This window comes from Monodelphis domestica, chromosome 1, assembly GCF_027887165.1.
Source record: "Monodelphis domestica isolate mMonDom1 chromosome 1, mMonDom1.pri, whole genome shotgun sequence".
NCBI lineage: Eukaryota > Metazoa > Chordata > Mammalia > Didelphimorphia > Didelphidae > Monodelphis > Monodelphis domestica.
This window is the reverse complement of record NC_077227.1, coordinates 693,052,866-693,182,096: the sequence shown is the minus strand read 5'-3', so window position 1 is coordinate 693,182,096 and position 129,231 is coordinate 693,052,866. Positions and strand designations below refer to the sequence as shown.

Here is a 129,231-nt window from a genome sequence, read left to right as displayed (position 1 = left end):
GGAACATAGGATGCTGGGAATTAGAGTTCTAGGGTACAGAAATTAATTACACAATTAGGCTGGGTTCAAACAATGCAATGAGGTCTTTTCTCAATTCCCACAATTGAACAAAGTTTTGTCACAAGAAAGAAGTTGAACTAGACTCATAATTAAATAGAAAAAGAACTGATCTAGCTCTAGAATGGAGTCAGTGGGGTTCCCTCAATTCTCATGCTTAACCACTTGTGATCCCAATCCAAACAACTCCCTCAGTTGTTATGAGAATCAAATGAGATAATATTTGTTAAGTGCTTAACCCATTGTCTGGCATATAGTAGGTACTTAATAAATGCTTGTTTCCTTTTTTTCTTAAGGAGACGTGATTTTTCAATTTTATGTTGGAAAATATTTCTATGTGAAACAAAACCAGAAATCTTTTGTTCTACATTTGTTTAGAGAATTTACATGTTCTATAACACTAAAATTTATATTAAAAAACCTCTTTGCTACAACCTGGTGATTTGGATAGCACTAGTATTATAGTCCTCATTTTGCAAATGAGGAAAATGAAGCTCAAAAGGATCAAGGAATTTGCCCAAGAACACCATTGTAGATAAGAGTAGAACTCAGCATTGAATAGACTCCAAATATGATGCTCTTTTTTTTGAGGGGGAGGGGGATACTATCCAGCCTCTTGAGTGGGAATAACTGAGTTCTTCCCCTCTAGAATCATGGGATTATCAGAACTAGAGCTAGAAGGTAATTTAAAGGCCAGCTAGCCCAATTCTCTCATTTTACAGATGAAGAAATTGAAGCCCAAGAAAGGGAAGGTTGAAAAAACAGTATTAGCATAGCTGAGATTGGAACTCAAATCTTTTGACTCTAAATCGAATGGTCTTTCTCCTATACTATATTATCTCCCTATAAGTTAAATCCATTGCTGAATTAGTAACATATGAAAAGTTAAAAATAAGTATAGGGAAGCAGCTAGGTGGCATAGTGGGAGAGCCAGGCCTGGAATCAAGAGGACCTGGATTCAAATGTGGCCTCAGATACTTCCTAGCTATGTGATCCTGGGCAAGTCAGTTATCCCTGTTTGCCTAGCCCTTGCTCTTCTGTTTTAGAGTTGTTACTAGGACAGAAGATAAAGGTTTAAAAAAAAAACCAAATAAATACAGGAGGGGAGATAGGTGACTCAGTAGATAAAGTTCTGGGTCTGGAGTCAGGAAGATTTATCTTATTGAGTACAAATCCAGCCTCAGACACTAGCTGTGTGACCCTGGGCAAGTCATTTAATCCTATTGGCCTCAGTTCCTCATCTGTAAAATGAGCTGGAGAAGGAAATGGCAAACCACTTCAATATTAAAAAATAATACATATAATTATTATATATGTATATATAATAAAATAAATAGAGGAACATAGTTGTAAGAACCCATCAACAGAACAGTCTGCTCTCTCTGGCTGCAAATAATCAAACACTCACTCCTTCAACAGGGGGCAAGGTAGAGTATATAGATGGCCCCATCCTTTAATGATACTTTAGAGTTTTAAGACACTTGTCATGGGGGAAGCTGGGTGGTTCTATGGATTGAGAGCCAAACCTAGAGACAGGAGGTCCTGGGTTCAAATCTGACCTTGGACACTTCCTAGCTGGGTGACCTTGGGCAAGTCACTTCATCTCCACTGCCTAGCCCTCACTGCTCTTCTGCTTTGGAACCAATAGGCAGTATTGATTCTAGGATGGAAGGTAAGGCTTAAAAAAAAAAAAAGACATCTGTGACACCAAGCCTCTGGAAGCTGGAGGCATAGAATCCCACTGTTTTAGAGGCAGTAGGGTAGTGTAACAGTTAAAATTAAATCTCAATAATATTGTATTTTAAGAGATTTATTAAAGATCATTAGATATCAAGGAATAAAGAAGACACAAAATAAAGACCACATGCCCATGGCTGGTTAGCCATTTTAAGCCATCCCCACTCACCATCATCTATGCTAATTATACATCAGAGAGAGTGAAGTGTCTGAAGCCCACACCCTTTATCCTCTGTCTACAGGAAGTATTCAATGATAGGAATTCAGTGGGCTCTTGGGATATGTAGTTCTTTTTTTTAGGGTAACAGATTTTCAATCATACAGTAGAGTAGTGGAATTCCCACCACACTTGGACTTGGACATACCTGGGTTACATAACCTTGGGTTAAATTAAAAAAAAAAAGACTTTAGATCAATGGTGAAAAATCCTTGGATGAAGAAATTTAGTAACCCCCCTGTAGGCCATTTATAGTTTAAAACAAACTTATTTAAGCATCACACACTTATAAGCTGTGTGACAGAGCAAGACACTGCCTCGCTAAACCTCCAACTTCCTTATCTTCAGAATGGGGTGAATAATATATGCATTAGGTATCTTGTAAGGCATATCAAGCTATTTGGAATTGGAAAGGATCTTAGAAATCTTGTTTGACCTTTTTATTTTAGTGAGAAAACAACTGAGGTGAAAGATTTGCTTAAGATCACAAAGCAGCTTGGCGGCAGGGGGAAACTTCAAACCATGCTCCTGAGTCACTGGGCTATGTCTTCTATGTTGTTCCACATCCGCTCTCATTCTCTCAAGTTGCAGAGAGAGATATTTAATAAATACCCCAGTTCTATGTCTTTCATTATAGGTTAATTGATATGTATCAAGAGTGTGGACACATTCTCCCAATCCACCCCTGTTATAGCAGATTGGCACCCCAGATTTAGGCTAGCTCCATTTCCTTCTCAGGGTGCAAGTAGTACCACTGCAGTGTCTTTCTAGTGCTGGAGTTTCTGAGCTCTTCCATTGTATTTCCCACAATGATTATCAGTTGATAATCAGTCTTCCCCCCCACTTTTTATTGTCATGCAAAACCCACTTCCATATTGGTCATTGATGTAAGAGCAGTCATATATAACCAAAACCCCCAAATAAAACCATAAATCCACTGATGTGAGAAATGACTCAAACAGTCCTTTCTCTGGAAGTGGAGAGCATTCCTCATCATGACTTTCAGGACTGTCCCAGATGGTTGCATTGCTGAGAGTATCCAAGGTTTCACAGATGGTCATCATCCAATATTACTGTTTCTGTACTCAGTCTTGAGTAGTTTAGAACGGGGTATGACTGCAGGGTTTATACCCCAAAGAGATCATAAGGAAAAAGGCTTGTACAAGAATATTCATAGCCTCGCTCTTTGTGGTGGTAAAAAAATAGGAAAATGAGGGGATGCTTTTCAATTGGGTAATGGCTGAACAAATTGTGGTATCTGTTGGTGATGGAATATTGTGCTCAAAGAAATAATGAACTGGAGGAATTCCATGTGAACTGGGAAGACCTCCGGGAATTGATGCAGAGGAAAAGGATCAGAACCAGGAGAACATTGTACATAGAGACGGATACACTGTGGCACAATCAAATGTAATGGACTTCTCTACTAGCAGCAATGCATTGATCCAGGACAATTCTGAGGGACCTATGAGAAAGAACGTTATCCACATCCAGAGAAAGAACTGTGGGAGCAGAAATGCAGAAGAGAAATATATGATCGATCACATAGTTCAATGGGGATATGTTTGGGGATACTGACTTTAAATGATCACTCTATTGCAAATATTAATAATATGGAAATAGGTCTTGATCAATGACACATGTAAAACCCACGGGAAGGGGGTAGAGAGAGCAGAGGGAAAGAACATGAATCATGTAACCATGGAAAAATATTCTAAATTAATCAATTAAATATAATTTTCTGAACAAAAAAGGGGGGGGTATGTGCTAAATTAAAAGGTACAGAAGGAACAGTAGGTACAAAATATCCACCCAAAAGTCAGTGACACACTCTCCCCTTAGTATATTCAGAGGCTAGGAAGAAGCGGGTACAAGTTTTAGAGGGTTGGAAGGCCTTTTCTTCCTTTTGTGGGGTGTTCAAGAAGTTGGATTCTTTGTTGAGTTCTGAGTCCACAACCACTCTGTCCTTGGTTCCTGATATGTACCCTGGAAGGGGGCACAGTGTTAGGTTGCTGATGGGAATATGGGAAATCCAAAATTCTACAGACGCTTTAAAGCTTGCAAGGTTCTCTTTTGGTCAAAGGTAGAAGATTTAGGCCAAGATTCCTGTTTCCTTTTCCCCCACGGGAATCCTTCTTAGGGGATATAGCTAGAATGGTTCTCCCCATTCACCTCTGCATCAAATTGGAATGATCCTGGACAAAAGCTCAAATCACTGCAGTTCTGAACTGGTATTCTATTTTATCTATAACCTCTCCCTTCCCCTAAGCAGGACTAGGTTTCTTCATCAATCTAGTTAATTCAAGGACTTTTCACACTTAATCTAAAGCCTTTGACTGGTTGTTTGAGACTCGCTCTTGATTGAGTGAGATAATATTTGTAAAGCACTTAGCACAGTGCCTGGCTCAGAGTAGCACTATACAAATGTTTGTTCCCTCTGCCTCTCTTGTTCTCACATTGTTAAGATATCAGGGCATCTTGTTCCTTTAAGAGGGGTGGGGTGACTTTATTGATTTATTCATTCAACTCCACCCTTATGTATAAATGACAGTGTGATGTGGAAAGTATATACCATTGCAGTTATGAATGTTTGCCTGTGCTTGGGGACCTGCCTAGAATACTCAGTCATTTAAACTTTGAGAGATTGTGGATTTCTACTCAGAGGAGGAGGTTTAAAAAAAAAAAGGATTGATGGGTCTCCTCTCTCTGGTCCTAGAAATAGACTTGTTAGAGGTAAAAATGAAATGGACCCATGAATCCCTGAATCCGGAGTTACTTTTGTAACAGCTCTTGTATATGCCTCCTTCTCTCCTCTGACAGTGCCAACACCCCAATCATGGCCTCAAACCTGGACTACTGTGATAGCCCACTGGTGGGTCTCCGGGTGGGTTATAAATCCCAAATCCATGCTGGTACATCCTCCAATCAGCTATGGCAGAGAACTTCCTATAGCCCAAGTCTGGCTATTTTAGGTCCTTAACTTGTTCAATTCCATTGGCTCCATATGGCTTCCAGGTACAAATACGAATTCTTCTCTTTGGCCCTCCATAACATGGCCTCTCCTTCTATCTCTTCTATCTTCCAACTCCTTTCATCCTCCTACCCCTGACACCAAGTACTCTGCAAGCCAGGGACACTGGTCTCCTTACTGTTCATTGTATTAAACACTTTATTCCCAGGTTCCAGGCTTCTCAAGCCTTCCTTGAAGTCCCAGCTACAATCTGCTTCTACAAGAAGCATTTCCCAATTCTCTTCAGTCCTACTGCCTTCTCTCTGTTAATTATTTCCTATTTTCCTATACCTATATGTTTGCACAAAGTTCTTTGCATATTGGCTTATTTGAATGGTCTTTGTTTCTGTATTTGTTTATGGATTCCTCAGAGGACTTTGCATCTTACAGATTTCCTGTTGGTTGGTTCAAATAAAAGCTGTCCTAGTACCTGATATCCATATTATATATTGAGTAACCTTGTGGGGCTTTGAGGGTTGGGGAGGAAGAGCCTCGTTGCTCACATTTGGGAAAACCTAAATATAGGTATCTCTTCCATATCTCCACCTTCCCTATCACAGTTTTGATATATCATAGGTTAGCATAAGAAATTAAATGGGAACTTGGGGGGAGTTTTGTGGAAACTGCAGATGACAGAAAAAGTTTAGAAACCTAGAAATGCATAAAATAGATGTGTAGTCTTGTGTAAGAACATATTTTATCTTTTAATACCTTAAATATCCACAATTTCTTTTTTTAAAGTTAAAATAAGTAAAAAGTTAAAGTTTGAAAAAATAGTTAAAGTTTGCTAAAAGAATGTGAAAACCAGCAGACAACACACAAAGGCTAGAAACAGAGATATCTCAATATTGACCTACAGATAGCCTATGATCAAATACTTAACCCAAATTTTACAATAAAGTACTGTAAACACCCCATAAAAAAAAAGAAAAAAATTCGGACTTCTTCTTTGGGATGAAGGGATGCTCTAAAAATTTTTACTCTGTTTTCTAGATCATGGGGGTGCTGTGCCCCTAACTCCCATGATGTATAAGTCATACCTAAACTTTGTTTAGATATACCTGAACTCTGGAGTGGGGACATTTAAACAAAAATAGAACCTGATACTCTTGGGATCAGTCCTGAGAATTGGAATGACATTTGTGTGAATCAGAGTCCTTCAGGTCACATTAATGTGCTGCATAAGCATTTATCACAATAGAATTACAAATAGGACCCTGATTAAATGTCCTTAATTAGCCTTGATAGAACATTTAGGGAAAGATGACAAAATCTCAACTGCAGACCTATTCTTCTAGGGGCTTTAAAAAAATTTCATTTTTATTTTATTCCAATAACAAATTTACACGTTTTCCAAAGTTATATGATTCATATTGTCACCTTCCCCTCTTCCCTCCCCGCTCCTGGAGTTGACAAGCAATTCCACTGGGTTATACATGTATTATCACTCAAAACCTATTTCCATATTATTCATTTTTGTAAGAGAATAATCTTATAAAACCAAAACCCTAAATCATATACTGCTAAGGACTTTCTGAACCAGGAATTTGCCTGTAATAAATTTCTTGTGGAGTTAAAAAAAAATTAACAAACATTCATTGAGTATCAACCATGTATAAATCAGTCATCTCCCCATATTCAGTTAAATTCAATTCTGTATTAGGTACCTTCTGTGTGCAAAGGCTCTATTTATCTACGCATTAGGGAGAAAAGGACCTAAAGTAAACATGTAACTGCTCTCAAGGAATATATATTCTTTTTTAAAAATTTTATTTAATTAAGAAAAATTTTCCATGGTTACATGATTCATGTTCTTTCCCTTCCCTTTTCCCACCCCCTCCCATAGTCAATGAACAATTCCACTGGGTTTTACATGTGTCATTGATCAAGACCTATTTCCATATTATTGATATTTGCACTAGAGAGATCATTTAGAGTCTGCATTCCCAATCATATCCCCATCGAACCATGTGAGCAAGCAGTTGTTTTTCTTCTGTGTTTCTACTCCCACAGTTCTTTCTCTGGATATGGATAATGTTCCTTCTCATAAGTCCCTCAGAATTGTCCTGGATCATTGCATTGCTCCTAGTAGAGAATTCCATTACATTCTATTATACCAGTGTATATCAGTCTCTGTGTACAATGTTCTGGTTCTACTCCTTTCACTCTGCATCACTTCCTGGAAGTCGTTCCAGTTCACATGGAATTCCTCCAGTTCATTATTCCTTTCAGCACAATAGTATTCCATCACCAACATATACCACAATTTGTTCAGCCATTCCCCAATTGGAGGGCGTCCCCGCCATTTTCCAATTTTTTTTGCCACAACAAAGAGCAAGGCTATAAATATTTTTGTACAAGTCTTTTTCCTTGTTATCTCCTAGTAATGACATGGCTGGATCAAAGGGCAGACAATCTTTTAAAGCCCTGTAGGCATAAAGGAATATATAATCTACTGGGGGTGTGGGATGGAGGAGAAAGAGGCAGTAAGTACATTGTGTACCTAAATAGTTTATAGTACATGAAAAATCAAGGAAGGAGGGAGTACTAACAAAGGGGGTCATCAGGGAAGGCTTCTTGGAAATGGCACTTGAGCTGAGCCTTAAAGGAAGCCATGGATCTGAAAGGCAGAAATGTGGAAGAAGGGCACTCAAAACATGGAGGACAGTTTGTTCTAATGCATGAAGGTGGGAGATGGAGTGTTGAGTTCTGGGAAAAGTCCATTGTGCAGGGGCGGAATATGAAATAACCCTGAAAGGGTAGGTGGGAACTGGTTTTGGGAAGCTTTCTGTTTTAAGCCATTGGCAATGAAGGGACTAGGGAGATTTTTAGCAGGTGAGTGATAGGCTTATGTTTTAGGAAGATTATTTTTGACGGCTGTTTGGAGATTGGATTGGAGAACAGAGAAATTGGAAGCAAGAATATCAGAAGCCTATTGCAATAGTAGAGATGAGAGGCAATGAGGCCCAGAACTAGGATAGTTACAGAAATTGGGAAATTTGTAGGAGTGGTAAGTTTAGTGGGGGAAGATCATGTTTTAGACACCTTGAGTTTGAGGTGCCTATATAATGTCCAGGAGGATACATTTAATTTGACGTGATAGTAGTTTAGGAGAGGGATTAGAGTTAGATTTGTATCTCTGGGAATTATCCATGTAGAAGTGGTACTTGAACTTGTGGGAGCTACTGAGATCTATGAGGAAAGAAGAGAGTAGGATTAAGGATAGAGCCCTGGCATATTTAAGGTTCTAGCAGATGGATGAAAGTCCTATGAAAGAAAATCAAGAAGGAGCAAATCAACTCTCAAAAGCCTCGACTAACCTCATGAATTTTTTCCTGAAAGGTTTGAGTGTAGGGTCATTTGCTTTATAGTAATACTAGCTGTGACATAAGAAATTATGAATAAGAAAAATTTAGTGTGTTGGAGAAAAATATGAATATACTCTACATGTATGTCAGGAGCAATTTTTTATTAACTGATCATTCTTCTAAATCCAAGCAATCAAAGAATTAAAAAATTTTAAATTTATTTATTTTAAAAAAAATTTTCTATATTTACAAGATTCATTTTCTTTCCTTCCCCTTTTCCCTCCCTCTCCCAAAAATGACAAACAATTCCACTGTAGTCCAAGAATTTCTAACAGAAAGAGACAGACATACAGATGGATAGATAGAGAGGGAGAGAACCAGAGCAGTAAAGTTCCCCTTATCCTTTCAGATGATTCTTACATAAAACAGTTTTAGTAGGATCAAATGAGATAATATTTATAAAGTATAATATTTAGCACCGTGCCTGATATATAGTAGGCACTATATAAAAGCTAGTGATTATCATTATTGTTGTTATTATTATGAACATTTCTAGGAATTAATGAGAGAAAAATGCCACAATATTATACAGTTTGGGGTCAAGACTGTATTCCAACTATATGAATGATAATCACTAGATCTTTCTGGAGAATCACTTTTTTTTTTAATAAACCCTTACCTTCCATCTTAGAATCAATACTATGTATTGGTTCTAAGGAAGAAGAGTGGTAGGGCTAGGCAATGGGGGGTAAGTGACTTGCCCAGGGTCAGCCAGCTAGGAAGTGTCTGAGATCAAATTTGAATCTGGATCTTCTGTCTCTGGGCCTGAGAATTACCTTCTAAAACCACTTATCTCTGTTTGACTATTCCCCACAAAGGGTAGATAGGAGTCAGGTCAATACCCCGAAGATACCCTTAGAATTGGGGGAAGAGGTCCTGCCTTTATGTGGTCCCAGTTCTCATCCCAGGGATGGAGAAGACAATGATTTTGACTAAACAAGGAATTTCTTATTCTAAGTTTGCTTACCACAATTTTTTTTAAACCCTTACCTTCTTCCATCTTGGAGTCAATACTGTGTATTGGCTCCAAGGCAGAAGAATGGTAAGGGCTAGGCAATGGGGGTCAAGTGACTTGCCCAGGGTCACACAGCTAGGAAGTGTCTGAGGCCAAATTTGAACCCAGGACCTCATGTCTCTAGGTCTGGCCCTCAATCCAATGAACCATCCAGCTGCCCCCTGCTTATCACCTTTTACCCAATTTCCCAGGACCTTAGCTTTCATTCTTGACCTTTTTATACACTTTCTTAAAAGAGTTAGGTCTAAGAGAAAGCCGGAATAGTTTGGAAAAGAACTTTTGACTAGAGAAATCTTATTTCTTAATATTTTCTGTTGAAAAAAGGAAGATTTTGAATATGCTTCCACAAGAGAAGCATAAGAAGGCTTTTATGAACTGAAACAGAGTGGAAAAAGTAAGCAGAACCAAGAAAATATATGTAATCATTACAATAATGTGAAAAGAACATGCTAAAAGGCAATGGAGCTGATTAAACATAATGACCAGTTGCAGAAAACTATGAAAACTTATACAAATTTTATGCAAAGTTTATAAAAGTTGATGAAAAACCATACAACTCTTCCCTCAGTAGAGAAGCTAGACTAAAGATGTAGAATGTTGTAAACAACATAGTCAGTTATATCCCTAGGTGGGGATTAATGTGGGAAATGGTTTTAGGAGAAATCACATGAAAAAAAACCATCAGGAAAAAATGAAAATAATAATAGTTCACCTACAATCATAGCTCCATACAACAGTTTTAAAAACACTTTCCTCACAACCAACCCATAAGATGAAATTGGAGATTAATGTAAAGTCTTGTACTTAGGTTTAAAAAATCAACTTCACAAGTACAAAATGGAGAAGACATTGAATTCAATTCAACATGCATTTATGAAGCCCTTACTACATTTTAGTTCGGGGATGCACAAAAAATAAAAAGAAAACAAACAGTCCATGCCCTCAAGGAGCTTACATTAAAAAGAAGTAACTAGATAAAATAGTTTGAAAAAGATATGGGGTTGCAATGAAGCCAAGATGGTGGAGTGATATGAAAAGGTACAGAGAGCAACCTTTTCTCCCCTTCCCAAAGTCCACCAAACATATCTAGAAAACACATCAGGATCAAATTGTGATAAGGAAATCCAAGGGAAAAAAATCACTGTGAGTAATTTTTCCAGTCCAAGTCAGCTTGGGGAAACAGACAGAGGTTTATTGACCTGAGGGCTGGGTCTGACCAGAAGCATACCAGGGAAGGGAGGGGAAGAAGAATATTAGATCCAGTTCAGAGGGTCTTAAACCTGGAGTTTAGGAACTGGTGCCAACAGGCAATTCTGTCTCCTACTACCCAGTTCTGAAGTCACAGATCCAGGGTGGAGGGTGATGTTCCAGGGTGAAGGGTGGTTACCAACCCTCAGCTGGGTACCAAGTAAGTAGTGAGTTTAGATGCAAGCAGTGGTTCCATCCTAAATAACCAGGGCAGATACTCCAGACCAAAGGGAAGTCTATAATTCTGACAGTGAATCAGCAGAGCTTTTCAGCTGGCTGACAGTAGCAGTCTACTGAAATTTCAAAGAAAGTGAACCAACAGATTTGTCACTCAGACCCAAACCCACAAAACTTTCAGAACTTAGATCAGGGAGACCAAGTGATCAGACTCTGCCCTGCACCAGACTTTTGAAAGCATGGAAAACTTGTAGGTCCCCCAACCTGAGCTATTTGTTAGATCCTCACTAAATATACTTGTTACCCCAAGAAGGCAAAAACAGGACCAACTCAAGCATTCCTTCTACAAGTACAGAGAGCTTCCCTCTAACCAAAAACCAAACCAAAAGAACCCCCCAAAACAAACCCAAACAACAACAACAACAAAACAAGACCTCAGAACTTAGGCTGAATCATCCAACCAAAAAAAAAAAAAAAGAATTCCATCATAAAAAGCTATTATGGTGACAAGGATGCTCCAGAGCCAAACCCCAAAGAGAATGACTCCAAAATAACTGTATGCAAAGTCTCAAAGGAAAACAGCTTAGGGACAAGTTCAAGTAGAATTCCTAGAAGAGAGGAAGTCCAGAGAGGTTGTGATTTGCCCAAAGTCAAACAGCTACTGATCTAGGTTCTTCAATTCATTAATCAAGTGCTGTTGCCATTGTCCCTCCTGCTCTTAATCTCCAGAGACAATTATGAATCCTCCTACTTCTGCCTCAGTGTCTCTCACCCCAAATGGGAGCCCATTCATTCTCAAGGAAGTTAACTCCTGAAGTCAAATTCCCTCAAGTCTTTATTGCAGCTATTTTTGCCCTTAAGATTCGGACTTCTTAATTTTAAACCTTACTTTCAGTCCTAGCAACAACTTTTAAGACAGAAGGGCAAGGGCTAGGCAAACGGGATTTAAGTGACTTGACCAGGGTCACAAGCATTACTTTTAGCAAGAATTTAATAGCTTTGCAGAGATTTAAGGTTTGCAAAGCACTTTATAAATATGATCACATTTTATCCTCATAACTTTTTAAGGTAGGTGCTATTATTTTCTTTCTTTTTAAAATAACCTTTACCTTCCATCTTGGAATATTGATTCCAAGGCAGAAGAGAGGCAAGGGCTAGGGCAATAGGAGATACTTGCCCAGGATCACACAGCTAGGAAGTGTCTGAGGCTACTCCAGGATCTCCTGTCTCCAGACCTGGCCCTATCCACTGAGCCACCAAGTTGCCCCCGGTGCTATTATTTTCTAGATTTTACAAATGAGGAAATTGAGGTGGAGAGAACCGAAGGGATTTGCCCAGGGTCACACAGCATCTTGATCGAATTTAAATTTGGGCTACCTTCTTCCCTGCTTAATGGTTCAAGTATCCCTTTCTTTCCACAACTTGACTCAGGAGGCAGCAGCCCCCTCAGTTCCTTGCCACCGGCCCCCCTTCCCCCACTTCCCCCTCCAGGCCCGGCGGTTTTTTCTCAATTTCTTAACCAGTTGGCTACAGGTAGGGGATAGCTAGGCTCTCCTCAGCCCCCTCCCCTCTTTGACTCCCTCCTAGGAAGGCAACCACACCGACACCGCTCAGCTCTACTCCAGAGGCCGTCTATGCCCGCCCCCTCCTCCCCTTATAGCGCTAACCTCAGCCCCCTCCCCTTTCCCTTGGTCCTGGGTAACAGGCCTCCTTCAGTCCCCGCCCCTCACAAGGTATGGCCCCGCCCCCTCGGGTTCCCCGCAGCCCCCCGGACTCGGTGGCGTTGCGGGGAGGGCCGTAGCTGCCGCTTCCCTCCTTCACCTCTACAGTCGTGCTAGGGCTGGCGCTCGCTTGGGGAGGGCAGGGTCCAGGTCTAGTGGCGCGGGGGCGGGGCGACCGCGGCAGGTGAGCGGGCGGGGGAGGCGGAGGAGTGGAGGCGCCCCCTCCCCCTCCGCTCCCGCCCCTCCCGCCCCTCCCTCGCTCCTCCCGCCCCTCTCTCCCTTTCCGCCGCCGAGAGGAGGCGGTGCCCGAGCGCCAGGAGCCTCGGGAGCCCGAGGAGGCGGTAACGGCGGCTGCGGCCTCGCGGCATCGGCGGCGGCGGCGGCGGCGGCTCCGGGTCCCTCCGCCCAGGCCGGGCCGGGCCCGGCCCGCGATGCAGCCGGCGCGGCCCCGCTGACGAAGCCCGCCAGCCCAGGGAGTCAGCATGCGGAGCGGCGAGGAGCTGGACGGCTTCGAGGGCGAGGCCTCGAGCACCTCCATGATCTCGGGCGCCAGCAGCCCCTACCAACCCACCACGGAGCCCGTGAGCCAGCGGCGCGGACTGGGTGGCCTCCGGTGCCACCCCGACTACCTGCGCCGCGCCCCTGGCCGCCTCAAGCTCGCCCAAGTGGTATGTACCGGGGGCCCGACAGTGGGGGAGTCCCTATATCCCTGATCCGGGGGGGACCACCGGGGCAGGGGAAGACCCCAGAGCCATCCTTGACCCCGGGGGGCCGCCAGAACAGGGAGAGCCTTCAGATCCCTGACCCGGGAGGCCCTCGGGGTCCAAGGGAGCCAAGGACCTCTCCCCCCACCCCCCGTGCCAGGAGGATCCTTCCAGAGCCGGCCCTGACCCTGACTCAGAGGGACCCCCAGAGCCATCGTGACTCAGTCCGAGGAAGTCAAAGAACCCCCAGAGCCAGAGGAATTCTTCCAGCGCTGGCCCTGAACTTTGACCCAGGGGGCTCCTCACATCTGGCCTTGAACCCCGACATAGGGGAACCCCCGGAGCTGGCCTGAGCCTAGACTCAGAAGAGCCCCTCAGAACCAAAGCCCTCATATCCAGCTGATCCTCATCCCACCCACAGCCAGACTTGACCCGGGCCCTGGGACAGCCTCTTAGAGCCAGGGGGAACCCTCCAGTCATCGGTGCTCCCCAACCCAGCTGGCCTTGCCTCCAGGTCAAGGGATTCCCTTTTCCCGAGTCCTGCACGAGCCAGGGGGACCCCCTACTTCCCAGTCTTGCACAGGTCTAGGGATTGTCGATGTCCCTGCTTGAGACCAAGAATCCCCGCCCTTCCTCCGGCGGCAGGGGGATTCCCCCCAAACGGGATAGCGCGGTGCCATGGGGTCCCCATCTGGTTACGAATATGTTCTTCCCTTCCAATTCCACTTCCTTCCCCAAGACTGGGCTCCACACAGCAGCCGGCCGGGGTGCCCCCTCTTCACCCCTAGACGCGGGTTTCTTTGCTTGCAGTCCTTCTACGTCACGTTGTCTTCCCCTCCTAGGCAACTGGGGCTTCTTTCTTCAGGTTACTGCCCGAGCTTGCGTGCTGTGCTTGGCCTTCCCTTCCCCCCGCGGGCCCCATCTTCCTGCCGTTCTCCCCCAGGTACTGACCCCTTCCCATCCCAGCTGCCTGTCCCCGGGTCACAAATAGAAGGCCCTCCGGGTGAAAGCCTCCCTGTGACCGTTTGGCACAGCGGGAGGTCCAGGCTCCCTTTACTGGGGAATGGCTTCTCTAGTCCCGCTACCCGCGAATTTTCATTCAGGGGACCCTAAAGAAAGCTCTTTCCTGGTGGCGCCTTTTATACTTTCTTCTTCACATCTGGGTCCAGGAGGGGCACACCCAGCCCTCCTCCTCCTCCTTCCCGTGGGCACCAGGCCCACCCTGCCTTCTCCCAGCCTGCTCTCTCCTTTTTTATTTTTTTGCAAGGAGTTTCAAAACAACCTGAATGGAGTTGCTAGGCTTAAAGCCCCGGGAGAAGGCAACCTTTTCCTGAGCTGTTCTCTGCCTTCTGCCGGTCCGAGGTCTGTTCTTCTTCATGCTTCCCACAACAGATACTTCTCTTACTGACAGCCGGGATCAGTTTTCATCTGTGTTTTAAGCACTCGTCCTTCCCACTCATTAGCAGTTTCCAGGGTCAGACTTCTGCCGGGCCTCTGAAGTAAACACCCAGGAAAGGAAGCTTATTTTTTTTTTCCTTTGGTCTCCTCCTAAGCACCAACATCTTTCTTCACTACCTTGTTGCTTCTTCAGCCGTTTTTTCCTTCCATTTCCATATATCCCAAACATGACATGACATGTCAGATGGGACAATTTAGACATGACAACTCTGCCTCAGCTTCTTCCTCTGTAAAATGAGAGGCCTGGAAACCTCTAAGGATCTCTTCCCCCCTCTTCCCTCTAAATCCCATGACAGTAATGGCTGTTTGTGTCAGTAACAAAGAATCTGTTTTTCGTACAGAATACTTAACTATACATAGCATTTTGTGTTTTCCAAGTGTTGAGATCCTTGTGTTTTACAAAGGACACAAGCATTCCTTCGGAATTATACAATTTGTCAACACCTTTAAATAGAGATCTCAGGATTATAGATAGCCTAGTTACAGAGTCATGCTTATCTCCTACTCTTTGGGAAAGAACACATTCCTCTTAAGTTCTGCAGAAATTTTTGAAAGGTTTTAAAGAAAGAGAATGGGGCTGCATTTGAATTTAGGAATAGACTTTATCTGGTAAAGGTTGAAATATTTACCAGGATTTATTAGGTCTCTTTGCTGTCTTTATAATATTATATCAATATGACTTGGATGGGGGAAAGGAGATAGGAATGCATTCCTTTTGAAAGGAGTTAAATTAGTATTTGTTGTGTGAGCAGAAGTTAATCAAGAAATCTAGCACTAGGGTAGTTGGAATACATGAGCAATATTAAATAACTTGAATTATTTGCAATGTGAACTTTTGCAAACAAATAAGCTTCAGTTGGAAAACTTGAAACCATCATCTTAAATAGCTTGTCTGAAATGACGCTCATCATCACCTTATGCCTGAGTTCTTTAGCAGTAATTTAAATAATTTTAGAAATTTACCGAAGACAAAAGAAATTGAAAAAAAAATTTACTTGAGACCAGAGTTTGAAGCTAATAGTTTTTATTATTGCCTTTTGGTAAGGGGATATTACACCACAGGAGCTTCTTTCTTTGACATGCAACGTTGTATTTTAATTATCTTATCTTTAGAGTGGGGATGCAGGGAAGCATGGGTGACATGGATGGGAAGAAAAGAGGCAATTTGTCTTAGAGAACTAAGATTTCACTCAGCAAGAACAATTTCAGTTTAACAAGCTGTTATATAGTGACAAGAACACAGGATTTGGAATCAGAAGATATAGGCTTGAATTTTGGCCCTGTATGACTTTGGCAAGTTACTGCTCTTACTGGTCCTTAGGTGTTTCCTCTGTAAAATGAAATGGAATTAGATAATGCCTAAAGTTGCCCTTCTCTCTAAATCTTGTGATTCTGTGATCACTTAAATGCTTATTATATGAAAGACATCTTGCTGTGCCCTGGCTATTGTCATCCTTGCTTGGCTTCTTACTACCTATATGACTTTGGGCAAGTCAGTTAACTACTCTCACCTTAGTTTTTATAAATTGTACATTGAGGGGATGGGACTAGATAACCTCTAAATGTTTGATTCTATAAATATAAAGAAATAAGATAGTTCTTTTTTTACTCAGACATTTACCTCCTTTTGGGAACTACCCCCCCCTTTTTTTCACTTAAAAAATTTTAAAACTTTGTATCTCATTTGATCTTCACAACAACCCTGTGATATAGATGCTATTTTATTCCCATTTTACAGATGGGGAAACTTGGGCAGAAAAGGGTGAAGTAATTTGTTCACTGATCCACCATTAGTCTGTGTCTGAGGTAATATTTGAACCCAGGTCTGCTTGCCTCCCAAATTCTTTGTCCTCTACACAAGCTACTCTTTCTCTAGCTCTGTTTTTTGCTTGCTTTTAATTCATTCTCTATTAATAGCTGAAGTTTTTTTAAAATTTTTAAATTTAATTTAATTTTTTTGGTTACAATACTCACTTTATTTCCCTTCCTCCCCTCTACCCACCCTTCCTGCAGCAATTTCATTGGGTATTACTTGTGTCCTTGATCAGAACCTATTTCAATGATGTTGTTTGCACTAGGATGTTCATTTAGAGTCTACATCCCCAACCATATCCCTTCGACCCATGTATTTAAGCAGTTGTTTTTCTTCGGTGTTTCTACTCCCACATTGTTTCCTCTGAATGTGGATAGTGGTTTTTCTCCTAGATCTCTCTTGGTTGTTCAGGATCACTGCATTGCCACTACTGGAGAAGTCCCTTACATTTGATTGTACCACAGTGTATCAGTCTCTGTGTACAATGTTTTCCTGGTTCTGCTCCTCTCACTCTGCATCACTTCCTGGAGGTTGTTCCAGTCTCTGTGGAATTCCTCCACTTTATTATTCCTTTGAGCACAATATTCCCTCACCAACATATACCATAATTTGTTCAGCCATTCCCCAATTGAAGGGCATCCCCTCATTTTCCAATTTTTTACCACCACAAAGCGCAGCTATGAATATTTTTGTACAAGTCTTTTTCCTTATTATCTCTTTGGGGTACCGACCCAGCAGTGCTATCGCTGGATCAAAGGGCAGACAGTCTTTTATTGCCCTTTGGGCAAAGTTCCAAATTGCCCTCCAGAATGGTTGGATCAATTCACAACTCCACAAGCAGTGAATTAGTGTCCCAACTTTGCCCCACCCCCTCCAGCATTCATTACTTTCCTTTGCTGTCATGTTAGCCAATCTGCTAGGTGTGACCCCCTTTTTTTTTCCAAAGAAAACTCAGAGGTTCTAAAATAGTAGCGTTATTGGTTAAAGTTAGGATAAGCCATAGCCAGGTGGTAAAGTAGACAGAGAAGAAAAGGTCCAAGTTCAAATCCAGCTGTAGATACTAGTTCTGTGACCCTGGGAAACTCTGGTTCCTTTTCTCTAAAATGGGAATAATTATAGTATTTATGTCTTGGGGTTGTTGAGAGGATCAAATGAGCTAATATTTGGAAAGAACTTTGTGAACCTTAAAGTAATATAAGCATTCTAGCTCTTATTAATACTATTTAATGATAGTAAAGATTAGAATGTCCTAAGTTAAAATGAAGGATCTGGAAAAATCCTGTGAAGCAAGATGGAGGGAGGACAGCTAGAAGCTGGGTGATATGAGGTGATAAGGAGGAGGCAGAATTCAAGCTGGGCCTGGAAGAGACAGAATTGAGTGGGGAGCCAGTGCCAGGTATAGGAGATGGTAGGAATGGGAGAGGCAGGAGAGGACAGAATGGAGAACAGCTATTAGTTTAGATTGTCTGAGGATGAAAGTGTGAAGGGTAATAGAGATGAGTCTGAAAAAGGAAGTGAGGTGGAAGCCAGATTGTGGAGAGCCCTGAATGCTTTTGAAAAACAAATCCTGCATCAAGTTAGTTAAAGCTCAGTCACCTCATTACAGAACAGTAATTATCACTCCGCATTGTATGGCATTTCTAACTTTTTTTAGAGAAGTCTAATTGGTCAAAACAAGCCTTCACTCTTTTGCTCATCTTCATACTGGTAGCCCCAGAAGTCCTTTAGCTGCTGAATAAGAATGAGCTATGATGATATCTTGCCAGAATACTAGCAAACACATGTTAAAAGAAATCAAGAAGTGCCTTTTGGACTGAGTTTTTAAAGCAGAGGACTGGAATGAAAGAGGGAACAGATTTGTTTTGTGGTCTCTCAGAGACCAGGGAGAGAAGGTAAGAGACCGACAGACAGATACAGATTACACACACACAGACTTAGAGAAGGAGGAATGGAGAGAGAAAAAGAAGAGAGAAGGCGAGAGAGAGAGACAGTCCCAAAGACAGAAGAAGGAGGGAGGGAGAGAGGAAGAGAGAAGGGCTGGGTGGAGAAGAGATTTCTAGTGGTTGCCATGTGTGCATTTGGAGTGGGCTTCCTCAGCCAGGAGAGAGAACCCTGCTGTCACTGGAAGGCTCCCTGAAGAGACTTTCTAGAGGCGAGGCACTTTGCAGACAAGGGTTCAATTAGACCCCCTCTGAGATCCCTTACAGATCTAAGGCTGTAGCAGTAGGTGGCTGTGGAGCCTGAAGGCAGGGAGGCTGCTCCTGTGTCTTCCACCTTTGGGAAGAGTTTTTGAACTTTGCTGTTTTGGCTCTTTCCATTTTCCAAAACATCTCCCATTCCCATTTAGCACACTGCTCAGCACTGGGGATTCCAGCAAATACTAGAGGGAGACATCTCCATAGATTAAATAAAGATAGAGTTAAAAAAAGAAAGTTTTTGGCACAGGGGGTGGGGGAGAGGATCCTCACGCTAAAGGAAATAGGAAAAGCCAAGGCTTAGTACAAATATTATCCGAGGTTTATTACGAGGATGGAAAATAGACTAGGGGCTGCCTACGCAAAGGCCTGGATGCCTGGCTGGAACCCAAGATGTAAAATGTAATGTCACATCAAGGGAACAAGCATTTATTAAGGGTCTGCTGTGTGCCAGGCACTTTGTAAAACTGGGAATACAAAGAGATGTAAAAAAAAAACACTCTCCTATCGAGGAATTTACTGTCTCAAGGGGAGACATACAAATAACTGTACAAACCAGATAAACAGGGTGTCCCAAAAGCCTTAGTGCAATTTTAAGTTACTGAAGACATATAAAATAATTTCAGAGCAAAGGCTCTAACATTAAGGGGAACAGGGAAAAGCTTGCAGAAGCTGGTGTCAGCTGAGACTTGAAGGGGACCAGGGAAGCCAGGAGGTAGAGATGAGGGAAGGAATAGCAGGCTCCAGGGGGCCAGCCAGAGAAAGTACAGTGTTCTCCTGTGATTAAGGGACCCTGAAGGAGGCTGGAGGTGGTAGAGTATGTGGCCGGCAGTGAGGGGTAAGAAGACTGGACAGGTAGGAGCGGGGCAGGGAGGGAAGGGCTTCAAGAGCCAAACGAGATTTTATATTTGCTCCTTGAGGTTATAAATAGGGAGCCACCAGAGTTTATGGAGTGAGGATGGGGGTGACAAGGTCAGACTTGTACATTAGAAAGATCGCTGATAGCTGAATACAGGATGGCCTCGGACAGGGAGAGGCTTGAAGGCAGCGAGTAACGTGGCATTAGCCTGGATAAATGGTCTGGAGGCAGAGTGCAAAGGCTTAAAGTACCAGTTGCTGAGTTGGCATTTGGCATTTTAACCAAAAGGCAGCCAAGAGGAAGGCTGGTAGGCTTTTGAAGCAGAGGACCGAGGCTGAGAATGGTACTCAATGGTGTTGAGCATGAACGTTTGGATTTTCGTGGTCACATACTCCCAAATCGTTTTGTATTTGTAGATTTGGGGGACTTGCGTATGCTCCCCTTCTTTGCCCCCGTTCCCCAGGGGGGCGGGCAGAGGTGCTGTTTCAATTTTGAACTTGTATCTCCAGGAGCTAGTGTAGTCCTTGGTCCATAATCAGCATTTAACAAGTGCTTGAACAATGAGTATCTGCTGATGGTGATCATGTTTCCATCACTGAGAAGAGCTGAAAGGTTAGGACTGAGTTAACTTCTGAATGTGGTCTTCATTTATTCAAGGCTTTGTAAGGCTACTAGGAAACAGTCCTGTTAAGTCTTTCCCACAGGTCTACTTGTTACTCTATTGATAACTTTCAGATCATTTCACAAGTTACTGGGAAATATAGAAATAACGACCAGGTCAGCAGGGTCCTAGCACGGTTCCCTACACAGCCCAATAAAAGTTGAATGGTTCCAGCTCTGCCATTAAAGGTAAGTCATTTCCTTTTCAGGGCCTTGGCTCCCTTAGTCATAGGATGACGGGATCAGAATGAAATGTCCCCAAGGGTCCTTCCAGCTCTAGCTTTTTACGAACTGTATTAGGGACATTTAAGCAGGAGCTTCAAAATATGTGATACAGAACTGCTAAGACACTCATTAAACAGCATCCTGATGATGGTGGTTTTGCTGCCTTTGTCTGAGGAGCTTGAAAGAAATTCAATATAATGTAAAGTGGGGATTTTTATGAGACACAAACATATTTCCTAACCTCAAGGTTGCATGTGAGACAGTTAAATAAAATAATAATGTAAATAATAATATTTAAATTTTATTTAAAGAAAATAAATTTTAAATTATATGCTATAAGCTATTAAGAGAAAAGTCAGTGGGCGTTGGAATGGTTGGAGAAGGGTTCATTGGACCGTAAAAGATGGGGAGGGGGATTCAGAGTGTATATGGTAGGAAGAAACATGAGTAGTATCTTCTTTGTTAAAGGCTCAAATCCAAATATAATAATGTCATGAGACAGTCTGGTCAAGTGGAAAGAATCCTTGTGTTGGAGTCAGGAAGTCTTTTCAGGTCTTAGCTTTAACTCTTAGGACTTAACACTTTTGTTGTTTTATTGTGTTCCTGGTCAATGTTTCTTCATCTTTAAAATGCTGATGATATTTGCTTGTGAATTACAGTAATGTAATAATTATTATAATACATAAAATAACTTATATATGAAATGATATATAAATTTATACTTATGTATAATAATAACATGAAATGAAAATGTTGGAAACATGTAAGAAGAAAAAATGAAACAATATGCCATTTAGTTAAATTTATATTGAAAAAGAATAGTTCTAGTAGGAAATAGTAACTTTTGCTTAGGAGACTGCCTTTTATGTTTGATGGGCGAGTTTCCTGGCTTTGCTTGATATTATATACTCAGTAAATAGTGGATAAAAAAATGGGGAATGTGGTTATTGAAATTGTGCAGTAAATGCAGTTTTCAAAGAGATTATCATCCATCTCCAAGCAACCTTTTTCATTAAATTTATTGAAATAAGTTTCTATTGAGTTCCATGAACAGCAAGGGGAATAGTACATGTAGTACTGGGCTTGGAGTCAGGAAGAACTGAGTTCAAATTCAGCCTCAAACTCATATTAGCTGTGTGACTGTGGGCAGACCACTTAACTGCAATCTGCTTCAGTTTCTTCATCTGTTGTAAGGATAAGATGAACTAATATTTTAAAGTATTTTGCACACATAAAAAAACTACAAATGCCATCTGTTACAATTATTCTGGAACATCTTCTTGTTCTCTTTTAGTATGAGAGATAACTTTTCTTTCAGTTTAAACTGAGGGAAAGCTAAATTCCTGAGCTTAATTAAAAAAAAAAGATTGTTTTAGACAGAGTCTAGCTCTTATAAAAATCTATATAGCATAAAGTCAGTAGAGTAGAAACTAGAGGTAACATTAATTTTGATCTTTTGAGAATCCAGATACTGAAGTGAGAAAGTCCCTGCCATAAGAAGCTTAAATTCTAATAGGACATACAGCATGTTTATAGTTAATTACAATGTGTGTTTACACACATACACATACACACACACCTCAAAAACAAGAAAGACTTCTTGAGGGAAGTGCTAGTTTATAGAGCAGCAGTTTTCAACCTCTCCATTTGTAGCAATGAGAATACATAATGCATATCAGGTATTTACACTCTGAATCATAACTGTAGCAAAATTACAGTTTTGAAGTAGCCACCAAAATAATTTTTTGGTTTGGGCTCACTGCAACCTGAGGAACTGTATTGCGGGGTCACAGCATTAGAAAGGCTGAGAACCCCTGTTATAGAGGGTCACACTAGATGCATGCAGGCTAGTTAGGAGGCTCTTGTGGTAGTTCAGACAAGAGATCATACGGTCTCAGATAAAGGTGTTTGAATTGAGAAAGGGATGGATTTGAGAGATGCTGAGGACATAAAACTGGCAAGGCTTGGCAACTTATTTGAAATGGGGGTGAAGGAACATGAGGATGATTTCTAGATTGTGAATCTGAGTGACTAAAAAAATAGTGGTGACCTTGACAGAAGTAGGGAAGTTAAAAGGAAGGATGAGTGTAGGGAAGTGTTAGTTCTGCTTTGGACCATGTTGAGCTATGGATGCCCAGGATACTCAGTTCCAGGGGCAGTTGGAGCCCTGGAGAGAGAAATGGGCTGGATCTGTAGAGTCATGTGTATAGAGAGGAGAGTTGAATCCATAGGAACCTATGAGATCAGTGCAAAGGATGCAGAAGAGAGGGCCCCGGTCAGAGTTCTGGGGCACACCCCACAGAGGGGCAGAATTTGGGAGGTGAACCTGTAGCTCAGACACTGCCTCCATTCTTGAGAAGTTGATCATTGGGTGAGGCAAACCATACACAGATGGAACAGTTAGAAAACAGCATGTGTATAAGTACAAAAGAATTTGGAGGAGGTTTGGTTTGGACTGAATCTTAATGGAAGTAGTAGAAGTGAGTGGATGGAAAGTTAGAGGGTGGATGCTTCACATAGAAACAGCATATGCTAAGGTACTGAGGTAGAAGTTAAAAAGATTTTCTTCCAGGAGCATAGCACTGGATTTGTGGATAAAGAGGGAGAGGTCTTCTGCCTCTCTTTGTATCCCTAGCATTTGTCACAGTGCCTGGCACATAATAGGCCCTTAATACATGTTTATTGAATCAAATTTATTGAGTTATTGTGTGTTCTGGTCTGAGATGTGTCCACACTAGTGATACAATAGAAAACCGAGGCAGCCTCTATGCGCAAGGACCTTATGTTTTAATAGGGATATAGAAGGGCTCAGCTCCCTGGCAAGGCTTGGTGGTCCTTAGGGAACAAGACTGGGGGATGAGGAAGGCTTGGGGGCCTTGAAGGAAAATTAGAATTGTCCCAAACTGGGTTGCCTTGGGAGGGAGGGAGCTTCTCATTTTAGGTAAGTGATCTCTTGTCATGGATGTTGAAGCAGAGCTGGGATAATCATTTGTTGGGGACGGTATATGCAATTTCAAAATTCCTTTTAATGCTGATATCAGAGTGTCCTAGAAACACAACATTTTGGGGGCATATGAGATGCAGTCATGAAGTAGTTAAATACAAAAAATAAGGCAGTATGTGATTAAGTGCCAAAAGCAGTGGTACAGACAGTAAATGCAGTAAAGAATTAGTGAGACGTGTGTGGGATGACAAACAGATCGGTCTGCTTGAAACAGGGACTGTCTTGTGGGAGTGAGAGCTGAGGTTAGAAAGGGAGGAGAAAGCAGTTGAAGCAGAGTGTCTTGAATGTAAAGGCAGGGATACTGGATTTAATATGATGATGGTGGATAGCCAGGCTAGGATGAAGGGCAAAACCAACCTAACTCTGTTAGGGATGTCTAAAGTTATTATTGGATTGTAACTTTTTCAGACTCCATCTGTGGACCCTAGTTATTTATGGTTCCAACATTTAATTCTGTAAATATTTTAAGTGCCCACTGCGGGCCAGGCACAGTATACCAGGTAGTAGGGATATGCAAATAAAATCCCTCAAGGAATTTACTTTTGGAGAGGGGGCAGGGAGACAGTATGTAAATAGGTAAGGAAAACCAAATTGATTTCAGGAAAGAGATCACTGGGCTATGTGGGTAGAGGTGCCCCAGAACTGCCGAACCTTGAAGAAATCTGGGGGCTCCTAAGAAATGGAGGGGAGAAAGTCCTTTTTGGGAAGAGGGGGATGGTCACTAGGTAGACAACTTTTTGTTAGCCAAAATAACTAACTCTAAATACAACAATGAAGCTACTTCCTGAGACTTGGGCTTCAGCTTAACCATTGGTCTTTGTTATTCCTCCTTTTCCCACTCCCTCCTCTTCGGAAAAACGGCTTGCTCTGTAAAACACAAAAACAGGTTGTTGTTTTTTGTGGGGGGAGGTTTGAGTTTTCTTTTAAGGTGAGAACTTGGAACTTTTTGAGTTGAGAATTTAGACCTGTTTGTCACTGAGAAGTTTATGATGTCAGTGAAGTTGCTTAATTAGTGTTGGTGATGGTGTTCCAGGAACATTTCTAGGGACTCCAGTTGGGCACAGTGGATAATCAAGAAATACCATTTTTGGCTGAGAGAACTCGTTTAATATTCAGCCTAGTTGAAAGGGTCTTTGATCATGTTTCAGAGTATCCGGGAAAGAATCTAGCCTAGTTTCTTCTCCATGTTAGGGCTCCTGACTGTTAAAGTTAAAGTAATAACTCCAGGTTCTTAGAGTTTATTAATAGGACTTGAAATAGAGAGCACAGAGATAGAGGGAGATTAAAGCCCATTTCTAATCTAATTCTGACCACGTGTCCTTCCACATGACTCTCTCTCTCAGCACTGGAGTCCAAGAGAGGCCTCCCTGGCACCCTGTCTTTTAGCCTTTCTTTTGGCCCGACCCGTAGCCTTTAGTTCTGGGTCATGTCCCCAGGACTCTTCACCTGTGTCTGATGACCCCAGAGGAGGGGGTTCCCTTTACACACGTGGGATGCTTCTTTCCTTTCTAACGTGTCTGGGTGGCTTCTCTCTGTGCCTCCATTTGGCATTGGGTTTCCCTTTCCTGAGGTTAGGGGCTACATACATATGCCCTGGCCTCTCTCCAGGGATCTGAGGCTGCCTTTATTAGATCTCTTGAAATAGTTATGGCTCATTTTTTTTTAATTTTAATATATTTTATTTGATCATTTCCAAGCATTATTCGTTAAAGACATAGATCATTTTCTTTTCCTCCCCCCCACCCCCCATAGTTATGGCTCATTTTTAAACATCTCTTCCATCTTGGAATCAATACTATGCCCTGGTTCTAAGGCAGAAAAGGGGTCAGGGCTAGGCTATGGCGGTTAAGTGACTTGCCCAGAGTCACCGCTAGGAAGTGCCTTGAGGCCAGATTTGAATCTAGGCATTCAAGACTCCAGGTCTGTCTCTATCCACGGAGCTTCTTAGCTGCCCCTCATAGGACAGAGCCCCAGGGTGTGGGGGTGTGACTGTCATCCCTTGTGTATTATTAAGTCATGCATCCTCGTTGCTCTTGAAACTCTGAAGTTGGGAATTTAAGACAATCCCAGAGGCAGAGAGCCAAGGGGACAAGTGAGGCCACACTTTGTCACACTTTGCATGGCCCTGAGCTCATGAGCCTCTACTGGCAAAATGCGTAGTTTACTTTCCCCGCCTTGGGTCTCCCAGTTACTTGAGTTACCTACAATGTTGGATATTAGTTACGTTTATATGGTGTTTTGTAAACTCTAAAGAATTTTCCTCATCACAAGGATAAACTATATTTGTTTTTCATAACCTGGTCTTCCCCATTCTGGTCTTTATTACCTCCCCGACAACTCCTTCATCCAGTGACACTGGCCATCTTGCTGTGCCTTGAACTGAGACCCGGCATCTCCACACTGGGGCTCTTCCCTGCCTGTCTCTGCTGGAATGCTTTCCCTGCTCTGCCTTCTGGCTTCCTTCAGCTCCCAGCTAAAATTCCCTTCCATCCAGGGTCTTCTCTGTGTGGGCTGTTTCCAGTCATCCTGTCCTTAGTTCCTTTGTAGGTAGCCGTTTGGATGCCATCCCCTCCATTAGCAGGTGAGCTCCCTGAGAGAAGAGCTGGTCGTCCTCCGAGGTGGCCCCATGCTTGGCACACATGGCGACTGTGTGTGTGATAAAGGCTTTTTCACTCTTTTCTTCTTCTTGTGTTATTTTCCCTTGATTTTCCTTTGGAGGGAAACAGGCCAGGCATGGACAGTAGTGGGGACCCCTTAGCGACAGGTGAGGCTGTCCAGGAGATGGCTGGACTCAGGGCACAGGCTCAGAGGTCAGTGCAAGCTAGCGATTTCTTATGCAAGGACCGACACCAGCCCTCTCTCTGTTCTCCACGGCTACTGCAGGCTGGCAAGCTCTGTGGGGCAGATCTTCTGCCCAAGGCCCTTGTGGGCTTTTTCCTTTCAGTCTGTAAAGCTGCGGGTCACTCCTCCCCAACACCCCCCAGAGTGCCTTTGCCCCGACCAGGGTCTTTAGTTTTGCCCTATTTCACTGGTTCCCCAGCAACTGACCCAGCTTGCATGACGATGCGCTAGGCTCCATGCCTTTCCCCTTAACCCCTTGTGGCCAGGATCAGAGACAATGATCTGATAGGTCACTGTGAGCCCCTTTTCAGTAGGCACTGATCTCTTTGTGGACTTGTCCCAGGGATATATGGGGAGAAAATGCTGAGTCCAGAAGCACAAGATCTGGGTTCCTGTTGCATTTCCCATATTTACTAGCTGTTTTATTTGGGGCATGTCATATAACTTCTCTGTTTTCTTCTCTTTTTGAGGAGGAAACTACTACTTCATTGGCCCTTTGTGCAGAAAACACTTTAAAAATTGTGAGCTAGTATTATTCCTTAGGAGGAATGTGCAATTTTATGTATTTTAAATTAAATTTATAATCGATCAAAACTTCTTAGAGATTAAAATGAAAGAGACCCTTTTGTTTGTATCCCCTTTACAACAGCGTCTTAAAATGCTGGGCATTCCAATAGACAGTTTAAAGCTGGAAATATTAAGTACAGGACTTGGCCGCATGACTTAGGTTTTGTTGCAATCAAACTTTCCAGATCATTGCAGGGAAAGTTTCTACCTGTTTTTCTGAATTTTGATTGTTTTAACATTGGAAATTTATTTCATAATCATATCATAGCTATAATCTTCTTAGGGTGGAGGTGATTGTATATCTTAGAGTAAGGCTTAAAGCAGTTTCTTGATTTAGTTTCTAAAAATAATTTCGCCCATTTTGAAACAGGGAACCTGGTCATGAATTTGTGGCCCGCTACTCTACGACTTTGGCAATATGCAGGATAATATGTAAACAGTCACATTTTTATTAATAGAGACAGATAAATAGATAGAAATCTGTTAGAATTGCAGTTTTAAATGAAAAGATTTTAGTCCTATGTTCAACATAGTTTTTGTCATCAAAGCACTTATTAAACAATTGATTGTGTGTGATCTGCCATGGTACAATGCAGATAATTAGATGATTACTTTTAGGAATTCATAGTCATGGAATGGAAATATAATGGTGGGAGAAGGAAGAAGAATATGATTTAGAGACAGGAGGGTCCTTAGAGATCTTCTATCCTATTCCCATAATTTCACAGAGGAAGAAACAGTCTTACAGAGAATAATTTACTTAAGCTCTGTAGAAATTTTACCAGTTTCTTCCTCCAGCATAATTCTTCCTTACGCCATTCTGATCACTTATTTCATTCCCTTAACAACCTGAAATTACTCTGCTATTTTGTACATCTAGGCAAAGATGCTTACTTTTTCTTTCAACCTTCCTCCTGACTTTTCTACCTAAATTTGTTTGTCTTCTTCAAATTCTGTTTGGCCTACCTAAATAAATAAGGATCATAGAATTTTGGAGCTAGATGAGTCCTAGAGATGATCAGATCCAACTTAAGTGGCCAAACTGCATCCCAGAGAAAGGAGATTTACTTGCCTAAGGTCACACAGCTAATAAGTGCTAAAATATGCCTGGTATCCTGCCTCCTAGTCCAGTGTTCTTTGTATTACCCTTTCCTGTCTCTCACTGGGTCACTCTAGCTTGTCAAAATTATCCCTAAACTGTGACATCTAGATGAAGCCTGCCAAAGACTTGATTCAGAGGGACTGTCACCTCCATCCATCTCCCTGGACCTCCTAAAGCAGCCCAAGAGCCTGTTGGCTTTTTGAGATGCCATGTTGTCCTGTTGACTCTCCCTGAGTGTGCAGGCCACTAATCACTTCCATTGTGACCTGGTGACAGCCTTTCCCTTCATCCCTTTTCAATAGCCTCCTTTTGAAAGTTAGCCCTATGCTCTAGTCAACGTTCTTGTTAGATGCAGACTGCCATTCCATGGCATTAGATGTTCCTCCCAGCCTTGGATCATCTTCAGATTTGATGAGCATAACATCCCAGCCATTGATAGCCTGTCTAACTAGTGGCACTGGCCCATTAAGTACACTCCACTGGAACCTTCCTTCCAAGTTCAGTTGAATTGTTAATAACTACTTCTTGATTTGAGTTCCAAAGCCAGTTCTCAAAGCCATCTAATTGCTTTACTTTCTAATCTGAATCTGGTTATCTTTTTCATTGGAATGGTATGAGATACTTTGTCAATTCTAGGTAAACTATATCTCCTAAATTCTTCTAATCTACTAGTTTAATTAGACCTTAAAAAAAGGAAATAAGGTAAATCTGGCATGACTATTCTCTTTATTTAAAAAAATTTTTTTTGTTATTCTATACTTGATAGATATCTTCAATATGAATATTTCCATACACATAGAAGAAGATAAGAGAGGATTATAGATGAAACCTATATAGTTTGCATTAAAATAATAAATTCAACATCTTAATTTCAAAGCTATACTTGACTGTGTTTTTCTCTGAAACTACTCTCTTCTATGCATTTTTAAAAAATGCTACAATGACATACTTTTCATTTTGGCCCTCTTATTCCTACAGGTTTAAAAAAACCACAGAAACTTTCCCCATGAGCAGAGTTGAGTGAATCCACTGAAGATGTATATCTCCATTGACTTGGCCTGAGTCTCTCACTTCTCTGTTAGATCATGAGCAATATGCTTCACTGTGGTCCTTTAAAGCACTGATTAGTCATTGTATCAACCAGAGCTCTTAAATATTTCAAGTTGTTTTTCTTTACAGAATTGTGGTTATTGTGGAAATTGTTCTTCAGGTTCTGTTCACTTCACTCTGTATCAATTCATCTGAATCTTCCCAGATTTCTTTGATCTCTTTCTTGCCTTTTCTTCTAGTGAATAGAATGGCAGCCAGGCTCTGGAGTCAGGGAGACTCATCTTCCTATGTTCAAATTTGATCTCAGACACTTACTAGCTGTGTGACCCTGGGCAACTCACTTCACCCTGTTTGCCTCGGTTTCCTCATCCATAAAATGGAACTGGAGAAGGAAATGTCAAACCACTCCAGTACATTTACCAAAAAAGACCCAAATGAGATTACAAAGAATCCCACAGGATTGAAAGACTGAACAAAAATAACATTCACATATCACTATTTGTTCACCCATTCCTCAATTGATAGACATCATGACAAAAGTGTTATTATGAATATTTTTATGCATAAAGGGTCTTCCCTTCTTTCTTTGATCTCTTTGGGATGTGGGCATAATAGTGGTATTATTGGATCAAAAGCTAGACACACTTTAACTTTTTGCATTCCAGACCAATTCACAACTTCACTGATAGTACAATTGTTATTTTTCATTTTTATCATCTTTTTCAATTTGATGAGTGTCAATCCCAGAGGAGTTTTAGTTTGCACTTCCCTAATTATTAGAGATTTAGAACAATTTTTTAATCTGGCTGTTAATAGTTTAGATTTATTCTTTTGAGAACTACCTGTTAAATCTGTTAGTCATTTTTAAATATATCTTTGTCTATAACTTATAGATATATCTTGCCTATCATATCTCAGAGAAACTTACTGCAAAAAATTTTCCTCCCTAGTTAACTGTTTCCCTTCTAATTTTATTTGTGAAAAAGCTTTTCAATTTTAAATAATAAAAACTATCCCTTTTATTTTCTTTGATCCTCCATATCCCTTCTTTGGCCCCAAGGTTGTTCTCCTGTCAATAGTTGCAAATTTTATCTCCTTCCTTACTCTTTTAATTTGTTTATATGACCATTTAAATCTAGGTCATGTATCCATTTAGAGGTCATTGTGGGTACGTAATATGACATGTTGGTATAAACTGATTTTTTTTGCCAGATTTGTTTTTTTTGCCAGATTTTTGCCAATTTTCCCAATATTTCTAGAAGTGAGTCCTTGTCCCAGTAGTTGTGCTCATTATATTTATCAAATTCTATGCTATTATTTTTTTTGTCAATTTAGAACATTATTCCTTGGTTATAAGAATCATATTTCCCTCCCTCCCCTCCCTGTACCCCATATGCTACTATTTTTGAAAATTAAATTTTACTTTTATTTTGGATATGTATCTCTCACCCCCACCTCAATGGAAAAAGCAAACAAAACAAAACAAAACAAAACTCTTGTCACAAACAAGTGAAAGTCAAATAAAACAAATTTTTGCATTAGTCATATCCAAAAAAAATCTCAGTTTGTACTGGGTCCATCACTTTCCTATCAAGAGGTAGGAAACATGTTTTTTAGTTGATTTTCTAGGATTCTCTAAGTATACAATCATATCCACAAAGAATAAGAGTTTAGTTTTGTCATTGCCAATTTTAACTCCTTTAATTTCTGACTAGGCATTTTTCTTTTGATATTTTTCAGTGTGAAAATAATTATCTATGGGAGAAAAAACCAAAAAGCAAACCCAGGGATTGTGTCTAACCTCTGTTATCAGTGATCATGGTCCCATCCAGGCTGAGCAATAGACCTTTCCTTTCTTTGTTCCTTCTTTTTTTTCCATATGTATCTTTTAAAAATCTCCATTTCTTTTTCCAGCCTTAATCATTCTTAGCCTTGGCTTAAAAATCTGACACTTTTTGTGATGTCATGGAACACTCTTTTTGCCTCTCTATGTTTGTCTTCCATACATATCTTTTACAAATTGAAGTTAGTTGATGGGTTTTCTGTGCATCCACATGGGTCTCCTTTGACACCTTTATTTTTCCCCCCCTAGAACTATTTTCCTTTGTGTATTCAGAATTATTTCCTATCCCTCCTGAGTTAGCTTCTTTTTTAGAATTTGAGAACATGATATACTAACTCTCTTCATTCTGAACCCTTTGAAATACTTGCTTTCCCCTGGTCTAGGATTCATGCCACACTATGCACAGTTTTCCTGTCCTTATTACAAACTGTAGGAGGGAATGGTCTCTGCCTTTCAAGACTCCTTCATTGCTTGCCACCAACTAGCACTGATTGCTCCATTAGGTAGAATAAGATGCAGTCTAGAATTTCCCTTTGTTGATTCCTCTACTTTTTGAAGTATGAAATTATTATTAAAGCAAGGCAAGTAGTTGTTAGCTGCTGTGTTCCTAAATTCTTTATTTAGTTCTTTTTAGAAATCTAGGGAGTCCATTGCATAACTGACAGAATCACTTCTCTTTTTCTCCATTGATTTCTACACAAATGGTCTCAATCATGCTGCTTGCTTATGGTTTCTAGATTTGCTTAATGGATATACTTTAAAAATAAACATTCCTACTCTACCCACACCCTTTTACCCATTCTACTTTTTTTGAATGTTATATCCATCTAAAGCTATAGTTCAGTTTTTTTGGTTTAAGCTCACAAAATCCCTGTGATACTTGAATTTACCTCCATACTTTAGACCTTTAGTTCCTCTTACTTAAACTTTGGGCATTTGTGTATAGATATTTAAAGCCATTGGTTTTACTATTAGCTCCTTTTTTGGGTATTGTCTCCTGTAAATTTACAGGCATCTTCTATTTTTTCTGCTTCTGGTATCTAGCTTAATGCACACACATAGGCAATTTTCTCCCTTCTCCTTCACTTAAAAATTGTAAATACTTGATTTACTTGGCAAAATACCCTGCAAAGAAGTATAGTCTTACTAGCTTTTGTTAGGTATATGGTATTTCTTGGTTGGAAATCTGCCCGCTTATACTTTAAGCATAATCCAGAATTCCAAATTCCATTCTCAGACATGTGAATCTTAGGTGGTCACTTCTCAAATTATTTTTTCCCTTCTGCTTATTTTGCTTTCAGTGGTCAATAATGAGGAGAATACAACCTGTGCCTCCTTGGTCTTTATTGATTGAGACCTTATGACATTTGACAATTTTTTAAGGTTCCTTCTTGCAGTATCACATTTGTCCATGTGATTTACCAAAAATATGTAGTAGTCATTGGTTTTGATGTCTGGGGGCATTTTATGTTATGTCCTGAATATTTACTCCTGGAAGAAAATGAACCTTTATTATTATGAGACTGACAACTGGCTGTTTATCCCATATTTTCTATTCAGATACCTCCTGAAATATTATCCTTTTTCAAAAAGTCTTTTTGTTTCCCCTTAACTTTTTTGTGTGTTTTAGACTAGACTCCTTTGATAGTCTGGTAAAGCCTATGAGTCTCTTCTCAGAATAATGTTTTTAAACATGAAATAAAGGGCATAGGATTAAAAGGAAAGCAATTATATTGAAATACAGTTGCATATATGCATATATTTACATGGGGACATACATATCTATACAACAGACACACATGCATGTGTATTCCCAACATCCAACATGGTGTATGGCATATTGTAGGAACTTAATACTTGTTGATTAATTTTTGACAATGTGGAAGCAAGTTTGACAGACAAATAACTTGTTTGAGATTTCTACTCTCAGGGAGCTTGTATTTTTATCAGTAGTTCACATCTGGCATGTTAAGATTTGAAAAATGTTTTCCTTAAAGCACTCTTTTAAGATGGATAATTTTAATATTAGTAGTCTTTTTTTTTTACAGATAGGGGACTTACATGATTGGAATGACTTGCAGCAAGCAGTTCACACAGCTATTAACATGTCCTCTGACTTTTTTTTAAAAACCCTATAACCTTCCATCTTAGAATCAATACTATGTATTGGTTTGAAGTCAGAAGAGTAGTAAGAGCTAGGTAATGGAGGTTAAGTGACTTGCCCAGTGTCACTCAGCTAGGAAATGTCTGCTGAGGTCAAATTTGAACCCAGGACCTCCTCTCTCCACCCCTGGTTCTCAACCCACTGAGCTAGTTGACTAATAGGATTAGGACATGTTTAATCTTGCCCAGAACATTTTTATTTTAATGGATCTTGATATATTGGCTCTTGTTATCCTGGTAGTTGCTTTAGAGAATCATAGAATTTCAATTGAAAGGGACTTCAGAACCCATCTATTCCTATTCAGACTTCTGCTGAAGAGCTCCAATGAATGGAGCCTTGGAAGGCAGGCCCCTTCACATTTGGATAGCTCTACTTTAATATTAGTGAGTTTGCCCTGACATACAGCTTTAATTTGCCTCTTTACCACTTCCATCTGTTGCCTTTAGTTCTGTCTTTTGTGGCTAAGTAGAATGAGTCTACTCCCTCTTGAAGGTGATAGCCCTTCAGATGCTTGATGATAGCTTGCTTATTCCCCTTGAGCACTCCCAGAGCTTCCAGTGGATTCTCATATAACATGAACTTAAGGCCCTTCATAGCCCTTGTTGCCTTCCTCTGGACACTCTCTAGCTTTATCCATGTTATTGTTAAACTGTGGAGACCAGAGCTAAATAAACTCAGGATTCCTGAGAGTCTGACCAGGGCAGTAGCACAAGGGGATCATCATCTTTCTTTGTTCTAGACAGGATGACTCTCCATGCAGCCCAAATTCTCATGAGCTTTTTGGCTTCCATTATCTGAGTGAATTCATTGAGCTTGTGGTCCATTAAAATCCCTCCTCTGATCCAGACAGCTGCCTAATCATGCCTTTCCTATCTTACCCTGGGGAAGTTGAATTTTCAAACCTAATGTATTCCTCTTGAATTCCATCTTATCCAGTTCAGCCCAGTATTTTTTTTTTTGCTTTAGGAGTATTTTAAACTTCCTCTTTAAAAGTTTTAAAACTTTAATGAATAAATTTAGAATATTTTCCCATGGTTACATGTTCTTTCCCTCCCTTTCTCCCAGCCCCCTCCCATAGCTACTGTGCAGTTCCCCTGGGTTTTACAAGTATCACTGATCAAGACCTATTTCCATATTATTAGTATTTGCAATAGAGTGATCATTTATAGTCTTCATCCTGTTATTAGAGGATTGGTTTGGGTATAATGGAGAAAGAATTGATGATAAATGCCCAGTAGGTAGAAGGAGAGTGAGATGGATTCCTCCCTTCAGTCTTCTTCAAATATGTCTCCCCACTAACCCTGCCTTTACTCCCCTCTAATAACTGGTTTTATAGATGAACCCTTTCCCTTGGGGAAAGAGAGAAATCAGCTCTCTCCCTCTTCCACTATGATAAGGAAGTCAATTTAGAATAAATGACAAACTTTATTCTAACAATTGTGGTTAGGGGTAAAAAAAAGAAAGATGTCTGAAGGTTAGGGTCTAGAGGAAAGAGGGGAAAGGACATCCCTGTCTGTCTAAATATCCTTTTCCCTCCCTCCACAGATGAGAGATTCAGGCTTAACAGCCTGGCCTCTGAGAGTTTCAGGTTTGTGACCCCTGGTTTTTGTCATAGCAGAGTCAATGCCCAGACGCAGGGTGTCACAGGAGCTGTGTGAGATCTTGTTAGGCTGTTTCTTATTCTTCTTCAGTTTCTGCCACACTTCTTGGTATCTTTGGCGGGGAAATGGTGATTAAGTTCAATGAGCGATTTTGTATAGCTCAGAATACAGTCTCTGATCAGACCTTCACCTTTGCTGTCTCAAGATAGAGAGACCAACTGCCTCTCACCTGGAATCTCTCTCCCCTCAAGATTCCAAGTCTTCTCAACCATCCCCTGCTGTGGATGGAAACCTCTGCATTTCTTCTAGTCTCTGTCATTCAAAGTCTCTGGATTATTTATCACAATCCCCAATCATATCCCCATCAAACCATGTGATTGAGCAGTTACCATTCTTCAGTGTTTCTACTCCCACAGTTCTTTCTCTGGATGTGGATACATTCTTTCTCATAAGTCCCTCAGAATTGTCCTGGGTCATTGCTTTGCTGCTAGTAGAGAAGTCTATTACATTTGATTGTATCACAGTGTATCTATCTCTGTGTACAATGTTCTCCTGGTTCTGCTCTTCTTACTCTGCATCAGTTCCTGGAGGTCGTTCCAGTTCACATGGAATCCCTCCAGTTCATTATTCCTTTGAGCACAATAATATTCCATCACCAACAGGTACCACAACTTGTTTAGCTGCTACCCAATCGAAGAGCATCCCCCCATTTTCCAATTTTTTGCTGTCACAAAGAGAGCATTAGCCCAGTATTCTTGACTGTTCTTTACTTTTGCCTTTACTAAGCTATGGTGGCTTTTTGTGGTCATTGTTTTCTTTTCTCAATGTTCACAAGACTCCTTTAATTCTAACATTTCTATAAGAATTCTAAAATTGCAACAATATTCTAGCATCAAGCTTATCATTTTCAGGCTACATTCTTTTCTAGTTTCTTGAAGATAGGGGCATTTGCCTTTCTCTAGTCCTGAGGTTTAAAAATCTCCCATTCTCCCAGTCATTCAGGTTTAATCATTTGGCAGTTCTATCTAGCATCATTTAGCATTGGAGATCTAGCTCATTTGAACCTAGTGACTCGAATTCCTCAGGAACAGTTGGGTACTTTCTTACTATCCTTATTTATATTGAGCATCAACGTTCTTTTAGCCATTTTTCTTCTGTCCTTTCTAGGCCATTCTCATTGGCAGAAAAGACAGAATCAGAATATGAATTAAGCACTTTTGTCTTCTCTGTTATTATTTATAATTATCCTGTCTACCCTAAGCAATGATCCTTTAATATTTGTCCTCTTCTCTGATATAGTTAAAAAAAAACCCCAACAAATTCCTGGACCCTCCTTCCCTCCTTTTTTTTAGTCTTTTTCTCAAAGCATCAGCTCATCTCAGTTTTTTTTTTTTTTAAACCCTTACCTTCTGTCTTGGAGTCAATATTGGCTCCAAAGCAGAAGAGTGGTAAGGGCTAGGCAATGGGGGTCAAGTGACTTGCCCAGGGTCACACAGCTGGGAAGTGTCTGAGGCCAGATTTGAACCTAGGACCTCCCATCTCTAGGCCTGGCTCTCTATCCACTGAGCTACCCAGCTGCCCCCCTCATCTCAGTTTTAAGACTTTTTATAATCTATCTTCTTTTAACTGCCTTTGTTTCTATCTTTTTTATACATAGCATTGAAAATAAAGCCAAAGTTGGTTATCCTGCTTTCTGTATCCATATAGATATCTTCAGACATCTCTCATTATATTCCACATTGAAATCATAAGCAGTTCTGAAATTGTATTCCTAGTTAATGATGAGTCATTATTCAAAATTTCTCTAACCTTCTTCCTCTCAATTTTTTTTTTGTTTTAAAAAACTTTTACCTTACATCTTAGGATCAATGCTGTGTATTGATTTCAAGGCAGAAGAGCGATACAGGCTAGATAATGGGGATTAAGTAACTTGCTCAGGGTCATCCAGCTAGGAAAGGTCTGAGGCTAGGTTTGAACCCCAAGAATCTTCCATCTCCAGGTCTGGCTCTCAATCCTTTTTAAAAAAACCAGTGTTGCATGAGTTGCCTTCACATACTTGTTCTTGTTTGTTTTTTACTGAAGTATTTTTTGCTTTTAGAATCTCAGTCATAGATGGCTTGAGCTGGAAGGGACACCAGAACACTTCAGAACATAGAATGTTAAACCGTAGAACCACAAAATGTTAGAATTGGAGGGAACCTAAGAGATCAACTAGCCCCAGCCTCCTTATTATGGAGGTGTTAAACAGAGGCCCACAAAAGTGAAATCATTTGTCCAAAGTACCATTGTGAGTCTGTGGTAGAACCAGGAGTAGAAACCAAGCCTCTACTCCTCCATCATTTTTTCTGCTCCATATTACTGTTTGCCCCTGCCTAAGTTCCCTCTTGTCCTTGAAGTTCCCACCCTCCTAGTCACAAGATGGAAACCAAGATAGGGAAGAGAAGAGGAAACCCACTTGGCAGCCTGCAGTCCTCATTCTCTCTCATCCTCCATATCCAGTCAGTGGTTAGGTCCTTTACCCCTTCTCTCCTGACGTTACAGCCACCCTGGAGTAAGCCTTATCACCTACTTGGACTTTTGTAATAGCTTGTCTCTGCCTCAAGTTTCTCTCCACTCAGCACCATCTTCAGATGTAAGTCTTAACTGTGTCACCCCCTGACTCCATGAACGCCAGTGACTTCCTTTTACCTCCAGGATCAAATATAAAGTCTTGTCTTTGAAAGCCCTTCGTAGCCTGGCTGCTTCCCAGCTTTGCAGTGTTCTTGCACCTGCCTTGTATCTGTGGTGCAGTGACACTGACCTCCTTACTCTTTCTTGAATGCAGCATCCCCTACCTGGACCAGAAGGATTGTTACTGGCTATCTCCCATACCCAGAGTGTGGTCCCTCCTCCTGCCCACCTCCTGGTTTTCCTGGCTTCTTTTAAGTCTCAGCCAAAGCCCATCTTCTCCAAGAAGCCTTTCTTTCATCTTGGTTCCCTCCCTCGGAGATGACCCCCAACCTAAGCGGTCTAAATCTTGTTTGGAAGTAGTTGCTTACCTTTTGTCTGTTCCGTTAGACTGTGAGCTCCTGGAGAGCAGGGACTGGTTTTCCCTACTTTTCTTGATATCTACACAGTTCTTGTGTAGTAGGCACTTAAATGATAGCTGACTCTTTTTTGGAGTTATACTATAGCATTAAGATGGGAAACAGAAATAGGGGGAACATGTACAGGCAAAGAGAAGAAACAAGGTTGTCACTTTTTGTGGGCAACACGATCGATCAGATGGTTTACATAGCAAATCCTGGAGAGTCAACTAAAAACTAATTCAAACAACTAATCACTTCAGCAGAGGCATTGGGTATAAAATAGCCCCATACAGATCAACAGAATTTCTGTATATAATCAAAAATATACAAGAAGAGATAGGGAAGATTACTAATATTACTATAGAAAGTATAAAATATTTAGGAGTTTACCTGCCCATACACACACACACACACACACACACACACACACACACACACACACACACACACACACACACACGAACTACTGTATATAAATAAAGTTATAAAACATTTTTTACATATATATAAAACAGATCCAAATAGTTGGAAAAACACTAATTGCTCATAGGTAAGTCAAGCCAGGGAATGTAGGTGGTTCATTGGATACAGTGCCAGGCCTGTATTCAGAAAAACTAATCTTCCTGAGTTCATATCTGGCATCAGACACTAATTGTGTGACCCTGGACAAGTCACTTAATTCTGTTTACCTCAGTTTCCTCATCTGTTAAATGAGCTGGAGAAGGAAATGGCAAACTAGTCCAATATCTTTGCCAAGAAGAACCCAGATGGGGTCACAAAGAGTAGAACCTGACTGAAACAACTGAACAACAAATCAAGCCAATGTAATAAAGGTGATGATATTCTCCAAGTTAATGTCCTTAGTACTATATCAATCAAAGTTCTGAAGGATTGCTTTCTAGAGGTAGGAAAAAAACCAAAAATCATCTGGAGGAAGAAAAGATCAAGAATCTCAAAGGAATTAATGAAAAAAGTAGAAAGGAAGGGGGCCTAGAATAGTATCGGATTTCAGGTTTCAAACTGTACTACAAAGCAGTTACCATAAAACAATTTGGTATTGGTTAATTGATATTGAAGCTATTGAAGCAAGAACTTTTAATTGGACAAAAACTGTTGGGAAAATTGGAAAGCAGCCTGTCAGAAACTAGGGATAGGCCAATATCTCATACTGTATATAAGACAAGTTCCAAATGGGTACATAAGCATACAGCACTAAAATAAATTAGAGGAGCAGTGAAGAAATATAATGTTTTGTTGATTGTATTCCATAAAGAAAAGTTAGATTATGTAAATATTCAGAAAGCTTGCACTAGAGAATGTGTTAGTTAGTTAAATACCTAACTTGGAGTAAGGAGGCCTGACTTTGGTACTTATTAGTTATGTGACTGCCCATCATTCCACCTCTCTTAAGCCTTGATTTTTCTCATTTGTAAAATGGGTACAATTTTTTTCACTTTAAGTATTGAATTCTTTTTGTTGTTCATTTTTATTTTATTTTAATAACAAATTACACATAGTTTTCCAAAGTTGTATGATTCGTGGTGTCTCTTTCCCTTCTTCCCTCCCCTTCCTGGAGTTGACAAGCAATTCAACTTGGGTTGTACATATTTATCATGCAAACATATTTCTATATTATTCATTTTCATAAGTGAATAATCTTGTAAAACCAAAACCCCAAACATATGCCCAAATAAACAAGTGATAAACCATATGTTTTCATTTGCATTTCTACTCCAACAGTTCTTTCTCTAGAACATTCTTTTCCACAAGTCCCTCAGAATTGTCCTGGATCATTATATTGCTGTTAGTAGCAAAGTCCATCACATTTGGTCATCCTACAATATTTCAATTACTATGTATAATGTTCTCTTGGTTCTGCTTATTTTCCTCTGCTTCAGTTCATGTAAATCTTTCCAATTCTTTCTGAAATCATCATGTTAATTATTCCTTATAGCACAATAGTATTTTATCACCATAATGTACCACAATTTGTTCAGCCATTCCCCAGTCAAGTGATATCCCTTTAGTTTCCAATTCTTTGCCATCATAAAAAGCATAGCTATAAGTATTTTTGTACAAATAAGTCCTTTCTCATTTCTAAAAAAATCTCTTTGGGATACAGACTAGTGATATTGCTGGATCAAAAGGTATGCATTCTTTTATAATTCTTTGGGCATAATTCCAAATTGGGCACAAAATTTTTAACTGCCTACCTCATATGTTGTGAAGGAAGTATTTTGTAAACTTTAAAATACTATAGCAATGTGAATTATGTTCAATTTGGTTTTAATATGAATATTTTTTCTTTTAAAAATTAGTATTCCTGGTATCATTGTATGATTGATTTTAGTTAATTTAAATCTTCTGTTAGAGTATCTAATTTCCCTCTACTATTCCTTTGAAAAATTTAATTAAAATTTATTATTTTCATCTAACAAAAATCTGTATTTTCTCCTTCCTTTCCCACTCTCCAGATACCTTGCAACAAATATTCTTAGTCAAGCAAAAACATTACTACATTGACCCTGTCCAAAAAAATGTGTCCCATTTTGCATATTGAATCCATCATCTTTATGTCAGGAGTTGGTTTCCTCATTAGTTCTCTGGGACTGATTTGTCATTGTGCTGATAAGAACTTTTAAGTTTTCCAAAGTTGATTATATAATATTGTTATCATGTATAAATTGTTTTCCTGGTTTCCTGCTCACTTTACTATACATCAATTCATTCATGTCATCTTTGGTTATTCTGAAACCTTTTCATCTTTTCTTACAGAACAATAGTATTCTGTTTCAAGTATAAAGCTTAATTTATTCAAACCTTTCTTAAGTGATAGACATACTCCTAGTTTCTTTACCACTACAAAAAGTTTCTACAAATAGGTCCTTTTTATCTTACTTTTGATCTCTTTGGGGTAGAGGCCTAATAGTACTATCACTGGGCCAAAAGGATGACACAGTTTAATAAGTCCAAATTGCTTTCTGGAATAATTGGATCAATTCATAGTTCCCTCACCCAGTCCATTAGTATGCCTGTTTTCCTTGACTTAAGTTCCTGGAGAAATTTTTGTTAAATAAATATAAAATGTAAAATAATATTATTCTCACTTTGTTTTCTCTAGTTGTTAATCAGTTACTGCAAGCAAAGTTGACCTGTAGGCACCTTTCTTTTGAAGCTGGCACAACTTTTAAACTTTTTTTGGTTAGAATTTAAGCCTCATAAAAGAGATGTTAAACAGCTATTAAACCAACTTCAAAAGAAAGTTCAAAATAAAAGTTATTGGCCTTCTCCTTCCTGAAGGCATGTCTACTTCAGTGATTCTGTTCCAGTCTGGGGTCCCAAGCAAGAGTGTCAGAAAGTTCCTTCTTACCCTTGGTTAATTACAGAATAAAATGAAGGAACCACCCATTAATTGGGTAATTTTAGAGACACCTTGTGCAGTAGTTGACCCTACTTTCATTAGAGCTAAAATAGCTTTCAGAAAATAGAATAGAATCTTTTTGTTCAGTATACAAAGCATATTCTCAATCACATTTCTTTTATTTATAATTAAAAAGTGACAGTAATAAGAACTAGCATTTATATAGAACTTAAAGACTTGTAAAGTGATTTACAAATATCTCATTTGATCCTCACAACAATCTTGGGAGGTTGGTGTTATTATACTCATTTTTCAAATGAGGAAATGGAGACAAACAGGGTTAAGTGACTTGCCTAGGGTCATACAGCTAGTAAGTATCAGATTGACCTTTTTGACTTTGAGCCCAGTGATCTGTCTACTGTGCCCCTTAGAGAGTGTAGTATTATTTCAAGTTTTATAATTAAGAGTTGTATTTTCTTTTAATTAACATGGCTAGACTTCTCACTGATACTTTTATAGTGTACTAATAGATATTCACATTGCACTTCCTAAAAAGCAATGGGAAGATTCATGTTGGGTGTAAGTAGGCTATATCGAGTGGGTAGCTAGGTGTCACAGTGGATAGAATGCTGGACCTGGAGGCAGGAAGAACTGAGTTTAAATTCAGCCTCAAATACTTATTAGCTGGGTGATCTTGGGCAAGTCATTTGCCTCCATTTCCTCATCTGTAAGATGAACTGGAGAAGGAAATGACAAAACATTCTAGTATCTTTGCTAAGAAAACCCCAAATTGGACCACAGAGAGTTTGATATGATGAAATGACCGAACAAAGGCGACATCTAATTATTAGAAATGACATTTGTGAGAAATAGTATGAAATATTTTTTAAAAGTATCCTCTACCACTTGAAAATTTTCAAGAACTAGATGGATGGATCCTCTCTGGTGGGTTTCCAGAAAGACAGACAAAACTGAATGGACTGAGAAGGTATAAAAAGTTGGCAGTTATTATTGATGGAGTATCCATATCAATTGAAGTACAGTTTGTAAAGGTGTCTTTTCTTCCTGCTAGACTGTAAACTTTAGGAGGGCAGGAATTGCCTTATCAGAACCTTGTTTCTTCTTCCGTTTGAACCCAGTATAGTTCAGAAAAGTGAATGCTTAAATATTTACTGACTTGAATTCTTGACTATCTGGATGCTGTGGACTTTAAATTTGGAGATCATAGTACTATGCAAAGAGCTATGGGGCTAATTATGCCTAATTTGAATGTCAAAAGAAAAGCAGACCTGTTAGATTGTCTTATTTTTGTTCCAGCAATTCAGTTCAGTAACTATATGCTAAGTTTCAGCTGTGTTAGAGAGCGCTGGCCAGGTGCTGGGGATACAGAGACAAAGAGGAAATAGCCCCTACCGTCATGGAGCTTCTATTCCCCTCAGTGAGATGCAACATGTCTGCAAGTACGTAAATGTAGTTTCATGCCAGAGAAGTCATTAACAACTTGGAGAGAGGGATGGAGTTGGGGCTATCAAACCTTCATCAGTGATGTGCTCACAATGAGTAGTGAGAGCCTTGTTGGTAGTGTATGAGCTTAGAAGTCCTTTTTATATGTGGTTTCCTATTTATCAGTCTATTATGTTTTAAGATACTTCAGTGAGGATGAAAATTGCATCCAGGTCATCTACTGCACTGAAGGTGACTTGAAAAGGCGACAAGACTTGGGGAGGGACTTTGGGGCACAACTTCCTGTACGTAGATGATCAGATGATCGCGCATTCAGGGCAGACTCTGAGCCTGAGATGCAACAGAGGTCTCGTCCATTCTCTGCTGCTTGAGGCAATTTTGTCCTGAAAATGAATACCAAGAAAATAGATGTTCCCCGTCAGCCAACACTGCACCATCCTTCTGTGGAACCATTGGTTAGAGACAGTGGAGACATTTTGAGCACTGTAGACAAGTTCCCTTCCCCTGGCAGTAGACTTTCCAGAGATGCCTATGCGGATGATGAAGTTGCCGGGGCTAGTTTAGTGTTTGGCAGGCTGAGAGAGAAAAAGAAGGTCCACAGAGCTGTTGTGCTGACCTTGGTGCATGGCTGTGAAACCTGGACGCGACTAGCACCCTTCTAGGAAGCCGAATTGCTTCCATTGGAATTGTCTTAGGAAGAGCCTGAACATCACCTGGCAAGGTTCTTTCTGCTGCAGAGAGCACAGCTCCGATGGTCTGGCCTCTTGTGAGATGCTGAATATACGTTTGCTTAAAAGACTGTTCTATAGAGAACTCCCACAAAGCAGGTGCTCACACAGGTCAGAAGAATGGAGACGAGAACACTCAGCGTCTCTGAAGAACTTTGGTATCGACTGTGAGATGTAGGAAACTTCACTGGCACAAGACCACCCAGCATGGTGTTCCCACATCCCAGAAGGCGCTGGGCTCAGAAGGGAGCGTGCAGATGTAGACATCTCCATTCATTGTTCACGCGGGCTCTGTGCCCCACACGGCGGTGTCCTTCGGGTTCTCTGAGTATGAGGAGTAACAGCCAACCAACCATGTTTTAAGTTATTCAGTTCAAAAGCCTGGGAGAGCAGCTTCCAGTAATCACTTTACTTATTGCCAATGAGGGAACGGAGATGTAGAGATAAATCTCAGTTGAGGGTTTCACAGTAAGTTTTTTGAGAGTCACCATTATAACAGCTTTGCATGGGTTTTATTATATCGGTTCCTGGGGAGCCATCTTGTCTCTAATCTTTGAAACTACTTTCTAATATCCAAAATATATTTAGAAGAAAATTTATCTTATGAAACGGAGACTAATTTTTAAATTTTATTTTAAGGAGGGAAAGAAAAGGAAAACATTGCAAGTAATTTTATATACTACACAGGACCTGAGCTTAGGCTGTATTTTTGTTGATTCAAGAGTCAGTTTTAGAGGGAGAAAGGGAAAGGAATTGGATGTTTTTTTCCCTTGTTCCATTAAACCACTTGTGTCTTTGATAGCTTGAAAAGGTTAGAGGAAATTCATTGGTTGATGTTTCTATAACTTTTAAAGTTTTATTTATGTGGATTTATAAAGTACTTTGCTCACAATTTTGTTGTTTAGTTGTTTTCAGGCATATCTGACTCTTTATGATCCTATTAGGGTTTGTGTATGTGTGTGTGTGTGTGTGTGTGTGTGTGTGTGTGTGTGTGTGTGTTTTGTGAAGATACTGGGAGGGTTTACTGTTTCCCTCTCCCGCTAATTTTACAGATGAGGAAACAGAGGCAAATAGGATAAAGTGACTTGCCCAGGGTCATACAGCTAGTATCCGAAGTCAAATTTGAACTCATAAAGAAGAGTCCTCCTGACTCCAGGCCCAGTTCCCTCCCCTTCAGGACACTGGTTCCTGGTTTGCAAAGAAGTAAAATGAGACTCAGATTCCTGACAATAAGACCAAAGGTCACAGCCTTGCCCTGATACCATGTGATCCTGAGCAGTCATTTCACTTCTCAGACTGTTTACTGATAATGTAAAATGGAGAGAACACTTAGCTAACCGATTCCTTTGAGGCGGTTAAGTGCTTTATAAACTCTTGTCAATATGAATTATTCATAATAACAACAATCATTATATGTTAACTTCTATTAATTGAAACTAGGAATTTAACCTGGGTCTTCTGGCTTTGAATCCAATGTTCCTTTCCCTAAAAATATGTGTGTTCATCTTGCTTCCTAATATATTTATATTGTTTTTCTTACCTATACTTGGCCTTCTGGTAGAAACCCCTCTTCCCATTGCCCCTTCTCTCTTAACTTCTCTGGAACTCTCCTGTTTTATCTCTTCACAGCCAAATACTTTCCTTTAACTTATGGCAATCTGGCTCTTTTGTAGACAATTTCTCTTTTATTTTCAAACTTTTCCTTGAGCTTCTTCTATGTCCTTGACTTGCCAGAGTTGATTTCCCACAGATGACATCCTGTCTCTTGAAGAGGTCTTTCACTCTCCTAGATTCAGTAGTAGGGAAAAGGACTTTTAGTCAGTGTAGTGTTCCTTAGAGCCCTTTGAAGGCCTTTGAATTATCATCATTATTACTTTGTTTTCTTAAAAAAATTTTTTTTGTTTATAAATTTTAACATAGTCACCCAACAAACACCTCAGGAAACCCCTCCACAACGTCTTAAAATTATTATTTTATAATGTTGTATATATATTTATATTTATTTTTTAAAAATTATTTTGGGGGGGCTACCATGCCCTCTTGAAGGCTGTCCATGTTCTGCTTCCAGGGAACTATCTTTCCTCCTTTAGAAGGAAACAACTACTTCCTAGAATTCTACTCTGTTGTATTCCAATTAAACAGAAAGACAAAACTGCCTGCTTTGGTTACAGAAATACTATTATTGGGAAAACAAAATGTATTTTAGAATAATGTCATAGAATGTTATAGGCTTTAAGGAGCCTAAACAACTATTTATTTCAACCCCCTCATTTTACAGACATGAAAATAAAGTAGCAGGCAGCAGTAACTCACCAAGGTCAATAACAGACAGCATTAGAACCCAGGACTCTTATTCTCAAGCTCTTTCCCCTGCCCCACACTGACAACAACAACAACAAAATGATCATTTGCATTGACATTTATTTTGTTAAAAATAAATTACAAATCAAACTGGAAAGACTGCCTAGTGAAGGACTGTGTAATAATCATTGGAGAACCCCCTAGCTAAGTTTGAAAAGATTTAACTGTATGCTGATCACTAGGGGGATTATTTTTCAGTCACAGCAACTTATAAAAACCATATATTAAAAGAACTAGAGTATGTATCAGGAAAAGGCATATCACTGAAGTTAGGACTTCTTGTAGTAAGTATGTTCCAGATGTACACTTTGCAAAGAGTGAAAAATAACTAGGGAAGTTTTATTCAGGGAGCTTGGACCCTGCAAAAAGGAAGGGGATGGGGGCAACCAAACCAGAATGTCAACATTATGGCTAAGCATCTTCAGATGGATGTGGTTGAAGGCAGCTGGTTTCCTGTGTACTCCATGCATATATTGTTTGTTCTTTATTACTAATTTAAACAATCTGGGTATGTAGCCATTTGCGGAGGGTGGCATTTATGCTCAAATTCTGTGGGCATTCTTCCTGGCAAGGAAAATGCTGACCATTTTGTGGTTTTCATAGAATCTTAGGATTTAGTGCTGCAGAGCTCTCATTTTACACACGAGGGAATAGCAGCCTAGAGAGGGGATGACTTAGTCGAGGTCACAAAGGCAGTAGAATTCATTAGAGTTTCTCACTTCCAACTCCCTGTACTTCCATTAATATCCAGAAATTAGGTATAACTCTGTCATTAGATGACATGAAGGAAATGTTCTGTAGTGCTTTTTATTAAAAAATATTTTTATTGATATAGTTTGTTTTAACATTACCTCATTAGAGAATGTTTTTTCTCCCTACCTTCTAGCATTCCCAGTTTACTTCAAGATTTGGTTCCAATACCACATCATAGCAGGGAAGAGTCATGATCCACCCAGTTGCTAGTACCTTTCTCCCAAATTACTTTTTATTTATTTTGTAACCCGTATAGCAGAGAATTAAAAAAAAAATAACAGTGCAGTAAAACTAACACAATTACCTAAATTTATTACATACACTATTTTATGCCCAAAGTCTACTACCTATGCAAAGAAAGTTATTTTCTAATTTTCTCTTTGACTCCAAGCTTGCTCATTATAGTTACATATATATGAATAGTTTTGTTTGCAGCACTTTTAATATCTTTTCCTCTCTCTTAATTTTATTATTTAGGTTGAGGGAGGCACCTTCCTCCCAATCTCCCAGGGTTTTCAGTATTGGAAACATCCTTGACTCTTCCTCCTCCCTCACCCTTCTCTCTTCCTCCTCCTCTTCAAAATTGGGTTAAATGACTTGCCTAGTGTCACATGGCTAGGAAGTATCTGAGGCCTATTGGAACCCAGGTTCTCCCAACTGCAGGTTTGGTGCTCTCCCCTTCACTTCTAAGAAGTGGGTCTTGTTAACTCTACTTAAAATATTTTGCATCCAACTGCTTATACAATTCCCCTCGACTATTTCAGTAGCCTCCTAATTGATCTGCTTCCATCTCTTCTCCTTCCCAAATATATTCCACACAGCTATCAAATTAATATTTCTATAACACAAGTATGCCACATCATTCTCTGTTCAAGAAACTTCTTACCAACTGAATAAAATCCCAAATCCTTGGTTTAGCTTTTAAATTCTTTTATAATCTCACCTCAGTCTTCTTTTCCAGGTTTATTGCACATTACTCCTCTCAAATGCTCATTTCATCACGTGTCTGTCTGTCCTGTTTTCTGTTCCCTATCCTTCCTCCTTGCCTGCCATTTAAAAGCTCTTGATTCCTCTCAAAGCTCAACTCAATAGAGTATCCTGATTCTTCCAGTTGATGGAACATTTCTCCTCCCTGATGTTACTTTTATTTCATATGTATTTCATATTTAATTTTCTATATATGTGTTTTTTCCCAATAGAACTTGCTAACTTTTTTTTTAATTGGTGCCTAACATGCATGGTGCCTGGAGCATTGTAGGCACTTACTAAATGCTTATTGAATTGTTTGGAATGGTCAGGGAATTCTTTTCTTTTTGAAAAATTTAATTTTAATTTTTTCAATCAGAAAATATTTTCCTTCTTTCCATTTTCCCCTTCCTCTATTGTGAATTAAAGAAGAACAAAACTGGTTATAAATATATAATAAAAAAGCCCCCAATTTTCTCTGTTGGCCATGTCCAAAAGGGATATTTCTACCATATATATTCTCATTCTGTACTCTTGGGTCTGTCTCTTTTTTTATCAGGAAGGTAGGTAGTATGTTTAGCTGTTAGACGTCTGGAATTGGGGTTCATAATTAAGCTTATCAGAGTTCTTAAGTCTTTCAAAGTTGTCTTTATCACATTATTGTCATTGCATAATTTGTTGTGATTATGTAAATTGTTCTCCAGGTTCTGTTTGCTTCATTTCATTACCTGTCATTTCATACAAATCTTCCCAGGTTTCTCTGGAGCCATCTCTCTTATCATTTCTTATAGCACAATGGTATTGTCAGACATTTAGATACCATTGACTAGTTCAGCCATTTCTCAAATTGATGGGCACACTCTTCCTCAATTCTTTGCCACCTCAAAAAAAGCAATAAATATTTTTGTATTACCTCAGATCGAGTTTGTTTTCCTTAGGACTCATCCTTTATCTACTCTTCCACTAATTTCCCTTTTTTCTCCCTTTTCTTAGTTGAGTGAAATGTGTAAATAAGCAATTATTTTCCACTTTATTTATTGAATGACTATATCTATGTGTGTGCATGTAATATGCATTCATGCACAAGTTCTTGGAGATTAAAAAAAAGATCCCATTCTTATTTCTCTATTTTGCAGCGTTGTTTAGCTTTTAGAAAGTAAAACCTGAGAGCAGAATTTATGGTAAAAATGGAAGTGTTGCCAAGGCAGATTTGAAATTTAAGTCATTTGCATAGCCAGAGGGCAGATCTCTGCTCCACTAAGTACTACCTTTACTTATTTGGGGGTTTAGGGAATTCTGAAATAGAAAAAAAATTTACACAGTTAAAAACAGCTTGAAAAATCTGATGGAAACCCAGCTGAGCTGTGGTGCACAAGCAAGCCTGAGACCAAGATAGACTGACAGCTTCATCATATGGCAAGAACTATTCCACTCCCAATCAAAAACAAATATTTCAACTAAACCATTAAAGCTAGAAAGAACCATGGAGATTATCTGGTCTAATCCCCTTGTTTTTTATATGGAGATCCTGAGGCCCCATGGGAATTGAGTTCATAATACCTGGTTAGTTAGCTCCCCTGGGTTCAATTATCATTTCTTTAGCAGATGTTTCCAATATATAATATATGCCCCTACCCTAATCTCATTTGAGAACGATAGTCTCACATTACTAATTACCTATTGGATAGCTCCACTTAAATGATCATATCCGAAATAGAAATTCTATTTTCTCCTTAAATCATGCCTTTTTGAAATTTCTTCCCTTTTTTGGTACCACCATCTTTTCAGTCATTCACACTGACAGTAGACCCTTGCTCTCTTTCTCTCTCCCTCTGAACTGTATCCAGTCCATCAGCAGTTCTTACTGATGCTATTATCTATATAACATCTCTGGTATCCATTCCCTTTTCTTCCTCTTACATAACCTCTACATTGGTGCACACCCTCATCACCTTTGCCTGGACCTTTGAAATAGCCTTCTAACTGGTCCCTCTTCTCCGAGTCTTTTTCTTCCCTGCCATTCATTTTCCTCATTACATGGAACAATACATTTCTCTTACATACTCTGAACCTTTTCATTGGCCATCTCCCATTCTGTCATTGCTTTCATTCCCTACCTTGTCTGGCTTCCTTAAAGACAACTCAGATCCTACTTTCTACAAGAGACTCTTCCCCCCAGCACCTACCCTCGAAGATTCCATTCTGTTTCCACTGTATATATCTTGTATGGACAGGGATTTGTGTGGTGTTTTCCTCCATTAGAATTTGAGCTCCTTAAGGGCAGGGACTGTATTTTCACCTTTCTTTCAAATTTCCAGCACTTAGCCACAGCACTGGCACATAGCCAGCATTTCATAAATTCTTTTTGGCCCACTGATAACAGCTAAATTGGTATTTAAAACACATATCTGACCATATTCTTCTACTAACCTTTTTTCAGAACATTTTTATTGCCTTTAAAATAAAATATAAACCCCATAGCCTTGGATTTAAAGTTCTTTTAAAATCTAATTTCCACCTACTTTTTTCTAGTCTGATTTCATAATACTTCCCTGATGTTTCATTGTCCCCCACTCCCAAGTAACTGTTACTTGAATTTGACATACTATTTTTTTTTAATTTTATTTGGTCAATTTCAAACATTATTCCTTGGTTACAAAAATCATGTTCTATTCCTCCCTCTCCTACCCCTACATCTCCCCCCACCCCTCCCATAGCCCACGTGTAATTCCACTGGGTATTACATGTGTCCTTGATCAGAACCCATTTCCATGTTGTTGGTGTTTGCATTAGGATGTTCATTTAGAGTCTACATCTCCAACCATATCCGAGTTGACCCATATAGTCAAGCAGTTGTTTTTCTTTTGTGTTTCTACTCCCACAGTTTTTCCTCTGAATGTGGATAGATCTTTCTCCTACATCCCTCTTTTTTCCTCTGAATGTGGATAGATCTTTCTCCTACATCCCTCTGGGTTGTTCAGGATCACTGCATTGCCACTAAAGGAGAAGTCCATTACATTCGATTGTGCCACAGTGTATCAGTCTCTGTGTACAATGTTCTTCGGGTTCTGCTCCTTTTGCTCTGCATCAATTCCTGGAGGTTGTTCCAGTTCCCATGGAGTTCTTCCACTTTATTATTCCTTTGATCACAATAGTATTCCATCACCAACATATACTACAATTTGTTCAGCCATTCTCTGATAGAAGGGCATCCCCTCATTTTCCAATTTTTTGCCACCATGACATACCATTTTTTGTGCAGGTGATTCTCTATATATAAATGCAATTTTTTTTTAGCTCAGTCTGGCAAAAATCTCTTACTTAATGCTCAGATACCACCTCCTAATTAGAAAGTCTTTCCAGATCACCCTAGTTGTTAGTACTAGCTTATTCTTGCAATTATTTTGTGTTTAATTTGTCTTTACTTATCTAGATTCATATGGGCAACATGGCATAGTATAAAAGAAACTGAAACTGGAATTTGGAACATTTGGGTTAAAATCCACTCCCTTTTCTATGTACCACATGTGTGACTTAAAGGTGGTCACTTAAACTCTTGCCTCAGTTTCTCCATCTGTATGTAAGATAAGAGAATTATACTTAATGATTTCTGGGGTCCCTTTAATGCTGTCTATGACCCTTTGTTGTATTTCCCCAGTAGAATGAAGGCTTCTTGGGGTCAGGGACTATTTAATTTTTGCCTTTGTATCCCTAGCTCCCAGAATAATGCTTTGCAGGGATTTAATGCAAATTTCATGAATTGAAAAAGAAATGGCAAAATCAGGACTAGGCCCCAAGATTTCTGATTCCCAGGTATCAATATGGTAGGAGAAATGGGACACATCTGGGTGCTATGATAGAAGAGAACACAGGTGTCAGATTTTGTAAATGGGATGCTGCCATGATTCTGGGGCCTCAGGAGCAACTGTATGGAGTCGTAGACATGATGCAGCAGCACTGACAGTGAGGCTGTTTCAGGAAGTCAGAGTGTAAGACAGAGACTGATGTTTCTGAGGTCAGGCCTTTCTGAAAGTAGTTTGCAGTCAACTATATTGTGAGGCTGAGTGGTGTCACAGGTAGGCAGGCTGGAGAAGCAGATCAGCAGCCCAGCCCACAGCTTGGTAGGGATGAGGCCAGTGATGGCGAACCTTTTAGAGACAGTGTCGTGCCCCCTCCCCCTTACCCTAGATAGTGGAGGGAGGAAGCACTCCCATTGGCTGTTGGGCAGAGGTGCAGGTGAAGTTAGGAATGTCTTCAGGTGCATGGGGAGGGGGAAGGGAGCAGCTCCACCCCAGTCCCTCTGGCTTTCCAGTAATGATCTCTGACAAGGGATGGCAGGTGTGCCCACAGAGAAGACAGTGTGCCATAGGTTCGCCATCATTGGCTTAGATTTATGGATGTCATTTATTGACTGATAGTTGAGTTTTATGTTGCCCCAGAATCTAAGATTTGGAGGCTTCACTTGACAATGAAGCCATATATAGCTCCAGCTTAGTGCTGCTGCTCCGAATCATACTCCCTGAGCTCCTTCTTGGCTTCCCATTCTCACAGAAGTGGTATCCAGGAGGCTTCAGTAAGTAACACTAGGCAGAGCTCTGTTCTGTCTGTGACATGAGGCTGCTCTCCCTCTTGGAATGAAGATGGGGGAGTGCTTGAATAGAGGGCACAAATGTTTAATATTTACTGGTTTATTTATTTACAAATGTGGAAATGGCCTAGCAATCCCTTATTTCTGCTTCTTAGCCTTTATTGTTTTCTTTCTTGAGTAGTTTTAGTGCTATTGATCCTGTAACTGTTGAATTTAATGTTATCTACCTGCCCTTCTTCCTTTTCATTACTAGGTTTTATCTCCATCTCATTTCTCTTGGATCTTAACTTAGGCTGTCAGAAGTAGGCCATTTTTCTTTTAGCTTTGTAGCAGTAGTCACGTTTCTAGTGGAAAACAAAGAAAGAAAAGATTATATAGGAAACCACTGACTACTTGGTAAATAATTTACCTGGACAATCTTCTCATTAAGCACAGGAACACATTGTTTAAGCTGGAGAGCTAATTTCTAGCTTTCCCCAGGAGAAAGTAGTAGTTTGATTAACCTTCTCTACCAAATATCCCCTCTGGAGGAAGAATACATGTCACAGGAGTCATAAACAGCACAGAGAACTCATCGTTTACAATTCTTTTAAGTATTCTAGCTTTACTGAAGCCCTCTAGTACCTTGCCATGGAATAGAAGTGATGCGGTGCTTTAGGGCTTTGTCAACAGAGGGCAAGCCCCAGCTGGAACAGCTTCACAGTCAGGTCTTTGGGCATATTGCTTGGCTTTGTTCCAAGGACCAGCCCAGGGCCCAGAAGGCTCATTACCAGGGATGGTAGCTAAAGGGTGATGGTTTTTTTCTCCCCATAGCCACTCATTGAGGCAACCTGCTAAGCTGCAGAGCTATTGAAAGGTGTATATCCAGATCACATTTGACAGGTTATAGAGGGCTGTCCTTATCGTTACCTCGTCAGGTCAGGGGCACAAACGCTCCTTGTTATAGAGGAGGGGATGGATGTCCAAATGGGGGAAAGGATTTGCTCGAGAGCATAGAGCTAGTAAATAATAAAACTTGGAACTGATCCCCGGGCTTCTGGCAAAGTCCAGTGTACTTTGCCTGACTCCACTTACAGGTCAGGAGACATATAGCAAGACTGATGTATTTGGGCTCACAATATCTGTTCTATGCTTTGTAGGCCACATTTCTCTGGTCTTTGGGAATTTACTCTTGAGGTAACCAGCCTCTCTTTGGGCCCTGGTTTTCTCTTTTGTACAAGGGAAAGTTTGGACTTTTTGATTACCTATGCCTAATTTTAGTTCTATTACGCAGGCCTCAGACGTCCTATTAAACCTACCTGTGTGTGAACAAGAATTGCCTCTGCAGTTTTCTTTTATATTGTGCTTCAAGATTCCCATGACAGAGATGAGAAATCTACTGCCTCCTAAGTCAGCTTATCCTCATTTTAGGCAGCTCTGATTATTAGGAAGCCGATAGCGATGGATGAAGATTGCTATTCTTTATTGACAAACATCGTACCATCTTCCTCATCTCCCTCCCACTGGACTTGAGCATGCCCTGAGGTCTCCTGTGCTTTGGCTTCTGCTGCCTCCTCATCTGGTGCCAGTGTCCTCTAATTGGCTTCCCTTCCTAATGCCTTTTTAATGGGTTGTCTCTCCCCCATTAGACTATAAGCATCTTCAAAAAATCAATCAACAAGTATTTATTAAATGCCTACTATGTTCTAGGCACTGTTCTTGGTGCTTGGGATACAAGAGGAAATAGTGAAACAGACCCTACTCTCTAGGATCTAACATTCCAGTGGAGGAGGCAAAGTGTAATAGAAAAATGCATATGTTAGAAGTATAAAGTTAGTAAACAGAAAAACATACAAAAAGTAAATACAAGGTAGTTGGGGAAAGAAGGCACTATAGGAAAGGCATCATGTGGAAAATGGTTCCTAATCTGTATTTTAAAGGAAGAAAAGAACTCATGAGTCAGAGGTGAGGAGTTTTTATGGAAGATTGTGGGAAGGAGAGCAGTACCCAAAAAGTCTGGAAAGAGAAGTTGGAGCCAAGTCATTTAGGGCTCCAAAAGCTAGGCAGTGGAATTTATATTTTATTTTAGAGAAAATAGGAAGCCACTGGAATTGAGTAAAGGAATCACATGGCCAGATCTGCACTTAACGGAAAATTACTTTGGCAGCAGTACATAGGTTCGAATTTAGTGGGGTGAGACAGAGAAGGGAGACTGATCAGGAGGCTGTTGAAATAATCTAGGCAAGAAGCAATAAAGGCCTGAACTAAGATTGTAGCTGTTTGAGTGAAGAGGAGGGATAGATATGGGATGTTGCAAAGGTAGAACCTGCAAGATTTGGCAACTGGTTGGATATGTGGGGTGGCAAGGGAGAGGAAGGCATTCAGGATGACCCCCAGATTAGGAACTTGGTTGGATATGTGGGGTGGCAAGGGAGAGGAAGGCATTCAGGATGACCCCCAGATTAGGAACTTGGTTGGATATGTGGGGTGGCAAGGGAGAGGAAGGCATTCAGGATGACCCCCAGATTAAGAACTTGAGAGACTGGAAGAATGGTGGCACCTTCAACAGAAGGGGAGGGTTTAGGAGGAAAGATAGATAATGCATTTAGTTTTAGATATGCTGAATTGATGGTGTTTCTTAGACATCCACTTTGAAATGTTCAAGAGATAATTGGTTATGTAGGATTAAAATTCTGGGGGTTGATATGTAGATCTGAGAGTGATTTACATAGAGCTGATAATTAAATGAGAGCTAGAGAAAAGAAAGAGAATGAATAAATGAGAATAGAGGCAGAAAAAAAGAACCAAACAATTTTGGGGAACACCAACATGTAGGGAGAAAGATGTGCATGATGAACAAATAAAAGAGATTGAGGAAGGCAGGTAGGAGGTGAACCAGGAGGCAATAGTGTCACAAAAACCTAGAAAGGAAATATCCAGGAGGGCGAGATATCACCAGTGAGTCAGATGCAGCATATGGGTCAAGAAACATTAGGCCTGAGGAAAGACCATCAGATTTGGCAATTGAGATCATTAGTAACTTTGGAGAGAGCAGTTTCATTTGAGTGCTGAAGTTGGAAGACAAGATTACAGATCGTTGGAGAGTCAGTGAGGGAATTAGAAATAGAGACAACCCATGTCTCTGATGGCAGGGATTGACTTGTGTTTGTATCTTTAACACTTAGCATGGTGCCTGGTATGTGAGTATTAGCAAGAGCTTCATGATTTCTGTCTGTCTCTCTATATAATATATATAAGTGTGTATATATATATATATATATTCATCCATCATTACACTGTGATCAACTTTGTAATTAAGGGAGAAATTCCTGTTATGTTGTTCATGCCAGTTTTCTAGCTTATTTATTCTAAAGTACTTTTTTGATGTTGAAAATCTTAAAAAATGATTAGAAAAATCCAATTTTTATTTTTTACACTATGTTTTTACACTTGTTAACATGTGTTTGTGATTTGAATTTAGCTTTGGTTATGAAATGTGGCCTTATAGATCGATCATCAGCCTGTTCTGTGAATACCATGCTGGCATTTGATAAGGTCTATGAATTTTATTTAGTACTTACATTGGCTAATTCTACTCAAACAGTGGAATGTTTGAAGGTCTCATAAGTTAGTACTAAATTTGAACCAGTCACCAGATATTTAATTAGACCTCATGAATTTAAGTAGTTCTTGTGAATAAAAATTATTAGTTGATTTCCTCAGTAGAATATTCTTACAACCAATACCATTTGCTCCCCTTTCTATGCCTCTAATTCAAATGTTCTTTGTGAATTGTATCAGTTAAAAACATCCCCATCATTACTTTAATGATGAATCTCTCCCAATAACTGGCCTTTGTACTCAAAATTCTTCTATCTTGATTGAACTTGCCAGAGCCTGTGCTACATTGATAAAGCCTTTGAGAAGTCAGACTTTCATCTGTGGTACAATAAATGATAATTAATTATAAGGTACTCATGAGTCTCAGCTCAAATCCTACCTTCAGTAAGAAGCCTTTTTTAGTTTTCCTATTCTTTATGCTCTCCCTATAAGATTTGTTATTGTGCCTAACTCTTCATGAACCCATTTTGGCTTTTTGGGGCAAATATACTGGAATGTGTTGCCATTTCCTTTTCTAGCTCATTTTAAAGTTAAAGAAACGGAGGCAAACAGGGTGAAGTGCCTTGCCCAGGGTCACACAGCTAATAGTATCGGAGGCCAGAAATTTTTATGTGAATTTACCTGGTTGAAGGGGTGCTTCACCCCTAACCCCCACAATGTTGTATTGTGGAAGGGATACTTGTATATGTATGAATGAAGAAAAAATTAAGGACTTATTATGTACCTGCCACTGTATGGGGATAGAAATAGAAATAAGACAGCTTCTGCTCTCCAACAGCTCTCATTCTAATAGAGGGGAAAACTGGAGGGTTGAGCTTCATAGCAGATGGTAATACCCAGGGATGTGGAGGAGGAGAGTGGTAAGGTGGATTGTAATGCTGCTAATCTGGAAGTATATGCCACTATAACAACACCAACAATAATGATATATGGGGCTTTGCAAAGTGTTTTACAAATATTATCCCACTTGAAAATAGCTTAAATTTATATAGTGCTTCTAATGTATGCTAGACACTGAACTAAGCTCTTTATAAATATCTCACTTGATCTTCACAATAGTCCTGGGTGGGAAAGGCTATCCATATTTCCATTTTAAGGAAACTGAGGCACACAATGATATTCCCCCCCACCCCCCCCCAGAATCACACACTAGTAAAGGTCCAAGGCAGGATTCAGACTTGGGCCTTCCTGACTTGCAGGCCTGGAAATCTCTTCACCATTCCCCTAACATTTCATTGTCAAAAGAGACAGGCAAAGTGCTCTTGTATTGTACTATTCCTTTCCAGCCTCACAGAGAGGACATCAAGCTTATGGAGGGAAGAAGTGGCTTCCACCTTGGCAGAAAGGATTTAGTTTTCCACTCAGTTTTTAGTTTCATCTTAAAATATTCATGAATTAGTTTCAAAATGGAATGAGGGTTTGTTCTTAGTCCCAACTATTTAATTCATGATAAGTCAGGATGCTTGGAAGCATTTTGAATATTGTCTGATTTTTAATTCATTAATAGATTAGTGTTTCCATTTAGTTTTGCATAATAAAATGGAAAGTTTTCTCTGGGGAGAGAGTATGGGGCTTCATTTCTTCCAAAACAAAGCTGTTCCACTAAGCTTATTTTTATTTTGTTAACTATTTATATGTATATGTGTGTATACATATATATGCATATATATATGAGAGACCTAAAAAGAAGATATTTTCAGCTCTCTTATGTTTAAGTGTTATTTTAAAAAAACAATTAATTAATTCATTTAGACTATTTTTCCATGGTTACATGATTCATTTTCTCTCCCCCCTTCCAGAGCTGATAAGCAGTTCCATTGGGTTATACATGTATCATTGTTCAAAACTTATTTTCATGTTATTAATAGTTGTAATAGAGTGATCTAAATGTTAAGTTGTGACAGATGTAAGTGGCAGCCTTACCTGGAACCTCTCTAAAGTTGTTCTGCTGCCTCATTGTCCCAAAGGCTGTGCCAGGAGAGGCCAACCTCAGCCTGCCTGCACCAAACTGATAAGACTTCAAGAACGTTACAATCTCAGTAATGACTTTCCCTGTTTTCAAGCCTAGACTGACAACTCACATGTATATATCCATTTAAATAATTCCTTACATTTCTTAAAATAAGTGTGTGGGGCAGTTAGCTGGCTAGAGTGCCAGGAGGAGCCAGGAGGACCTGGGTTCAAAACTACCCTCAGACACTTTCTAGCTATGTGACCCTGGGCAAGTCATTTAATTGTTTGCCTAGTCCTTACCCTTCTTTCTTAGAGTTGTTACTAGTTCAGAAAGCAGTTTTTTTAAAAAAAGAAGTTATATAAGGCAAGTAGCACAAATATTTTCCCTTTACTGATATTTACTGATAAATGGAGGCTTAGAGAAATGATCTATTCATAGTCCCCCAGGTTAGTTAAATGCTGGAGCTAAGATTCAAACCTTTTATCCCAAACAAAGCCTGCTGTGCCAGGCGGTTTCATTACACTGACTGGTCCTTAGAAATGTAGTTAATAGTGGGTTGCACAGCAATTGGGAGGTGAATGGAAAGTGTTTGATTTGAAGTCAAAGGACTCATGTTATATCTTGTTACCTGTTTGAATTTGGGCTGCCCACTCAGCCTTTTTTAGACCTTGTACCCTCATTTGGAAAATGAAGGGGTCAGATTGGATTCCCTGTTAGGTCCCTTACGTCTAACTCAGCCTAGAAAGGTTGATGGTAGAAGTATCACACTGATTAAATAAAAGATCTCTGAAGTATTGACATAATATTTGCAAGTGTCCTCTAGTGTCATGATGATGATTTGCCCTTTCTTCCACTTGGTATTCACTGGGCAGCTTTGACTTTTCTGTTGCTACTGCTGCCTCTGCCATCCAGAAGCCTTCCAGTTCTTCCAGTGCCAGGGGGTGGGAACAGAAGCCCAAACTGCCTCAGGATCCTGCTGGGCAGCAGGAGCCAACTTTTTGTGTACCAAGAACCATGGCAACGGGAAACTTTTGAGCCTTTTACTTCCTTATTCTCCGATTTTAATCCTGCTTTCTTGATTCTGTATCATAACCCTTTCCCCACCCCAGTTATGCTGGATGTTCCTTATAAGGAACAGGGCAAGGGGGGGAGAGTGATTTCTTTCTTTGTATCCTCAGTGTCTTGTGCCTACACAAATAAATAAATAAATATATATATATATACTTGGAGGAGCTCTGGCTTTGTCAGCCCCTTTTCAGTGAGTCAGCTTCCTCCACAAACAGATTAATGTTCCAGGGTTGCTTATCCTGTTAGATTAAAATCTGAGGTACAGACAGATTAAGTGAGTTTATAGGTAGCATCAGAGGCTTTGGTTCCAATCTACTGTGACTGCTATACTGCTCCTTTGCTTTGCCCATGCTTAATGTTTTTTTTTTTTAATTTTGTTAAAGAAATAGTTCCCTTTAGGGATAATCTTCAGTGCTGATAATTAGAAGTTTACATGAACAAAAAAATGAGTCTAGAAAGCTATTTTTATGTGCTATATTTCAACCAAAGTGGGTTATTTTAAGTTTGTGCATCTTAACTTGATTCTTAAGGCCAAGGAAATGGAGATAATTTTATAAGTTATTCTCAAGGTTCTCATCTAAATTGATTACTTTAAACAATTATTTTTTTAAAAATTAGAAACAGTGGGGGAAATTTAAGTTGTGCTATCTAGACTGAAGTGGTGGAGAGCTATATTCTTTCCCATCCAAATATTGTGACTTTTCTGGTAGTCAATCCATTTGTCTTTGCTAGTATTCTGACAAGTGTAGGGAGGCTAGAATATTGCTCTATATTATTTGCTAATTCAACAAAAATCTAAGAATGGAAAATTAATATTTTACAAAGAATTTTCATAGATCACTGTTTACTTGTAATACTTTTTATAATGTTGAGATGTTCAGAGAATTCATACTATCTGTAGGTGTCAGTATCTTGGGGGGAGACAGACTATAGAAGAAAAAAATTCCATGTGGTGGAGACTTCATTTTAAAGATCTGTTTGATGGACTTTAAAATTCTTCAAAAAATGCCTTGCTGCTAAAGAAAGTCCTTATTGGAAGGTGCAGGTAACTGTGGAGTCTTAAGACTCTTCCAGAGCATATAAACTGTGGTAAATCCTACCTGAGCATATGCCTTGTGACAATCTCTGCACGTCTGTTTCAGGACCTGCCTCTAAGTGAGGAGAGACAGCACTCAGCCATTGGCTATGGCATGGAGGGGCTTGAAGCTAGCATACCAGCCGCATTTGCAATTCATCCGTACAATGTTATTTCTTACTGAAGATTACTAAACCTTGTTACAGAAAATATAAAAAAAACTTGAGGAGTTTCCTGTATGTGGTCCCTTCTCAGCTGACTAAGGATTAGGCATGCTGTCATTCAGTTGGGGAACTTAGGTGGTTTTACGTAGAGTAACTTTGGGAAGGACATCTAGAAAAACACGATTGAGGTTTTGTACTTCAGATTTGCAACTTGAGCCACTATTGGGTTGGGATAGAAATTTGAAATCACTAGGTCTTTTTTTGTTATTGGTGTATGAATGCCATGTAGAATTATTAGAATGGTGTAAGCATGAGTAGCCATGGGAAAGTCAGGATGAAGGAGCTGGTTTGAAGTTAGGGAAGAGAAGAAGAGTTCCATTTTAAAGCCTGTACTCATAAGCTATCAGCAAGACCGTTTGAACTGTTCACAACTATAAGTGGGCATCTAATTCTGGATGAGTAACTCATGGTGCTTTCAAGTGAACCATCCAGAGCCTAGTGGAGTCCTTATGTCCTTAAAGGTTCAGTTTTTATTCCTTTAATTAATTAATTCAGGAAGACAAAGGAACTTGAAGTTAAGATAGTCTGTGTCAAGCTCTAGCTCATATTTGATAGCTATGTAACAAGCACAAGTCATTAAACTTTTTGATGATCAGTTTTCTCATTTGTGAAATGGGGTTTAACATACTTGCAGTATGTGACTCACAAAATTGCTTGAGACTTAAATGAGAAAATGTAAGAGTATATTGAAAATGTTAAAACTATACAAATGTTAGTTATGTGTTATTTGCTGTCTGGAGTGTCCTTTGCCAGGTGCTGTGGGGCAATAAAGAGGTAACATATGGGCACAGACATTGCACTAAGTTGCCAAGTCTTGTCAGTTTTACCATGACAATATCGATGATCTTCAGCACTTACAGTAATGAAGTCTCAACCCCAGTTCAGGCTCTCGTCAGCTCTTACCTTAAATATTGCAGAAGCCTCTAGTCTTTTCCCATTCTAATCCACCGTGCACAGAGGTACCAAGTTGATGTTTCCAGAACATACTGGACATGTTCAGAGGCTTGAGTGGCTCCCTTCTGCTGCTAGGAGAAATATAAACTTCTTGGCCATTTAGTGCACTCTATAACCTGGTTCTCACCTTACTTGACAGCCTTTTTGTTTCTCTCCACACTCTTGGTTAGATCTAGCTCACCTGACCTACACTTTGCTGTTGCAAGGTGATGCCTTTCCTCCTGCAGCCTCTTTGTCTTCCTTCACAGCAGAGCTTATCTGTCACCCCCTCCACTAAGCCATTCCTAGGTGTTTGTACTCTCTTCTACTTGGAATGGCTTTGGATGTGCTCCTCTGGGTTCATGTTGTATTTCTTCCAGTAAAAGGTAAACTTTTTGAAGGCGGGGCTATTTTGTTTTGTCGTTCTCTGGGGCTAAAAATCTATCTTTTCCCACATGGGGTGCAAAACAAATGCTGACTTAAACTGGCCATAAGGTAAAGAGGTGGAACAGCCCTCAGCAGCTGTCCAATTGAACCCCTCATTTTACAGACTAAGATAGAGGGAAGGGCAGAAAGAAATAAGCAAGCAGCAGAGCTGGAAGTGGAAGGCCTGTTGTCCCTGGACATGTCAAAGGATCTGCTGCCATGTTTGAGTAAACTTATGGATCTACTCATGTCACACACACACACATAGAGGTCTGTTTATTCTTTTTATCTTTCTAGGTTTTGGCACTGATTGCATTCATCTGCATAGAGACTATCATGGAATGCTCCCCATGTGAAGGGCTCTATTTCTTTGAATTTGTGAGCTGTAGTGCATTTGTAATTACTGGAGTTTTGCTGCTTATGTTCAGTCTCAATCTTCACACAAGGATACCACAGATCAACTGGAATATTACAGTAAGTACAAGTGTTATTTATAAATTGGTTAAATGTTCTATCAATCTGAAATATTCATTAATATTGCATAATCTGATTTTGGGTAAATTTTAATACTTGAAATACCATTTCTATAATTGTTTGATTAATTGATTGATTTATTTTTTGACTCATGAGAAATTATAGAATTTTAGAGCTAGGAAAAACCTTAGAGATCATCTAGTCTAACTCCAATCTGAGGCACTGAGATACAGAGTAGGAAAGTTCGTTGTCGAAATCACTGATGCAGTCAGCAAGCATTTATTAAGAGCCTACTGTGTGACAGGACATGGTGCTACGAGATAGGGATACAAAGAGGTAAGAATAGCCCTCACCCTTCTGAAGCTTATCTTCTCATAGAGGCTATAACTTATAAACTGGGAACATAAAAAACATGTGCTGAGTGATCTAGATTCAAAGCCAGGATTAGAGCATGGGTCTCCTGATTCTCCTCAACCAGGGGCTTCTCTTTTCTAATCTTATTGTTCTTATTTCCTTCATTAGAAGTTTATAGGTTCTGTGACATGGACACGTTCAAGAGAATGGAGAAGAGTCTAGAAGATGTTTTCAGGGATTTGTCATTATTACTGACCTAATGACATAGTCATCATTGCCAAATCTGAGCTTGTTTTTTGCTTAAGACTTTAGGCAGTTTGTAGCACAACCTAATGCACAAAATTTCCTCATGGTCTTGTAAAAAAAACAAAAACAAAAACAAAGGCACACAGACACTGGGACAGCCGTGCCAATGAACAGAATCCCCCTATTTGCAGAGCTGTGCCATGAAGTGATCTCATCTGCAGTATAATGGAGTGGCCTGAACAACAGCTCAGAGCCTAAGACTCTCCTTGTTTGAATCTACTGACTACAGGCAGCCTCAGCATAGAGCGAATTTGGTGCCCTCTTTAGGTTGTTAGCAGCAAATCAGTTTCCCAGATTCCCTAGTTGTGGTAGCATGATGGCATCTTAATCTACTTTTTTTGGATGAGCACAACTGTTAGCTCTTATCATACTTTTATTAATGAAGCCTAACATTACAAAAGCTTGCTAATATCTCAGTGAGAATTCAGGCCCTGAGATGTCCATGTGTTTTTTATGCAAACTGCTTCTTAGCTTTATCTTCTGTATCTTATCCTAGTACAGTGGATTTTTTTTAAACCTTTATACAAGACTTTACATTTATCTGTTAAATTTAATCTCCATGCTTCTTCTGTACAGACTATTTATTGTCGTTAAGGAGGTAAAATGAAAGGAAGAAAATTGCTGAGTTAATTAGAACAGTTGAAAAATTTTTTTTGCTTGCTTTGGCTATGGTCCAATATTTAAAAGAATAAATGTGTGCCTGGCACTTTTAATTTAAGCTTTGCAACTTCAAGATACTTGTATTATTTTGGCTATGACTTCATGACAGATCATAGATTATTTGCTTCAAACATTCCTAAGAAAACATTGTAGTCCTATGTATTCTTGTAATATGCCTATTTCAGGAAATCTTTTTCTGTCATTTTTTCATCAAATATTGCTCTGCAATAAAATCTCATTTGTTTATTATTGAACCATGATATTTAGAGCTTAAAGTGGCCCTATGAATCATCTAAAGTTCTCCTAATTTAGCATGCTTTTAAAAACTCAGAGTTAAGAGTTTAGGTGACTTTCTCACGATCACTCTTCCTAAGAGGCAGGATTCAAAACCTCATCTCACTTGAATTGTAGAATTTTTTTTCCATCTCAAAATGATGCCTTATAATTTATACTATACACAAAATTAAGGGAGCCTATTTAGACTGTTTGAGGGAATAAGCTGTTGGTTGAGGTCTAGAGAGAATTTTGTTTAATCCCTGTTTCTTATAGATTTCAGATGTTCCCATTTGTACAGATGCCTTAATTTTAAGATACTCTCTTTTAATAGAAGCAAGCCTTTTACTTATCTCTGTGCAACATATTACAATATTAGGTTGGTTCTAGTTTAAAAAGTATTAAAAAATTGTACAATTCAGATTGTGATAGAGACATAGTCCTGGCAGAGAGGGATCTTTCAGATCATCTCATTCAACTGCTTCATTTTACAGTGAGGGAAGTTGAGAAGCAGCATATCCAAGTTAATGTTCTGATTAAATTAATAACAATTATCTTAGTTCTCTTATTGGTAAGGCATTGTGCTAGATGGTCCTGGATCTGAACTGAATCCCAAGATCCCATAGAGAATGACAGATATTGGAATTGTTTGATGCTAAATTTACTAGTCTTTCTATTACCAATCAGTCAACAAGGGTTTATTAAGCAATTGCTGTGTGGAGTGGGATGCAGATGAAGAAGGGCCCCAGGAAAGGTACTACAGAAGGTGGCATCTGAGTTGAGTCCTGAAGGAATCCAGGGAAGCCCTGAGGAGGTAGAGACCAAAGTCAGCATTTCAGGCCTGACGGGGAGAGTGAAAAGTCAGAGCAGGGAGAGAGAGCACTATTCAAGGAAGAGGCTGCAAGTCAGTGGCCTTGTTGCCTATAAAAGTAGGAAGGAGCCAGCCCAGGAAGGACTTTAAATCCAAACAAAGATGTTGGTATTTGGTCCTGGAGGGAGCAGGTAGCGATGAGAATGTATTAGGGGAGCGAGAGTCTAGTTAGCATTTGAAGAAGCTCACTCTGGCAGCTGAGGGAGACAGACTGGGGAGACCCACTGTGAATGGTGGCCGCAGTGCAGGTGTGAGCAGAGAGGAGGGACACAAACAAGAAAGGCTGTAAGACAGAATCAACAAGACGGAACTGTCACATGACTAACAGGCAGCTCATCACGTGAGATCGGTAGCTCATAGAGTTGTGCGGTGAGGCCTGGGGAACCGTTTGTCAGCAGGGCAGCACATTAGACACCACGCTAGACCTAGAGGCAGAAAGACCCCTCATGAAGCCACAGATACCGACTGTGTAACCCTTGAAAGTCATTTAGATTTGACTGCTTTGATTTCCCCATCTGTAAATTAGGGAGGATGCCTCCCAGGGTTGTTGTGAGGACCAAATGAGATGACGTTGTTAAAGTATTTGCATTCCTTAAAACTATATAAATACTATCATCATCATCATTATCATCTACCTAGAAATGACAATCAGACTCATCGAAGATAAGCATAAGTCTGGGGTTGCTGGCTAGCATAGTGGATAGAGCACCAGGCCCAGAGACGGGAGGTCCTGGCTTCAAATCTGGCCTTAGACACTTCCTAGTCGTGTGACCCCGAGCAAGTCACTTAACCCTATTTACCTAGCCCTTGCCCTTCTGTCTTAGAGTTGTTACGACGACAGAAGGTAAGGGTCTTTAAAAAGAGCTGGTCTAAGTATGGGGGAAGATCCGCAGCTGGGAGGGGTGGTGTGTGTACATAGGGTAGGTGGAAGTGGGGAAGAGCAGCTTTGTTGAGTGGAAGAATACATCTCTAAGGGAAGGGTAAAAGGATTGCCTTGATGCTTAGAGGACACAATTGAAATCATGTAACATAAATATGGAGTGGACACAGTTATCTTGTTGTTTTTTTCTGGTTTCATTCAGTAACATAAAAATGGAAAGGAGGGAAGCAAATTGTAGGAGTATAATGTATCACTATGTTGCCCTCCCCGAGTCTCCTGATTACTAGTTAATTCTTCTGAATTACACCCATTTTGTTCAGTCTGGCTTCTCTCTTCCATCTCTCAGTTATAATAGACAGGCCTTCTTTCAAAAAGTTTACTGTCATTTACTTAATTTCTACAATACCTTTGATATTTAATACTGGTCAAATCACTTTATTTAACAAAATAAATAAAAATACAATGTTTTAGTACATGTGCTGCTAAAGCAAGGGCAGAATAAAATTGAGTTGTATGCAGCCCATAAGAATCCTTGTATACATCTTAACAGCTTTTGTTTCCATTCAGGTTTGATGTTTCAATTCTTGATAACTACAAAGAGATTTCAGCTTGCATTGGGGTGGGGGGAGGGAGGGAGGATTTCCTCTGGGAGTTCCCTTTACCTGTGAAATTACTAATAGACCCCCTCCCTTTTATTTATCTATATATCTACTTATTTATTTATTTATTCATTCATTCATTTGTTTGTTTGCTTATTTATTTAGGTTCATTGTTCCTTGAGATTAATCTACTTCAGTCTCCTATCCATTCCCTTTCTACATTCTCCAGGATAATTATTTAAAAACAAAACAAAAACAATGTAGTGCTTTCCAGTGTATAATGTACTTTCCCCAAAATAACCCTGTGAGAAAGGTAGGCAAGAATTACTATGCTTATGTTAGAGATGAGGGAAAAAAAGTTATTTGTAACTCTCAAAATTTGTATTCATCATTATAGTAATTAGAAGAATCACTCACTAGAAAAGATTGTGGCATTAAGGGCTATAAGAAGATATGCCAAAAAAAAAGGAAAAAGGGTGTGGGGGAATTGATGATGGTACCAAGAGATACTTGAAGAAATAAAATAAATAGAATAATCTTTTTCACACAAAGATACACATGGGAAGGGGAGGGGAAGAATATTCTTATTAGAAGGAGAGGAAGAGAGTGCTAATAGGCAATACTTAAACCTTACTCTCAGTGAAATCAACTCTGAGAGGGAAGAGTATCTAGATCCATTGGGATCTTGGATTCTATCTTATCCTACAGGGTAAGGGAGAAGGGAAAACTAAGGGGGGTAGGGGAAGGGAGTACAAAAAAGGAGGGAAGGAGAGGGGGGAGGGAACTTAAGAGACCCTAAAAAAAAAAACCTAGAAGGGAACAAAAAGGGAGGGACCAAAAAGGGAAGCATATCAAGGGAGGGGATTAAGGGGATTGATTAAAAGTAAGCCACTGTTTAAAAGGATATAGCAAAAGAAGAAAGGACAACTAGGAAAGGCTATCAAAATGCTAGGGAATTCACAAGTAACAATCATAACTTTGAACATAAATGGGAAGAACTCACCCATAAAACGTAGATGAATAGGAGAGTGGATTAGAATCCAAAATCCTACCATATGTTGTCTACAAGAAACACACCTGAGGTGGGTAGATACTCACAAGGTCAGAATTAAAGATTGGAGTAAGACCTATTTGGCCTCAACTGATAGAAAGAAGGCAGGAGTTGCAATCATGATATTTGACAAAGCCAAAGTAAAAATAGACCTGATTAAAAGGGATAGGGAAGGTAAATACATTCTGATTAAAGGGAATATAGACAATGAGGAAATATCACTAATCAACATGTATGCACCGAATGGTATAGCACCCAAATTTCTAATGGAGAAACTAGTAGAATTGAAGGAGGAAATAGATGGTAAAACTATACTAGTGGGAGACCTGAACCTACCACTATCAAATTTAGATAAATCAAAAAATAACTAAGAAAGAGGTAAAAGAGGTGAATAAAATCTCAGAAAAATTAGAGTTAATAGATATATGGAGAAAAATAAATAGGAACAAAAAGGAATACACCTTCTTTTCGGCAGCACATGGTACATTAACAAAGATTGACCATATACTAGGTCATAAAAACATGGCATAAAAGTGCAGAAAAGCAGAAATAATAAATCCAACCTTTTCAGATAATAAGACAATAAAAATAATGATCAGTAAGGGTACATGGAGAGCCAAGTCAAAAATTAATTGGAAATTAAATAATATGATTCTCCAAAATCAGTCAGTTAGAGAACCAATCATAGAAACAATTAATAATTTCATTAAAGAAAATGACAATGATGAGACATCCTTTCAAAATTTATGGGATGCAGCCAAAGCAGTACTCAGGGGAAAATTTATATCCTTGAGTTCATATATTAACAAATTAGGGAGGGCAGAGATCAATGAATTGGACATGCAAATCAAAAAACTTGAAAGCTAACAAATTAAAAACCCCCACAAGAAAACCAATTAGAGATCCTAAAAATTAAGGGAGAAATTAATAAAATTGAAAGTGATAGAACTATTGAACTAATAAATAAAACTAGAAGCTGGTATTTTGAAAAAACAAACAAAATAGACAAAGTACTGGTCAATTTAATTTAAAAAAGGAAAGGAGAAAACCAAATTAACAGTATCATAGATGAAAAGGGGGACCTCACCTCCAATGAAGAGGAAATTAAGGCAATCATTAAAAATTACTTTGCCCAATTATATGGCAATAAATATGCCAATCTAGGTAATATGTATGAATATTTACAATAATATAAATTGCCTAGATTACCAGAAGAAGAAATAGAATTCTTAAATAATCCCATAGAAAAAAGAAATTGAACAAGCCATCAAAGAACTCCCTAAGAAAAATCCCCAAGCCCTGATGGATTCACAAGTGAATTCTAGCAAACATTCAAAAAACAGCTAATGCCAATACTATACAAACTATTTGACATAATAAGCAAAGAGGGAGCCAGGCAGATAAAAAACGGAGAACGAAAACTACAGACCAATCTCCTTAATGAACATAGATGCAAAAATCTTAAATAGGATGCTAGCAAAAAGACTCCAGCAAGTGATCAGGAGGGTTATTCACTATGATCAGGTAGAATTTATACCAGGAATGCAAGAATGGTTCAATATCAGGAAAACCATCCACATAATTGACCATATCAACAAGCAAACCCAACAAAAATCACATGATTATCTCAATAGATACAGAAAAAGCCTTTGACAAAATACAATACTCATTCCTATTAAAAACACTAGAAAGTATAGGAATAGAAAGGCCTTTCCTAAAAATAATAAACAGTATATATCTAAAACCATCAGCCAACATCATCTGCAATGGGGATAAACTAGATGCATTCCTAATAAGATCAGGAGTGAAACAAGGATGCCCATTACTACCTCTATTATTTAACATTGTACTAGAAACACTAGCAGTAGCAATTAGAGAAGAAAAAGAAATTGAAGGTATTAAAATTGGCAATGAGGAGACCAAGCTGTCACTCTTTGCAGATGATATGATGGTCTACTTAAAGAATCCTAGAGAATCAACTAAAAAGCTAGTGGAAATAATCAACAACTTTAGTAAAGTTACAGGATACAAAATAAACCCGCATAAGTCATCAGCATTTCTATATATCTCCAACACAGCTCAGCAGCAAGAACTAGAAAGAGAAATTCCATTGAAAATCACCTTAGACAATATAAAATACTTGGGAATCTATCTGCCAAGATAAACACAGGAACTATATGGACACAACTACAAAACACTTTCCACACAACTAAAACAGGATCTGAGCAATTGGTAAAACATTAACTGCTCATGGGTAGGATGAGCTAACATAATAAAAATTACCATCTTACCCAAACTTATCTATCTATTTAGTGCCATACCCATCAAAGTTCCAAAAAACCTTTTTACTGAATTAGAAAAAACCATAACAAAGTTCATTTGGAAGAACAAAAGATCAAGGATACCCAGGGAAATAATGAAAAAAATACAAAGGAAGGTGGCCTTGCAGTCCCAGATCTCAAACTATACTATAAAGTAATGGTCATCAAAACAATTTGGTACTGGCTAAGAGACAGAAAGGAGGATCAGTGGAATAGACTTGGGGTAAGTGACCTCAGCAAAACAGTCTATGACAAGCCCAAAGATCCCAGCTTTTGGGACAAAAATCCACTATTCGACAACAATTGCTAGGAAAATTGGAAGACAGTGTGGATGAGATTAGGTTTGGATCAACACCTCACACCCTACACCAAGATAAACTCAGAATGGGTGGATGACTTGAACATAAAGATGGAAAATATAAGTAAATTAGACGAACACAGAATAGTATACATGTCAGACCTTTGGGAAAGGAAAGATTTTAAAACCAAGCAAGACTTAGAAAGAGTCACAAAATGTAAAATAAATAATTTTGATTACATCAAATTAAAAAGGTTTTGTACAAACAAAACCAATGTAACCAAAATCAGAAGGGAAATAACAAACTGGTGAACAATCTTCATAAGAAAGACCTCTGACAAAGCACTAATTACTTAAATTTACAAAGAGTTAAAGCAATTGTACAAAAAACCAAGCCATTTTCCAATTGATAAATGGGCAAGGGACATGAATAGGCAATTTTCAGTCAAAGAAATCAAAACCATTAATAAGCACATGCAAAAGTGTTCTAAATCTCTGATAATCAGAGAAATGCAAATCAAAACAACTCTGAGGTATCACCTCACACCTAGCAGATTGGCTAACATGGCAGCAAAGGAAAGTAATGAATGCTGGAGGGGATGTGGCAAAGTTGGGACACTAATTCATTGCTGGTGGAGTTGTGAATTGATCCAACCATTCTGGAGGGCAATCTGGACCTATGCCCAAAGGGTGCTAAAAGACTGCCTACCTTTGATCCAGCCATAGCTCTGCTGGGTTTGTACCCCAAAGAGATAATAAGGAAAAAGACTTGTTCAAGAACATTCATAGTCCCACTGTTTGTGGTGGCCAAAAATTGGAAAATGAGGGGATGCCTTTCAATTGGGGAATGGCTGAACAAATTATGGTATATGTTGGTGATGGAATACTATTGTGCTGAAAGGAATAATGAACTGGAGGAATTCCACAGGAACTGGAAGAACCTCCAGGATTTGATGCAGAGTGAAAGGAGCAGAACCAGTTAAACATTGTACACAGAGACTGATACACTGTGGTACATTGAATATAATGGACTTCTCTATTAGTGGCAAAGCAGTGATCCTGAACAACCCGGTGGGATCTATGAGAAAGAACACTATCCACATTTAGAGGAAAAAATGGGAGTAAAAACACAGAAGAAAAACAACTGCTTGACTGCATGGGTCAAAGGGATATTGTTGGGAATGTAGACTCTAAATGAACATCCTAGTGCAAACACCAGCAACATGGAAATGGGTTCTGATCAAGGACACATGCAATACCCAGTGGAATTGTGCATTGGCTATGGGAGAGGCAGGTGGAGGGAGGAAAAGAAAATGATTTTTGAATAATGTTTGAAATTGACCAAATAAAAAAATAATGCAAAAAATATATAAATAAAATGACAGCAGTTCACATTTATGTAATTACAGGTCACTTTGCTTAGATAGGCTTATGAGGTGACTAGCATAAATCTTGCCACTATTTTACAGATGGGCAAACCTGATTCTCCATGGTTTCATAGCTAAGCTAATAAGGGTTTGGCTACAAATCTTTCACCACGTCATGTGTGAATTCTAGTGAGCAGACATAGTAGTTAGCCCAACCCAAGAGCCAGTTTTGTATATCTGTACTACAAATGATGTTTATGTTTTTAAATACAATAAAACTTTATTTAAAAATGTAAAGAACATTCTTAGTTCATAGCAGATAACAAAAGAGGCAGCACTGCATATTGCTGACCCTGTGTTTCCATGGAGCTCTATTGAACTTCATTAACAATCAGTTTTGGAACATCTGGATTGCTTAGTGGAGAGTGCCATGCCAGGAGTGGGGAGGACCTCAAACACTTCATAGCCATGTGACCCTGGGCAAGTCACTGAACCCCCATTGCCTACTCCTTGCCCTTCTGTCTTAGAGTTGCTACTAAGACAAAAAGTAAGGGGTTTAAAAAAAAATCAATGTCTCTAGGACCTAGGTTAGTGTTTAGTATGTAGTAGGCTCCCAATAAATGATTGCTGATTTATTTTATTTGTATGATTGTCCTTTAAGTAGCTTATTCATTCATGGTAATATTAGATTCTTATTTCTTCATTGGCTCTGTGCTTACCTAGTGTTGGACACCTAGACATTCATTAAATATTGTTGGTTTGATGATCTTTGGTATATGAATTACCCTGCTTTGCTGTGGTTTATATTTCTGTGCTGCTTTCTTCTAGGAATAGTCTAATCATTATTTCTCAAGTTACTAAGTATTATATTTTATGTTGCATTGAACAGATACTTCATTTAACTAACTTATTATTTAATGTATCAAGCACTGTGGCAAATGCTGCAGTTACAGAGCCAAAAGTGTAAGAGGCTCCTTGCCTTCATGGAACATATTCTTTTGGAAGGTGAGGCAGAGAACAGCATGAACCCAGATTAGTCTGCATGTTATATATAAAGTCAATGCAAAATAATTTTAGGTTGGGTTCTTACAGCAGAGAGGATTAGTGTGGGCTTCGTGTTGGAATTATCCTTAGAGTTGAGCTCTGAAGGAAGCTTAAAATTCTCAGAGATAGAGGTGAGGATAGGTGCTACAAAGGCTTGGGAATGGGAAATGGATTGTCTTGTGTGAGGAATGGTAAGAAGGCCAGTTTAACTAGAATGCAGAGTGTGGGCAGAAGAGTAATATGCAATCAATGGTTGTCTGAAGCCAGCTTGTCTAAGAGTCTGAATATATCCTGAAGCTTCTTGAGCAAGGAGGTGTCCGATTGGTCCCCCTCCCCCCATGCTTTAGGAATCACTTTGGCAGTTGTGGGATGTGTGGATTGTAGATAGGAAAGGTTGGAGACAGTGACAAATGCACAGGAAGATATTGGGGGAACAAGGGTGTGACTCAGGCCCCCATACTCTCCGTGAGTGGAGGGAAGGAGAAGGATAGAGAAATGTTACGGAGGTAGAATTGGCAAGATCAGGACAATCGATTGGCTATTTGGGGATACAAGTAGATTCCCCTCTTCTCCCTCCTTTTCAGTATTCTATTTTGAAGCCTTTGTTCTAATTTGAAAGAGAAACTTTGTCAGTCTTTTACTCTCAAGTCAGAAACAATGCCTGCACTATTTCTTTTTTCTTTCTTACAAAGGTCTAATCAGTAAACAGTTCAGCATTGCCTAGTTCTCCCTTTTGTTAGAATTAAGGCTGTGACCAGTGACTGGGTTGGTCAGAGTAGCACCTCATTCTTAGGTCTCAACTAGGAGAGGCTAATAATTTGCTCAGGAGAAGGAAGAAGGCTTTGAAGTTTCAGTTAATGGAAGTCTCTCTTGTGTTTATCTTTGGCCATCTACAAAAGAGACTCCATTAAGGAAGAGTGGTCTGTAGCTTTAAGAATATAAATCTCTCTGTGTGCTGAAAGTTTAATGATTATTTGATCTGAATTTGAATCTTTGCTCTTTTCATGACTGGAATGTCTATTGTCTGGGATGCTATAAACTGTAACTAACTCCAAAGGGTTAGAGAGATTTCCAAAGGCATAAGGAATTCTGTCATTTAGGACTTTTTATCTTTCTCAGTAGGGAAATGCTAAAATTATTAAAACATAAACTAATAAAAATAATTGTGGTGGGCTTGTGCCAAAAAAGCAGAGTCTTGAATACATGAATTTTGAAAAGGAGGAAGAGTAGAGAAAGATAATGGAACTTAGATGACTAGAAGGGTGGTGGTCCTCTTAAAAATAAAGAATTTAGGTAGGGGAAAGGAAGATAATGAATCCTTTTAGCCATGTTGTCTTTGCGACTCCTGTGGGGAATATACCAGGAAATGTCCAATAGGTACATGGCTTACAGGCTTAGAGCCTGAAAAGAGTTTTTCAGTTCTCCTGCTAGGAAGATCGAGGACTTTGCATTAATGTAAACTTAAAATAAAAATGTCCTTGTATCTCCAAATCAGTACAGTGCACCATGCATAATCATACTTGATAACTAGAGATTAGAGGGAAGATCAAGGACTTGGAGATAGAAATCATGATTCAAATTAATTTTGTAACTTTACCTATGAGTTTCTTCATCTATAAAGAAGCAATGATCTTTGTAATGCCTGCTATTCAGGGTTGTTGTAAGGACCAAATGAGATAATATCTGTCAAGGCTGCTACAGAGGGTTTCTTATTTATTATGGTTTCTAAGTGGGACTCAAAGTGAGGGAGTCATTAGGTATCCTGGGTGCTAGACATAGAATATAGTATTTATCAATATAAGGTTTGAAAGGCCTTACATGAAATGAAAGCATTGGCAAGTTAGATAAGTTTGTATATTTTTTATATTAAAATCAAGTTACCTTTAATTTTGGGGAATGAGTATCAGGGCAGGGCTCTAAGCTGTTGCAGGTATGTCATCTTTGTGCCTGCAAATTCTAGGCTTATGTTGAGAATGTGGGCACTGGGCTGTCTGTAAACAGTGCTATAGCTGTATCCAGGCCACTCTGATTGGGTAAAGTGTTTGAGCTTTATAAGAGAACATTAAGAACATCTAGTTGGTATGCCATTGACAGGTTAGCTGTCAATTGCTATTCTGCAAGAGAAATCACTTGAAAATTCCAGTATTGCTTAGCAAATCAGTGAAATGTATTCACACTCTGCTGTGGTGATCTTACCCAGCTAACTTTAGTGGCATTCTCCGCTTGAATAGCTCTGTACTGACCCACAAAGTAAAGTATGAAATATGTAACCATCCAGAAAATGGCATACTGTGGTTCTTATTTTGTACGTTCTCTATTTACTTAAGAGCAAAAACTAGGAGGATCTTTTATAAGTAATTCTATCACTTTTCTGCCTTTTAGGATTTGGTCAACACTGGACTCAGCACCTTCTTCTTCTTTATTGCCTCTATAGTACTTGCTGCTTTGAACCATAAAGCTGGAGCAGAAATTGCTGCTGTGGTAAGAGAAAAAGTTGTTAAAGAAGGAATAACATCCTGGTTTGCATCCCCTCCTCTGGGTGTTTGGTTCTAATTTAACTTTAACTGATTTTTAAAAAATGATCACATCATTTGAACTGTAGCAATCCCAGTTGGTATTAAGAACAGCTCCCACCAACATTTATTAGACACCTCAGAGACTTGGGTCAGGAATTAGGGGACATATAAATAAGATACGGTTCTTGTCCTTAGGACTTTATAATCCAGTTAAGACACATGCATGGAAAGCTTTATTGCACACTATTGCATGAGAGATGTAAGACAAAGTGCTAGGTGAGATTTCAAGGGGATGTTGCTTGTTAATTAACTGAGGAATAGAGGGGGAGGTGTTTATGAAAGAGGTCATTTTTGAGTTGGGCTTTTAAAAATGGATAAGAATTCAAGTATAGAGGAGGATAGAGTTTTGTAATAGTGAATTAATTTTGACCTTTTCTGATGAATTTTGGGGTCCGGTAAGCTTCAGAAAGATTTTAGAGGCATGTAAATGTTGCAACAAGCACAAGTTTAAAACTGAAAAGCAGCTACCTGGAATCCTGAGCTAGATCTGTGATTGCACCCCTCCCTTGAATAGATTTCAGTTATGAGAGAACACATTAAATCCCCCCAATTCCAGAATTTGTGTGTTTAGATGGATAGATAGAAAGACACATATGCTTAGTTGCTTAATTGCAGTTGGAATAAAAGAATGTGGCATATATATATATGTGTGTGAATGGGAAATACATATATGACAGACATTTTAAAAGAAATGAGATGTATCATGTACACACTTATATTCATATTAATATGGATGTGTATAGAACATCTATCATGTTCATTTCAGCTCCAGTTAAAGCAAATGAGTAACTAAGGGCTTGATTCTATCTTAATAAATCAATGCAGATCCTTGTCTCAAAGGGTGGAGTTTGCTCCCCTTCCTTCCAAAGTATTGTTATTTAAGCAGAAGAGGAGAAATACTAGGGCTTGATCAGCAGCATTAGGGAAAAGTCCAAAAATTTAACGTGAATTAGTAGGAGTTAAGGCTTAACTATATATCTTAAGAGAATCTTGGGGTGAACTGGATAATAATAGTTCACCTGTTTGAAATGTTTTCTTCACAACCACCTGTAGTGTATTTGTCACCATCTTCATTTGTAGATCAAGAACCTGAGGTTGAGAGATGTTCATAAATAGTGAATAGTACAGCTGGGTCACCAACCAAGGGCTTCTGATTTAGAATCCCAGAGTTTTTCCTCTCTACCATGTAGAATGGGTTTTGTCCATCTTCTACATATTATGGAAATAGCAGAAAAGCAGGGAAGGCACAGGTTAGTAGTTAAAAGCTTTATTCCATCACATCATGTTTATTGCATATTCTAGTTATAATTTCTGGCTCATCAAGTTCATATTAGAATTTTGGAACCACAGAATATTAAAGCTAGAAGGGCTCTTAAAAAAATGTCAGCCCTTGAAGAGATCTCAGAATTTTAGAAAAGAGGCGGAAGGAATCTTGGAAATCCTCTGTTTAGACCAACTTAGTCATTTTAAAGATAAGGAAATTGGGGGCCAAAGAATAGTAACTCGTCCAAAGATCTTGGAATTATCAAGTGGCAGAATTAGGGTGAGAACTGCAGCTGCCTGACCCTCAGTCTTTTTTGATATACCACAATGCCAGAGAGCTGAATTAATAATCTAAAATAAATTTTATCCTTTTCTTTGAAAGATGCTATAGAAATAAATTCTTGTGTGGCATTTGATCCAGTAGACAAAAAGTATCTTATGGACTCTTAAGAATGTGGTCTAATGAATTTAGAGCCATTCTTAGAGCCACAGAGATCTGGGTTCAAGGATCATCTCTAGGACATATTAGCTTTATGACCCCTCAGTGCTGCAGACATCTTAAAGTCTTTAAGTTGTAGTACAATTTGCATTGGTAAATGGAGTTTCCCCATACCAATGAAATCATAGATCTGGACCAAAATAGAAAGTGGATCTCCAGTTCCTATATATCAGGGACCATTTTGTTTCTGTCTTTGTATCCTCCTTGCTTAACAGAATAAAACCTCCCATTTAGTGCACTAGGGATACAAAAAAATGCCAAAGACAGCCCTTTCCCTTAGAGGAGTTCACAATCTAATCAAACTTGCAGCTTCCTTGGGATTTCTCATGACAGAAGTGTGATTGATAGCATATGGACAGGTAACGGCATTCTTTTTTTAGCTGGGTCATTAGCAGAATCCACACAAAATTCATGTGTACAGTGCTGTGGGCTCCATGACAATTGACATGCTGTGGAGAACTAATGGGAGGTGTTTCTTTTAGGTTTTTGGCTTCCTGGCAACAGCAGTGTATGCTGCAAATACCTTCTTAGCTGTGCAGAAATGGAGAATGAACATCCGACAGCAGAGTACCAATGAATACATTCGTGCACGGACAGAATCACGAGAAGTGGATAGCCGTCCTGAGATACAGCGTTTAGACACATGAGGAGGACACTGAGTAGGACAATGGGCTGGGACAGAAGTCACCAACAGAGAAAACGTCCTTCTCTCTCCTCCTTTTCCTGATTTCCCCCCAAGCTCGCAGCATCATTTCCCATCATTTCATCACATCAAACTTTCATGCAATTTTAAATTTTATCCTTCTTAAGAAAAGAGTTGGCCGTGGCAGAGAGCGTTCTCAGTGCTCTGGTTAAGGAGCATCACTTAAACCCTCAGATGTCTCTGCTGAAACCCACAGATCTCAACAGCTCTGGAGTGGCCACAGTACGACGGTGGCTGTTTTTCAACTTTTAACCCTAATTCTGAGTGTAGGCTGCATATGGTTTCATTATCAATTAGGATTCTGTCAGATACCTTCACGACAAGGTGTCAGGAGTTGGAGGGCAGGTAAAAAATGTTCAATGTGATTACCTAGGAAATAAGTTCAGGTGTGAATGGCATCAGTTTAGGTCAGTTAGCAGCCCTCATGGGGTGACCACTGTGGGCAGAGAACTGTTGTAGTTGGTCACAGCCCATGCTATGTTTGACTGTTGTTAACTCCATTTTTGCTGCCTGTGAATAGCTGAGACAAATTATGAAGCAAATTATGGGATTGAAGACTTTGATTGCGTGGAAAGAAGTCAGCCAGAATCTGTTGAGTTTGCAGTTATGAAACCCTGGTAATACCATGGGGATAGAAAGCACCCAGCAGTTGGGATGATGCGCTCTGTGTGGGTGGGGAACATTTTATTTCTGACCATGACAGAAAGTCACTGTACCATTTCCCATCAACAACTATCTCGAGTCTGAGCGGGGCTCATCCTTCTCACATTCCTACCTACCCAGAATGCTGTGAGGCTGAATTTGGAGATTTTTCACATGCATTCAGAATGCAGTTCTCCGCTAAACTGTTTCACCACTTTGTCCCAGTAATCATAGGTGGGATGTTTGTGTATATTACAGTGTGTGTGTGTGTGTACACACATACACGCGCTCTACATGCATAAGTGTCAGTGTCTGCACCACGCCAGAATCAGTTCTTCAGCTGTGTCTTAGACCCCTTGTCTTTCAGGTTGTAGGAGTATATGATGGTGCTGGAATGAATGTCTACCTATGATGATCCCCTTTGATCACAAGTATTGTGCATGACTGATCCACCAAATCTGGTTGAAACAAAGTTTTCCTTCATCCAGAAAGATTTGAGGGTATCCCAGCTAGATTAGCATTCACATTTAAATGAAGAGTTTTCTTACATACCATGCCTTTTCAACACTGCAGGGATCTATGGTTTTGCATCGGCGTGGGTCCTATCTCTCTTGATTGCAAATTGCAACCTGTTCAATGCCTTAATGTAAGTTTTCATGAGTTTCTGTGACTGAAAAAACTCCATTTCCACGTGGTCTTCCTTCTGGTGATGTGTCTTCCTCTGTCTGCTTCATTTGACGGATTCTCAGACGGCAGATGTACAGCCTGACTCTGAGCCTTCAGGCAGAATCCAGAAGATTTTGATTTGCTATAGGACCTGCGAAAGTGGGCTCTGCTCACTTGAAGAGCCCAGGTTTGTCTCCACACTACAAGGAGTCGTTAGACTAGGACTTAGTAGGAGTTTACTGTACATAGACTGTCTATTCCCAAAGAACTAAGTATACAATAAAATAACCCATAATACAGTCACACATTCATTCATCAAATATTTATTAATTTTAATGCACTGTGCTTTGCACTTGGGGAGTTAAAAAGATAAATAAAACAGTCTTTGCCCTAAAGGATATTCTTTCTTGGATCCAAAAGTCATTCCAATATAGGCCTCAGAGTTTTGTTTATGAACAAAGATAGGTTCCTATCATACAATATTTAGAAAGTTCTATTTAGGTTTTCTTTGTTTGGATTCTGGAATTTATAGAGAATGAATATGAATCTTGAAATTGATGCAATGTATCAGATCTTCTTGAAGAGAATATCTACGGAGTAGGGAAAAACACCATTTAATTTGCTTGATTGTCATAGTTTAGATTGATTTAAATGTTTACAAATCTCTTTCTAGCTTGACATTCAGTATTTGCCAAGAGAAAAAACATTTCCTGTTGCTCAAAGAATCTGAATTTTTCCACTAAAATGGAGAGTTTCTCTGGCATTCATTTACTGAAAGATTTACTGTAGAGGTCCAGCTCTGTGTGTTAGGTGTGGTGGAACACGCACACCTGTGTCCTGCATGATGTAAATGCATTTCCTTCATTGCATATTTTACTTAGTAGGATTTTATTTTGTGAAATTGATAAAATTACCCATTTTCTATTTGAAAGTATGTCACTTTAATGTTAAGTTTCACAACCTCGTCTGACAGTTAGCTTCAGCTTTAATGCTCCATTATTAAGTAGGCATTCATGGTGCATTCTCCACTTAGATGGCCTGTGCAGTATCTCCAGATCATTGCATCTAACTCTGGGGAGAATCGTGTTGGAGATTCCTCACCGAAAGAACCCTGGGTGTCTCCACTCCTATATGAGCCCAGCCTGGTAATATTAATGCTTGTTTGACAACATTTGATTTAACTTTAACACTGACTTTAGGAAGAGTGTGACATCTGGAGCTAATCTTTTCGTTCCACTGCAAAGTGACTAGACTCTCATGTGCTTAAATAATGCTCTTTTGGGTTGTTGGTTTTTGGAATGTTTAGAACAGAACAGAATTGTGCCTCTCACCTATTACATAACTTCAAATTCACTTCAAAGGACCATTCCAACCTGTTGCTTTTCATTAACTATGGCTTATTTTCAAGTTTCTTCTACCAAGGTTATGCTGTGTTCTTAGTAGAAAGCTACCTTTGAAATCAAATGTAGGGAGAATACCAGACAGGACAATGACTAGAGTTTTCTCAAGTGATTTGAATGTATACAGTTTGCCATTAGGAAAAGTAGGATGACTTTTAAGGATGGGAGAGAGTGGATTATGAAGCAAATAGAGTGTAAATACCTTAAAAATATGAATCCAGTCTATGGAAAGTCTTGATCTTTTGATAGATCACAGAGTTAGAAATTATGAAGTATATAATTGTGTACCAGTGATAGAATTGTTGGAAGTATTTATTTTCTTACAGTTATTTTAAAATCCTTTTTTGCCATGGAAAGAACTACGTGGGGTTTGTGTATGTATTTCCTTGAAATTGACTAGTGAATAGGAAGAAAATAAAACGTGTTTTAAATACAGTATAATGTACAATCATAATTTAAATATGGAGCATGTGATCAGTAAAGGTGGTCTAGTCTAGGATGAGGAGAATGCACTGGCATTCCTTCTATTATGATTCTTATAAACAGACAATGAAGGCTGGATATAAATTTGAAACTGAAAATGAATATTTTACTGGTTAAAATCCTTATCTGAATAAAACTTAATTTGAATGGCACCTTCTTAAACTTATTTTCCACAAACCCTGGATTAAAGATATTTTTGTTGTAGTTTTTTAGGTGTTAAAAAGTTGAAGGAAACTGGTCATGCTTTTCAATATCTCCTGAGTTGGCAGATTTGACCTTAGGAGATAAATTCAATTTCAGTAGTCTGCAGTTTCTTTTTTAATAACTTTAGCCAGCTGCTGTAAACTAGTTAGTGTGCTGGCTTTCTGAATGTGGGATCTCACATAGCTTTAGAAGTCATAAATTGTGGACTGGGCATTAGAGATGTCATTCATAAAACTACTTTTATTTTCATAGCAAAAATTGAAAAAAGATACATTCCCTCTTTTCCTTTAGATGACTGATATAGTCTAGTTCTTTCCCCATTTCCAAATTATAGCATTCAAACATGTATAATTTTTTCCTTTGGCCTTTCTTTAGCTTATGGTAGGATGAGAAGAATGTCCCTTCTTTTTTTTTTTTTGTCTAGAGACCCCATAGTCTCACAAACATGTTGGACTGTTCCTGGATCCAAATAAAGATAGAAAAAGACAAATACTCTTACAGCTAAAGTTACTTAAATTGGGTATAATACAAAATAAGTTAAATGAGATATTTTTTTAAAAGCCCAATTAACAGAGGAATGTCTCTACAAGAACCATGTACAGACTGAGCTGTGGAATAAGTTGCTGTCCATGTTGGTTGATGGCACATACACACCCAAAAGATCTTGGATCTCTTTTAAACCTTATTTTTTAGGAAGAAGTGAAGAAGAAATTGGTTCTCATTCTTAAACACCCATTTCTCTATGGATTTGTTCAGTTTAGATATGCTTAACTGTAAAACATTCTAGAAGAGGCAGACAATCTGACCCTTGCTTAATGCCTATCTTTCCTTGGCCACTTCTGTCATCTCTCTTCCTGGACATTTTTTCCTTCTCTTAACTGATGTCTCTTTGCCTCTCTGTGTTAAGACTGCATAAGATGCTTTGAGTATAACTCTGTTTGGTTCAGTTAGGAACTATTTTGTGGTCTCAGAGATTGAGGTTTCATTCCATCTTTTTGTGTGATTCAGACTTAGGTTGAACCACAGATGGTCTCTGTGGAGATGAAGCATGAAGTGTTTTGTCTGCACAAATATGTGAAGTCTCATTTGCAATGAATCAGCCGTAAAGGAAGGGGACTATTTAGTTCTTTTCTTTTCCCCTAAATTGCTTCTATGAGCCTTGAATAACCATCAAGTCCTGCATGACTAGAATTTCTGTATACTCTGGTAATGGTAGAATCTAAAATTATAGTTTTGTTGAAGAAGAGTCCTTAGATCTCCAATTTTTTTTAAAGAGAATAGATCAAAGTTACTTGTATCCCATCGCCAGGATATACAGAGTTTCCATTATTATCCCTATGATTTGTGTCAGCAGCAGAGTAGGAAACATGTGTGACTTTGGTCCCATTTTGATTACTTCCTCCTTGGCAACCCCATTTTGCCATTTCTCCCTCTCTTGTTAGAAACAAAAAGAGGCCTTGAAATTAAACTGTTGAGTTGTGACAGCCACTTCAGCTGGTTTCTCCAGACCTTATTCATAGGATTATCTGAAAGAAAGAGAGTGACATTAAACAGAGAGTGACCGAGGTTGATTAGTAATCAATACTTAAAAGCAGGATTAAGTGAAATTACTTTTGGTTTCTTGGTAGTCTTATTGGTCCTAAATACTCTATTAGCACTTGAATTCAGTGACAGAAACTGGATTTTCTGCCATCCAAAGACCTCTTTTCCCTTTATTAAAAACAAAAGAACCTAGGGAAAATATATCTCTATGGACTCAATATTAAAAACTCACATTTTGATGATGCAGGAGATGTAGAAAGAAATGAGCTGGTTTCATACTCTGACCTTATTTTGGGCAAATTACTTCCCTTCTTTGAACCCAAGTTTTTTCATCTGTAAAATGAAGGAGTAGGATTGGATTGCCTCTAAGGTCCCTTCTAGCTCTAAATCTATGGTCCTCTGATTTTATGAAAAAACCTTCCTTAGGACAACTCAGCAAGGTAAGATTGTTATGACCATCCCTTTTATTTGATGAGGAAATTGAGACCAAGAGAGTAGGCGCGGGCCTTACCCAAGGTCCTGGTGCCTTGCAGGACATCCCAAGTGCTTCATAAATGTTCTGCCTTTCTGTTGACTGTTGGGAGTTCGGCTTGGAACTCAGCCCACTTTCTCTCCACTCCAGCTTGCTGCCTCTCCTTTAGGTTACTAGCCTTTTTGGTGGAAGCAGTGTAGGGGCTCTTAGGAGCTAGAACAGGGAGACCAGGGGAGAAGAACTGGCTTGATTCTCGCCTGTGGGATCAGGTTCCAGTTAACTTGTACCTACATCACACTTAGCTAATGCCTGAACCAGGGTTTTGTGTCAGTAAAAGGATTCCAGGCAAAACTCCATTGCAGCATCAGAACACTGTTGTAACTAACTGCCATGGGCCAATCCCCCGTTTGAAATGTTCCTGTGTAATTACTGCTTCCCTGTAACATCATTCTGCTCAAACAATATGTTTTTGCAGAACTGATCAACCTTAAGTGGGATGTGGGCAACTAGGTGGCCCAGTGCCAGGTTGGAGATGGGGGGACCTGGGTTCAAATCTGGCCTCAGGTACTTCCTAGCTCTGTGATCCTGGGTAAGTCATTTAACTCCAATTGCCTAACTCCTGCCACTTTTCTGTCTTAAAATGGATACTAATGGATACTAAAATGGATACTAATAGATACTAAAATGGATACTAAAACAGAGAAGGTAAGAGTTTTAAAAAAATACCTGCAAAAACCCTTGAAGTGGGATAGTTCAGTCCAAACAAGACAATTACTAACAGGCTACAACCATTACCAGATGGAGTACCCGCACACTTTAGAAGGGTATTATCAGGATTGACTTTCTGTGCCTTTTTTGAATGCTTTAAAGGCCACACCTAAGACTGAATTCCTCTAAACTTCCTTTTATAAGACTTCTCAGTAAGGTTCACATTGTTGGAATTGTAAAAATGGCCTCACTGAGAGAATGTGACCAAAGGGACTAAAATATTTATATTTCTTAGAAACAGCCTTAGAAAAAATCACAGTACTTAGTCGTCCACATATACTAAATATTTTTTAAGTTGTAAAAACTATAGGAGCGCTATGCTCATATTTTAAATCTGGGAGTTTAGACAACAAACTTAATTTGCTTGAATGATTTATTGGCATTGGATGAGTGAAGGAGTATCCCTTGTTTAATTCTCATTATTAGCTTTCTTTTCTTTCTTTTTTAGATTGGAGAATTTGTACTCAATTCTCCTTCCTTCCCTCTCAATTTGGATATGATTTCTGAACCAGTGAGTAGCTATCTACAATAAAATTTAACTATGTAGTGTATGGGTTATACGATCCTATTTTGATTATTGTTTATACTTCTTTGGTGGGAAGTATGCCTTAAGTGCATATCATTAATATTCATTGTATGGTACTATGTGTAAATGGGCCACAAGTTATAGACAAAGGTCAGGGAATCTTGGAAACATAGTTGTGACAGCTCTATTTTCTAGATTCTGCTTAAAGAAAACAATGGGTTGTCGGACATGCTAAAATTCTCATCATGAAGAATAAAGAGGGCCTAATTTGTAATTAGGGCTGATTCCCAAAGTTTTTCCTATTAATCTTACTGACAATATGAGAGGATAAATGAAATGATACATGAATGTTTTTTGGTGGAGGAGGTAGGGAGGACCTCATAAGTTAAGTAAGCCCAAAGAAATGGTACTCTAACTCTTTTGCTGGAAACGGGAAGCTCAGATTAAGGGGAAGAAGAGGTACTTTTAATCCTAATGTCCATGCAAAGAACCAATTCTCTATGTCTCCTTTCTTCATTTTTCTGCTTTGATTCTGCCTCCTTTATCTTTGCATAAATGCATCCCAGAAGTGGCTTCCTTCCTTTCTGCAGATGTGACAGCAGTGAATGATCAGTGCTTAAAAATGTCAACTGGTCGATCCAGAGCCAGTGATGGGGGCCATGCTTTATGCGGGGAAGAAAGACGGCCGTAGCAGCCTCCCCCAAACTGGGTCCCAACCCAACTTGAATGGGGCCACATAGGAACTCTGTGATTGCTGCTTCTCATCACTGTTGCTCTGTAGCCTTTGTCTCATTCCAAAGAGGTCATTGTCTCCCTCTTGTTTCAGACTGTGACCCATTTTGAAATGCATTTTTCAAATCCTCCCCTTTGTTGAAAACAAAGTTCTTTGTACACCAGGCAGGGAATCAGGCCTGTTATCATCTACATTATGTCCAATTGGGCCCATTTTTTCCTCTAAATAAAGTGGTAGGAAGTGAAACTATTTGTATATGTTGAGGTTTATAAGGGTTCAGGAACCCAAGACAAAAATAATAAACTATTTATTACTCATTGTATTTTGATTTGAAAATTTGATAACTGTTCTGTCTTTACATGTTTTTTAAACAAATATAAAGTAACTACTTCACCTTTGGTGCCTTCCAAGTTGTCGGGTAAGCACTTGTTAATCATGAAGATGAAAGAGATGTAAATTTATTGTCAGTAAACACTATTTTTGTAGCATGGTCCTATGAGCTTGTCTTTTTAATATTGCTTTCAGTGATGCCAATTGTAATATTTAACCAATTTTCCTTTTGTGAACTAGTTAGCCGATTTGCCCCTCTTTTTTCCCCTTCATTGGTTTGAAAGGACTGGCCCTTTTCCTTGCTTCCTCCCTTTCTTCATTTTGTTTGAGCAAGACCGAGAATAAGAACATTTTTACATGCAACAATTGATTATCAGTCTAATTCTAGTTCTTGTTTGGAAATGTTTTTGGAATCCACACGTAGAGCTATTCTTCCTATTTATGTGCTTATACGTTATGTTATATTCCTAAATATGTGCTTATAACAAATCAACAAAAGTTGGTTTCATAATAGAAGGGGAAAATCTAGTCAGTCTCTCATTATCTCTGGCTTCTTGGGGATTAATATTCTCACCTGAATAAGTCATGCTAGGGAGTGGTGTTGTTTGAATTACTTATTTTCCTGAGTCAAAATCTGGCCCTTTTCATCTCCATAACCTACTTAAAACCGTAGAATGTTAGATCTGAGGGAGAAGCATAGAGTCATCTAGTCTAACTCCCTCATTTTATAGAGGAGGGGAAACCAAGTCTTAAAGGGTTGCCTTATTAAGTCAATGAAAAGAACAAAGCCCACAGACCTTGCCTGATCTTGATAGTGAGTGAGTTCTCTATCACTGCTAGGAGGTGAGTGGTGGTGTTTAATGAACCCTGAATGATGACTTGTCTGGGTATTTTAGTGTAGAGCAATCCATCTTTAGGGAAAAGTTGGCTTAGATGACTTCTAAGGCTTCTTCCAGACTCAGGATTCTGTGAAATGACTTGTCCAAGATCATATAACAAAGGCTGGGAATCTATTGCATTTCCTACTTTACCATTCTTTCCCCACCCAGTGAGAAAAGTACAGGTTACCAACTAGAGCTTCTAACATACTATTTGGAGTAAAACTCTTTATTTCTGTTTTTAGATTGTCATTTTATGGTTTAGTGGCTTTCTTTAAGTTTCTAGATAAAAAAAAAAATTATTATAGAGATGACTTGCTGGAGAATCCTTTTTTCCTCTTCTCTGTGGGGCCATTGAAATGTCTGGCCAAGGAAAAATAATCTTAGTGATATGGTGAAGTCACTGTGTAAAAAAGAAAAAGCACTAATGATTTTAGAAACATCACTTAATTTTAGACTAGAAATTTTAAATGTTTCTTTCCTCAAGTCTCCCACTTTATTTTTCTTTTTGAGGGGGTAATAAGAAAGAGAAGGGTCAAAGTTAGTTGTAGGTATTTTGTGGCAAATGAAGTGTCAAGTCAAATGGTAAACTTACTACCACACTTTTCCAACAGCTCCTTACCCCAGTTTAAGCCAGTGATTTTTCCCCCCTCTAGAAGTACTATTAACTGGATCAAAATTAACCTTGATGTAGCTTCTGTTTCCTGTAAGTGATATATTTCTTTCTCTTTCTGGACACTTTAAAGGTACAACCATTCCGCATTTCCATTCATTTTATGAACTTGATTTTTTAAGTATAACCTTGTGTAGGTTGTATTTGCTTTTTTGGGTCTATTAACTGAAATGGAAAGATTGTCATTTCATAATGATGATGTTACAAAAAGTGAATTCACATTTTCTGTTGATTCTGATTGTTTAAAAATGGTGTGTTTTGCTTGTTATATGTTTTTTAAAAGGGCATAATATGAAGGGTTTTTTTTGTAATTTCCTGATTTCAAATGAAGTATTATGTTTATTGATTTTTTTTTTGCTCCCCTACCCACATTTTTACTCTCTTCATTTTGATATACCAAGATGCCGAAAAACTTCACAAGTTTTCATGGTTCTTGTCTTGATCGTTTTCATAGTGGTAAAATCTGTATTTTTGTATGTAAGGGGAGATGATTTTCTGAATACTAATCTCTGATAAATATTGTACGAAATTGTTGTGAAGGATTTCTTGTGAATAAATGGATATGGCTAAACAAACTCATGGGGTGTTTTTTCTCTCTCCTTTTAATCAACCCTCTGACCTGCCCTTCCATAAAAGGTACAAGCTCATTTCCTATAATTGAATGTCTGTTTGGTGCTTGGAAAACTAAAATAACTTATCTAAAACTCAGAAAGAGGAGGAAAGGCACAGTGCACGCCTGCTGCGACGGTTGACTAAACTGACACTGCTCTTTGGGAGGAAAACAGGCAAGTTGGAATTTACCTAGATGCTCTTGTTTCAGGTGGTCGTCACATGACCCATAGATCCCCATATTGCTATGTGATGTGGAACATTGTACTGTTATTGTATTGTTAGAAGACCTCAGTTTGAATTCTGGTTCTGTAAATTTTAGTTTTACTCCACCCTGCTTAGTCTTTAGAATTCTAGTAACCAGGAATGTCTACACCCCCACTTAAGGATTAACCGTGAGGAGGATGGCCTGTGACCGACGTGTGCTAACAAGTGCCAAATCAGAAACAACTGACAGACCCCCTAGGCTGTCCTAAGCCATGCTTAAGCTACCATTGGTACATGTGAGACACAGGAAGTGATGTAAAGAACTGCCTATATATTTCATATCACTTCCTGTGGGAGCTCATGTGCTGGCTTGGAGATGTTGGGCTGGCGAGGTTACTGGGAGAAGCTTTGTAGCGGTGGTTAGGTGAGGCATCTTCCCTGAGCGACCTTGATGAGTGGCTGCTGATTCCTCCTTTCCTTGACCTCCTAAAGCACTATCCTCCAAGGAGGCCCCTCATCTTGGAGGGGACCACATGGCTGGAAACTGAGCTAGATTTAATCTTCTGAGGAGGCCTCATGGCTGAGACCTCTAAACTTCCCTTGGCTTAGGCTAGGCCAGAGAAATCTTATACCCTTTCCTCTGTCTCTTCTTAATTTCTTCTTACTATTGTAATTAAATTACCATAGAAATCCCAAACTGACTTGAGTATTTTATTGGGATTGAATTTAAATCCCTGGCGACCACTAATATAATATATTCAGTCAACAACCCTAATTTTACCCTTAGCAGTCCTCAGTAACCCAGGTGACTTTGGATAAATCACTTCTTTTTGAGCTTTGCTTTTATCCGTTAATATTGAGGGAGTGGGACCAGAAGGATCTTTGAGGCCTAACTCAAAGATTCTGTGATTCTGAAGATACATATTGCGGACAGTACAATTATTTTGAGGTCCCAACCAACCATATTGATTAAAGTCAATCAATAGGTAATCACTATGGTTCACAAATCACATTCAACTCTTGTAACAAACACATTTTAAATTTCTCTTTTGGAATACCTTATTGTGTTGGACACTGCAGGGAAGATGATGGTTTATGATGGCTCTTGGTTTATGGTGTTGGCATTGATTAATGGTGTACACACTAGAAGCATAAGGCAAATATGATTGCAAGTGTGGCTCAGAAGTCACAGACAGGAACTCTGGGCTATGAGATTTGGGGAGTCTTCGATTGATTGATTGACATAGTATCACATGGGCTGATGAATGGAAATGTGTTTGTAAGTTTTACAGGTCATGTCAGTCATCAGAACAGTGATGTAGTCAGATAACTAGCATTTATTAAGTATGTATTATGGATCAAGCAGTGTGCTCCGTGCTGAGGAAGCAAATAAGGGTAAAAATATCCCCACTCTCAAGGAGTTCCTGGTCTAATAACAGGAGAGCCAGGAAGCCAACGATGATGCCCAAGGAAGACAGATGCAGGACAAATTGGAGGTAGTCTTAGTGAGAAGACACTGGGATTCAGGAGGACTTGGAAGCTGACTGAAGGAAACCAGTCAAGTTAGGAGGCTGAGTTGAGGAAGGAGGGAGTCCCAGGGGTAGAGGAAAGCCAGCGAAATCCCTGGAGTCAGGAAATGGAGGGTCTTGTTCATGGAACAGCAAGAAGCCCAGTGCCAGTGGATGGAAAAGTATGTGGAGGGGAATAAGGTATGAGAATGTTGCAAAGGTGGGAAGGGCCAGGCTGAAGGGCTTTGAACATCCAACAGAAGGCTTTCTATTTGATCCTGGAGACAATAGGGGGACACTTGAAATTATTCAATGGAGGTGAAGGAAGGGGAGGGTTGGCACAGCCAGATTCATGTTTTAGGAAGATCATTTTGGCAAATGAGTGAAAGATGAACTGGAGGGGGAGAGACTTGTGGCAGGAAGAGCTCCCAGCAGGCTCCTGCAATAGTCCTGGCCTCTGCTTGCTTGGAAGTCCCCTCTAGCACTAAATTCCAGGATTTCATCACGATGGGCCTGAGGCAGATAAGCACAGGATGGAGCTTGGAGTCTTGGAACAGGACTAAACTGGATGATACGTGAAGCATGTTCTTCGGTGGAGAGTATGAATTTCGAATGTTTTTTTAAATGGCTAAAATGTTTGCTGGCCAGAAACTCAGAAAAGTAGAAAAATGAGTTTGTATAGTCAGATGTTATTCCAGAATCCACTATCAGTTTCAGGCAGGATTTGTCCCTGGGAGGCAAAGGGGATCCACTTGCTTTTCAGAGATGGGGGGGAGTGGGATACACACAACATCTCCACGTATGTCTGCTTGTACATTCACACCCAGGCACAACCAAGGAGTCACCGTGGTTTAATCCGGCTTGTCTTTGGGGGGTGGTGCATTGACATGCAGTACAAGTGAACAAGTACAAGCGAAGCTTTACAAATTGAAGGCACTTAAACATTCACATGGGTTCTCAAGTCATAGCAAATGCCATTTACTTAGGGGATTGCTCTCGTAGAAGCAAAGCTTTTAGGCTTACATTTTATATAAAAATGTCTTAAAAGATTATAACACCTCATTTGAGAGAGAGATAGAAACACTATCACAGCTTCCTGGATGATGAGAGGTGGGCCTTCCTCCTCTGCAGAAAGGCACTGGCTACGCCGCAGTTTGCACAGTACTTTGGTCTTGTGGGCCCGCGTGCCCCTAGCCTGCTAGAGGGCGCCCATTTGGACCAAGAGTTCAGCTACCCAAAGCTGGCTGGTGGTTTTGCTGCTCACTGTCTTTCCCCTGAGTTTCTGTTTCTTTATCTGCCAAATGGGGATCCTTATACTTACAGCACCTCGCTCCCAAGGCTGCGGGGAGGGAGACCTCCCCTAAAGAAATGCAACTGTTCTGTGTTCATCGCCTGCTCTGAGGCCCCTTCCAGCCCCGCTGGTCTTTGCTATTGTCTGTTTTAAACAGGGCTAGGGTTCAAGAATGGCTCCTCGCTCCCTCCCTCAGGCCGGTCTATTAAAACGGCATTCTCGCTGCCTTCACACGTGGAAGTAGGTGTGTTTGTACAGATCCCAGGACGGTGAGGAGGATCCACTCTCTGAAATGAAGATGTCAGAATTGCCTGTGTGTACCAAGAACAGAGAGGAAAGAACTCTAACCAGGAGAGACCCCTGCTTTTCAGAACGGCAAAGGCCTCAAGTGGGTATTGCCTCAAAATCGGGGGTGGGGATACGTGTGTGGGCACATGCATGCGTGTGTGCGTGTGCATGTTCGTGTTTGTGAGGGGATGGAAAGAAGGGAGAGAGACAGACGGGGACAGAGAGAGACAGATGGGGACAGAGAGGGAGAGAGACAGAGGGGGGAGAGAGGGAGAGAGACAGAGGGGGGAGAGAGGGAGAGAGACAGGGGGACAGAGGGAGAGAGACAGGGGGACAGAGGGAGAGAGAGACAGACAGGGGGACAGAGAGGGAGAGAGACAGGGGGGAAGAGAGGGAGAGGGAGAGAGAAAGAGGGAGAGGGAGAGAGATGGGGACAGAGGGAGAGAGAGACAGACAGGGGGACAGAGAAGGAGAGAGACAGGGGGAAGAGAGGGAGAGGGAGAGAAAAAGAGGGAGAGGGAGAGAGATGGGGACAGAGGGAGAGAGAGGGAGAGGGAGAGAGACGGGGACAGAGGGAGAGAGACAGACAGGGGGACAGAGAGGGAGAGAGACACAGAGGGGGAAGAGAGGGAGAGGGAGAGAAAAAGAGGGAGAGGGAGAGAGATGGGGACAGAGGGAGAGAGAGGGAGAGGGAGAGAGATGGGGACAGAGGGAGAGAGACAGACAGGGGGACAGAGAGGGAGAGAGACACAGAGGGGGAAGAGAGGGAGAGGGAGAGAAAAAGAGGGAGAGGGAGAGAGATGGGGACAGAGGGAGAGAGAGGGAGAGGGAGAGAAAGAGGGAGAGGGAGAGAGATGGGGACAGAGGGAGAGAGAGACAGACAGGGGGACAGAGAAGGAGAGAGACAGGGGGAAGAGAGGGAGAGGGAGAGAGAAAAGAGGGAGAGGGAGACAGATGGGGACAGAGGGAGAGAGAGGGAGAGGGAGAGAGATGGGGACAGAGGGAGAGAGAGGGAGAGGGAGAGAGACAGGGGGACAGAGGGAGAGAGACGGGGGGACAGAGAGGGAGAGAGACGGGGGAAGAGAGGGAGAGGGAGAGAGAAAGAGGGAGAGGGAGAGAGATGGGGACAGAGGGAGAGAGAGACAGAGAGGGAGAGAGACAGACAGGGGGACAGAGAGAGAGAGAGAGAGAGGGAAAGGGAGAGAGATGGAGGGAGAGGGAGAGAGAGATGTAGCATAGCTCGTGGTACTTTGTAGGTGCTTCATAAATGGTTATTTGCTGACACGGCAAGGGGCAGAACAGGCCTGTGACGTCAATACTGTGGGGCTCTCCCTCTGGAAGCTGCTCCGGAAAGCAGATCAGCCACGTGCAGGGCTTGGAGGCTCTGAGAAGTCGCTCCTTGGGTCCACTGTCATTGATCAAGTATGAGTTAAAGGCACGACAGGAATCTTTTTTGGTAAATGTGACTCCCTGAGACGTTGGCCTCCTCTGGGCCCCGCCCTTGTCTGGCTCACCGGGGGACAGCAGGAGCCTTTTAATGACAGAAAAGGAGCTCCCCTGGGTAAATAGGTATCACGTAGCCTATGTGAGCGGGGAGAGCGCCTCCGAGGCCCTGTGGGACCTGCACCCAGGGGTGTTCTCCAGGCCGCCCCGGCACTGCCCTCCTCTCTGACACACAAGTCTAAATGGCTCGGAGGTTTCTGGAGAGACGTTGACCCAAAGGGAGCTCTCCATTGTTAGAAGTTTGACATGCGGTTTGGGAGAGAGCAGCCAGGAAACCCGACAGGGAAAAGACCCTGGGGACAGAGCGAGGGGCCCACGAAGGCTGCCATGCCTTGTGGCGATGTGTCTGGAGGAGAGCAGAAGGCCTGGAGAGTCCGGTCCTTTTCCACCGCCGGAGCCCTCGGGAAACAGTACCAGAAGGGCAAGCCTCGTGCCCGGTGGCCAGGGCGTCTGGAGGCAGAAAAATAAATGCCGCCCCACCCCCACCCCCCACCCCTGGGTGGCCTGAGCAGGCGTTGTGCAGCCCGGACCGTCTTCAGTCGGAATCGGAATTGGAATCTTCCTCTGAAACGGAAGGGAAAAACTTTTCAGAAACGCCCTTCGGACAAGCCAAGCTGGGCAGGTTGGGAGGCCTCTAGGATAGCCCCGAGCCCCCCCCCCCCCCTTCTCTGGGACTGAGACACCACCATCTTAATGAGCCCCAGGTGGTGCCTCCCGCCCGCCCATCAGCAGCTGCTGGGAATCAAAGGTCAGCCCAGAGGGACAGCAGGCTGAGCTTGGGCAAAGACCTCGGAGCGGGAGGGGAGAGGACTCGCGCTGCAGTAAGAGGGGCCGGTTTTAATGGGTCTGCCTTCTCCTGTGGACACAGACAGCCGGGGATCCCTCGGGGCTGCCCCCTCCCATTCTCCCCTCCTCCTCCTCACTTGCTCCCTCACAGCCCGCCCCCATCAAGAAGCCTCAAATAGGGCAACAAAGCGCGCGTTGGGAGGGATCCGCCTACCCTCTGATTTTTCAGCTTCCGGGTCACCAGCAGAATTTCCTTGCTTGAGAAATGCGGACAGGTCATTGAAGATCACGTAGAAGTCGAAGGCATACACGATGGTGGCGAAGAAGCCGAAGACCTGGAGGGCACAGGAGCAGGCGTCACACAGGCTCGCTTGTGCTTGTGCCTGCCTCTGGAGCGGAGCTGGGAGCCCCGGAGGATGGGCTAGTCCGGCCCTTCCTTCCCAGAGGAGGAACAGAGGCCGACACGCGCGGGTCACCTGCTTGTGTCTGCGGGGGACCCCGACATCGAGCCCTTCTAGGGGAAAGGCCAACAACCAAGGCCAGACATCAGGCCTGGCTCTCCAGGATTTATCAGGAGGCGACATGCAGCCTAAGTGGGTGCTCAAGAAGACCCGAGGAAGGCTTCTGGGACACCAGGGGACTTGAGCCCTGGAAGGAAGCCAGCCGGAGAAGGGGGGGGGGGGGGGCGAAGAGGGAAGGGAAGCACTCAGGCCTGTGAAGAGGATCAGACAGGAGATGGAGTGCCCTTTTGGAGAAACAAAAGAAGCTGGTCTGTAGAAGGAGAGAGGGACCAAGATTTCATTGTTGATCCTGGGGGAATACGGATATTCCTGTAGAGGGGAGTGACATGCAAAGCACTAGGAGCTGGTCCTGCCATTGTTCAGATCCGAGATGCGGGTCTCTGCCAAGAAGAGAAGGGATGTGGCACAGGAGAGAAAACGCCAGGCTGGGAGTTGCAAGGATTTGGGTTCAAATGTGGCCTCAGAGACTAACTAGTGGTGTGACCTTGGACAAGTCACTTAACCCCCTTTCCCTAGCTCTTACTCATCTGGCTTAAACTTGTTCCTAAGACAGAAAGAAAAAATATATTTTTTAAGGTAGAAACGACTTGAAAACGGATTGGATAAGGGGATGGGGTGAGGCATCACACCCGGGTTATGAGCTACATACCCATCCAGACACAGAACTGATGGGCTCCAAATAGCCGGAAGCCTGCTCTTCTCTCATTATTTTTGCTGCCTTTTTTTTTTAACAACATGGCTCATGTGGACCTTTTTGCATGACTTCCTATCGATAATGAGTATTCTCTTTCTTGCCTTCTCCGTGAATGGGGGCAGAGAATTTGGAAATGAAAATTAAAATAAAAAAAGAGTAACTGTGCAGTTAGGAAGAGGGAAAATTTTGGGGGTAAAGATAATGGGTCCCATGTGGGGTAGGTCAAACTTAGGCTGAGACTGTCCCAGGGCCAGCTAGTCTGAGAGTTCCCTGGGGCAGCTGGGGATTCCAGACTAGAAGTTGGGAGGGATGATGGGGCTGGAGAATTTGATCCAAGAGTCCTCTTCAGAGAGGGAACAACGAAACTCTGGGATTGGATGAGACTCCAATGGAGACTGTACAGAGGGGAGAGCATAAGTGAGGGTGACCTGGGGGGAGAGCAGCTATGTAGACCCTTTGCTGGCTCTCAGACTGCCCCCCCCACCCCATCCCAAGTCACAGTCAGTCTGTGCCTCTGCTCAGTCTGGGTTGCCCACCTCACTTTTCTGCTCTCCGCCCAGCCCGATCCTCCCTTTCCTTAAAAACCCAAACAAGCAAACTGACAAAAATCACATGATTATCTCAATAGATGCAGAAAAAGCCTTTGACAAAATACAACACTCATTCCTATTGAAAACACTGGAAAGTATAGGAATAGAAGGGTCATTCCTAAAAATAATAAACAGTATATATCTAAAACCATCAGCTAACATCATCTGCAATGGGGATAAACTAGACGCATTCCCAATAAGATCAGGAGTGAAACAAGGATGCCCATTATCACCTCTACTATTTGACATTGTACTAGAAACACTAGCAGTAGCAATTAGAGAAGAAAAAGAAATTGAAGGCATTAAATAGGCAAGGAGGAGACCAAGTTATCACTCTTTGCGGATGACATGATGGTCTACTTAAAGAATCCTAGAGATTCAACCAAAAAGCTAATTGAAATAATCAACAACTTTAGCAAAGTTGCAGGATACAAAATAAACCCACATAAATCATCAGCTTTTCTATATATCTCCAACACAGCTCAGCAGCAAGAACTAGAAAGAGAAATCCCATTCAAAATCACCTTAGACAATATAAAATACTTAGGAATCTATCTCCCGAGACAAACACAGGATCTATATGAACACAACTACAAAACACTCTCCACACAATTAAAAATAGATCTAAACAATTGGAAAAACATTAACTGCTCATGGGCAGGATGAGCTAACAATAAAAATGACCATCTTACCCAAACTTATTTACGTATTTAATGCCATACCCATTGAACTACCAAAAAACGTTTTCACTGAATTAGAAAAAACCATAACAAAGTTCATTTGGAAGAACAAAAGATCAAGGATACCCAGGGAAATAATGAAAAAAAAATGAGGAGGAAGGTGGCCTTGCAGCCCCAGATCTCAAAGCAGTGGTCATCAAAACAATTTGGTGCTGGCTAAGAGACAGAAAGGAGGATCAGTGGAATAGACTTGGGGTAAGTGACCTCAGCAAAACAGTCTATGACAAGCCCAAAGACCCCAGCTTTTGGGACAAAAATCCACTATTTCATAAAAACTGCTGGGAAAATTGGAGGACAGTGTGGGAAAGATTAGGTTTAGATAAACACCTCACACCCTACACCAAGATAAATTCAAAATGGGTGAATGATTTGAACATAAAGAAGGAAACTATAAGAAAATTAGGTGAACACAGAATAGTATACATGTCAGACCTTTGGGAAAGGAAAGATTTTAAAGCCAATAAAGACTTAGGAAAAAGTCACAAAATGTAAAATAAATAATTTTGATTACATCAAATTAAAAAGGTTTTGTACAAACAAAACCAATGTAACCAAAATCAGAAGGGTAGCAACAAATTGGGAAACAATCTTCATAAGAAAAACCTCTGACAAAGGACTAATTACTCAAATTTACAAAGAGCTAAATCAATTGTACAGAAAAACCAAGCCATTCTCCAATTGATAAATGGACAAGGGACATGAATAGGCAATTTTCAGTCAAAGAAATCAAAACTATTAATAAGCACATGAAGAAGTGTTCTAAATCTCTTATAATCAGAGAAATGCAAATCAAAACAACTCTGAGGTATCACCTCACACCTAGCAGATTGGCTAACATGGCAGCAAAGGAAAGTAATGAATGCTGGAGGGGATGTGGCAAAGTTGGGACACTAATTCATTGCTGGTGGAGTTGTGAATTGATCCAACCATTCTGGAGGGCAATCTGGAACGATGCCCAAAGGTAGATAAAAGACTGTCTGCCCTTTGATCCAGCCATAGCTCTGCTGGGTTTGTACCCCAAAGAGATAATAAAGAAAAAGACTTGTACAAGAATATTCATAGCTGCGCTCTTTGTGGTGGCCAAAAATTGGAAAACGAGGGGATGCCCATCAATTGGGGAATGGCTGAACACATTGTGGTATATGTTGGTGATGGAATACTATTGTGCTAAAAGGAATAATAAAGTGGAGGAATTCCATGGAGACTGGAACAACCTCCAGGAAGTGATGCAGAGTGAAATGAGCAGAACCAGGAGAACATTGTACACGGAGACTGATACATTGTGGTACAATCGAATGTAATGGACTTCTGCATTATGCACTATTATGCACTAATGCATTAGTGGCAATGCGGTGATCCTGAACAACCCGGAGGGATCTATGAGAAAGAACACTATCCACATTCAGAGGAAAAACTGTGGGAGTAAAAGCACAGAAGAAAAACAACTGCTTGACTGCATGGGTCGAAGGGATATGGTTGGCAATGTAGACTCTAAATGAACATCCTAGTTCAAATACCAACAACATGGAAATGGGTTCTGTTCAAGGACACATGTAATACACAGTGGAATTGCGCATGGACTATGGGAGGAGTGGGGGGAGGGGAGGGAGGAATAGAATATGATTTTTGTAACCAAGGAATAATGTTTGAAATTGACCAAATAAAAAACTAATTAATTAAAAAAAAAAACCCAGCCAAGCAGCTTCCCTGGGAAACCTCCTCTCCACCCTGGCCTCCAGTGGTCTCTTCCTCCTGCCACTCCATTTCTGGACGGAATAGAGATCCATGAAGGAACCCAAGGACGTTTCTCGTAAAGCTCCTTCTCAAATTTGTGCCTCATTTGTCCAACTAGGACAATTTCCTCAAAGGCAGGAACCATGTCTTATTCATTTGTTGTCTGATTTGCAGGGGAGCCCTTTGCTTATTATTGAAATTTATTTAAAAAAAAAAACCCTCACTTTCCCTCTTAGAATCACTACTGCATACTGATTCCAAGGCAGAAGAACGGCAAGGGCTAGGCCATGGGGGTGAAGTGACTTGCCCATTTGAACCCAGGACCTCCCGTGTCTAGGACTGGCTCTCCATCCCCTGAGTCATCCAACTGCCCCCTATTATTAAAATTTATATTTCACTCCAGGTTCCCATCTTCACCTCCCATCAGGACCCGTTCAATTCCCTCTGCATTTCCTGTTGTGCAGCTCAGAAGGTTGCTGGCTGCGGCATGGAGGGGGCCCGGCTATACCAGGAGACCACACGGTCATCCCGTTGGAAAGCATCAAACAGGAAAGGAGCAGCCTAGAGGAGCGCCTGGAAGCTCCTCACCAGGAGGCGGCCCACCAGGGCTTTTATGCCCAAAGTTTTTCTAGGGCATCCAAAGGATTTGCTCTGTTTGGTGGGAGGAAGTCCCTAATGAAATCTGATGTCTTTGGAAGATTTAGATTCCTTAGTTCAGGGCTCAGCACACTGCCTGGAATCCCTTGTGTACACGATGCTCCTTGGTCCGTTAATTGTCTAACATGGGAAATGAGACACCTGAATCTGAGGCAAAGACAAAGGTCACTGGGAAAAGAGATGTTCATTCAGACCCAACGGAACAGGCTAAGATGAAAAGCCTGGACACGGGAGGGCCTGGGTTGCAATGGGACCTGAGACACTTCCTAGCTGTGTGACCCTGGGCCAGTCCCTTCAACTCATTTGCCTCGCTCTAATCCTAGAGCTGTTACTGGGTTTTAGAGATGGCTTCTGACCTTAGCCGGTGGAAACTGGTAAGATGTTCAAAGGGGACGGAACCTTAAATAACGGGCGGGGGGAGGGGGAATGGACGTTCAAGGGCTTACTCCACTAAGCACTTAACCTGCATCCTTTCCTGGGATCCCCCAGCCTTCGAGGTATAGCTAAGTACTTCTACATCCTTATTATACAGAGAAGAATCCAGAGTGAGGAGGTGACTCCTGTGGGGTCCCTCAGCCAATAAGTGCTCTCCCGACTCCTCTCTGGCTGTGGTGGCATGGAAGCACCCAGACAGAACCTCCCCATTTATCCCTCCAATCCCTGCTCTCCACCACTTACTCCAGCGGCTTTGGAAGCTCCATCGGAATACTTGGAAATGGCGGTAATGGAGATGGCAAAGTAGATGATGGCCGCTGTGATACAGCGAAGAAAGTCCTGGAAGAGAGCAAGAGAAAGTTATCCGAGAAATAGAAGGGGAGACCAGAGCCTGGAGCGGAGCAGCATGGGAAGGCTAGGGGAGGTCCCTCTTCTGAGGACTCGGACCAGCCCGGCGCTCTTCCCTCGCTCTTCCCTCTCTCCCCGTCTCTGTTCCCTCAGGAGCCCGCTGGAGCCCTGCTAGGGAGCATATGTTGTCCACAGAGCAGTGGACTATACAATGGAGGCTGTACAGGACATAGCCCGGGTCCCCCGGCTCTGAACAAGGGAACCCCAGAACCCAGGGGGACACGGGGCACTCGTCACAGGCAGGGGGGCTCCCTTTGGAGGAAGGGAAGTGGATCCTGATGGAAGGGACATGGAAAAGGATGTTTTTCTAACAAAGGAGCTCGAATTTGGTTCAGGAGCCTTCTCTGAATGGGACTGTGTTTCCCATCTCTCGGTGCCTCGCCAGGCCATCCCCCCGAGGAGGGAAGATGGATTGTCTCCGGACAGCCAACTGCCCTTGTAGACACTTTAAGTACCGAGGAAATGCTTCCTGAGAGCCTATCTAAATCTAACTTCTTGATAGGGCCCTACTGTATCCTGGTTTTGCCCTGTGGGGCCAGAAGGGAACAAATTTAATCCTGGAATGTCGCCTCTTGGTGGCGACACCCCCTCACTTCCTGTACCTTAGAGGACTTGGACCAGAGATCCTTCCAAGAAAGACCTTTGTGGGTCCGAAAGCTGGGCAGGAGAAATGGGATTTTCTGGTGTTCGTGGAAATAGAAACATTCGCTATGAATAGGAATAGAAATGTTAATAGCGGCCAAGAGGAATAGTAATGGCCATTTTCCTGAGGTCTCCTTTGGAGTGAAGCAAAAGACTCGAGTTTTAGTCAGTCAATAAGCAGTCAGTAGGCACCCGGCTACCTACCCAGGTCAGGCATCGTTCTAAGCACTGAGGATACTGAGGCAAAAGACAGTTCCTTGTGGAACAACGACGTCCCAAAGAGATACGGACAGGATAAAGCTGGGCTCGTCCAGGGGCGATCAGGAAAGCCTGGGGGGGAGGGTGTTCTGCAGGGGCTTGAAGGGAAGGAGGGAGAGAAGTCCAGGAGGAGAGCCAGTGGAAAGGCCTAGCCTCAAGAGAGGCAACAGCAAAGAGGCCAGGATTGGAAGATGGGGAGTCCCCCCCCCCCCAAGGGCCTCTTATTTGGCCCTGGAGCTGTGGAGAGCCGCTGGAGTTTAGGGACTTTTCCTGAGGACGGGACTAGGGCAGAGTGGCAAGCCTTCCCCTCAGGACGAGTTGGCTGGAGCCTAGTCTAGAGGAAGGCTAGGCTGGCAGAAGAGTGAGGCATGGGGGTGGGGGGCCTGGGCAAGGCCGGTGCCCTCCTCGGTCCTGGAAGAGGCAGCGGGAGATCCATGGGCGATGTGACTGGGCGGGAGCCTTCCTTAAACGCCGCCGGCCCCTCTCACTAGCCTGCGTGTGTGCAGCGCTTCCCTGTAGTTCACAAGCAGTTTATTATACCACGCAGCATCTAAGGCTGGGTGTCTCCACACACAAACCGAACTCTGCATCCCTCCCAAAGCTCCCATTCTCTGAGCTCCCTGCCACCGCCGCGGATCCGCTTCGGCCAGGGCGACCCCTGGTGGTCGAAAAGGGGAAGGACGTCCTTTGCATTTTCCTTGCCGTGCTTCGGGGCAGCAGTGAGGGGCAAAGAGGTATGGTGGGAGCCTCTGGGCCGCCAGCCCGACCAAACGGGGTCGGAGTCGGGAGGCCAGGCAGAGTAAACAGGACATCTTCGTATTAGGATTGGTCATTATGAAGAATATGGCCCCATTTGTTGGATGCTCAAATGATAAATTGAAATGGGAGCACAGATATAATAATATTTTAAAACCCCTCCCTCGGGGCTTAGAACTGATACTAAGGAATGGTTCTAAGACAGAAGAGCGGGAAGGGCTGGGCAATAGGGGTGAATGGCCAGAGAGGAGGGGTCCGAGGCCACATTTGAACCCAGGACCAGATGTGGCACTCTAGCCACTAAGCCATCTAGCTGTCCACCAAGCGAATTATAATGGTTTCATTCCCTTCACCATCTGGCTCCCACAGCACTCTCCTTGACTCAGTGCTTTCCAGCCAAACTTGCCTTCTTCCCAGAGCTCCTCACACATCTCCCATCTCCACGCCTTTGCCTCATTTGTCAACCAGACCTGGAATACTAGGATCCTCTCACCTTGGCCTCTCAGACATCCCTTGTTTTCTTCAGGACTCAGCTCAGTTGCTGAGTTTCCCAGTGCCCCTCCCCCCATGACCTTATTCTTAGTCTATGCACATTGGGATATGCCATCTTCCCTTGATGGTCTGTAGACCCAGAGAGAGCAGGAGGGATTTCCTTTTTCTCGGTGCCTTCTGCTCTGAGCACAGGGCTGGGTGTGGTGGTATGGCTTCATATGTGTGTATTGATTTGGGACCTTTAAGGTTTATAAAATGCTTTCTTGAAAACCCCATGAGGTCAGTGGTACCACTGAAAGAGCTGCCGGGGAGACAAAGTCCAAAGAAGAACCGGTCCTGGCCCTCAGGAAGCACCACCTGCAGGAAGATGGTGGAGAGAGAGTGGCCAGAGTCCAGGAACCATGGACGGGCTTGGCTGGGCAGACTCGGAATGTTGGGGTGTTGGGGGCCCTTTTACCCCCATTCTTGTTAAGGAGTCCCTAAAGCCCCCCAATACACTTTTTCACTCTCCTCACAAGCCCCCCTCATTCCTCAGGGCCTGCCTGGTCCCTCTGGTCAACAAGCATTTCTTGTTTGCCAGGCAGTGGGCAAAGTCCTGGGAGGACAAAGAAAGGCAGAAATGGATCCTGCCCTCAGGGAGCACCCATTGTAGTTGGGGAGATAGAGGGAATGACTGTGGACTGGGCAGATAGGAAATAGCCTCTGAAGAGAAGGCCTGCAGAAGAGGGGTTTGAGAAGAGCCTTGAAGGAAGCATGGAGGGATAGCGTCCTGGGCTTGGGGGACCATGAAAGATCACTGAATTTGGAGTCAGAAGCCCCAAGTCTGAATTCTAATTCTAGGACCTCCTGGCCTGGGGGAAGTTACCCTGTCCTCACAGGGCCTCCGTTTCTTTCTCTATAAAATAAGGGATCTGGACCAGACAATCTTGTATGTTCCCTTCCAGTTTCCCTTTCAGCAGGTCAGTATCTCCTCCAAATGGGACCGTCGTCTCTCCTCCCTCCCCACCCCGATGCCATCGCTTGCTTACCGAGAGGGGCCAGCATATTCCTGGGATCTTCTCATTGATCTTCATGAAGTAGCCAAAGAAGAAGCAGAGGGCCAGCAGGAACTTCAAGAGGGGCACGGTCAGGAACGGTGCCGCCGTGGATGCAATGTAGCAGATAAAGATGATGAAAGACAACACCTGCCAGGGAGATGGATCTCAGCTTCCTCTAGCCTAGGAAGAGTGGAATTGGCTTCTCTCTCCCTGGCCTCGCGCCTCTCACTCCTTCCTCTTCTGATTCCTGCCTCCTTCCCACTTTCCCTTTGCCAAGGTGAGAAGGCAACCCCCCCCCCCAACCCACCATGATGGGACTTAGATTATTGAAGGTCACTGAGAGTATCTCTGGACCAAGATCCATCCCAGATGTCTGGTTCTTCTTCCTCTATATCAAAAGTCCTCATGTCCCCAGAGGTCCATCAATTGTGATCTACTGAGCACCTACTATGTGTGAGGAATTGTGCCAAGCACAGATACAAAAAGAGCCAAAAGGAAGTCCCCATCCTCAAGGAGCATATGATCTAGATAGAAAGTTAAGGGAAGGGGCCTCTGATCGGAAAAACTCCTGAGGTTCTTCCTCACACTTCTCAGACTGTTAAAGATGATAAAAAAAGGGAAAATGACAAATGATGCACAATCTGAAGGAAAACAGGCCCGTGAATGTACTGCAGACGGCTCTATGGATTGGTCCAGGCATTTGGGAGAGCACTTTGGAGTTATGGCCAAAAAGTTACTAAACTAATATTATTACTTTGACCCTATGATACTACCCTGCGATGTTACTGGTTCCCTTGGAAAACAAAAGGCCATCCCCAATAGCAGCTAGGCTTGTACGTCAAAGAGATCAAAGAAAAAGGGAGAGGATCCATTTGTACAGAAATATTTAAAGCAGCTCTTTTTGTGCTAGTAAAACACTGGAGATGAATGGAGTGCCCATTGGCTGAACACATTATGGTATACGAGGGTAACGGACTCATGTTGTATATAAGAAATGATGCAAGGAATTGTTTCAGAGAAACCTGGGAAGAGTAGAACCAGGAGAACCATTTCTATAATAACATGGAAAAAATGGTCAACTTTGAAAGATTTAAGAATTCTCATCCAAACAATGACCAACCATGATTCTAGAGAACCAATAAGGATTCATTCCAGCCAACTCCTGGAAGGCGAAAAGACTAACTATGCAGAATGAGACACATTTTTGGACCTGGACGATGAGGAGTTTGTTTTACTTGACTATGCATGTGTTGTGTGTGCATAGATATACATACATACACACATGTATAAATATGTATGCATAGTGTGTGTATATATACACATATATGTTTAAATCTGTACCTTCCCTCTTAGTATCAATTCTAAGACAGAAGAGTGGCAAGGGCTAGGCAATGGGGTTAAATGACTTGCCCAGGGTCACACACTTAGGAAGCATACAAGGCCACATGTGAACCCAGGTCCTCCCAACTCCAAGCTCTATCTATCTAGTTGCCTCTTTACAGAACACTTTAGAATTTACAATGGATTTTCCATTTTTTTCCAGAGCCAAAATATGAAAGGTAAAATAAAGGGAGGAACCACATGGTCAAATATAGCATCTTGTATTTAGAAACCAAAGAAAATCATCAAGAAGAACCCTTAGAAGGAGCTTATTAGAGCTGGAATAAATATATCTTAGAATATCTATTCTCAAACTTTCTGATATCAGAAAATTTACACCTTTAAAGAATATTGAGGACCTTTTATTTGGGTGGGTTGTATCTGTCACTATTTACAATGTTAGAAACTAAATCTGATCTAATTTGAAAGCATTTATTTAAAAGTAATAAACCCATTATGTATTTACAAAAAAAACTTTTTGGGGAAAATAACTATTTTCTAAAACAGAAACAAATCAGAAGAGTGACATTGTTTTCCATCAATTAATAAACAAAATTTTAAAACCTACTCTGCAAAGAAAGATGAAGACCTTTCAGGCAGCTCCAAAGCTAATGGGGAAGACAACAAGCAAATAACTATGTACAATTCATCTATATAAAGGATAAACTCGAAATAGCCAATAGAGAGAAGATCCTAGAATTAACGCCATGGAGGAGTGGTGCCCTGGATAGAGTGCCTGGGCCTGGACATGGGAAGATTCATCTTTGGGAGTTCAAATCTGGCCTCCACCATTTACTGGCTGTGGGACCCTGGGCAAGCCATTTAACCCTTCCCCCCTCAGTTTCCTCTTCTGTAAAATGAGCTGGAAAAGGAAAGCCACTCCAGCCTCAAGAAAACCCCAAATGGGCCAGGGAGAGTTGGACCATGACTAAAACAACTGGAGGTCAGAGCTGTAATTTCAACAGGCAAATAAGATTAGTATTATTGTGAGTAATACTCATAATAGCTAGCATTATATAATGCTTACTGTGGGCCAGACAGCACTGCCAGGCACTTTGCAATCATCTCATTCTATGCTCAGGACAAACTTTCTACATGGAGGACCCCAACGCTCCCCCATTCTCTTAAGGGTCGCTGAACACAAGAGCTGTTTCTTCCCTTCTCAGTGGAGGATGCTAGGGAGAGCCTCGGTCTGCAATCAGCAACCCCTCCCAGCCTCAGTTTCCCCCTCTGTAAAGCCGCATTCATATTGCCTGTTGCACTGGGCAACTGGCCAGATCACAGGAACACAAGGATCTGGGGTGCTTTGTAAGTCTCCAATAGGTTAAAACATAAAAATAAATGTCGTGGTCCTCCTTAGTTCTTTCGCATCTAGGATTCCTCCTTTAATTTCCTGTGACAGAGCAGAGATTGGCTTCTGTAGTTGTTTCCTGTTATCTCCAGAGAATGAACGGTGCGGTGTGTTAAAGGATGTGTTGTGTGACCTTGGCCGAGTCCATTTCCCTGCTTTAGGCCTCTGCTTCCTCCTCATTTGTAGAACGAGGTGACTGGAGCGTTTCTGGGGACGCCCTCGTTACATCCAGAAGGGCCCTCAGGGACTATCTGGGGTTACAGAAGGGGAAGTGAGACCAGAGAGGGGAAGCCTTGGCCAGGCACTGGGCGCATCTCTGCCGAGAATCTGAGCCCGCTTTGGACTGCCAGGAAACGCTTTTTGTTCCTGCCTGTGTGCAGACTCACCCTCTTGATGCGCAGAAGCCGACTCCCGAAAGGCACAAGGTTTTTTCCTGTGTCGTCCTGCCTTGGCAGGCCCAGGGCCCCTGCCCCGAAGAAGGAATGAGATTTCCCTCCGGGCTCCCCTTCTGTGCCCCAGAGTCAACGTCCTCTCACCCCTTCCCAGAACTGTCCGCCTCCTTGTCCTCTCTCACCCTGGTCCAGGCACAGAGAGGGGAGCGGGTGGGTGGGAATGAGCGACGACGCTATGTGCGAGGGTGTATTGAGGGGTCCCTGCCCCCCCTCCCCCCCCCCCCCCCCCCCCCCCGCCACCTCCTGGCTTAAAGGAAATAATGGGGATTTCTGGGCTCCGGGGATACAGAGACAGAGGGGAGACACTGCTCGTCTTCAAAGAGCTTCCGGGCCAATGGCAGGACACAGCGCGTTCAGAGATCAGCCAAGGCAAGAGATTGGCCAAAGAAAGGCCTCGTGATGCATTGTGGGAGCAGCCGGGAGGTTCCTCCGAGGCCCATTGCAGGCACAGAGACGCTTTAAGCAGGCCAGGGAAGTGTCTGACTCTCCCGACCCCGTGACGGGCCTTCTGGCAAAGACACCGCAGGGGATTGCTCTTTCCTTTTTCCGTTCATTTGACAGTTGTGGAAACTGAGGCCAAGAGGGTTGCCTGGCTTTGCTAGGGCCACACTGCCAGGAAGGGTCCGAGGTCAGGCTTGGAGGATCGGCCTTCCTGAGGAGGCGCCGCGCATTCTGATTTGTCTTTTCATCCTCTGTGGGCCGCTTCGTGGTCGCAGGGGAGCGGGGGTGGGGGCGCCATCACACCACTGAAAGTGCGCTTTAGTAGACGTGGGCAGGATCTCGAAGGCGAAAGGCCCTTCTTAGACCTGCGATAAGACGTCAAACTTCCCGAGCCTCAGTTTACTCTCAACTCTCTAATTCCCTCTTCGGGTGCTTGGAAGAAGAGCTTTGTCAAAGGGGAGTGAGTTCTGATTGGGAGGGGGGGTGGGGTCGGGCTCCCCCCAGTGGCTAACAGCGAGCGATCTCATATGCGCTTGTGCTTTGATAATCAAAGGATTCTGGTTTCCTCCTGGCGGGGGCTGGGTTCCTCCTTAACATTTACAACAGACATTTATCAAGATGTGACTTAATATTTAATGACTTTTGGGGGCAGCTGGGTGGTCCAGTGGATTGAGAGCCAGGCCTAGAGACAGGAGGTCCTGGGTTCAAATGTGACCTTAGACACTTCTAGCTGGGTGACTCTGGGCAAGTCACTTGACTGCCTAGCCCTTAGCACTCTTCTGCCTTGGAACCAATATATAGTATTGGTTCTAAGATGGTAAGAGTTTAAAAAAACATTTAAGGACTTTTATTTAGCACAACGACCATGCCTTTCATCCATCGTCATCATGGCTTGATGTCCTTCATGATGTTGTGGGAAGAGAAGCAGGGAAAGAGAGAAGAGTTTGAGTGGAATAAAATGTCGGAGAAGGGACTTGGGGAGCCGAGATGGTTGTCATCCTGCCTCACACCCTTACTAGCTGTGTGACCCCCAGCAAGTCCTTAACCTCTGTTTGCCTCACTTCCCTCATCTGTAAAGTGAGGCTCAGACACGGTCCTGTTTGTAAAGCATTTTCACAGCTGGCTATTTTTACTATTATTATGTCAGATGCTGAATTGGGGGGGGGGAGACATTATTTTTTATCAAATTTGTGATCATTGAGGACAATTTGAGGAACAATTTCTCCGCCCAGATAATGGTTCCATTCTCCTTCTGGGTTATGAGAGAGGCAGCATCTAGGTGGATAAGGGAGAAAATAAAAGCATTGTGGGGGTTTGGGACAAGGTAAGTAAGCATTTGGCACAGTGCCTCACAAATGACAGGTGCCTCCCCCTCCCGGCTGAAGACCTGAAGGCTCCGTAGACCGGAGGAGGGTCAGACAAACAAGTCTGGGAGATGGGAGAAGGGGCCAAGGCTGAAGGGGAAGTAGATGTTGCTGTGGTTGTCCCTTGTGGTGGAGACCAGGGAAGGAATTTGAATAGGGTTGCTAGGTCCTTCAGCCGTGATCTCTGATGGTGGAAAGTTTTCACCAGGGCTGAGTCTTAAGGTGTAAACAAAGACACACCAGTTCTTTCAAGAAGCAAGGCTGCAGGAGGGTAGCTAAGTGGTTTAGTCCTGGGTTCAAATTTGACTTTGTATACTTTCTAGATGGGTGACCCTGGGCAAGTCACTTAACCCCCATTGCCTAGCCTTTATCCCTTTTTGCCTTGGAACCTGTGTATTACAGAATTACACAGTATTGATTCTAAGATAGAAAGTGAGCCCCCCCCCCCCAAGAAGCTGAAAATCTCAAGCAAAGAAATGGAAAGGAAACTGCAGTGATTTCTCTGGAGCATGCTGATGTCTGCATGTTTGCCAACAACAATAATGCTGTCTCCCAACAGCCAAGTGACTGTTCCAAGTGTGGGTTAATCTCCCTGAGGGAGAAGGAGAAGGGATGTAAAGAACACCTCTGAGCATTCTAGGTTGTTGGGGGAAATGGAGGGCTCCCAGGGACAATAGAAGCAAGACTTCTACTCAGGGTGGTGAGGAGGAGGAGGAAGGTCAGAAATGAACAAGGGAGGCCTTACCCACAGCTTAAAAATAATAACATAACTTTGCTAACATGAACCAAGGGAAAAGGATTCTTGGGACAAGAAGAGAATTCTGGGAGATGGAGTCCAAAGGTCCAAGATTTTCCAATTACACATCACTTCAATCTTTAGACAATCTTTGGGGTCTCTGGACAGCTTGTACAGAGGGTTCACTTTCCCAGTCACACAGGACTAGGTTCAAAACAATGCTTAGTTTCCACAATCACTGCCTTCCTTAGAGTGTGCACAGAAAAAGAGCAAAATGTGACCGAAAACTGCCCTGGGGGTATTTAACGGATCATTAGTTTCCCACTGACATTGTGGTTTGCTCCCCACAGTAGGCAAGCAGAGTGAATCATGGGTAAAACCATAGAGCCCAAAGTGGAGCCTGGGTAAGGTGATGTCAGTTCCCTGGGAATGGCGGGACAACAACCACCAAACAAATGACCTCTTCCTTAGTAACCAAACATGCTAAAAAGCACTCTTGAAAAACCTACTTTCCTTCTACCTTACCTTACTTGCTGCTTCTTTTACTAGCAACTCTTATACTACATTCTCTTATAATAAAGCTTGTTTCCCCACCATGGCAATGGCTTGAGTCATGAATTCTTTGGGCAAGACCTAATCTCATCCCCTGACATCAAGAGGACTCTGGAAAATCTAGTAATAGGCACTTGGCATTGTGGGCCTGAAACAAAGGACAAAGATTGGGGCTGGCTATATAGCTCTGGCAGTCATTTACCCAGAGGTAAGATGCTTAATAAGGTTCTCCATCACTTCCAAGATGATGGAGAATGGAGAAAGAGAAGGAAAAGAACATTTGTAAAATGAGAGCTTAACTGTAGATTTGAGGCTCTTCCCAAAGAAGAGATGATTAGGTGTTCTGAGGAGTAAGAAGATGCACACTCTCCTAGGAATGACAGAAGGGAGAGCCTTGGGAACTCTCAGGCAAGTGATCATCTTTTTCCAAGCCTAGGAAGAAGAGATGGGTGGTAGTAATGGGCAACTCCCTGCTCAGGGACCTAATAACAGCAACAGACAAATCTGTTATCTTCCTAGGGTACATGTCCAAGACACAACAAAGGACAACAAGCCAGATGACAAGTGCCCCTTCCTGGTGACTCACATGGGCACAAATTTCCAGAAAGAAAATGAAAAAGTATTGCCAATGATTATGAAGCCTTAGGCAAGACCAGAGGGGCCCAGCTTGTGTTTTCCCCATTGTTGCCCATTGAGGGGAAGAGATGAAGGAGAGAAAAACACATTTGGGAAATGCACAGCTAATGAAAGAAGAGGCATCTGGGAAGGGGATCTGACAAATTCCTGGCCAAAGATGGAGTCTACTAACACAGGCTGCTAAGAATGAATTTGCCATGTATCTTGAAAATATAATCAAAACAGCTTTAAAGTACTCGGTATGAACAAAGGAACAAGCATTTATTAAGTTCCTATTCTGTGCCAGGATTGCTTACAAATATCCCCAAAGTTAGCTACTATAGAGTATAACTACAAAGAAGGAAGAAGAATAAATAGCTGAGATACCCAGAAATTCACAGGAAACAAGAAAGCAGCCATGGCCTCAAGTGGCTATATATAAATGCTGAAAGTTTAGGTAACAGATGAGGAACTACAAGTCCTAACACAAGAGGGTCAATTTGATCTCAGAAGTATCAATAAAGCTTCCAGGAGCAGAAAAAGGCTGTGGAAAGGGAGTAGCACCAAATAATAACAATAGCTAACATCTATATAATACTTTCTAGGTGCCCAGCATTGTGCTACTATTAAGAAAGCCTAGTCATTTAAGGAAATCTAGGAACCCGAAGTGAATGATGGGAAGCATTTGGATGAAGGTAAGTGGAGAACAAAACAGAAATGATTTTGTCACCTAAGTATGAAAAAGATCACAGGGACAAGCAGAGTAACTAGAGGACGAGTTTGGGAAACAGATCTTGAGCTTTGACAAGAAGCGTTATAAAGTAGTGATGGAAGACCAGTTATCCATGATGTGCTGGAGCAGTCTCTTTCTCTGTCTGTCTCTGTCTCTGTCTCTGCCTCCCAAAGACAGAGTAACTAATTACTTTCTTTTTTAAAAAACCCTTATCTTCCCTCTTAGAATCAATATTAACCATCAGTTTCAAGGCAGAGTGGGAAGGGCTAGGCAACTGAGGTTACGTGACTTGCCCAGGGTCACATAGCCAAGAGGTGTCTGAGATCATATTTGAACCCAGGACATCCCATCTGTAGCCCTGGTTCTCTATCCACTAACCCATCTCACTACCCCTTAACTAATTACTTTTTGACTTGCCTTAGTGATAATTTCATTCTTCAAAAGGTGGAGAAACCAATAAGAGAAAATTCAATTTCCTCTCTATCCTCACCTCCGCCTCCTGACTTCCTTCAAGAGTCAGCTCACATCCCACCTTCTGCAAGAGGCCTTTCCTATCTTCACCTCCTCCTCCTCCTCTTCCTCCTCCTTCCCCACCTCTGTTAGTGCCTTCCTCCCCATTTACATCATATTTATCATGCATATACAGTCATTTTACAGTCTTCCCCATTAGAATGTGAGCTCTTGTATAGTGCCTGGCACATACCTAAAAAGCCCTTGAGTCAGTGGTTGTTGAGTGACTGACCAAGTGTTCTGGATCTGATTCTCAGTAACAGAGAGGAAGTGATCTCTGGGGTGGAAATGATGGGTGCCCTGGAAGAAGCTGAACCACTTCATCTAAGAGTTTATGATAGAGGAGGAGAGGAGGTCTGGGTATAGCTGACATGCTTTCTGGATTTGGGGAAGGAAGATTTCAAAGGGTTCCGAGGGAGGATGGGTAGATCCCAGCCTTCAAGATACATCTAAATGTTTCAGGGAACATCAATTCAAGAGGAATGAGAGATGACCAAGAATGAAATTCCAAAGAAGGAAAGCTTTCAATGAGAAGGAAAAAAAGATTTGTCTGAAGAGACTGATATGAATAAACAAGGAATTCACCAACCAACCTAGATATTAAATGAAGAAGATGGAAGAAGGCCTGGTAACAGAATGAATGTAAGAATGTGACTTGGTCCTACAAGAGGGATGTTAAAGTTCAAAATGAATAGAGGCTCATGAGGGAGTCCAAGGACATTGCCAAAGCCTCTAAGGCTCTTTCAATCACCAAATTTAATGGCCCTTTCTCAATTCGCATTCTTCTTGATCCCTCTGGAGCCTTTGACTGTCAATCATCCTCTCTTCCTTATGAAAACTTGTCTGGGTTTTCATGACACTTCTTGATTCTTATCCTACCTACTTCTCTGACTCTTCCTTTTCAGCCTTGTTATGACAGAGAAAGAAATGGGTTGAAAAATAAGTGAGAGAAGGGTTTTTGCAGAAGATCTAGCTGCATGCCAGCATCCTTACCCAGATCATTTGTTTTATACCCCCTTTGTTTTATCCTGGGCACTATTCTCTTTTTACAATCTTCCTCTAAGTAACCTCATCTATCCCCATGGCTTCCATGAGCAACTCTGTCCAAATGACTACCAGATCCATATATCCAATCCCAATCTTTGTTCTGTGTTTCAATCCCACAATGCCAACTGCCTATCACTAGACATCCCACAGTCATCTCAAACTCAAACATATCCAAAACAGAACACATTATCTCTCCCGGCAAATCCATCCCTCTTCCAAACTTCCCCATTACTGTTGAGGGTACTACAATTCATCAAGTCACACGAAGTTAGCAATCTTGGGGTCATTTTTGATTCCTCTCACCCCCACATATTCAGTTACCAAAGCTTGTCTTTCCATCTACACATCATTTTCTGAGTATGCTCCTCTCCCTTCAATCATACAGGCACCATCCTAGTTCATGCCCTTATTCCCTCTTGCTTGGATTTTGCAATAGCCTCCAATTTGTTCTCTCTCCTCCACATAGCCATCAAAATGCTTTTCCTAAGGTTCAGCTCTCATCAGGCCATTCTCTTATTCAACTAACTATTCCCTCTCAAATCAAAAAGGAACCCCTGTTTGGCATTTCAAGGTCTTCACAGCCTAGCTTCTTCCTGCCTTGTTCCTTTCTCCTTACACATGACTCTCATCCTTCCTCTCTTCAGTCCAGCCATTCTGGTCTACTTATTGTTCACCACACAGTATGCATCATTTCCCACATCCATGTGCTTTGATGTTGGCTGTCCCCTCTTGTCTGAAATACACTCCCCCCTCATTGCTTCCTGGGATGCCTATTTTCTTTCAGGATTCAAAACAAATACAATCTAATGTGGGAGGCAATTTCCTCATCCTCCATCGGCCTGTGGCTTCCAATTCATGGTTACCGTGTGTTTAATTTGTCTATATCTTGTATAGAGTCATCTAGGCATATGCCCTTCCCATTAGAATGGAAGTTCCTTGGCGCCCTTCTCTGGCTATACCATCTCATTTCATGATCTTGCTATCTCCCAATGGTTCGATTATCTCTATGTAGATGATTCTCAGATCTATTTACTCCTAGTCTTGTTTTACCAATGGTTGATTGGACTTTTTGAACTGGAAGTCTCAGAACCATCTCAAAGTCATTATGTCCCAAACAGATCTCATTGTTTTTTCTCCCCAAACCCTTCCTCTCCCCAACTTCCCTACAACCATGGAGGGTGCTGTAGTTTGTTTCTCATTTTTGAAGAGGACCAAAGACAACACAAGGTGATGGATGCCTTGATGTGAGCAAGGCAGAGCTGCACAAAGTCATCAGCCTTGCTCACCACAGAGGGAACCACCATCTCAGTCACTCAGGCTCAAAGCATGGGATGTCATCTCTCCCTTTCCCCTCTCTCCTCCCATCCCATCTTTCCTCACTCCCTCTCCCCCTTCATCCAATGGTTGTCAAGACCCGGAATTTTTATCTGTGTAACATCTATTTATATAAGCTCCCTTCTCTCCTCTGAGACAACCACCACCTCGTGCCTATTGCAATGGTTTTCTGGTTGGTCTCCCTACACAGATTTCTCCCCACTCCAATCCATCCTCTACTCAGATGTCAACTTATTCTTCCTAAACTGCAGATCTGGCCATGTCACTCCTTACTCAGGAAACTGATGGCCTTCCAGATCAGATCAAAGTCCCTTATTTTATATATAAAGCTCTTCATGCTCTGGCTCCCTCTTGTCCTTCCTTTCTCCTGCTCTACCACCCTCTAGGTACCTTATGATCCAGTGACCCTGACCTTCTTGCTGTCCCTTGCACAGGACCCTCCTCTCCCAACTTTGTGCCTTTTGGGGGGCTGCTTCCCCATGCCTAGAATTCTCTCCCTCTTCATCTCTGCCTCTTGACTTCCCTGGCTTACTTTGAGACTCAGCTCAAATCCCACCTTCTGGAAAAGGTCTTCTTCTCCTGCCTCCTTTGTTCTGAGATTGCATCCCATTTGCACTGATCTATATTTTCTAGGTGCACTGATGTTTGCACATTGACTCCTCTTTAGAATGGGAGTTCCTTGAGGGCAGGAGCAGTTTTTTTTTGTATTCCTAGTACTCAGCACTGTGCCTGCCACATCATTAATGCTTAAGAAATACTTCTTCCTTCCTTCCTTCCTTCCTTCCTTCCTTCCTTCCTTCCTTCCTTCCTTCCTTCCACCTTCCCTCCCTCCTTCTCTTACTCCTTCCTTTCTCTTTCTCTTTGCCCCTCTGTCTCTCTGACTCTCTCTCTCTCTTTCTCTTTCTCTCTTTCCCCTTCTCTTCTGTCTTGGAATTAATACTAAGTATCAGTTCCAAGACAGAATAATGGTAAAGATTTAGGCAATGAGGGTTAAGTGAATTGCCCTGGGTCACACAGCTAGAAAGTGTCTGAGGTTAGATTTGAACCCAGAACCTCCCAATTGCAGGTCTGGCTCTGTATCTACTGTGCCACTGAGTACTTTCCCTGGAAACTAAGGTGGGATAGTAGAGCACATCCTCCCAAGGATTTGGGGGCAAATATTGATAGTTTTTTTCTTGCTACATCTTTAAAGTAAAAATTGATTTCCCAAAATCTAATTGATGTTACACGATTAAGTGGAATTGTAGCATTAATCAATCCCTAATGGCTAGCAGTGTGTGTGTGTCTGTGTAACTGCTTTGATTTCCAGTCTCAAATAAGTGTTATCATCATAAATCATAAGATTTAAAGCCAGAAGGCAACTCAAGGTCCGTTTAGTCCCACTCCTTCATTTTACAGGGAAGGATATTGAGGTCCCCAGGAGGGGCTGGGACAGAGACGACACCTGAACCAGACACACCTATTTCACTCTGCCTTGCTGTCTACACCGCCATTCTCTGAAGAGTTTTCTAAACTGACATGGGGCTGGGGGGGTGCAGTTTGCTGTCAGACATAGCCACTGTGTTGGTTTTGCCACAAGGAAGGGTCCAGCATGGGCGATGGGGAGGATGGGCACTTATTGCTTGGTGACAGTGGCATAAAACCCCAAATCCTCAGGACTACATTTGATTTTTTTAAGGAAAAGGACATGGCCAATAGGAAGAAGGAAGTTGAACAATGGCAGATTGTGGTCTCCAGGCCTAGGAGAAGGACACATTGAGGAAGAGGGGCTGCAGATGTGGCCGGGAGAGGAAGAATGATGTCATTGACCCTGAGCCCTGGCTTTGTGCTCAGATTCCCGCTGCCCTCCCTTCATTTCCCGAGGACTGAGTGGAGATTCCCATCCAGCCAGGCTCGGGAAAGAGCTGGCCATGCTGGCCATCACTTCTCATTCTGACTTTAAGGCCTGAGCGTTGGAAGGAGTTCCCATCCTCAGTGCTTGAAGTGACTTGCTTAAAATCAGTCCAGTCTCTCCTCCATAGATATCTGGACTCCAGGCCCAATGATCTTTCCATCCCACTGCGGTGATCCCAGAGACACAGCCGGAGACAGTGGCCTTTTCTCTAGTTCTTTGGTCTGAAGCCAACTCAGAACCTTACAGGATGCTTCCTTCCCATCTCAGGGAGCCTGCTCACAGGAAAATGAGAATATCCTTTGTCCTGTAAACCTGCCCTTGCCTCCTTTGGTCCCACTGCTCCCTGTGCCTGGAATACCCAAGCTTCTCTGCTTCACAGGCTCAATTATTACGCATCTCCAACATTGCACACTTTCTCTTCTTCAGTTTCCCACCACACTCACTCCTCCCACACCCTCTCAGGGGGGTCCTCACCTAGAAATTGAGGCTATTCTCTGTGTTTCTTTTTCACATCTTATACATCTTAACAACCCCCCTTGACCCCACACACAATAATCTCCTTGACTCTGGTCTCGGATGAAGAGGGGTCCTTTTTCCTCACCAAGACCAATCCTTATATACCAGGAGCTCTTAATATTTTCTGTGCCCTGGACCCTTTTGGCAGTCTGGTGAAACCTTCTTGGAATAATATTTTTCAATGACTAAATATATAGGATGGCAAAGGAAACCAATTATGTCAAAATGCAGTTCTTAAAATATTATTTATTTAAAAAACCCCAAATTCCTGGATCCCAAGTTAAGAACTTCTGTGGTCCTTCCTAGATGTATGACCTTGGGTAAGTCATTTAGCCCCAACTGCCTAGCCTTCATTGTTCTTTTGCCTTTGAACTGAAACTCGGTATTGATTCTAAGACAGAAGGTAAGGGCTTTTTCCTTTTTTTCTTTTTAATCCTTACTGTCTGTTTTGGAAAGTCAATATTGTGTATTGGCTCCAAGGCAGAAGAGTGGTATGGGCTAGGCAATGGGGGTCAAGTGACTTGCTTAGGGTCACACAGCTGGGAAATGTCTGAGGCCAGATTTGAACCTAAGACCTCCCATCTCTAGGCCTGGCTCTCAACCACTAAGCTACCCAACTGCCCCCTTTTTTCTTTTTTTTTTTTTTAAGAACTTTTGTGGTCTCTGTGTAGCCTTGATCCCATCTCCAACCATGTTCTTCAGCAGGTTAGTCTCCAGGCTTGTCTCCTATTTCTCTACTACATCAAATCCTCCAGTGCTTACAAATATGCCCTTGTCACTCCTGTCCCTAAGAAATTCTTTTTTGGACCTTAAATGTTCAAGTTCTCATTCTATAGTTCTTCCTTTCTCAGTCAAATTCCTAGAAAAAGCCATCGATACTCATTGCCTTCCTCTCTCCTCTTTTCTCCTTGGAACCCTCTGTAATCTGGCTTCCATCGTTCAATTAACACAAAATTCAACTTTTCAAAGATACCAAAAATTTGCCTCTCATTTGCCAAAACTGCTGACCTTTCCTCAATCCTCATCTTTCCTGTCCTCTCTGAAGCCTTTAACCCTGTTGACAGCCCTGGCTGCCTGGGCATTCTTTCCTCTCTTATATTTCCATGATGCTCTTCTTACTTCTCCCACCTGTCCCAATGCTCTTTCTCAGTCTCCTTTGAGGGATTGTCTTCAATGTCACAGGCAGCTAGGTGGGCAGAAATATATGAGTTCATATCCTGCCTCAGACACTGGCTGTGTGATCCTGGGCAAGTCACTTAACCCTGTTTGTCTCGGTTGCTTCATTTGTAAAATGAGCCAAAGAGGGAAATGGCAAACACTTCCAGTATCTTGCCATGAAAACTCCAAATGGGGTCATGAAGAGTTGGACATGACTGAATAATAACTTCAGTATCACGCCTGTAACAATGGGTGTACCTTCAGTTCTTTCTCTTCCTATCTCTATACTATTAGTATATATTCCATTCTTAGTCCTGGATCATTGCCTTGCTGAGAGTACCCAAGACCATCACGGTTAATCGGTCCCCAATATTGGTCCCACCCCAACACGGTCCCCGTGTACAGTGTTCTCCTGGTTCTGTTCTAGCTCTTTCGGAAATCCCCCCCTCTTGGTGGCAGACACAGCAGCTCTCATGGATTTCAGATTTCATTATCATTGTTTTGCTGATGTCTTCCAGATTGCAATATTCAGCCTTAGTCTCCCTCCTGAGCTCTAGTCCCACATCTGTCTCTGGACATTTTGAACTAGATGCCTTTGGCATCTCGAACTCCATGCCCCAAACTGAACCCATTTAGCCCCCAAACCCGCACGCCTTTCGAAGTCCCTGTCGAGGGCATGGCCCTCCTTCTCATCACGTGGGTTCAAAACTTCAGTTCCTCTTGACCCTTCCTTCTCCCTCACCCCACATCTCTGAACAACTGCCAATTCCTGTGGATTCTGACATCCATTTTGACCTCTCAAGTCTGTTTCCTTCTCATTAGTCACACAGCCACCATCTTGCTCTCATTACTATTATAATACCCTCCTAATTGGTCAGTCTCCTTTTATTTAGTTTCTCCCTCATTCCAATCCATCCTCCCCATACAGCTGCCAAAGTAATATTCCTAAAGTCTAATCATATCACACCACTACTCAAGAAACTTCCATGACTCCCTATTAACTCTTACATGCAAGATCAGATACAAACTCCTTTGTCTGGTATTCAAAATACTTCCTAACCTGATTCCAACCTAATTTTCTGAGCTTATCACATATTACTCTCCTCTGTAAACTCTACGGTCTAGCCAAAGGGGACTTGCTGTTCCCTTACCCATGATACTTCATTCCTATCTCAGTTTGTCTTTGTGCCGTCTGTCCGTCATGTCCGGACCTTATTCTCGTCACCCTTTTCTCTTGCAATTTCTGATTCCCTTCAAGACTCGAGTGGTGTGAAGTCTCTCCTGCACACCTCTTCCTCCCCTTCTCCCCACCTTCCCCTTTAAAGCTACTCTCTTTCTGGTTATTGCATTTACCTCTAGAGGAGTATTTTGCCTCCCCCAGTAGCACGAGCAGGGGAATGCTTCATTTCTGTCTTTGCACCCACACTGTTCTGTACAGAGTTGGCGCTTCTCAAATGTTACTGATTGGGTGACGGGGGATGCCTTTCTCAGGAAGTCTGCCCTGTTATGATCGATCAACTTTTTCACTTTCAGACCTTCCTCACCAAGGACTGACTCTGTTTTGCATCTTTTAAAATGTGCTCATGTATTACTGTCATGACTGCTCCCCTTTGGTGGCTTCCCCCATTGGACTGAGAGCTCCATGAGGGCAGCGGCTGTGTATTTATCTAAAAGTTACACGTGCCCTCGCACCCAGTCCTCTGCTCTGCACATAGCTGATACTTTAAAAACTGTTTTTAAACTACATCCACTCTGGCTTTATGTAGATTACATTGATGGAGGATAAGATTCTGGCTCCTTTTAGGGAAAGTTTGCTCATTGGTTCTTTGGTCTGAACTGTAGCCAGCTGCCAAAACCCTCCCCACCCTTGTCCTCCGGGCCAAGGCAGCTGTGGAAGAGAGCTTGGTCTTAACATCAGAAAGCCTGGGTTGCATCCCAGCTCTGCCACTGCCTAGTCTATGACCTGGCAACTCATTTAACCTCTTTCTGCCTCAATTCCCTCAACCCCGAAGTGAAAATGATAATACACCCACAGACTTTTTGTGCAGATTAAATAAGAAGTGTTCACCTGGGGCTTTGTGGCCTTGAAGGGCTATCTACAGTTCAGCACCTACTCCTATCTTCTCCTCCCATGAGGTCCAGCTGCAGGGATGGGGACCTTTCTTGGGTTTCTCCTGGAAAAAGGTCTAGAGCCAAGCCCCATGGCTCCCCAGGTAGCTTGATGACAACATTTTTTCTCCTGATTTTACCTACTTTGCTCAGTGTCCCTTTGAGGGAGGGAAGTTGGTTTTTCCAAGGGACCAGGGGGATACTCTCTATCCCTTCGCTATCTGGTCCCTCTGACTTGAGGAAGGAGTCGGGAGGAAGGGTGATGAGCAGGATGAACTGGAAGCTACATCTGTTGCTCTGGTCTTCCCTGTTCCCAGAATGCCTGCTGGCTAGTGTTTGTCGGATGCCCACTTTCCAAACTGCCTTCAGCCTTGTTCCAGCCCAGGACAGGAGGTAGGCTAGCTAGCACCCGGTTATATTCCAGGTAGAAGATTTAGGCATGAGGGCTTGAAAAGATTATAAGGAACATTCAGCAAAAGGCATGCCCACAAAGTACAGAAGATGAAACTATATTGTTGTTGTTTGGTTGTTTTGGTCATGTCTGATTCCCCATGTCCCCATTTGGGGTTTTCTTGGCAAAGACCCTGGAGTGGTTTGCCATTTCCTTCTCCAGTGGATTAAGGCAAACAGACATTAAGTGACTTGCCCAAGGTCACACAGCTAGTGAGTACCTGAGGTCTTCCTGACTCTAGGCCCAGAGCTCTATCCACTGAGCCACCTGGCTGCCCTTGAAGTATATAGGGGTTGCCATCTGTATAAATGGAAGAAAAGTTTTCACTGATGAGACCCATATGCATCAGATTAAGAATATGGAGTTGGGGGCAGCTAGGATTGAAAGTAGATAGAGAACCAGGCCTAGAGAGGGGAGGTCCTAGGTTCAAATCTGGCCTCAGATACTTCCTAGCTATGTGATCCTAGACAAGTCACTTAACCTATACCTAGCTATACCGCACTTTTGCCTTGAAACCACTACTTAGTATTGATTCTCAGATAGAAGGTAAGGGTTTAAAACAAAAGAATATGGAGCTGGAACAGCAAGGTAGTACAGTGGATAGAGTATCAGGCCTGGAGTCAGGAGGTTCTGGGTTCAAATCTGGTCTAAAATACTTCCTAGCTGTGTGACCCTGGGCAAGGCACTTAACCCCAATTGCCCAGCCATCTCTCTTAGAATTAATACTAAGGCAGAAAGTAAGGGGTTTTAAAAAAGCTTAAAGCTGGAAGGCCAGGTGGATGGACCCTTTTCCCCACCTCACAGGGAGAAAGCCCAGCTCTAGGGACAGGAGGATAGCCCCGCTAGCTCAGTGGCAGAGGGGGGACTGGAACCCAGGCAGGCCTCTTGGTAAGCTCAGCTGGGGCTCTTTGCTCTAGACCACAATTCCTCTCTCAGACAAAGCAGCACTTGCTGCTGGGGCATTTCTGCTTTTCCCCTGTGGGGGCTGTGGGCCCTGTGCCACTTTCCAAAGGGGGAGGGAGGAGGGACTCCAGTGGGCGGAGAAATGTAAAGGCTCATGGTGACTTCATTGAACAAAAACCAGATGTGCTAAGGAGGAGAAATCTGGCTGCTGTTCCTTTTTCCAAGCCCTAGGAGAAGGGGGAGGGAGGGAGGAGGAGGATGAGCCACATTGCACCTTTATAGGACTAGGAGAAAGCTGGGGGCAGCTGGGATGGGGGAGGGAAGGGTGGCTGCGGGGATAGGTGGAATGCTCATGTGTGACCCCAGGAAGTGCAATCCAGTGGGAATGGGCTGGATTTGCTGAAGAGGCTAGAAAGTCTGGGCTCCAGCAAAGAAGGGCCCTGCCCTTTGCTAATAACAAAAGACTGCTCCTGATGCTGCTGGGATACTAAAGGGATGGAGCTAATCCTAGGAACTGGGAAAACTAGTCATAGACCCTCAGGTATGGAAGAGATTGTGAAGAGAACTGTCCAAAGCACCTCATTTTACAGAAGGGGAAACGGAGGCCCAAGATTACTCCATAAAGTGGGGCAGAGCAATGACTTGAATGCAGGTCGTCCTTTCCAAGCTCAGTATTTTTTCTTTTCCTCCCCTTCCTCTTCCTCCTTCCCTCCCTCTGTCCTTCCCTTCCTTCCTTCCTTCCTTCCTTCCTTCCTTCCTTCCTTCCTTCCTTCCTTCCTTCCTTCCTTCCTTCCTTCCTTCCTTCCTTCCTTCCTTCCTTCCTTCCTTCCTTCCTTCCTTCTTTCCTCCTTCCTTTCTTCTTTCTTTCCTCCTTCCTTCCTTCTTTCTTTCCTCCTTCCCTCCTTCTTTCTTCCCTTACCTTCTGCCATAGTATTAATTCTAAGAGAAAAGATCAGCAAGGGATATCAGCAATGGGAGTTAAGTGACTTGCCCAGGGTCACACAGCTAGGAAGTATTTTGAACCCAGATCCTCCTGACTCCAGGCTGGCACTCTATCCACTGTGCTACTTATCTGCCCTCTTGCCCTCTCCCCAGTATTCTTAATATTTTGAGTCTACCTTCACAGCTGAAGCTGTCTAAAAGTGGGGATGGCGAATTTCCTCTTGTTTTTTTTTTTTTTTTTAGGAAGAGCTTTAAACAGGGTCTTTATGGTTAGGGATGCTATCCATGGGGCTCCTTTCAGGCAGGTGATGAACTAATCAGCCTCACGTCCCTTGCAGGTCTGAAATTGTAGGACAGATTCTAAGAAAACATGAGGGATGAAAGTAGGGACCAGCCTTACGATTTCATTCGTGTAAGGAATTCCTGGATGAGGTAACTCCATCCACCAGGGCTGGTCAGCACCTCCTCCAAAACTTAGGAGTTTAGAAACTTGCCTAGAGTTCTGAGAGTTTAAGGGAGAGTCATGCAGAAAGAATGCTTCTGAGGCGGTATTTGAGCCTTGGTCTTCCTGGCCTTGAGGCCAGCCATTTATCCACTACTGCACAGTGTTGTTGTTGTTCAGTCATTCAGTCATGTTTGACCTTACAACCTTACATGACATGATTTGGGGTTTTCTTGGCAGAGATGCTGGAGTGGCTTGCCCTTTCCTCTCCAGCTCATTTAACAGATGAAGAAACTCAGGCCCACAGGGTTAAGTGATTGCTCAGGGTCACAAAGCTAGAAAATATCTGAGGTCAGATTTGATTTCCTCCTCCAGCTCATGTAACAGATAAAGAAACGGAGGCCAGTAGGGTAAAGGGACTTGTTTAGGATCACATAGTAAGTGTCTGAGGCTGGATTTGAACTCAGGAATGTGAGTCATTCTGACTCCAAGTCTGGTGTTCTACCCACTGGTCCACCTGGCCACCTACTTCACAATGCCTCTCATGAAAGAAAAGTCAGAACTTTCTGGAAGGATTCGTACAGATGGTTTTGGAAGGCTGTTGGGGTTACTAAGGCCACCTTTGAGGTAGAACAAAGAGAAGACAAACAGGTCCCGCCCAAGCACTATCTTTTGAGTAAAGGACTTCGGGTGCAATACCGTGGGGTAACAGCCAAAAGGACTGTTCAGCTGGGCATAAAACTTCGGAGCCGCCAGAGACCTTCCTGGAGCCTCCCTTTGATCCTCCTCAGGGCCTCAGACTGAGGATTCTCCCCGACGGCGATGGCGCTGCTGTAGGCAAAAGCCTTTACCTTCCCTCACCTCTCCCCACCCAGCTCAATGGCAAGGAGGAAGTAGACCTCCAGCACATCCTTTTCTGCCTCCCCCTCCCAGACAGCGCTAGGGCCAGGGCTCGGGAGGGTGGCTTGGCCCCTCCCTCTGGGAGCAGCGCTACCATACTGCTTCCTCCACCCCCTCTTCCCGCCCAGACCCCCGACCCTAAACCACAGGATCTATATTCCTGACTCCTGGTCTGGAAGGCGCCTGAGACCTCCTGGTAGCTAATGGCTCATCGCAGGCCCCCAGAGTAAGAAAGAACGGAGTTCTAGCCCTACCACGGCCACCAGCCTCCTCTCTGGGCATCTTTGTAAAGGGAAGGAGTCTATTCTGTGTGTGAGCTACCAAGGCGGACGTTCTGTGTTCTAAGGTTCCTAAGCAAAGCAACCAGGGCAAGTTCCAAGAGTTCTTGGAGCCCCCAAGTTGTAGGAACCACCAGGATTGGGCTTCCCTGGCGTTTTGGGACCCGGAGGAGAGGGAAATCTGGCAAGTTTGGCAGCCCGCCGGCAGGCTGGCCCGGGCTGGTAAGGATGCGGGCGGCTCGAATCCTCCCTGCCCCGCAGCCCGCCGTCCTCCGCTCCGCTCTAGCCTAGCCGCGCCCCCACAATGGGTCTCAGGACCCGGTGAATGGTCCGCCCCTAGGACTGGGTTCAGGTCTTCCCAGCAGAGTGCCAGGCTCAGGCCCGGCTGAGGTGGGCGCGGTTGCCCTGGCGCGGTGCCATCCACACCGTGGATCACTAGGTTCAGGTCCCGTCCCGTCCCCGGGGCGCCCCCGCCCCCATCTCCTCTAGGGTGCGGGGCTCAAGGCGCCTCCTTACTTACCGATTCTCCTAGGAGGAGGCGGCCCTTGCGGGAGCACAGGAATTCCCGTGAGGGGAGCAGAGCTCTCAGGCTCTGAGGCTGGGGGCCATCCGGGGCCCCCGCGGCCTCGGTGTCGGCTGGGGGCCACATGGCAGCAGCAGGACCCGGAGCCCTCTCTCCCTCTCGCCCCCCTTACCCTCCTTTCTTTGAGGGAAACGGAAATCATGACACTGCGGAAACGCGAGGAGGAGGAAGGAGGGGAAGAAAGCGAGAAGGGAGAGAGATCTCCCAGTGCAGCAAGAGGGAGGAGAGCCCTCAGGGGCCCACAGCGCGAGCCCCCTCCTCCAACCCTATCCTCTGCCCCCGCTGGTCCTCTACTGGTCCCCTTCTCCACCGTGTACCTCGGGCTCCTTGGGCTGGAGCCCATTTAGTCTTCTTTGGGCTGTTAGCTGATGAGATTGTTCTGTCTGTCTGTCTCTGTTTCTGTCTGTCCGTCTTTCTGTCTATACCCACCCAGGTAACATCTCTCCCACTTGTCCTCTCCTCTAGGACCCCTCACCCTTTATCATCTACCGCCTCTACTCCCCATCTTCATCCTGTACCTCCCTTCCCTCCATCCTTCTCAGAGTTGGCAAATTAATTCTTATACATATCTGGCCATGTCACTCCTTTGCTGAAAAATCCTCAGTGGCTCCCTATTAGCTAGCTGGGAAAAATAAAATTTTCCTCCTGATTCTCACAATATTACACTATCCTACTTTTATGGACTCATAAAGCATTGATTAAAAAAATCCTTACCTTCTGTCTTAGTATCAATTAAAGTCGGGTTAAATGACTTGAGGAGGGTCACATAACCAGGGAGTGTTTGAGGCTCAATTTGGACTCAGGTTCTCCCAGCACCAGTCTTGACACCCTATCCACTGTGCTCCTTAGCTGACCCTATGAAGCATTGGATTGAAAGTCAATAGATCTAGTTTTAAACCCCAACTTTGCTGCTTCCTACCTTTGTAACCTGGGGCCAGTCACTGACCACCCCAGGATCTAGTGATTCCTTTCACATATTCTCCATTCATTCCTCCACCGCTTATGCTGGGCTTTCTAACTTCCTGGGCCTCTCTCCACTTAGCCTTTCAAGTTCAGAGCCCTCAAGCCAATCACACCACCACATCTTAAAAACCATCCTAGCCCCAGTCAGTCCAAGGGGAAAAAATAACTTATGAAGCGCCTACTATGTGCCAGGCTCTGTTGGAAGCCGAGAAGATTCAAAGAAAGACAAAAGATGATCCCTCCTCTTAAGGCTCTCACAGTCACAGACATTGGGCAAACTGCTATGGATGACCAAGCTATAGATTAGGAATTAGATTGTCATCTGAGGGAAGGCAGTAGAATTAGGAGAGAGAAAAAAGCCTTTACCTTCTATCTTAGAATTGATACTGAGTATTGATTCCCAGAGATAAGGGCTAGGTGATGGGAGTTAAGTGACTAGCTCAGGGTCACATAGCTAGGAACTGCCTAAGGCCACATTTGAACCCAGGACCTCTAGTCTCCAGATCTGGCACTCTATCCACTGAGCCACCCAGCTGCCCTCAAATACAAACTTGAAAACCAAAGACAGAGAGCATTTGATGTTTCTTCTGTAATATGTAGAATGTAATACCCTTGAAGAGAGAGAATTCTTCATTTTTGTCTTTGTATCCACATCGCAGGCACTTGATGCTTCGTAACAGTAACCCTTTACTTTGGCCTCCCTCTTTGGGCATACTCGTTATTGTTGATTCTTCAAACAATCCTGGAAAGTCAAAGGAATCTCATTCCCATTTTAGAGATGAACTGAGGTTGCCCAGGTGGACAAAACTAGAAAATGGTGGAATGACAGCCTCTTACTAATCCAATAAATATTCATTAAGCCTACTATGTGTCAAGGACTGTGCTAAGTCAAGCAAAAGTGACAAGAGGCAGATTTGGGCTTGAGGGACTGAATTCCAAACTTCCCATCAGAGCCCTTTGAAGTCACAGACTGCTACATTTGCAGGGACAGAGTTTTCCGTGCTTGGAGGTCTTTGAATGGAGACTGGAGCCACTTAACTGGAAGGTTGTAGAGGGAACTCCTGCTGAGGTACAGATTGGGCAAGGTGACTTCTGAGGTCACTTCCCCCATTGGGGTTCTAGGATTCTGGGCACTCGGACCCTTTGCTGTCTCACCCGATGGTTTTTCCATCATGGCACACAATTACTGGGATTTCAAGTTTGGTCTCTTGCCTTGAGAGACCTCAGCCTCTGGTCCTTGGCCGGTGCTATTTGAGGAGAAGGCATACTTCTGGCTGGAAGGGCCATTTAGTTCCAACCCTAGCCTCCTGAAAGGGCTGAAACAGGACATGGGGATAGTTATGAATACCCAGCATTCCGAGGCACCTTGTAGTCTGGGGCTACATAGGTAAAAGGAAAAGTAGCCCCTGTCTTTAAGGAGTTTGTAAATTCATTATTACACTAATGCAGAGACTCGAGCCTAAGTGATGCTATGAAGCCATCCACAGTCTCAGGGACCTTATCTTGGACATAGGAGGCATTTCCATGGAAGCCAACTTTGTAACTACCACCATGGATAAAAGTGAGAAGCTAGAACACTTTTCCAAGGAGTTCCTGTGTTGCTCCTGGGGCAAGCAGAGCTTGATAGAAGAAATGACCACCTTGACTGCCACCATCTGGGAAACGCTGGAGGAATCGGTTAAGTAGATTCAAGTTTCTATGGAATTTTTGGCTGCAGATGCTTTTGCAAAGTCAAATGCACTAAGGAGAAGAAGGCAGGAGAATCCTAAAGGGAAGAAGGTGGAGGGACCCCTACTGAGGCAAAATCAGCAAAGGACTCCATATCGATCAGAACCAATCCTGTCAGTTCTACCTAACATCTCTCAGATTCATGCCCTTCTCGCCACTCACATGGACACTATCTTTTATTGGCTGGGTAAACCCCATGTAAGATATGCCAGCTTCTCAGAGAAGCCTTTAGGATTATAAATATGTAAAGAGAGAATGGGTACAAAGTAGATAGTTAAAGGGGCAGCTAGGTAGCTCAGTGGATAGAAAGTCAGGTCTAGAGATGGGAGGTCCCGAGTTAAAATCCATCCTCAGACAATTATTAGCTGTGTGACTCTAGGCAAGTCACGTTGTCCTGTTTGCCTCAGTTTCCTCATCTGGAAAATGAACTGGAGATGGAAATGGCCAATGACTCCAGTTATCTTTGCCAAGGAAACCCCAAATGTTATTAAAAAGAGTTAGATATGACAGAACAACAACAACAGCAGTAAGCAGCAGCAGTGGTGTGTTAAATACTGGGGATACAAATATGAAAGTGAAACATTCTCTGACTTTAAGGAGCTTATATTTGATCAAAGGAGACAGAATGAGTATAACAGGACTTAAGAGTATGAGAAGATATTTTCTGCCTGCTCATGAGAAACTTGATCATTAATTGACATTGTATACCATCTCCTGGATACGTATGAACAATCAGTAGGTTGAGTCCTCCTCTATGGGTTGCTGGGCCAGAATAAAATGTTTTTCTTGTGGGGAGCCACACTGCAAATACCTGGCTTGCCTTCTGTTCTCCAGAAAGGAAAATGGGATTTTGGCCAAGAGTAGAGAAGGAGGCCCTTTTCTATCCCAGCCTGATGGTGGGGTAGGGACTCTCCTTGCAGGTTAGGAACTCAACTGACCAGATTTGTACTGGTAGCCCTGCTTGCCTTTGTTGGTCTTGTTTGGTGCCTTCCTTTAGCACTGATCTTGTAAGCCCCCAAAAAAGTCATTGGAGTAGTAGGAAATGACAGGTGCTATGGCAGCATCCTGGGGAAACTAGTGTCTCTATCAGAGAGGAAGTGAGGCCACTGGAGAGAAAAGCCTGCTTGGTGTTTGATCTGCTGGGGTAGAGAGGAAATGTACAACAGCTAATTCAAAAACTTGTAAAGAAACTATTTCCCAAGAGGACTTGAATATTATATTCCCAACTGATTGGAAGAGTGAGGTACTGAATTCTGTTCTAGGCATTCTGTGATTCTTTATGACTTTGCATTGTTTTCTGCATGGGAATAAACCATTATGTGCCATAACTGTTAAATATTTGCATGCTGGGGATCATTTTATTTTCCTTTCTTGCTGGGGAAAGCTCTACAATTTGAGCCCTGAATTATTTCTATAATCATTGACTCTCTAAGTAGCACCGTTTTTTTGAAATATGTGGCAGAGAATGAAATGAAGAACAAGGCTGCTTAATTCCTCTGGTGGGAAGACAAGAAATTGTAGACCATTGTAATACTCCAGGTAAGGCATAATAAAAGTCTGAACCAGGGAAATCGATTGGCTTCGGCTAAACCACAGTGGCTGGGAAAGTATATAAGCACCAATGACCTCAGCCAAGTGGATGTCTCCAGTCATTACGGTTGATATGAAAAGTATAATCAGCACCATTTTGGCAGAGGAGAGGAGGGGGAAAGTAGAACTGGGGAGCTCAGAAAAGATCTTCCGGAGTTGGTGTTTTTGCTGAATTATGAAAGGGTCTAAGGAAGTGATGGTGAACCTTTTAGAGGGGGAGATGATGTCCTCAGGCATGTGTGGAGAGGGGTAGAGGAGCAGCCTGGTCCTGCATCCCTCTGGCTTTCTAGAAACAAACTCTGGCAAATACGGTGCAGAGGTGACAGTGGGCATGCCTGCAGAGAGGGTTCTGCATAAGTTTGCCACCATGGGTCTAAGGTTTCTTGGAGGTAGACAGGAAGAGTAAATTCCAGACATAACAGATAGCCTAGAGATTGGTGAACAGAGTATCATGTAAAGAATGACAAGAAGTGGGGCAGCTAGGTGGTTCAGCGGATTGAGGGCTAGACCCATAGATAGGAAGTCTTGGGTTCATACCTGGCCTCAGACACTTCCTAACTGCATCATTTTAATCCCCATTGCCTAGCCCTTATCTATTCCTCTGCTTTGGAACCAATACACAGTACTGATTCTAAGAAGGAAGGTAAGGATTTTTTTTTTAAATGGCAAGACAGTCAATTTGTCTGGACCACAGCATGAAGGGGAATAATTCATAATAAAGCTAAAATGATAAAGTGGAGTTAGATCATAAAGGGCTTTAAATATCAAATATTAGGCTTTAATTCTATGGGGAATAGGGAGCCATTGAAGTTTGAGCAGTGAAGTGACATGATCAGTTCTTAGATTTAGGAATATCACTGATAGCTGATGTGGAAGATGGATTGGAGGGAGGCGAGTCGGGAGGCAGTGAGACTATTTTAGAGGCTATTGCCATAGTCTAAGCAACACGTGATGAAGGTCTGAACTAATGTGATGAACATGAGTAGAGAGATGTTACAGATCTGACAAACCCTGAGATCAAAGGTGTGATTGCACTGAGCCTCATGGCAAGGGCCAAGGTCAGTATGAACAAGATATCTTTGCAAAGGCTATTTTCTTTTTTGTGACCATATCAGGAATTCACAGGGTTAATGAGTACTGAAACCTTCGAATAGAAGAAATGACTCGGGGGAGTCAATGCTAACTAAATTCTTGAGGCAGACTGGCTTAATTTGGCTTCCTCAAAAGGGGCCTATTCTCACTATCCTAATCAACATTGCAAGTAGCCTTATAATGAACATATACAACCTTAACAGCAGAGAAGGGATGCTAGAGATAAGGCACTTTTCCTGGAGCTCACCAATTCTCATAAAACATCACAGTTTCCAAGAATCATCTCTATCACCTCTTCCATACTCATATGGTCATAAGAACAATGGGTGGCTGCCCCGTAACAATAATTTTGGTTAATCTATGTTAGAATAGAACTTGCAACATTGATGTGACTTATTACCTTGTTTATCACTGAAGTCAATAAGATAATGGATTGGTTTGCAAATAAAGGCTAAAGCTGGAAGCCTCAAAATGAGAGGGCTGAGAGGCCTTTCCAAAACCCATGTTTTGGTTTTGTGTCTTTCTCTGAAGTTCTCTTCTTAGTGTTTTTGCTGACTTATGAAAGGGTCTAGGGCAGTGATGGTGAACCTTTTAGAGGGGGCAGGTGATGTACTCAGGCAGGAGAGGGGTAGAGGAGTTGCCCGGTCCACCAAAAACACTTCTCTTCTTCTCTGTATTTTTCTTCTTCCTTTCCTTTTCCTCCCTCCCCCATTCTATAACTTGTGTCTGCAGGCCCTCCAAAGTTCAAGAACTTGCCTGGTGTGTATGTTACGCTGGCTATAACAGTTACGAGGGTAAAATCAATGAGATTTGGCAAATCTATAGGATAAAGCTGAATGCTGAATCAAGAAGGACTCTGAGGTTCTTAACTCAGGCAACTGGAAGGACAAGTGCCCTTACCCCAAACAGGAAAGTTCAGAAAGATGAGTTCTGTGTTGGCCATGCTGGGTTGAGACGCCCATGGAACTAGTCGGAAGTGACCAACAGGCATATATTCAGTTGTATTCACCAGTTGCCTATTGGCCATTTCCAATTAGTTCCATGGGCATCTCAACTCAAATCAAATATATATATTCAAGTCCACTGGTTTGGGCAACTGAGATATCATTAAGTGATCTTGGAGAGAAGATGTTTTTTTTTTTTTTTTAGTGGAGATGTGGAGTCAGAAGTCAGCTTGATACAGGACATCAGTAGTGAGAATTTGGAAGATGGTTGTAGCTTCTTCTTTTTAGAATATTGACTTGAAGGGAAGAAGAGGGAGTGAGAACAGTGGCTTGATGAGCCACACACACACACATATAATTAAACCTATGCTAGTTGATGACATCAACAAGATAGATTGTAGAGAGAAGAGAGACCAGGAGTATATCCACAGGTAGAAGGTATAACAGAGATGTTGATTCGGCAAAGAAGACTAAGAAGAAATCAGGCAGGCAGGTGGAAAACCAAGAGAGAACACCATCATGAAGATTCAGAGAGGAGAGACTTTTCAGTAGGAGGGGAGTTCCATAATATCAAATGATACCAAGAGGTCAAGAATGAAGATTTAAAAAATGAAATTCTGGTCCTTAGGGAGCTTATATCCTATTGGAGGGAATCACTTGTAAACAGATATGGAAATGTAAAATATATAGGAAATAAATCCAAGGTAACTTCTGCTGTATGTGTGGGGAGAGGAGAGCATTATCAACCAGAGCCAATCAGGATAGGTCTTATTTGGGTGTGATGCCCTTATTGAACCTTGAAAGAAGCTAGGATTGTTATAAGGCAGAGGTGAAGAATGAAAGGTGTTCCAAGTTTGGGGAGCAGACAGTCAAAAAGCATGGGGTCAGGATGGGAAACTAAAGCTCACACAAAGTATGTAAGGCAGGATTTGAATCTGGGTCTTTCTGAGCTCACGATCTAAGCATAGGAGTCTTGTAAATATGAGTTTTGATCAGAGTGAGGAG

General features: G+C 41.8%; 2 protein-coding genes across 2 annotated transcripts; one reads left to right on the top strand and one right to left on the bottom strand.

Annotated features, from left to right (window-relative positions):
- The first annotated feature begins 12,846 nt into the window (after positions 1–12,846).
- CMTM4 (CKLF like MARVEL transmembrane domain containing 4) lies at positions 12,847–86,636 on the top strand. Its single transcript, XM_001364216.4, has 4 exons — positions 12,847–13,218; positions 61,503–61,679; positions 74,086–74,184; positions 76,524–86,636. The coding sequence occupies exons 1-4, from the start codon at positions 13,033–13,035 to the stop codon at positions 76,686–76,688; spliced, it is 627 nt and encodes a 208-aa protein (XP_001364253.2). The 5' UTR covers positions 12,847–13,032; the 3' UTR covers positions 76,689–86,636.
- A 1,560-nt stretch (positions 86,637–88,196) lies between these two features.
- Positions 88,197–122,071, bottom strand: CMTM3 (CKLF like MARVEL transmembrane domain containing 3). The gene is made up of 5 exons (XM_056800567.1): positions 121,847–122,071; positions 101,209–101,364; positions 97,868–97,963; positions 92,468–92,588; positions 88,197–92,031 (listed from the first exon to the last, which is right to left on the bottom strand). Exons 1-5 carry the CDS (start codon positions 121,973–121,975, stop codon positions 92,003–92,005), a joined length of 531 nt encoding a protein of 176 aa, XP_056656545.1. The 5' UTR covers positions 121,976–122,071; the 3' UTR covers positions 88,197–92,002.
- Between the last annotated feature and the right edge of the window lie 7,160 nt (positions 122,072–129,231).

Excerpts from the sequence above, each read along its gene's own strand:
- CMTM4 (XM_001364216.4), top strand. The coding sequence starts at position 13,033 with ATGCGGAGCGGCGAGGAGCTGGACGGCTTCGAGGGCGAGGCCTCGAGC. Across the intron at positions 13,219-61,502 it reads GCCTCAAGCTCGCCCAAGTG|GTTTTGGCACTGATTGCATT; the intron begins GTATGTACCGGG and ends TTATCTTTCTAG. Across the intron at positions 74,185-76,523 it reads GAGCAGAAATTGCTGCTGTG|GTTTTTGGCTTCCTGGCAAC; the intron begins GTAAGAGAAAAA and ends TGTTTCTTTTAG.
- CMTM3 (XM_056800567.1), bottom strand. The coding sequence starts at position 121,975 with ATGTGGCCCCCAGCCGACACCGAGGCCGCGGGGGCCCCGGATGGCCCC. Across the intron at positions 101,365-121,846 it reads GCCTCCTCCTAGGAGAATCG|GTGTTGTCTTTCATCATCTT; the intron begins GTAAGTAAGGAG and ends TCTCCCTGGCAG. Across the intron at positions 92,589-97,867 it reads GAGCTTCCAAAGCCGCTGGA|GTCTTCGGCTTCTTCGCCAC; the intron begins GTAAGTGGTGGA and ends TGTGCCCTCCAG.